This window comes from Atractosteus spatula, chromosome 11, assembly GCF_055471065.1.
Source record: "Atractosteus spatula isolate fAtrSpa1 chromosome 11, fAtrSpa1.hap1, whole genome shotgun sequence".
Lineage (NCBI taxonomy): Eukaryota > Metazoa > Chordata > Actinopteri > Semionotiformes > Lepisosteidae > Atractosteus > Atractosteus spatula.
The window spans coordinates 19,874,112-20,018,290 of record NC_142716.1 but is presented as its reverse complement, the minus strand read 5'-3'; the positions used below and the strand labels follow the sequence as shown (position 1 = coordinate 20,018,290).

Sequence of the window (144,179 nt, the reverse complement as noted above, 5' to 3'; positions counted from 1 at the left end):
TGGAAAACTATAACATTCTTTACAGATTATCAAAGTTAAAGAAATATATATAAGTATAAACATTGGAAAAACTTGGAAAAGCACAGTGTTATAAATTATCTTATCAATTTATTTCAATAGTTATTCTGCATATCACTATTGAAAAATTCACATTGTTCATATACAGAGCAAGAATTGCAAATAGCTAAATATTTTCTTCTGCATCCATTGGTCTGCCAACAATATTGATATCAGAATTGGATATCTGTAATTTGTCAGTGTTTTCTTTTTGCACCTGCAGTAATAACCTGCCTCTAGCTGTTGTAATTAAGCCCTGGGTTACTCCATATGGTCTGCAGTCTGCTTTTTGTTTTAAAGCCAAACAAACAGAGCTTATTAAATGTACTGTAGGTTTTTCACTGTGCACCATTAGCTATATCTCGAAAACTCCATACACTGTGCAGGGACTTTAAGGAAAGCTTGGTGAAAATAAAAAAACTTAAATGTATCACCCACTGAAATGTATCACAAGGGGTTCACCACAGTTGTCAGGAATTGAGTATAATTGAACACTATATTTACACAATCTAGATTCAGTGACTCATTCTCGTAAACTACACAGGTGTGCACTGATCACATCTCTTGTGTAAGTTTAAGTAGGTGAGCTTAAAACTGACATACAGTCAATCCAAGGTTGTATCTTTGTAGTAAAAATTATACCACACACAAAGATCCATACATGTAAAACAGACTGGAACACGCACAAAGCAAAAGACCCTTCATGTCACAGACATTGTCTTGCAGGGTTTTACGTCATGAGAGTTTCGGGAGTTGTGAACTATAGTCTGAATCCCCCTGCCCCTTCCCCTCCTTCCCCCATCAGCTGTGTGAATCTCCACCATCTGACAGGTAAACAGACCTCTGCCCACAGGATTTCCTTCCTGACAGGGTGGGGTACTGTATGTTCTGACGTCAGTAACTGACCCCCTCTGTCAGCCAGCTTCCCTCTCCCAGATTCTGAGATGGACCCCTCCCATTCTTTATTGCCAGGGCTTCACCGTGAATGTCACCAAACAGGACATGAGAAACAGGCACGACCAGTTTCTTTTTACTGTAGCCCCTCAAAGATGCACAACATATTATTTTGCTTGTTGAATTTTTGTAAGCTATTTATAAAACCAAACCTGCAGTCAAGATTAAATCATTTTTAGGTAATTGTGTGTTTAGTTTTGAAAACAGATTATATTATTTCTTCTGCAGTAGGTTAACATTGATAATTACAATTACTCTTATTGACTGCTTGTCAGTGTCAGTTGAACATTGAAGAATGCTTCCAAAATTAAGTTAATGAATTCTCTTAATGACCTGTTAAGTGTGTATTGCTTGTACTATTCTCTAAAATACAACAGCTTAATATGTACTTACCATGAAAAGCTGGCCTTTGAAATAAAATAAATTCGTCGATTGACAGATACTGTACATCTATTGATTGACCTTGGAGGATTGCCCTGTCACACCACATGGTCGTACTGGATTTCATGTTTTTCTGTTCAGAGTAAGGCTATCTTTCAGGGATTGTCCGTCACCTGACACTTCACTGTGAAATAAAATCCCTTTTGGTTGATGTCAGAGGAGGTGCACTGTTATTTGTCATTCCTTTTATTAATTGTTTGCATGTGCAGTTGAGAATAAAATAACAGGTTACATTATAGGTTGTTGACCTATATGTTATGTAATATATGTTTTACATTTTGGTACTGGGAGATAGGAGTGCAGCATTTGTAAAGGCAGGAGTTTTATCTTTTCTCAAAGTAAAAAAAAACAACAAATGTTTTTTATGCCAAAGATTATCACAGGAGAATACTGATGAAAAGTGTTTATGCTCACCAAGTGTTACTTTGTTTGTTACTTTGGTTTGGGTTTGTGTTCCTTTGTATTAATTTTGTTAAGTGTTTATTTCCCTTGAACCTCCTGTGGTGTCTCCAGGGGAAAGTTTACATAAATGAAAAAATTACTCACACCACACTTTTCTTAAACTTTGCAGAGTTTCTTCTGTCCGAATATCTTCCAAATCCAGTCTGTAATTCGTTCTCTTAATCCTGATCCGATCCGAGTTCCAAAGTCCGTAAAATAACACCAATCCGGGCTGTATCCAATCCACAATCCACAATCCAAAAACCGTAGGTTATATCTCCTTTCAATAGTCCATTCTTCTTTAATCCGATCTTTAACACAATCCTATTTTCCTCTCTCTCCTTCAAACCGCATTCACCTTATCGGCTTCCGCGCCATTCACTGCCTCCGGGGCATTTATATTTTGGTTCCTGATGAGGCTCAGCTGTCTCGTTGTTTCTCTGGGTAGACCCTTTCCATGTACGGGTCAGCTGGTTCTTCTTGGCAGTCATTTTGCTGAGGTCTATGTCAAGTATATTAAGTAGGTCATTCTGAAAATACCGGTTATGAGTGACCCTTCCCCTGGTCATCTTACACTCCTTAGAGACATATCATGAGTGGCCAGGTCTAGATAAGACAATTATTCAAAGGATTAACATTTGCCAAAACATTGCAATTTTTTTAGTTACACGCTATTTTGCATTGGCTTCAATACAAACAGTAATGTTCTGAGAGCATTAGGGTTACCTTCACTCAATGCAATCAACAACATGGGATTTAGAAACATAGAAATTCTTGTGAATATAAGGTAAGATCACTTTATTAGCCATATACAATTTCTTGCATCAGGGATTTGTCTTTTCACTTACCCCAACTTGCTCTCCATGAGACACACAGACAGGGACAGAAGCTTAGGGTCAGAGAACAGGGTCAGCCATTGTGCAGCACCACTAGAGCAGTTGGGGTTAAGGGCTTGTTCAGGGGCCCAATGGAGTAGGATTCCTCTGCCAGCCACAGGATTTGAACTGTTAACCTTCCAGCCACAGGTGCAGATCCTTAGCCACAAAGCCACCCCCAAAAGCTTCTCCATTTGACCTTTAATACAGTAAGAGTACCTTTATGTACAGTAGTTGACATTAATAGCACATTGCTATTATCCCAGGCTTGCAGTGGAGTGGTGATAACATATTTATTACAGTGCACCACTTCATGATTTGTCTTGGCATCCCTTTAATTAGTAAATTATGTTCATTTTTGTTTATGCTCTTCACATACTGAATTCAGTAGAACTTACCTATGAACCTATTCAATTTAAATAAATAAATGCCTAAATTCTAAAATTTTCTATTTCAACTTTTATAACTGAACAAGACATTGGTAAAATCACATTATGCTTTTATTTTCTCCTCCCCCCCTAAAAATTAGAAAGTATCATCAGTCAATTTAGTTTTTATTTATAATCTCCATTCATTTTCCCTTTTGCTCTGAAAGCCTCAATGTTCTGACAGCACTACAGTCTTTTCATTTGTTCCAAGCTCTGTCAATCATCAAACCCTGCACTGACTTTGCAGTTTTATTTGTTACCACAACAAACACATTCAAACATTTGCAACACATTCAAAGTACCTACTGGACTTGGAAGTCTGAGAGCACATAAAAGTAAATGCTGACAGAAACTCAGGTTGGTGTAATGTTTGGTAATATAACCAATGTGAAACTGATCATTTGATTCTGAAATAGAATGCTTACAGTATATTTGTGATTTAGATCAACCTAATGTGTAAAGAGTATCTCTTACCATTCAGTGTAAAAGAGATTATTTCTTTTTCATGTCTTCTGAATATGCTTTTTCTTTTAGTGTGGCTATTGCAAAATTAGCTTGTTTTTCAGTCTCCCAGAAACATTAGATTTATATTAAAGTCAAAAGGCAAAAAGAGTCAGATCTGTATGATGAAACTGCAGATTGTAATCAGTATTATTTGAATAAATCTGATACACTGTAGTATGACATCCTCAATTTTTCTTTTAATTTCCTGGTTTCACATGTTAAAATGTTCCAAATTTACAAACAATAGATTAAATAGTTTGCAGTTTCTATAGATCATTCCTCTAAATGCATTGATCTAATAATTGATATTTGTTCTGTTAAAAATGAGATGTGTTATCTCAGAGTTCATACTGCAAAGAGAATAAAATCAGTGAGAAGAAAATACACAGTGAGGTGGAGAGGCCTGGAAAAAGTGCTGAGATAGTAAGAGAGAATTCTGATTAAGTAGTGGGCCAAAGCTTCATAAAGAATTGATTAATGAAAAGTTTGTGAATTTCCTTTACCTTTACATCTTCATTTCGTACCTTTACCACTTGTGTCACACTCTGCACTGAAAGTCATTGTGAACTCGAAGTTTAACAGTTCTTATGATTTGCTGATCTCATTAATAATTTGGTGTAACTTTTTTCTGCCTTTGTATATTCCTTTCACTGTTGCTCAACCATGAAACATTTCCTTGAGGTCTAAACATTAATACAGCATGCTTCAGTCATTAAGGTAAAAAATATTATTTTGTATGGCAAATAAAAGCATTTTAGTTACATTAGTAACATAATTTTGTGGATTCTATTTTACTATTATTTTGTTGCTTTTAAGCCTGTAGCTAATCAGTACTTTAACCCTCCTGGCAATAGCAAATAATAAATATATTATCTTACAGTTAATTTCTAAGATTTCAATTTTTAGATTTTTTATTTTTTTAGGATTAATGGTTATTTTTAATTGTCTCCAGAGTGTTGGGTAGCATCTTGATGCAAGTTTTTATTTTCTTATAGGTGATGCATACTTTAACTAAAATGTATGTGATAAAATGGACTTCTGTTAATTACTTGCTAACAGCTCAACTGCCGCATTGTAAATTTAGGAGGCTGAGGATAACTATGGTCTTCAGTACATTGACCTTGTTAACAGAAGGAGTGAAGACATCAGGTCAGAGGTGGTAGGATGGAACAGGGCTGTAGTGGGGGTATATTGTGTATACGTGCTTTCACAGTATGGGTTTGTATTTGAAGTCTCTGATGGTTTTTCAATCTACAGAATTCAGTCAAAATCAGCAACTCCTGGGGACTGAGGCTCCTTGGGAACACAGCCTACACATCACAGTGGATGGGAGTCCTTGAGCCTCCCCTTAGTACCTATTGCACTCCAACCCCTGCATTACAGTTTCTATTGCTCTCCCATATGTCACCCTGAGGGCACACCAAGGCCAGATTTTCAAGAGCTTTATTCTCCACCCTAAAATATACTCTTTTATTTACTAACTTCAAAATGCTATCCTAACCAAGAACTCTATCCCTGAATCAACAACGTAATGTTAAAAATATACTGTTAAAAATATTTTATTTCCTTCTGCCCTGCCTATAATGTTTCCTACAAGCTTTTCACCTTTATTTTTTTCTTGCAGTTGTTTGCTTTGAGATGGGACAGATCATAGTTGTCTGTGTGCCTAAAAGCTTTATGCATTTAAAACTGTATTTGAAATTCAAGACTGTTCTGCAAAAGCCAAATTTTATATTGTATTGCCTACCTTTTAAGAGCAGACTCTCATATATTTTCATATAAGATTTGGGAAATCATTTATATTTCTTATAAGTCCTCTATTCTTCACAATAACATGTATGCTGTGTAAAGGGGAAGAAGGCTGAAATGTTGTATTTCTTTTATTCTCTTTTCAGCGTGTGGTCAGTGTGGTCCCTCTTATAATGCTGGCAGTCACTGGTACAGAGAAGAGTAGAGGAGCACAAGGCAGAATCATACCCAAGGAAAAAGACAGCACACCTTAAGATCACATCAACCAAATCTCTGACATGCTGCAAGATAAAAAAATACTCTTATGCCACCCTTGTACCGATGGGCCTCCATGATGTAGTTATAGACATACCTTAGTCAACTGATGTGTCATTGTGTTTTGGAAACTCAGGTTTCTCAATGTGTTCTTAACTGATGGACATGTGAAGAACTGGGAAAGTTATTTTTTATCAGGACACAGGTTGTTTCTAATTGTTTTTGTGAGGATATTGGTCACCTAGTTTAGCGTGGACAATCCATATTTAGGTTCACAAAGCATTATGGAAGTGGGCTGATTTCTCATTGTGTCTGAATGGACTCATGAGTTTCTGGAAAGTGCACGTTTACTTGGGTATGTCCTCTCTACTGAGAACAAAAACATGTTCTTTATAGCCGCATTTTCTTAATGACCAGGAACTGGTAAAAAGATTGTTGTCTCCACCACATCATTGTTGAAGTATTTTACTGACAGCATCACAAACTTTCCATCTTGGAGGGACAGTCCCAGCAGCATCTCATGGGACTGTGACAATGTAGTGCAGAGGTCACACTGTATAGAAGTTAATTCCTAATGAGTTCCGTAACAATCAAAGAAAAAACAGGACTATTTTTATGTTAAAACAGGATATTTTTATATATACATAATATTAAAAAGGAAAACACAGGACCCAAAACATCCTAATTTGCATCGTTTGGTTCCTGTTTATATGTGCTAATTTTACAGAATATCAATAACACTCCCAGGGGTAACCTGTAGCAGGATGCCTGCTTGTTGTGCACACGCTGAAACAAAAAGCCATTTTTAGCAAGCTCCTCCTGTGCTGGTGAACAATAGGAGGAAATGACATTACGATGTCATGTAGACAATAAACCCACAGTCCCTTGTTGCTGACACACCCAGCCCAGGATCTCTGGAAAGGTATTCACAAGGTGACTCCTTTGTAGGAACATTCACTGGTGAGCACACCAGCGATGTATACCAAAGTGCTTGAGTCCCAAAGGACTGCTGTGGAATGTATCCAGAGTGCACGAAGGTACAACGCTATACAACTATAACTTGAAGCACAAAAATGAGTGTCTGCTAGTGGACTACCAACATAAACCTGTGGTTTCTAGTGGAGCAAAATATGTTGTTGTTTTCATGATAGATGGTATATTTATTCTGTGTTCCTGAGAATTGTTTCTTAAAAAAACTTTTTCTTCAAACACATTTTCATATGTTAGTAAGGATCTTCTGTGCTCTTTAATATCTTTAAAAGATAAAATCATTTAGATAATATTAATAATAGATAAGATAACCATATCAATTCTAAAAGAAAAGCCATCAAAAGTGTAATAGCTTAACCTGATATTGGTTGTGAGAGTGATATTTATATTCTGCCTCAAAGTGAATGTTTTGTATAGTGATTGATTCACTTCACAATATCGTGAAAACATATATACCATGGAAAGAAGTATTCAAATTAATATTAATGAAGAATAGCCACTCTCGAATATACATATCTTCATGTTTTATTGTATTCAGCATGAATAAGTAATGAAAGGATGTTTATTATAAATTATTTATTATTAAAAAGTAAAGAGGACCTTTGAGAAACCAGTAGTAAGTAGTATGCGACCTTCATAGTGTACTCATCTGCCCATTTGCTTTGAAGACTTAAAAGGTATTTATTTGAAATATTTTATTGTAGCTTAACTTGTGGGTTACATGACTGTGAAACACATATGGACATACTGTTGAAATCGTCTTTAAACTGCTAACTTTTTTGCTCTAATTTACATGTGGCATACAGTATAGGTAGTAAGACCACTAATGTGATTAATTATATTACCTTTTCTGCTGCAGATTTGAGGATAAGTATATGTATTGTTGGATCATTCCAGAATGTTTTCTGAACTCAAACAATCTCTTAACATTCCTTCCAGACACTACTCCTCAAAATACCCTTATGATCTTCACCTTGAACATATTCACTTTCCCCTTGAACTTCTTTACTTTCCAACGATTCTAATGGCATGTGCACAGTGAAAATTGTAAGGTTTAGACTTCACATTGACCATTATAAACAGGTACAGATCAGAAAAATACAAGACTGGTGATTAAATTGTTTGTCAACAGATAGGAGAGACACGATGGGTAACTGCAGAAACTCTGTAGACTTTCTGTCTGACATATGGGAATAACAGGCCTTTGACTGTATTTTAATGGTCTGATTCCGTTCACACTGTTGAGAGTAGGGTGTGTCTGTACTCCCATTTACAACAGGATTTCCAGTCTGACATAAGGTGCTTACCTTCCATGAATGAAAAAGATCTGTATCATTTGTGTTACATGTACATTTGGTTCATATTGTAAATTGTGTAAGTCTGTCAGGTTAAACATGTTTTATAGACAAAAAATTTGAAACATAACAAGTGTGTACTTTATTATAGATACTAATTGTGTTTAATATATTGTAACGCTTACGGCCGACAGGTACTGTGTAAGAGCCGGCTTACCAGAGCAGGTGACATCACCGCCCTTCCCTGTGATAGCAGGACTACAGCCCCTGCACTGTAGAGAGATCTCTCTTTAGCTCACCGGGCTGGGTCCCTGTTGAGTGACGTGGGAGTCCCGGGTTCAAGCCCCCGACGGTGCAGGGCCGACCTAATGCAGCAAGGGCGCCCACCTGAACCCCGTTGCGTTACAATATTAAATTATCACTGTAGCATTCTCATATAGTACATTAAAAATACTTTACTATTGTTGTTTTCTGTAGTTAAATTGCAGAGACATAAAATGCTTTATGGCATTATTATACATATGCATTTGAGATTATTTGTGTTTACTTATGGATGACAGATAAAAATATATCCTTTTGCAAATCCATTGGGGATATAGCATATACAGTACTTCCACCTACAAAACTGCATTTGTTATTTAAAGTGAGTTGTAGAAGAGAAAAATGATTAGCCTAAGTTTATAGGTTAATAAACAGACCTGAAGACTAAACCTGGAAAGAAAATGAAATATAATTGCAAAAAAATTGGAAAAATTCTAAATTAACTTACAAACACAGGAAATTCAGGATGGAAACGTGTTTTGAGTGGATGGAATAAATGTGATTAATTACCTAAGAAACAGTGCAGATTGGTATGGCAAGGACTGTACACCACCAAGCATAAAAAAATTCCATGCTCATTATGTTGTCCTCTCCCACAGTGAGTGTATCGAGTTACACTTGCTCCATTGAAGCATTTCATTTCAATGAAGTGTGAGAGTTCAGAAAATAGAGTGTGATACAACTCCTGGAATTATTCATTGAAGACTAATAATCAATACATATCTGTACAGTTTTACCTTGTGAACTACAGTACTTTATCTGCACTCTGAGAGACCTTTATGCCCTGTGATAAATCCTCCCAAATTGTGAATTAAGCAGTGAGCTAACATCACAAGAATTGTACCTAAAAAATATTCCTTATTAAATAAAACAAAAGGCAAGACTAACCCATAAAACCTTTTAAAGGACCTTTCACACTGTTGATAAACAGTGATTTGTCTCAGTGGAAAGAATGGATCTGTCTATCAAAGCCAGTGTCTTAAACTGCAGTGATGTTGTAGAACATACATTTTCATTCACAGGATAGTCTTTGTTTGTGAACCAATGGCACAGAGTAGATTTCTCCACAACTGATTTTAGTGAGCTCTTTAAGCTTCAGAATTATTAAAATGCATATCACCTGGTTACACCCACTTGTGAAATCTACCAAAGAAACACTAAACAGTTAAAAAAAAAATAATAAAGTGAGCCGTAGACAATATCTAAGAGACTTTTTAAATACTTTACGTATGATGAACCGCATATGTGTATATTTATGGCTTCCTAAAACCACAAGTAAAATCCAGCACTCATAAAACAAATATGGTCCGTTCAGCAATAAAGTATTTTTATAGCTCCTGCAACATGCCTTTATAAGGTCTAAGACACCTATCAGCTCTGTGAGCTCCCATGGGTCTTCATTAATTGCCTTAATATATTTGCCTGAAAAGATTGTATTTTACAACATCTACAATGAATCCCCCTTTCAAAGGTACCCGATGTACAGCTTTCTTTTTATGCTTTTGAATTCCATTCAGCTTGAGGCAATGTCATTTTTTGTATTTTCCCCTGAGGAAAAACTGTTTTTTTCTGCGATGAAAGATTTAATTAATAAAATTTTAAAGTTTGCTTGAAGAAAACTAGAACATATTTAAATACAGTATAATACACTATCAAATGTCAGCATTGGGTTTGACTTTGTAGCACTTTAACCAGTGGCTGGGTCATACTGAGTTGCATCTAGAAGCAGCATTACCCCTCTAATGATTCTAATGTTCCCCAGAGAGATTATTGAGGTTCAAAACCAGCAAAAGTAGTGTCCTTCCTCCGAACAGACAGGGAGGTCAACATTTCCTCAAATTCCTTATTCCGGCAGCTCGTGAAAAACCACCCAAGGTGGAAGTTAACTCTTTACGGCCTGTCAGGATTTGAAAGTCCTGCTAGCAAAAAAAGTTAATGAACTCGGCATCTTGGCTTCTGACCTGGCAAGACTGCAAAGTCATGTCAAAAGATGCAGGATGTAGACACATTCAGGGTGCGCACTCCGAAAATGCTTCCTTTGTGTAAAAGAAAAAATAACTGTTTCTTTGAGTTTCACTGCACATATTTTTTAACTCTTGAGTCATTATTCGTATAATGTATCTCATTCAACATCCCTGCAGTATATAATTTTAATTACTTTTAACAGAAATGCGGTCTAGGAATTTCAGTTTTTTCTTTTTTGTCTAAATGAAATTAAGAGGAAAGTAACATAGGCACCTGCTGTATTGACTACTATTTGAAAATGAATATATTGTCACAAGTGCTAGATATAATTTGAAAAAGTAGAATAATCAGAATCAAATTGCATACTGAAAAGACAAATTCCTAATGCAAGAAATTGTATGTGGCTAATAAGGTGATCATTTTAAATAAAAAGTCTTAGTTCATTAATGAAACTTCTTACTGTATTAGACTAATGGACCAATAATACAATAGAAGTCGCAATGAATAACAACAGTATAGTTCAGGAGGGTAGCTGTGTAAGCATGTGTAGGCTGCAAAGGAGCAAGTAATACAGTAGGTTTATTCCATGCTGAAAAGAGAAGAAAGAAAACACAACACTTAGGCCATGGAGCCTTCTTCAGGTGTGAGCAAGGTTAAGGTTTCTTTTTATATAAGGTTACTTTTTTACTTATAAAAATGTGTTTTAAAAAAAAATCTTCAGGATGTAAACTTGATCCAACAATGACACAAAGTAAAGTTAAACATAATCTAAGCACATGCAAATCCTTACCCTGGGTATCCACCTTCTAAGAACTGAGACTTTATCACACAAGCTGTCAACAATCTGTTAGCATTTCCTTCAAATCCATACTCATACACCAGGATGGAGTTGTATAAACAAGACTCAACAAAACAAAACAGACCAGTGACCTAATTAAACTGGTATTTTTCATCCTTGAGTACTAAAACTGATTCATTTGTCTAAAAGCATCCTGTATTTATTAAATTTTAATATAATGCAGGAAATACAGTAGAATTGGAAGTTTATTTGGGAGATCTTGCATGTTTGTTTTATAGCACTAAAGAAAAGGTTAATGGGGGAAAATGTTTTAAGTTAGAAATTTTTATTAAAAAAACTTTGGTTTTGATTTACTGAGAAAGGTTAATTGCAATATCATGGGTAACCCACTCATTTTATTTGCCAACAAAAATGTGTGACCTTCAGCTTGGTGTTCTTTTAATTGTCTGTAAATATGAGAATTATATAGTCTAAAATATGAAATATATACAGAACACTAAACAATGTGCACATTTCAATATATTTTTATATGAGATTCATTAAATGCCATCAATTCTGACTCAACCAATAGTGTATCCATGCTCTTAAATACCTTTGAAAATATGTTTATCTAATATTTTATCTAAAATGTTCAATTAAGAAACATATACTGCTATATAAGAGTATAGTATATTGTTTTACTTTGGGTGTATTATTCTTATTCTGTCACACTTCATATTGAACTTCAGCTTAAAAAACACGTTTACATTAGAAAAATAGCAGGTTTAACAAAACTATGATTTTTCTAACTTTTTGCCAAATCCAAAGAATCTGACTTTATTCATGAAATAAAGCTGATTTGTAACATGTTTTCATCAATGAATCCTTCCCATTTTCATATCTCCCTAAAATATTTCATATAAATGACAGAGATTGGATCAAGAAAGACAAAACACCTTGATGAAAGGGGAAATGTTGTGCCTTGAGCCCACAGTCACATGTTCATATACTGTTTCAGATTATAACTCATTGTCCCCTGAGAGGAATTTAAGAACATCCAAACTCCTTTTGGACTGCAGGCCCATTATGCATATTGCCAATATAAGATCAACTTCCCATGGGGCAATATATTGTATAAGCTCTAGTCAATCTTCATTCAGCACTGTGGGGTAAATGAATAAGGGGAAACAATTAAGAGTCTTGTGGTTTCCACTTTCAATTGCACAAGCTTGATTTAGGCACAGGACAAGTAGCAAGTAGGCAAGTAGAAACAAGACTGGTACAGTTTGGAAAATGCGGCGGTATGTTTGCTTCAGCCTACAACCCATAAATTCTATATCACAGCATAAAATTATCACTTCTTGGATGGTGCTTCCTTTCAGGATAACCCTAACCCAATAGCACTGAGTACAAAACACGTGGACATTTTCATTGTCATATGGAAAAGAAAAGCACACCTGAGTGACTGTCTCAAGTGTCTCCCAGTAGATCTTCTGCCGTTCTGCCACAGTGCAAATAAAGTGTCGCCTTGTATATAAAGCTGCAGATGCAACATGCAATAACTAACTCTTGGTTAGTCAGTTATGGCAAGTCGTCCCTGTTTGTGCAAAAGCTGCTGAAATTGGAAGGTTCTGAACTAACAGTACAGTTAAGGGAGAAGAAACCAGTCATCACCACCTATTAAAATCAGCTTAGTTGTGGTTATTTATGTGTGTATTTTCACTCAATTACTTTTCTTTGAGGAATCACAGCATTTTCCCCAGTTTAGTCTGGATTATTGGGCTTTAACTTTCTCACTTCCAGTAGCTGCTTCTACGAAAGCAAACTTACATCAGAAAATGTGTAAAGAAAAAAACTTAAGACTTTGTCTGCCTCCTGTCTATTAATACAACTTACTAATGTTTTGTCACCATTGCTTAAACTGGAACCTTTAATACTACTTTTTGGAATGAATCAGAGTATCATTGATGAACAGATTTTAAAAGGCATAACAACAACCAGTAAGTTGCATTTAGGTATGATTTTCAAAACATTAAGCATCAAAAGCTTTGTCTTAACCCACATGACTCCGTGCCAACTTCCTGCTTAGGGGCTGAGGAGGCTGGGACTCCATATATAGACAGAAGTTAACCAAGGGGCAGTTGCAAAGATGGAAATGGTGTAGAAGAGAATGCAAGTAAGATGTAAGCCTTACTATGACACAGTGAACAATTGAACCCCCTAGGTTAGTCCATATTCTTTTATATTTTAAATTTATAATGTAATGAGAACTTCATGAAAGTCACCCAGTACTGTATTAATAACTTTTTGGAAGTGATGACATGTAGGATTATGAATTAGAATTCCATTTTTATTATGCATTTAGTAGAAATTAAAGCAGAACAAATTAACTGTTCCTAATATTGCTAAAGGTAGGCCATGTGAAAAACTCTCAAGGCTACCATCCTGCAAGAAGGGGTTAATCTGAAAAAGACATTTCTGCAAATTATGCTATCCTGAGTGTATAAACAAGCACAGTTGGCCTTCAGTTTATCAACTTTCAGTATGTTGAAAATGTTAAGATAAACAATCTGAATGTTCAACTTTAACAACCGCCAGACGCTACAGATTAACAAATATAAGCAACATATCATATTTATAAACATAATAACTTCATCCAAAACAGGCATGATGATTTGATTTGCTGTAGATCCTGCAGTCTGCCTTCTCCAATAATAATATAAGTTTATGTGCAACAAAGGAGAATACCAGCAGGACCAATTGTCCAACAGTCAGTGTCTGTACAAGATATTACCCAAAAAACAAAATCCATATTTTTTTGGTTTAATTGTTTCAAATAAGCAAACAGCTACTCTGTGATAGAAAATTAATTATATACAGAAATAATGAAATCCAAAAAACACTGCAAACAAGACAAAAGGAGGTTTGCTCCCATGCTGGTAACCATGAGATGAGATGGTGTTACTCCACACAGGAGTGTGGAGTTCTTTAACAGGAGTTTAAACTGCAAATTTAAACTGCATTTACTGCACTCACTGCTATTTGTTACTGTGGTGACAGCAACTGTTATCATGTTTGTTCTGCCCCTGCATTCCTAACCACCCTGGAATTTCTCCACTTTGAATAATTGAAGAAAAACTGATACCAAGCATGCTACCCATGAGTAAATCTGTGTGTGCTTTTACAGTACCTTGTGATTATAATACTGCTCAGGCTTTACTATAATGAGCATTTGTGTAGTTACAGTTATTTAACAAAATAGAAGAATCCAACAAACTTATTCAACATTGTTGTTTGAGCATTCAATTGCTTACACCCATCTGGTTAAATTTGGTCCAAGGATGTTCCTAGCCTTTTCTTTCAGTCCTTTGTTGAAACATTGTATCCAATCTGGCACCCCCTGGTGATAATCTAAAAAAAACCAAAGCATGTCAAAACTCTAAATTGATAATTTTACTGCTTAAATAAGGATAATTTCTTTTTCAAGTGGAAACAAAATAAAATGCTTATTTAAAATATGAAAAAAACACTCTCCCCTGGATTAAGTGCTTGCTGCAGTTATTTCATAAGGTATTTCAGCCCCACTGGACTATTGATTCACTGAGTGTGACTAACAGAGTCCTGCAATGGGACCTGTCAGTACAAACCTGTAGTTCAGAGTAATCTTATTAGTAATTTCCAAATTAATTAAAAAAATATTTTGTAGGTTCTTGAGCTTCTAGAATTATTGAAGAATTGGGAAGAGGTATGTCAAACTTAAAAAGCAGCAGGAGACCAATCACCTCTTTTTTTGTTGTGGAAAGTGCATTGAGTACAAAGTGTGGCTTAAGATACTTTCTAACCTGTTAAACAAAAGAGGAAAGTTCTGTACATCCAAAATCTGAGCTATAAGTGTACTGGGTGAATAGGTTTGGTAACTTCAAAGGTAAATTCAAGTGTCTTCCCCTCCCTGTCTACATCAATCTGACCAAAAAAAGAAAATACGTAAACATACAGTTTCTCTTTTCAAAATCTGAAAAGAGCTAGAGGCAACCATCCAGTCACAGCAATCCCTTTCACCCCTGTTGACTCAGAACATTGGATCTATACAAACTGTTTCATCTTACTCCAACAACATTACACTTAATTTCAGCTGAGACTTTGTTTACACAAGTAGGAACAATGCTCTGTTAATTCTTCCTCAGACAGCACCAGCATGATTACTCCAGGCCCTTCTCATCACAAAGCCTTCCCTTTGGCGACCCGCTGGCTCAGGGGATGCACAACAGTGTTTTAATGGGAGCTCTCTCCCATAATGATATTTCAGTGTTAATTTATGAGGGGCCACAGGAGGGGAGCGTGATCACGTCATGGCTGTATCCTGCTGCTTAGGGGCTAATACAAGGCACGATCAGGTGTAGGACTGTTTCTTGTTCATTAAGCCAAATATTATTGCAGTCTAAGATCATAGCAGAGATCCAATTTATTGCAATGTAAATATTCGGGAAATTGCTGGCAAGAGTTTTCTTATGGGCCTGCAAATGAGCCTCTAATACCAGTTAGCAACTTAACTTTATTAATTAAATATGAATGTATACTTACAGTGATCAATAATTAACAAATACATGGGCATTTTGGAGTCCAAGTTATAATTTACATGCATGCAATTCTTCTTTTTTGAGACCTTGAATGTCTTCAAATCCATTCTACCTACCAATTGAACATTCTCTGCTATATTGCACTCACCTTAAATTTTGGTCCCACTCATGTGTCTAAATATGTAAATAGTTTCTCCCCTTTTGAATCTATGAGGTTTAATTAGTATCAGGTGGCTTCCTAAAGGTTTCAGTAATGAACATAAATGGCCTTCAAATAACATACTAAAATTTTCAAATGCCAAGAACGTTTTATACTGAAAAAGAATAATGTTAAAATTTGGAATTGTGCATAAATAACAATGTTAACAAAACATAATTGCTTATTATCAAAGCAAAGAAATGTCTGTTGTTGAGAAGGTTTTTGGCCATATGGACCATTAGATCAAATGTAATCTTTTGCTACTCTGTTTCAAGCACAAATTGCATTACACAATTTCATACGGTTGATTTAAACATAAGGACATGTAACTTGGTTCCTCCTGGGAAAACTAAGTGTGTATATCCATTAAAAAATAAGAAAACTGGTGAGTGGACAAGTTTAAAAAAAAATCTTAAATACATTTGTATGCAAACATTTGGGCACCCCTGGCCAAATTACGTTTTGTTGATTTTTCTAAGTGAAAAGACGTTAAAACACAACCTCTGCAATGAACAAACTTGACATATTTCTGCAAATTTTAATGCGCAGTTACTATTTATTTGCTGCATTTGACAGATTGAAAAAAAATAGTAAATGTGGCATGTACACATTGTACACATGTAGCATGTAAGGTTTGGGCACCCTATCAGTCAGTACTTAGTAACACCCCCATTGGCAGAAATCACAGCCTCCAAACGTTTCTTGTAGCCAGCTAACAGTCTTTCTATTCTTACTTTACTTATTTTTTCCCTCTCTTCTTTGCAGAATGCTTCTAGCTCAGAAATATTCTTAGGTCATCTTGCATGCACTGCATGTTTGAGATCTGTCCACAGATTTTCAATAATATTCAACTCTGGGGACCGTGAAGGCCATTCCAAAACCTTCATCTTTCATTTCTTGAAGTAGTTCATGGTTGATTTTAAGGTATGTTTTGGATCATTGTCTTGTAATATCTAACCTTCAGTTTTTTCACTGACTGTGGGACATTAGCTTTCAGGATTTGTTGATACTTAGTAGAATCCATTCTTCCCTCTACCTGCACAATATTTCCTGTGTCACTAGCTGCCACACAAGCCCAAAGCATAATAGATCCACCCCCATGCTTAACAGTTGGCAAGGTGTTCTTTTCTTCAAATGCCTCTCCTTTTTTTCTCCAAACGTACCTTTGGTGATTGTAGCCAAAGAGTTCAATTTTTACTTCATCAGACCACAGCACTTGGTTCCAAAACGCCTCTGGCTTATCTAAGTGTTGTGTTGCATACTTCAGACGTTGACTTTTGTGATGAGATTGCAGGTAAGATTTCCTTCTGATGACTCTTCCATGCAGATCATGTTTGTGCAAGCAATGCTGCACAGTCGACCAGTCCACTACTACTCCTGTGCCAGCTAAACCTTCCTGCAGGTCCTTTGCAGTGATATGGGGGTTTTGCTTTGTATTTATGACTGGTCTACAAGCAGTTATATCAGAGATTTTTCTTGGTTTTCCAGATCTTGTCTTGACTTAAACAGTTCCCCCTAACTTCAATTTCTTAATGACATTTTGGACAGTGGAAATTGCAAGCAGGAAGCATTTAGATATCTTTTTATAGCTTTCCCCTGCTTTGTCAATCAAAGAGTCAAAGAGTCAATCATCTTCATTTTCTGATCCTCAATCAGCTGCTTAGAGGAGCCCATGGTTGTTGAGTGTAAGCACAACACCCTGCGAGGTTCGAAGACTCAGAGAATTTATTGAACTCTGTAATTTTCATCACCTGACTTAGATTAAGGCCTAACGAGTCAATTAATTTCTGAGACCTTACAAAACACTAATGGATCAACTGGAAGGGTGCCCAAACTTTTGCACATGCCACATTTAATGTTTTATTTTTTTAAATCTGTTAAATTTAGCAAATAAACAGTAACTGTGCATTAATATTTGCAGAAATATGTCCAGTGTAAGTTAGTTCGCTGCAGAGGTTGTGATAACTTCTTTTCACTTAGAAAATCAACAAAACGTGTAATTTGGCCAGGGGTGCCCAAACTTTTGCATAAAACTGCATTGTTACAAGATTTTAATTGTGTAAATTAACTGATATGGATAACTGAAATGGATCTGAAAATCAATACTCTTATGTTTTGTGCACCTCTTCAGAAACTCAGTAAAAACAAAAAGTAGAAACACATAAGATGTTTTACAATTATGTTTCAGTCTGCTGTAAATATTATGGGCATTGTGCAGGGAACTGAATAGTACAAGAAAGCAATAGGTTTTCCAACTTCTGTGTTCAGACCAAACACAGAAATCCACACATTTGTTACTTTTTTATTTGTTGTGGGGCGGCATGGCAGCAAAGTGGTCAGTGGTAGGGACCTGGGGTCAATTCTGGACCCGGGGTGCTATGTGCATCGAGTTCGTATGTTCTCTCTTTCCTTCCACAGTCCAAACACAAATATTTAGATTAATTGTCTTCTGGAAAAACTGGCCCTGGTGTGAATATGTGCATGTCTATCTTTGTGTGTCTATCTGACCTGTGATGGATTGGCGTCCCTTGCAGGGTGTATCATGCCTTGCACCCATTGCTTGCCAAGATAGGCTACGTCTCCCCCATGGCCCTGAATTGTAAGAAGTGGTTAGAAAATGGATGGATAGATATAGTTGGGAGCTGCCTAGTAGCTAAACCAGGAAAGATGCTCACTCGAAGGGCAGGTTGAGTGCAATAACCAGATTTAGTCCAGTGTTTTTTTCATAGATTGTGCAATTTAGCTTTTTGAAGTTGTGGATGGGTGCCTACTGGGGACAGATGGTGGACACACAATAGTAAAGGTCTGGAGTCCTGAAGCCAAGCCTGGTCTTTGACCTGGCTTTGTCATGAAATACAGTGATTTTCTAGGAACTGATTAATTACTAGTTTTGGTCTTATGACCTCCCAAACTCTGAAGCATTTCTTTTGAAAAATTCATAATGAAGTGATTTAATGTATTCTTTAAAAGATCTCTGTAGAGGACACTGCTCTCTTCACACAGAGAGATCAAACAGCAATGTAATGTATATACATTTTTAGCAAAAATGTATATCTAATTTCTTTTATCTTTGGTTTTAACCTTATTTTAATTATTTTTTCATTTTCTAAAACTGTAATGGTTAAGTCACTCAAACCAGTTATACAATAAATGTCAGATGCATGCAGCATGTCTGTGTATGCATGATTTCATAGATGCAAAGGCAAAAGTAAATTCCTATTAGTGTTACTCCATTTATTTTCAGAAACCATCCTATATGTTTTGTTTAGCTCAGAAATCAGAAGATTAAAGGAGTGTCTCGGGATGTTTGGTCTGGTTCTCATCCACTCACCTTGTAACCTTCAGGACATCAATCAAACCTACTCTTACAAATCACTGGGGGTCTATACTGGGGGTTCCCTGGTTTCTAGAATCTAGAGCAGATCATTTCTATGTGATCGTGCTAGCTATCATGGAAAAATCATGTTTTAGAAAATGGGAGAAAAAATATGGAAGAAGAAGTGAAATTAGGAAAATCACATCCCCATAAAAGTTAATACACAAATACCTACAAAACATGGGGATATTCTTTGTTTATGCAGTGTTTCTGCATAAACAAATTGATTATGTGATTGAGAGGCTTATTTTTATCTGCATTTCAGTTTTCATTAGCTGTTATCTTATTTATGCCTGCTCAACATATTCCTTGTGTGTATTTGGTCAATGTAACTTGAAGCAGCTGTGGATTTCTTATCATATTGCTGTACCATAAATAAAAAAGTCTAAAAGCTGTGAAAGTAGGAGAATGTGCACAGTTTCTCAATATATTCATTCAAGAGACCTGACAAAGACTTGTAATTTGTACCATAGTCTAAATAATAGTAGTTGTAATATGATATATTATTATATTAATTATGTTGAAGATGTTAAATGTTTGTGAACATCTCTCTCTAGAGGTACATAGTTTGGGCTTTTGAGTTTTAGTTAAACCAGAATACAGGAAAAAAACATATTTCCTGTTACAGCAGCCTTACCGTACATGCTTCAGAAATCCATTCAGAAGAGATTTGGTCCTCACATGCCTGAAACCATCACATTGGGCTGCCCTGTGAATCCAGATTACACATTGAAGGAGTGGCTCCAAAGGAAGCCAGAACAGATTTATCTCAATAAAAAATATTTTTATGAGGGCAGCAACTACTGTACCTATCCTGTGAGCGCAGAACACTAGGCTAGACTAGTCACGGGATAGGAAAACAGCCCATTATGATCTTACAGTAAGTCACCAAATTTCTAACCCTTTCATTCAATTCAGAGTTGCAGGGTAGGTGGATCCTATTACAGCAAGCAACAGGTGCAAGGCAGGGTACACCCCGGATAGGATACCAGTCCATCACAGAGAACACACAGACACAGACAATGATATTAATGCTTTTAGTACATTTATTTTTTTTAGATTTAAGTATATCCATTACAGAGAGTAAAAACACAGCTACATTCTTACCTTCACACTGTACAAAGCCATTTGCAATTTTGTTTATGTGTGTTAAACATTACACATGGTGCACATGAAAAGTTTACCAGTATCTCTTACCATGCATTCAGCTATTGCAAATGGCATGATTAGATCAGTTTTGCACGGATGATTTGATTAGGTTAGCTTTCCAATTTGATTTAAAAAGGGCTGATGTGGCATTGGTTTCCTCAGCCCAGGGCCAAATCCCATAACAACAAGCTTTCCCCTGTCATTGTATCTCATTGTTGTTGCAGGAGCGTGACTCCCAACATCTCCTGCAAACATCCCAAACATCAAGTTTTTTTGCTTGGAAACCTCAGCCCATTTGTATATACAATCTATTGAGCACATGCAGACTCCCTTTTATTATTATTCACGTTCTTCTTCTTCTTTCACTTTGCCTTCTCCAGCACACAGTAGTAAGAAGAATAGGATATGGTATTAATATTTAATTTTATAATTACCAATCAGCTATGATTTTTTCCATTACTCATGTGGTTCATTTTCAAAGGGTGTTTGTTTCAAGTCAAGGAGCTACCTGTGTGGCTATCCTGCTTCTACCAGGGAGAACACAAAATGAAACCAAGAGGTGGCATATATAATCTGTCCAATCTACTGAAACCTCAGTGAACTGTAAATGACAGACATAAAAGGGGAAAACAGAAAATAAGTAGACGCTACTTCCCCAGTAATCCCAAAACAAGGGGAAAACATGCTGTCCTCCTACAGACACACACAGAAAAAGCAATAAGTAAATGTAAACGTGGATACTGGTGATTACTTCAAAGCTTCAGTATTTTAATTTTTTATCATCCAATGTACTCCATGGCATTTATTAGAAGTTGGAATACAAAATGAACAAGATTATTTGTTTTTTATAAGATCAAGCCCTTTTTTGAAGGAAGCTAATCAAACCCACTGTAGTAATTATCTAATATACTGAATGTTATTTTGCTCAGATGTTGACCAAGGAAGCAATTCACAAAATGTCCCAGGCAGAGCTTTAAAAAAACTCTTTCGACACTTACTCAAGACAGGGGTAATACCCATTCACTGAAAAATTGCAAATGTGGCATCCATCTAAAAAATGGTGAGAAAATCAAACCAAGTAATTACAGACCAAAAAATCACCTATAACATGTAGGGTTATATAAAAAACTATAACTAAACGAAAGCATAGTCAACATGGATTTAGAGAAGGCAGACCTTGCTAAACTAATTTAGTTCAGACAAAAGCAGTAATGGATTAAAACTGACTATATGATATGGTATGTTTAGTTTTTCAAAAGGCTTTTGATAAATTTTGTCACAAAATAATAATGATTTAATTAAAGACAGTAGGTATTCAAAGTAATGTGTATCATTTGTTTGACAACTAGTTAATAATAGAAAACAGATCCAAATGATAAGGTGTGAATGCTCCAGCTAGTAAAATGTAATTAGCTGCGTACCACAGGGATTGGTGTTGGTGTCTCTGTTCTTCCTCCTAGTTATATCAATGATCACCTAGATTCTGGTATAGTCAGTAAACTAGTCTAGTTTGCAGATAATACTGAAAAGGAGAATTGGTAGACATTCGAGAATCTGCAAAGGGAATTCAAAAAATGTGCATATGTCAGTAGTCTCATTAAGAATACTGTATGCAGGTAACAGAAACATGAAATGTAATATAAATAGAAAGCACTGAACTTTAAGAAACTATAAAAAACTCTAGTTGTTACAGTATACAGACACATCATTTTCAGCTTGTAGAACAGTGGTGTTCAATCCTGGTCCTGGAGAGCCAGTGTGTCTACTGATTTTTTAGGTCTACTTATAGCACACGAGCCAGAAGAGCTGGAAGAAACTATTAAAGTGGTCAAATTAAGTCAATAGCAATCTAATTCATGTTCTTTTGTGCCCAGTTGGACTGAAAATCTGTAAAAACACGGGAATGAGCGTCCCTATTCTAAATAATGTAGGGAAGCAGTAAAATAAGTAAATACAGTGTTAAGATATATGGTTAAAGGCATGCAATTAAAATCAAGAGATACTATGTTTAAAATTATACAATGCACTAGTAAGACCTCATTTCGAATCTTTTGTACAATTTTAGCAATGACATTACAAAAAAAGATATTGCTGCTCTGGAAGAAGCCCAGAGAAAAGTGGTCAGATACATTCCATGATATAAAGGAATGTCCTACTCTGACATGCTTAAAAAATGAATCTTTTCAGCCTTGAACGCAAAAGACTACATTGAGACCTGATTCAACTATTTAAAATTCCTTAAGGCTAGGATCAAAGGCACAGTTCCTGAAGGTCTGGAAAATTTCTGTTTTTTTGTTTCACTCAAACTTTCAGGTGCACGGTTTGTTTAATTATATAATTAACTGCATAATTGTAATACTTCTAACCCGACAAGGTGATTTATATGGTAACTTTACCTTTAATGAAGTGAATGCATTTCTGTAATCAGCTATAAAAGAACTTAAGAAAAACCCTTTACATGTCTAGTTTAGAATATAATTAGGTTAATTGTTTAATTGACTACTGAGGTGGGAACAAAAATAGATGACCCTTGGTCTTGGACATTATAATAATTGCTTACACTTATATAGCGCTTTTCTGGGCACTCCACTTAAAGCACTTTACAGGTGATTGGGACTCCCCTCCACCACCACCAATGTGCAGCATCAACCTGGATGACAAAGTCCACATTGACCAGTCAACAGATCCAACAGCAAAGTATAAACCAGAGGACACATGTTTGCAACCACAGGGAAGTGTATTTACAACTGAGGATAGGAGACACTTTTTTAGACACAGGATTTTAGAAGTCTGAAGCAATCTATACTATACTCAAAGATGATACTCAGACGTCTTTCAAGATGTGAATGGATGAGAACCACAGATCACTTAGCTAATGGAAACCCAATGGGTTAGATGGCCTCCTCTTATTTTTAATCTTTCTTCTGTTTAAATGTTCTTTGATAGCATTCATTTAGCTAATATGTATTGGCTTATTAATATTTATTCTGTCTTGCTGTTCAAACCAATATTTTGTGATTTCTTGACCCCACATTGATTCCTTTTACTTGTTTAAAATATAATAAGGTCAAAGTGTTTTATTTTAATCTAAAAAAATATTTTTTGTGGTTTTCATTGTGAGTGTGAATAACTGACTTAATATCTAATCTAAAACTGATTTATAGACTGGGGGTAAGAAAAGAAATAAACCAGCCTCACTTGTTCATAAATAAAATTCCCACACTACCCCACAATCCAAGATTTAGAACTTGTATTGACCGGTATCTCACATGTTAGAGATCAATTCTTTAATTCCCAAGTGGTGGTTTTAAAGAAATTACCTAAAACAACTGTTCTTCTAAATCATTCCTTTTCCCAAACAAAAAGTCTCATCTTTGTCATATATTTTGAATTTGCATTTACAAAATGAAATTTTCACCATTTGCACTTTATACTGCATATTTCATATTTTGTTTCACAGCCTATTACAGATTTATTTTTCTTGCCTTGTCTTTTCTCAACTTACATATAAGTTGCTTCTTGTAATAAAATACCTTCTTCTCCTGCAAGATACTATGTCATCAAGGTTTAATTTTTTATGAGGATAATCACAAACATGAAAACTTAATTGTGAGAAATTCTCCTTTATTTGCTAATGGCAACAAAGGTGAATGTATATTTAAGTCTGTGTGTACTTTATGTGACTGCTTGTTCCATCAGTTTGCTCAGCACTTACTTTTAATGATGTCTAGAGCAGAACAGAACCCTCACTTACCATCATGTTTCATTTTTTACATTCTGTAATTCAGCAAATGCTGTTTTCTGTGTGAGGTTCTATTCCACTGTATGTTGAAGGTTCTCTAAGGAGAAAGCCACGTACTTGACAGGGACAAGTGGAGTACATGCCTTCACATTTTTTACAGTGTGGGAAAATTCAAATGGTTACCCAGTCTGCTTCATTCCTACAAAAAGATTCCAGAGAATTAGCAGTTTGCTCCTCCCTCTTTCTTATTTATCATTTCTATTTTAATTTTAGATTGATAAGCTTAGTTTAACAGTACAGAATTTATAGTAGGTCTTATGGGAACATATATTATAAATGACAAAAAGTAATTTGATTGTTTTGGTTTTGAAGTACTATGTGCAAACACTGTGTTATCATAAAATGCAATCAGAAAAATATTATTTCAGCAATAAATAAGCCAGCAGCCATATCACCCTGCAACTCACAACTAGCAACCCACTGAAGCTAAGCAGGTGTGAGCCTGATCAGTACCTGGATGGGAGACCTCCTGGGAAAAACTAAGGTTGCTGCTGGAAGAGGTGTTAGTGGGGCCAGCAGGGGGTGCTTACCCTGTGGTCCATGTGGGTCCTAATGCCCCAGTATAGTGATGGGGACACTATACTGTAAACAGGTGCTGTCCTTCGGATGAGATGTAAAACCAAGATCCTGACTCTCCGTGGTCAATAAAAAATCCCAGTGTGTTTCTCAAAAAAAAAAAAAAAAAAAAGGGTGTAACCCTGGCGTCCTGCCCAAATTTCCCATTGGCCCTTACCAATCATGGCCTCCTAATAATCCCCATCTATGAATTGGCTTCATTACTCTGCTCTCCTCCCCACTGCAGGGTGAGTGTTCTGGCGCACTATGGCTGCTGTCGCATCATCCAGGTGGATGCTGCACATTGGTGGTGGTGGAGGGGAGTCCCCATTACGTGTAAAACGCTTTGAGTGGAGTGTCCAGAAAAGTGCTATATAAGTGTAAGCTATTATTATTATTATATACTATATAATCTTTTCTCAAATACTTCATTCTGGCTTGAAGGAACTGTGCACTAGAGTGTCAGCCATTGTGAGCAGGACCTTTTTAATCACAATGACAGCTTTCCCCAACATGCTAAAATCAGACACCAGGTTTCCCTTTTGGAAGATGTCCACGTATAATTTTAGACCTTCATTAACAATAATGTTATTCCCTCTTCACAAGTACCACAAACCTAGTTCTGTGAATCAAAATCTCACAGACACCATCATCTACATTATTGAACTCTCTCAATAACATATAACCTGGAAAGATGAAAGAACCATTACATAAAACACATATAATAATTAGCTTTATCTTTCCAATGAAAAGTCTGGCATAAATTTCATGAGCTAAATTCTTACCAGGAAGCAGACTATCAAACTCCATTTAATTCATCTAAATCCCAGCTGTGTTCTTGACTGTTAATATGGTCATTCCCAATTTGACCAATTAAATAAAATCATGTACCTATCATTTCTTTCATAGTCTCCCTCATCACCATAAAACACTTAGTTTTTATTTCAGTGTTCAAACAAATTGCCTTGAACAATCTTTGTCTTAATCTGAAGAACTAACAGGCTGACAGGTACTGGAAAATTAACATAGAAAATGTAAGGATCTAAAGATCTTTTTAATTCCAAAATGTTAGTACTCAATGCATACCCATTGGAAAACAGTATAACTAACATATTAGTTCAGGTGGGTAGCTGCGTCAGCATGCATAGGCTGCAAAAGGAACAAGTAATAGGCTTATTCCATGCTGAATCCCCATCTGTAATGTAGGTCTATATGATGTATGAGTGCTAGTGGAGAGCTGTGGATTACTGAATGCCTCAAATGACATAAAGTAACAAATGATATAAAAAAAAAGTTGTTAGTTTAGTTTGGATTCAACTACATTAGATATTAATCACAGGTGTATACTAACGTGAGCTTAAGAACACTGTTGTCACGGATGTCAGAAGGGACGAACCGTGGAATGGCAGGAGAGGAAAAAGACCCTATGCATAGCGGTGGGACGGGGGTTAGCCTGGTCTCAGCTGTTCAGGAAATGCTGTATAGAAACCTATGCCCTCAGGCCACAGACGTGGGGCGGCCTGGTGCTAGGCGGGTCTCAGGACATCCAAACATCAATGCTGAGCGAAGAGGAATGAGTGACCCGGAAATATATAGCCACAGACAGAGAGACACCAGAAGAACAGCAAAGCACAGGAAACTAGGGACAGGACAGAGTAGGAGCGCCCTCTGGCTACAGAGGGTGTGACAACTGTCTTTCCATTGTTAACATAACTATTCAACACCAGCACTTTTGAAAGAACATACTCATTTTATGTTACAATTGTTGTGTTATGCAAAACTTCATATCATGCTGTGTACCCTCAGGGTATAGTGGCATGTTTAATCTCTATAGGCTTCTTTCCTGCAAAACAGACTGATAAATAAATAAAAGTAAATTGCATGCATAATAGGTTCTAGGACCAATAAGAGCTGTAAAAACCCTGCAAAGTGACTTACGCCCCACTGGGTACTAGCATTGAAGACTCTATCATTAAAATGCATTGCAAAGTGCTTAAAGTAAAAAAGGTAGGTGGGGGAATGGAGGTGACCTAGATCTAAGGCCAGGGTGAGATCCTTTAGGACTCTACTGAATTGCTCATTTATGTTATTTGCCTTTTAAAACAGCTTCATATCTCAGCAGAGACAGGATCAGGAGGTTTCTATTACAGCCCCTCTCTCAGATCCGCTGCCTGCTTCTTCACCACAGGAATGTCCTGCAGTTCCCCACACTTTCCTCTGGTTGGGCCTGGAATCAACACAGCGGAATATTTAAGAAGTGTTTGAAACAAAGGATGACAGGATGACGGATTTCATACCTGCCTGTGCTAAGATCCTTTACAAGGCACTTCTACTGGCTTTAAAAAAAAAACGAAGAATCTTAAAATGGAGCACTGCACCTGAATCATATTAGTCAGTCACTGCATTTTCTGACTTGAAGTGTAGTTCAAGAATGACTCACATGTGAAAGAATATTAATTTTTCCATGGCAGTGCAAAATGTTGGAGGAGCAAAGAGCTGAGAGACACAATAAGACAGACAACCAGTTCTTAAAGGAGCATGTTCACATCTGAAAGATTAATGGCTGACTTTCTGCATTACTAGTAATTTAAGAAATAATTATCTGCAGAGGGCACAGTTTAAACAGTTTTGCATGTATGAGCTTTTTGTTATATAACATGAAATTATTTAATTTAAGCAGGATCTGAAGTATGGAAAATAGAAGTCAGAGTCCAAATGTGAATCACCTGCTACTATTAAAATAACAAGGCACAGTTTTTTAAACTGTTAAAATGATGTTAAAATATCAAACATTTAAAAAACAACTAGATCACATTTAAAGACTTGTTAACATAATGAGCAGAATTGTTTTCATAACTGAATAAATACAATACTTAAGCACATAGAACTTATGAGAGAAATAGAATGTATAAACAGTAAGACAATGATATTTGACTCGTATGCTTTGGGTGTTCTCTGTAAAGTATGAAAAAAAATTATTGTGCAAGTGAAGCAAATCTTATATAACACAAAAGGAAACAAAGTCTCCTAAAAAGAAAACAAATGGTTGCAGATTATGATTGATCACTGATTGCTGTCAAAACAATGGCTGTGTTGTGAGAAATTGTCAGTTATAGGTTTGTAGCTTTAGTGTCAAGGGACGGTTGAGGCTATTGATGTTGTCTCTACTTGACACAGATGACCTGCAGAAGAGATAGATTGATCTGGATGGCAAAAGCGATCTGCTCCCTATCTTTCCTCCAGGCCTGAGACTCTGACTCAGACACTTCTTATAACAGCTCCACATAGTTTGGAGGGGGAGTTTCAGTGCAGCACGAATAGGAGCAGAGGGGAAAAACACAACATTGTGAGTTATGGGTACACTTATTATCTCAATATGTGGAAACAACTCCTGCCAGCTGTTGTGTAATTCACTGATCACCCTTCTAAGTCCAAGCCTTCCACTCAAGCTCCACTCAAGCTCCTACTGCAGCTGAAGGTAACTATTTAAAAGGCTGAGTTGTACAAATATGAAATTACCATAAGAATTATCATCAGTACTTCAATACTTATGAAAACAGGATGGTTGTCAGAGAATTAATTTTAAACTATATTCTGCATGGAATAATGTTCCTTATAAGGAATTATAATGAGGATCCATATTTATTTGCAAAAACAATTACAATAACAATACATTACAAAAAATATAGTGGGATTAATCTTTATTTAATAATTAATTATTTTAATTAAATTTAATAAAATATCAAATCAACAAAGCCATTAAAAAACTTGTCATGAGGTTTCTGGATTCGAAATTTCTCCATGGCTGAAAGAATTAATGTTGTGGTAAAACGAACAACTTCAGGCTATCCTTCTTGATAAAATACAGTGACTATAGTTGTACCCTTAGTGTCATTGTACATGAGTGCTGTAACTCAGCCACTGCCAGTCCCCTGGAGCGAAGACAAGTGAAAAAAAGCCAAATTGGAGTATTATTTAAAAATTAGTAAAGAAGTTCTCATTCACAGGCTTCAATCACAGTGCAAGTGCATTGCAGCTGCAGGGGTGACGTATGAAACCATTGGTGGTGAGATCATAGCTAAAAGAAATTGGCCTCCTGCTTGGAACATGCAACAAAGCTCCATTCTCATATATCATAGATATATGATATAGAATCATAGAATAGGAGAAACCACAGAATGTCATCTTTTTTGTCTTTTAAAAACATTTTTTGTTTCAACCATTTGTGCATTTATTACGTTTTTATGTATTACACTGAAAATATACTTGTTGCAAAATAATATATAATAATATTATATAAAGGAAAGTAAAGAATACTTAGATTAATATATCATAATTAATTGCCAGCAGCCATGTCACCCTGCAACTCACAACTGGCAACCCACTGAAGCTCAGCAGGTTAGTTGGGCCAGTAGGGGGCGCTCACCATGCAGTCTGTGTGGGTCCTAATGCCCCACTGTAGTGATGGGGACACTATACTGTAAAAAGGCGCTGCCCTTCAGATGAGACGTAAAACAGAGGTCCTGACTTTACATTGGCCTTTACTAATCACGGTATCCTAATAATCCCCATCAATGAATTGACTTCATGACTCTGTTAAGTGTAAGGAATTATTATTATTATTATTATTATTATTATTATTATTATTATATCATTTTTTAAATTCAACCTGAAGTTATTTGTACTACAATCTTAAGTCAGAGAAATCCTTGTGTTTTTAGTTTGTGTTGTTTTTAATAAAACGGGATATGTTTTTGTTCCTATGGTTCTACACCACCACTTAGCTCACACTGCAATGTGAACCAAGGAGCCAAGTATAACAGCTCTGACTGACAGACCTTTTACAGGAGATTCAGGATACAATTCAGATACTCAAGGACTTTCACCTAATAGTTTAGCAGTTTTTCACAGGGGGAGGCTAGCTGTCACCATTGTTAATATTAAACATCAATGTACCCTACACATCTTTTGTGTGTGTTTCAGTTTTATGCCCACACCACTTCAAATTTTACCCATTTGAATGAGGTGTGTGGTGAGAGTCTGTCTTTGTCACAGTTACAGTATGTCCCTGGCACTGCTTGTTCACTAATTATCTGTCCATATTGTGAAAAGCAATCAATTCCTTTTTCAAATATATGTGAAAGATCTTCTCAGCAAGCACTTTCATCAACAACCCATATAGATATATCTATGTCACAGATGGTCATTTAATTTTAAGTAGTTGCATCCATTAAATAGCATAAATAATAATGATACCATAAAATGAGACAAAGGCTAAGAAAGAATGATTGTAAAGAAAACAGAAAAAGAGAAAAAAAGAACAAGAAGAAAGAAAATACCTAAGTGCAGTGCATTTGTGTGCTGTCCACACCAGGCCTGTTATTATATTTGTGATCGGCATGGATGTATAAATTGCAATTTCTCAAAGAGAGCTCCACATTGTTGACATGACCAAAGACAGAAACATCTAGATGTCAACTATTCAGCAGTTGGTTTTGGGAACTGGACTTGGTCTCAGGTGAACAAAGAAAACAGAAAAGCTACTAACTACTCATCTGGAAATTGTAGAATGTAGCTTGTATGTAGTTTGTGAATGTAGGGTGCATTTTCTGGTTTAGAGAAGAGATTATGTCAATTTAACATCAGTTTTAGAAAACAGTTTAAGACATCATGTGTTGGTCTTTTATTGTGTACAAACCAGTCTTACTTCTCTATACTACTATGTCCTCATTAATTTGTACGAAGGTTGGCCCATCTTTGAGGTGACAAGTGAGGATAACTCGGGGCCTGATTTTAACCGAAAATTTACACATCCCCTAAACCTCTACAGTATACAGTTGTGAGAAAAAGTTTGTGAACCCTTAGGAATTATATGGATTTCTGCATAAATTGCTCCTAAAATGTGATCTTTATCTTTGTCTTATTTAACAAAAAACACACAGAACAATTTACATTGCCATATCTTTATTGAACAAATGATATAAACAATCAAGGTCATTGAATGAAAAAGTATGTGAACCCTTATATTTAGTGTGGGGGTTTTGTGCATTTACTGGGACAATTATTAATTGTAGCAGTAAGTCACAAAATGATTCTTTGATGGCTATTAGAAAACTGACCTTGCGGGATAACTTGGCAACGCACACACGGATACTAATACACAACACTACATTTATTAATACATAAAATGTGCATATAAACATAACAGATCTTATAGTGAGGGTTAGCAGAATACAAAAGGTATATATTCAATCACGAAGATTTACAAACCAAGAGGGACATACATTCAGTATACCATTAATTTATACCGTTTTGTAAATGAACTTAGATTACAACTTCTACACTAGATACTCGCAAGCAAGTACATCACTCATAGGAATTAAATTGATATCAACTCAGGTTGAGGTAACAATTGAATTCTCAAGCTGCAATGCAGAATCTTGAATACTCATCCAATCTGTGTGGATTCAGATCTCCCGCGGACACAAGGAAACAGTGGCAGGCTGTTGCTGAGTCCAATCGACGTCCTCTGGCCAAGTGCCAGGCAGTTCTGGTTCGGCTGGAGGTGTGGGAGAAGAAGGGAGAGATTTCTGCTGCGGCATGCTAGCAGTGGGCTCTCTGAAGACCGGCTAGTTAGTTCTGGCTTTTCTAGAGAGAGTTTCTGCACACGGAAAGTGACTGCGGGTCCAAGCAGGTCACACTCTTTAGACGGGAAGAAGAGCAGTTTGTTCCCGATGTAGCACTAGTCTTGAATACTGAGATTGAGCTGTCCACAGTTCCGTCCATAGTTCACTTGTTGATCAGGTGAGCGTTCGCGGTGGGTTGCTGCTGGGCTAACCTCGGGCGGATCCTTTGGTTAAGTGTGGCGACCTCCGTTCTCAATTTTAAGAACAAAGTAAAGTCCTGGCACTCGGACTTGTCCGAGATGAGTCTGAGAATGTCCTGGAGGAGTCCCTTCTAGGCCTTGTGCTGCCTGTTTTATCTGGAGGAACTACATTCATTGGTTGAAAGTTTCGTGGGCATCCGAGACCCACGTGGGGTTAACCTGCCCTACCAGTTCCTGATTGGCTGATCGAGGTGGATGATGAGTAACAATGCACTCTGATCTTAGGGTTGTAAACCTTGTAATGAGACTCTCCCAAGGAATCTCACAGACACTAAGGCGCCAGAGATGACCATTTATTAGGGTGGCTGGTAAATCTCAGCTTTGGGATCTGTTCCTTATCAGGAAACTCTATCAACTAGAAAAACACCTTAAATGTGAACCAAATGGAATGGCCTCTCTGTATCCAGCACCACTGAGATGAGAGACAGAGAGACTGGCAAGGGAGCAGCAAACTTAATTCCTGTATTTTTAATAAGCCTTGCTGCTACATTAGTAACTAGTGGATGTAAGAGCGGACAGGTAGGGTGTATGGATTCTGTGCAGGACTCAGGAGAGAGAGAGAGATCACCAATCCAAATCACTAAGCAAAATGTAAACCAGGAAGCAGGCAAGTAGGTCAGAACACGGAAAAGACAACGAGAGAGCAACAATCCAAAATGAAAAACAAAGTCAAAAACGAGGGGCAGACTAGAAGATTAAATACCGAAATGAAGGCTAGTCAGGAAATAACGCACACTTGGGAGTTCTAGGTGAATCCGCATTAGTGAGAGGGGAAGTGAGGAAAGAGGGGAACTAAAATAGTGACAAGAGTAAACAGTGATAGGTTTATTACTTGCGGCGTGAGAGTTTGTTAAACAGAAGTCGGGGGGAGGCAGATGTGGTTGAGGTCCAGAAAGTGGGGATCTGTGGTAAGGCTTCAGTAGGGACATATGGAAGGTGGGATGAATCCTGAGGGTGGGAGGGAGGGCGAGGCAGTACGAGACAGGTGAAACTTGGGAGAGTACTTGGAAGGGCCCAATGAAGCAAGGACCCAACTTGCAGGAGGGTTGCCGGAGAGGGTTGCCGTACTTAGAAGAAAGCCAGACGAACTGACCTTGTATGGCGTTCCCTTACACTGATCTTTGTAGGACTCCCACTCCTCAGTAGAGTAGCCACGGTGCTGAATTTCTTCCATGCTCAAGTCTTCAGAAATCCTTTTGTAACCCTTTCCAGTCTTATGAACTTCAACAACTCTTCTTCTGAGATCCTCTGAAATCTCTTTTGATCAGGCCATATTGCACTTCAATAGAATTCTGTTGTGAAGAGCAGGTAACCAAAATTGTGTGATTTTTTATACGACAGGGCAGGTCTAACCCACACCTGAATTGATTAGAACACCTCACTCATTGATTAGAATATCTCATTGGTTGGTTCTCTACCACACGGCATCCTATAAATCACATTACTATTCAGAACCAGATATGAGTGTGAATAGACAGAGTATTACAACTATCACTAGACCTAGATTAGAATTCAGAAGTTCCTTTAGGGGCTCCCGTGTTCACAATTTAATCTCCATTCCACTGGTAAACCTAAATCAGTTAAAACATGAAACGACCATAAAATGCTCACTGTTAAATTTTTGCTCACTAGGCAACAAATCAGTTCTGGTTAATGATGTGGTGCTTGACACCAACTCTGACCTGTGCCTACTAACAGAAACCTGGCTTCAACTATTCCTTTAGTTGAAGCCTCACCTAATGACTATACTTTTTTTTACAGAAAGCTCTTTGCTCAGGGCGTGGAGGTGGCCTAGCAGTCATTTTCAGTGAGCCTTTGAGAATTGAATTAAAAACTATTAATGACTTTCACACATTTGAAGCAATGCTTCTTAAAATAGCACCCAAATCATCTACATACATTCTTGTAGTGTACAGACCGTCAGGACCATATGCATTGTTTCTTGCCGAATTTGGTGAACTGATATTAGGCAACTTTAACATACGTTTGGACATACAGACACCTTCAGTAAAAATTTCTAGTGCCTCCTCAACTCTATAGGTTGTAGTCAACATATAACAGGACCAACACACAAATACATAGACTTAATTATCACTCATAGAGCTGATATTCATCATGCACTAGTCCATCCCATCAATAACTATTTTACTAACCACTCTTTAATTACTTTTGAGATTCGATTGCCCTTGATAGCTGCCAAGGAGAAAACTATTACAACACGACACATCAACGGGGGTACTTCATTAAATTTTATGAACATGATGAACAATGCTAGCTTCATCTTGTTGTGTCATGTAAATGACAGAGTCCTCCTGTCTGTGAAAGAAGACTCATTTATTTCGTATGCATGCGGGTGAGCAGCCTACACTGGCCAGTCTCCCCGCATGGTTATAAAGTTAGCCTTTTTATACAGTGTAACAAAGTTTGGCGTAGACAAAACATAACGCAATATCCTTAACAAATGTTAACACACAATGCTCTTGAGCTGGGTTAACGGACAAACCATTCTATATATGGTATGGTTTAAGAGCACAGTTTCAGAGAAGAGAATATGTGGCCAACATTTCATAAGGCATTGTGCTCATGTTATTCTAAGTCATGCTGACACCGCACAAATCCTGTGGTGCTTGCAGATGCAAAAAAGAGTGAACAGTTTAATTCTTTGCTGAGAAGCAAGAAAGATTAAAGAAGAGTAGTTTAACATTTCTTAATTCCTCAATCCCCCCTTAGAACTTATTGTGACATCACCAATCATTTTCTATAACATGAGGTTTTTGCCATTATGACTACTGTATATTGAACAACCATAACAGAGTTTTAAGACATGTTACACAAAGAATAAGAATGACCAGCAAAACTAAACCTATAAAAATATACTGCACAAGGGATCCTCCCCATGTGCTGAACACAGATTGTAACCATTTTCCTACACCCAAATAATCCGATAGATTGAAAGGCATGGGCATGAGGGGAAACCCCCCTCTCATATATCTGGGGATTGGTAAACACACCCAACACGAACTCTTGTTAGAGCCAGCTGATAGGAGAGAGCCAAAAATGTATTGACATCATTCTCTCCTTTATCTAGATGGTTCTGTGCATGCTGTTCCAGGATATCCCCCCTAGTTACACTTATTAAATAGAGCAACCCCAGGAATCCCCACATTATTTCAGTCTTTTTCCGGAGGTGCAGCTCGGCGATAGTGAGATGCGTGAATCCACCGGTTTCTTCCAACAACCTTAACTGCAGAGTCTGTAGTCAGGAGCACCTGAAAAGGTCCCTCCCAGCTAGGTTGAACAGTATGTAAGGGCATTTTCTTAATCCAGACCCACTCTTCTGGGAACAGGTCGTGTCCTCCTTCCGTCGGTTTTCCCCAGGCGTCCAGTACTTGGTCCCAGGTCTCTTGAACTGTTGTCGTTAAGAGCTCCACATACTGTAACAGATAATCAGTAAACTCAGAGATCCCTTGGACATGTCTGGTGATCTAGGCAGTCTCATGGGCGTCCTATGATGACTTCAAACAGCCTGAGGCCCACGGCCCAGTTAGTACCAGCCCGCACACTGCACAAAACAGGTGAGATTGCGTCCACCCACGGCATTCCCTCAGCATGATATCGCATGAGGCGGTCTTTCAATGTTCTGTTCATTTGCTCAACAGCTCCACTAGACTGTGGGTGGTGTGGGCAGTGTAGATCCCACTTGATCCTAAGTAGTTTGGCAACGTCTTGACACACCCTCCCAGTAAAGTGTGTTCCCTGACCTGAGTCTATCCAACAGGGCAGTCCCCATCAGGGTATAACTTCTGTTCCCAAATATTTGGCAGTCACTGAGGCTGTCGCCTGCTTAACTGGAAACGCCTCGACCCATCTTGAGAAAAGGTCCACCATAACCAGGAGACCTTTTTTCCCCGGCAAGGTGCAGTAGTCCATCTGCCAGTGTAGGAATGGCCCCTCCGGTGCTGGCTGTCTCGTCTAGGGCATTTTAAACTGGTCAGATGTGGAGTTTTGTTGGCATGCCCCACACCTATCCACCACATCCCAGGAATGTGGCACACCCCACCCCAGTCCAATGCTGCAAAAAGTGCTAAGTCATCTGTGTGGCCCCTGCAGGTCCCACAGAATGTATCTGCCTTGCGACAAAAGGCATGAAGAATCTGGGGCATGCTGGCCTCCCCATGCCCTGACGTCGCCACAGACCATCATCTCAGAGCCCAACAGCCTGTTTGAGCCAGGGCCACTTCTCCTCTGTTGGAGCCTCCTTCTGTATTATCCTGTAACTGCCTATCCTGACATATCTCTGGTTCCCTCTCTGGTCCCCCCATATTTTATGGCTGCCTGTCTAGCTGCTGCATCAGCTTATGCGTTTCCCTTAGCTATTAGGGAGTCTTCCTTGTTATGCCCCTTATATTTTACAATAGCTATTTGCTTCGGAAGAGATAAGGCCTCTTTTAGTTCTGCCACCAATTCTACATTTATTACTGGTTTCCCAACAGCCGTGAGAAAGTCTCTATTTTTCCACATTCTTTCAAAATCATGTCACACCCCAAAAGCGTATCGCGAATCCGTATATATGGTAACAGTTTGACCTTTAGCATATTTACAAGCTTTTATGAGCGCTGTCAGTTCTGCCTGCTGTGCTGACTTCCCTTCTGACATGCTGCCTGCACATATGATCAGGGTATCAGAAACCACGGCCCAGCCCGTCTTCCTTTCTCCCTCATGCATAAAACATGAGCCATCTGTGTAGAGGACTAAGTCTGCATTCTCGAGGGCTTGTTCTGAAATATCAGAATCTGTTGCCCCCGTGACCCAGTCTTCGCAGTCGTGTTCCAGTATGTACTGGTCACTAGGGTCTGGAATCAGACAGGCTGGATTAAGAGTGCCTTCCCTATCTATCACAATGTTGGGAGCCTCTAGAAGAGCCTGCCATTTGGGCCAGCGACTGGTACTCACTTGACTCACCCTATTAAGTGACAGCAGTGTACAGCATGTGAACAACTCACTATCAATTGTTGATCCAGCACCAGGCTGTTAATTGCTTGCACGACCATACTGACGGCTTGTAAGGCTCTTAAACAAGATCCCCAACCTTTGGCTACTGCATCCAATTGTCCGGAGTAATATCCCACTGGCCGGAACCTACCTACATGGTCCTGGGTCAGCACAACAGTCCAAAACTTGTTATGCTCACTTACATATAAGTAGAATGGTCATTCCTGTCAAGGAAAACTCAAAGCAGAACCTGTATGAGAGCTTGTTTCATCATTAAAGGCTTCTTGTGCTTTGGTAGTTAAAAAGATAGGGTCATCAGACCGTCCCCCACCTTTCAACAGGTCTGTTAAAGCCTGGGCTTTTTCTGCAAACAAATCTACCCATGAACAATTAAAGTTGCATAATCCTAGAAATGCCCTGAGTTCCCTAATAGTACTAGGTGGGGCACAGTGACGAATTGCTTGAGCCTGATCTTCTGTGAGTTCTTGTTTCCCCTGGTTGATCTTCTGGCCTAAATATACCACTGTGTCTAAGCATATTTGAGCTTTTTCTAAACAAGCCTTATGTCCCCTGCTGGCCAGATGATCTTGAATGAGTAATAACTCTTGCTTGTGGGTTTCCTCGTCAAGAGAGGCTACCAAAACATCATCAATATATTGTGTAACTACCGATGAGAGTGAGGGTAGTTCCCTCGATGCTGCCTCAAGGTCATCTGGTACACTGTTAGACTGTTATGAAACCCCTGCGGCAGCCGCGTCCAGGTATATTGATCCCCGTCAACCACAAACGCAAACCAGTCCTGTACATCTGGGGGCAATGGCACCGACCAGAAACCATTAGCCATATCTACAACTGAGAACACATTGTGGTCAGGCTGCAGTAACTGAAAAATAGTGGAGGGATCTGCCACCAAGGGTGTCAATTTGTCAATATGTTGGTTTGCCACCTGGTAGTTGACAGTGAATCTCCCAGCCCCGCTTGCCTTTTGAAATGGCCAAATTGAGCTATTACTTATACTTCAAGTTTTCTCAATGATTCTTTGTTTCAGCGATTTCTGTACCACAGGTTGAATGCCCCCCTCCGCCTCAGGACTGATCCTATGTGGTTTCACTTAAGGAGGCTGACTCCCTGTAAACATAACAGGTGGCATAACCAAAAGCCCACACATCCTTGTCTTTTGACCATATAGCATGCCCTTTTATGTCATCTTTTTGCAGAGATCAGATGTTTACTTGTACAGTACTTCCTTGTACTAACAACGAAACTCCCTGTAAATCTTGCAGGGCGTCCCATCCCAATAGATCTGGAGTGTCCCCCGCCCACATGGGCAATTGAAACTGTACATCGTCCCCCATATGAATGGTAACAGCTTGTGTTTCTTTCAGACACGTCTTCTGCCCCCCTACCCCAGTAGCCTCCAAACTTTTAACAGAGTATTGTATCTGACAGTGTTTAGCAGTTTTAGTAGATAAGCAGGATATTTGAGCTCTAGTGTCCCATAACAGCAATACGAGGACATCATTTACAGTACATTGTAACATTAGTTCCCTTTTCCCTAGACTCTGTGTCAAACTTAGGGAGGCCACAGGTGTCTAGTTTAAATCAAGCACTTCTCTTAAAGCCCTTTTTTCTCCTTCTGTCATATTTTTCAACTGAGACACCAGCCCCTTCTATCCTTCCCTGTATGTTGGATTAAACGCTAGGTTTCTGAAGTGGAACATGTATATCTCACTTATCCAGCATCACAGTATCACCACTTAAGCACATGTGAGAGGTGTTGATGGGGTCTGTTAATTAAGCCTCAAACAAAAGTTACACTAAGATGCCATAAAGCTGACTTTCTTTAGCAGCCCCAGTGGCTTAACGCTACATAAGAAGACAAGAACAACACCCACAGAACAGGACAAGCACTCAGATTGTGAAACAAACTTTCTTCTGACTGTTAAATCCAGTCATACATTTGCTTTTAATAACTCCTGATAGTCTGATAGTATTGGACTGTTTTAAGCAAAGACAGTATCATAACAAATAGCACAGAGGGACTCTACTTAAAGCTATATTAGAAAATTCAAAGCATCTCTCCACTGTGCACAGCCCCTTAGGACACATGCTCCGTAGTTCAATTAGTATTGTATTTTGTTTCTCCTTAAATAGATCTCATTATTGTAAGAGATATGATATATCAGATCTTTATAAAATGAACTAAATAAATAGAAATTCATGGAATCCATGTGAGTCTGTGTTGGATGTTCCTGAAAGCTGTGATCCCAGCCAAGAGCTGAATGTCTTAATGATTAGCATACAGGGTCATAGATGTCAGATATTTTGGAGAGCTGTACGTGTCAAGGGAGGACCAGACTTCGGGTGATTGGGATCCTATGTGAGGCTCTTCAGATTAGGAAGGTTAGGAGTAGAGACAGGATGCGAAGACGTTGTCGAGTACTAGAGCTGGGGTCAAAATCCGGGAAGGCGTCAAGGGTTCGTCGTTACCAAATCGGGAGGCGAAGGCGTAGTCGAAGGGAAGCGTTGAGTCGAAATGTCGGGAGTCTAATTACAAGTTTTGCAGGTAGAGAACGTACGAGTATGGAGCTCAGGGAGGAGGCCTCAATCGTGAGCAAGTAAAGGAAGACTGGTGAGGGTTTAAATAGTGCTGAGAAGATTGGTGCGTGAACGTTTAGGGAGAGAAGAGCTTGTGGAATGTGGGAGCGCTTACATGTGCGAGTGTGATTCATGACAGTACAATAACAAGATTTTCTTATGAACTCATTCTTTTCAGATTGCTTACAGAAGTGGTTGTAATTTAACAAAGCAATTGTGTGAATGTTTCTGTGTCTCACAATTGCAATCTGCTAATGGTCCATGGTAATAATTCAGAAACAGAAACCCTGAAATCACCAAATTAATTAATCAAATATAACAGAACTACTCTTAAACTCTGCTCTCTCCAATTTAAGTATCCAGATTGCACCATTAAATAGGAATGCAGAAGACCAAGAGCAAACAAAGACTACACATTCTGTTGCAGATCATTATTAGTAATCCTTTGTGTAATGATAATGTCAGGATACTTTTTCTACACACTGCATCACTAGGGCTTTTCAAAATCTGTGCCTCCTTCTTTTGAAGAATCTTTGCAAGATTAGTGGCCCTAAATGTGTTTAAGTTTGCACTTTATCTAAAAAAGTAAAATAATTGCAGTTCACAATGATAAAAAATTACCCTTTTTTAAAATTGTTTTGTTCTTGAATCTTGCAAGAATAGAAAGAAAGAAACATTGTATAACCTTTAAGACTGCTGTCTGGACAGGTGAGGACTAATAATAATAATAATAATAATAAATCTTACACTTATATAGGGTTTTTCTGAACACTCCACTCAAAGTGTTTTACAGATAATGGGAACTCCCCTCCACCACCACCAATGTGCAGCACCCTCCTGGATGATATAACAGCAGCCATAGTGTGCCAGGACAATCACCACTGGGAGGGAGAACAGACTAATGAAGCCAATTTAAAGATGGGGATTATTAGGAGGTCATAACTGGTAAAGGCCAATGGTACTTTGGCCAGGACGCAGGGGTAACACTCCTACTCTTTTTGAGAAACACCCTGGGATTTTTTAATGACCACAGAGAATCAGGACCTCAGTTTTACATCTCATCCAAAGGACGGTGCCTTTTTACAGTGCAGTGTCCCCGTCACTATACTGGGGCATTAGGACCCACACAGACTGCAGGATGAGTACCCCCTACTGGCCTCACTAACACCACTTCCAGCAGCAACCTTAGTTTTTCCCAGGATGTCTCCCATCCAGGTACTGACCAGGCTCAAACCTGCTTAGCTTCAGTGGGTTGCCAATTGTGAGTTGGATTATATGGCTGCTGTCTTTGTGGAGGACTTGTTGTTATCCTGGTATATCTCAACCTACAACACTCCTGGTTGTATAACCTCAGGCAGTATGTACTGGTCTGCCTCTCCAGGACCAGAACCAGGCTCTAGCAATGAAGAGAAGGGCAGTAGAAGAAACAAATGAGGAGTTGGAAATGTCATATTCCTGCTTCTTCAAATGGTTGAATGCAGCTGTTCTTCAGAATGAACTAACCCATGATACTTTGACTACAACTTCTGTATTTATTAAGTCCTAATTACATACAACCAGCACATTATTAGAAAAAGTGTTTCATATTTTCTACACTCAAACATGCTTAGAATGAACTGAAGATTTCAGCAGTACATGTGTATATTCTATTGCGTCTTTGTTGGCAACCAAAAACCCCACTAAAACATTCTGCACAACTGATAACTGATATCTAAATGATTTATAAATGATAAAGAAAATGTAGACTAGAGAAGACTAGCACCTACTCCTAGAGTCAATAAAAAATTACAGGAGCAACATGGGGGAGAGATTCCTGGTCATCTTTTGGATAATCCATTACCTGTTCCTAATTAGGACTTCACATATTGGAAGAAGGCAGTGAATTTTGTGTTTCAGAATATGGTCCCCTTCTCAGTACAATTACTGTGATATTCATCTTGATATTTTCTTGATACAATAACTGTGTCCAAGCCCAGGTAAAAATGATTCTTCTACATTACCATTTCAAGGTTCGCTGTTTATTACTGTTTTAGACATGGTTTTATTACATCTAATTTTAATATTTCAGAAACCTTGTGGGTACAAATCCCACCCATTTTTGAGACATCTTACAGGAATGTTCATACTCAAAGATTAATGAGAGGCTTCAAAAGGAAAGAGAAATACCTCTGCAAAATGTTTTTACAAGCCCAACACTTATCAAACTCATCTGTGACAGGTTTACAAGTCTTAAAACATACGTACTCCCTTAGTACATCTGGTCCTAAGTCATTAAACTAGAAGTACTTTGTGAATTTTGAATATGTGAGCCTTCCTGAACTTTGAGCCTTGGGAATAAAGACTCCAAAAGACCAGCAGGAAAGTAGGCTTTATAAATTTCAACTGAAAGTAGCAAAGGCAATAAACTGTACTTGCTTGGAACAGAGTTAGACCACAGCACAGTCTAAAACTGCAAAAAAGATTACAGTTGTTTATAACCTGCTTTGCCTAATAAAATAGCCTTTCAAAAATAAAAATCCATCGTTTGCCTTCTTATTAAAAGCATGATTGAAAAATCAAGCACAAAAAGAGTAAACACAACAGTATCTGGTAGTACAGTGCAACATAGATGCTCGTGAAAAATTGATTATTGTTTGTACTATTGTATAGTATAAATGCAGGAAGGCTATGCAATGGAGGTGTTCATTGTAACATAGTATGGTTGTACATAAATATACTGAATTTATAAATGAAGAGGCACTGTGCTTTTCACAGTAGTGCCAAAATGACCTTCTCTTTGAGGTAAATAATTGAGAAAACCACAAAAGGCATTGTTGCAGAAATATCACATTCTGCAAAAACAGCATTTTTTGAACTTGTAAATATGTTGCTTTCTAAATCTGTTGTGTACTTTCAAGAACACTGTTATGGGAAAAATAATTCTGACGTGAACCAACATTCAAGGCCAAACATACTTCCTAAACCTATTTCACATAGGTTCCCCTGCAAGCTACTTATCCTTCTTTTATCCCTCTATTTCCTGGGCCTGTGTACATGCAGTGTGTATGAACAGTGAGACCTTCTCTTTGTCTGAGAATCCCTGAAAATCAGTCAATCAACTTGGTGGGTTCATCAATGAAAATCAGTTTTTTTACTGTTTGTTTGCTCATGACTGATTTTGTGAATTCCACACAGAAGCCTCAGATATTTTTCAAATAATCAAAAGATTAAAATGGCTTCACTTCAGAGATCACCTATAAAGCCCAAAGAGAGGGCCAAAGATTTTTCTTATACCAGTACTTTAGGGTTGTTTACATCTACAAAAACTGGTAGAAGAGAAATAAAGAGGATCACCAGCAGTTTTGCATTAGGCCAACGTTTCTGTCATAGGAGCATAGCCAAACCATTTGTTTTCCAAGAAGCATTCCCAAATTTGAGAGTAATTAAGAAAATGGTAACACATGTTGTGTCCTCCACATTGGGGTACAGCCTCGGCCTAGCACTCAGTTGACCCCAAAATGCTATTTCAAAAACTGTTCACCTAATCCTGCACTCAGTCAGCCCCCTATTGCAAACTTCATCTACATATAAATCTGCAAGAGGGCTCACTGAGACAAACAGCTGAGACAAACAGCAGAGGCACCACACCTGCTCCACACCTTGGAGGTCTATAAAGTTCAGAATTAAAATGGTGATGTAATAGTGTTCATAAATGAGTATTATTAAAAAAACAGAAAGCAATAATTCCATTTAAAATCAATGGAAGACCTCATCCCATTCAACACTTTTCTTAGAAAAAAAATAATACAAAGCAAGTGTGACTCACCAATCACCTGTCAACTGCCTTCTACACTAAGTTTCAAACCACACCCCTTGATAGCTCCCAGTCTCTGAGGTCAGGGTAACCAATGCCTGACCCCTGAACTATATCAGAGCAGAGTGAATTCATGATTAGAAAGCCTAGCCAAGTGCACACAGTTATATCACTATAATTACAGGAGGAGTTTCAACACATCTGCAATGTGCCATGTGCAAGCAATTTGCCCAATTTGTGGAACAACATCTTAATATGAAACACCCCAGGGCATGGAGAAATGCAGATCAAATGCAAAGAAACACCTCTTGATATAAAAAGTCAAACAGTTTATTCATATTAATCACCTAGTTTGACACTTCTGGTAAGATGGGGTCTCAGAATTTGAGAACTGTTAATAAAGTTCTCTAGCTAAGAAAATAAAATTAAAATTATCATATAGGACATATTAACTGAAACAAAAATAACCTAGAAAGACAGAATAGGCATTACATTTCAATGAAATGTAAATGAAATGTCTTTGTAGAATGTACATATTATGTCCCTTTAACGCTGAGGGCTCACAGTTACTTTACCATTTAACATTGTATACAGTAACTTCCTTTTGAAGCTTTGCCTTGAATGTTATAGTACTATAATATGTTTTCAAAAACAGTCACTGGCAGTCAGGAGTGGGATGTATTGAAGGAGTTAAAAATCTATAAAACTCTTTTTGTGATTGCGTGTCATGGTTAATGATGTGATGAACATTTTAAATGTCACTTAACGATTGAGTACTTAGTATACTTAAATGGGATTCGATAAGACGTTTTTAAGAATTTTTTCTATCAAGAAAGAAAGGAAATGTTTCTACCATGATGGCCAGGACATTTCAATTATAAAGAAAATCTCTGCTAATGTTTGTAGAATGAAAGAGCATTTTAGACTTGTGGTGTTCATTGGACTTTATTCTTATGAAGCCTTTCGTGTATTATTGATAACCATGTACTGTCTTCGAGTAGGTTTATTTTTGGCAATATTACAGCATTAATTTCTTTCAACTTCTTCACACAGTTAAACAATGATGTATCATGATGACAATGCTTGTAATATTAAATGCAACAAACTGACTTGCTTCAATAGTTTTGAATGTGAACCACCCTTGACAACACATCCTGATTGAATGGGATACCCACATGTCAGCTTTCTTCCCATTTTTCAGACTGAAATCATAATGATTTAAAGATGTGAATATAGAAAGAGAAAATGTAGATATTAATTTTTAACTTAAAAAATGTCCAACCTTGATCATACTGTATTTAAGGTACTCTGAGGAAATCAAAAACCATCAATAGGCCATGTGGGCTTTTCATGTTCAGCATTGCTCTACATAGTCTATAATATGGCAATTACCCATCTTAAATTTACTGCCTGTTGTATCACAAAATAAAAGCTTTAAAGGTTAATAAGCAAAACTGTGTTTAAATTCCAGATTGAAAATATCAAAGTGGTTCTGAAAGTTGTCTCTAATTAAAATTAGTTTTTTTAGCTGCATATCTACAGTATCCCAGACCAGTAAATATTCTGTCCTGTATTACAGTTGTGTTGCCAGGAGTGTTGTGTTCAAGCTTAACAATGCCTGATCATTAATCATCATTAATTACCCTACAGGCAATGTGTGAGGGTAAAATAATCTTTTAAGCATTGGTTTTCCACCCTCAAGGTATTTGGACATAAAGAATAGAATAGTATAAATAATGTTTTTTTTTCTGTACAGGATGTCAGCTAATGACAGACAGACGGCTTGGGTTAGTCCCAGGCTAAGGCAGACCCCCACATTGCATAAGAAAACAACACTCCTTTTGTAACTGAAAGGCAGACAAATGCAAAATCTTTAAAGATCTTCAAGGTCCATGGTATTGGGCTGAGGCAGATTTTCCTACTGCTGGCAAGATCTCAAGTACACCTAATCAATAACACAGCTAAAAACCACGGAGGTCATGTGAAAAGGATAGATTTAAATAAATGTTCAATCTCCTTTCTTCCTACCATTAGTGTATCTACCACTTAAGCAATTAGTAAGAAAATGAATATGCTGTGAGTGACAGCCATTAACAGTCTAAACATTTCATATTTCAGTATTTACATTTTAAATTCTTTTATGTGTTCTAGTTTAAAGTTGCTTTACAAAAAACAACTGTAAAGACTTCAAGTGAGATGAGTTCTTAATTGTTCAAGACATTTATGGCACAGTATTACAGCTCTTTCCCTAATGCTAAGAGCACACATTTCCTTGACATATATGCTACAGTACATGGTAATGTTAAAGACAATTAAACCACTAAACTTAAAAGATGAGACTAGAATCAGAAACAACAGCTGCAAACACTCAGCAACAATTTAAATACTAGCTTTTAAAAGTCTATCCCCTTCAAAACCATTCTGAAGAACATTCAAGAAATTACCAAATTATTGTCACTATATTCCCACCATCCACCATATTATCAGAGTTTTTCAAATTTAGTTAGATACTCATTATGTTTTGGCAGAGAGGATTTTTTGGGGCGCTGAGCAGAATATTAAGGAAAAGAATATTGACGGCCTTCCCAGGGGTGTCACTTAGAGCAGTGTTTCTCAACCTTTTAACCCTACATGACTCTTTCATAAATAGAAATATTTTGCAGCACACACCACCCATATCTCCCCAGACACACATCACAGACTGAAACACATTATTATTAAAGATAAGATCACTTTATTGGCCATATACAATTTCTTGTATTAGGAATTTGTCTTTTCACATACCCCAACATACTCTCCATGAGACACACAGACAGGGAGAGACAAGCTTGGGATCAGAGCGCAGGGTCAACCATTTATACAGCACCCCTGGAGCAGTTGGGGTTAAGGGCCTTGCTCAGAAACCCAACGGAGTAGGATTCTTCTGCCAGCCACGGGTGCCATGGGGATACGAACCAGTACCCTTCCAGCCACAGGTGCAGATCCTTAGCCACAGAAGCACCGCACTGTCCCTTTTTTTTACTTTTAATCTGAGTTTGCCTAGAAGTGCATAGTTTCTACATTCCTAGTAGGAATTAATGACCATGACACATATAGGTATTGCTCAGTTGCTTCCAGAAGTTTTTTTAAGCAGGTCAAACTTAAAAAAAAGTCTCACACTAAAATGTGATTCCAATGTGAACAGTCTTAGAGAAAGTCCACACTCCCATTCCACACTCTACATTAACCCAGACCAACAATCGGATCTTATCTTAGGATATTAGTGAGGTAATATTTTAAGATTTAAATCTCATATGATTATGGTTATCATATGAAATCTCATATTTTATTAGTCATTTCCGAATATGTCAGAAAGCGACTTTTCTATTGTTTAGAGGTGCTGTTTATTTGGGTGATAATAAAGCTTTTTACACTTTTCTTCCCATTTTCAGACCGTAATAATAATAATTATAATAATAATAATAATAATAATGGGGTAAATATGTGAATGTAGAAAGAGAAAATGTAGATATTAACTTTTAATTTAAAACAAATGCTGGATTATACAGTTCAGCATGCATTTTTTACTCAAAATGCTCCTGTTCAGTTTTGACATGTATTAGTTTTGCACTTGGGGTATTACAGTTCACACTTCAGCTTTACAGCTCATAGGATCTGCATTCGATACTGGACGAGTTATAAACAAGATGGGCATTTTGCTCATCTAAACCATTTAGCAGTTTGAAGCTCATCTAGCTTGGAGTTTTGATATAATCCAGATGTATCAGATGATCAGCAGCACAGCTGGGTAGCTTGTTCCACACTTCCACAATACTCTGGATAAAGATGTGCCTCCTGTTCAGTTTTAAATGCACTTTCACCTCCTGTTGTTTCCACTTGTGTCCTCTAGTTCGGTGAAAAAAAATAATAGAATGATTCACAATTTTTTGTGTCATTTTGGGTACCCATTCTTTGTTCCACTGTACCTTCCCAGGACATGATGGCTGGTTAACTGTTTTTTCTACATTTTCACTGTGTGTCTGTGTGTGTCCTGCAATGGGTGTGGTCCCACCTTGTACCCTACGCTTCTGGGATAGGCTCCAAGTTACTGCAACCCTTACCAGGACCACATAGATTTCTGATAAGGATGGATGCTTAGTTTTGCACTAATCTAAACCCACTTTAATGTTAATGAAAATAGAAAATGTTTTAGAGCTGGCTTCCTCCAGCATTGTTCAGAACTTCCAAAGTCACTCCCATTCTATGAGTAACCTTTTGGCCAGTCCCCAGTACACAGTGTCTGGGGGTCAGAGATAGGACTTGCAGGCCAGGACTGAGGGAGTACAGTACAAATGGTTGCTAAAACCATCAGAAAATACTCTGGTCTTACATGGAACTGATTTCCTCATGAATGGTCTTGATTCTTTTTTTTTCTGGCCAGGAACATACATGATTGTTTGCTGTTGAGGTAGATTGTGTACAAGGGTAATATGCAGAAAAAAAGCAAAGACTGTAATTTACTAAACAAAGTGATTTTCTAAAATGTTTTATCGTAACTAGAATTCTTCATTCCCCTTTGCCTCCTCCATCCCACAAAAAGTGGGAAATAAGCCATGAGAGAGAAGTCTAACAGCATCATTTCATTCTAAACTAAACCAGGTGCCCTAAGCTGAGCCAAAAACTGGTTTGACACAAAACAGCTTGTAAACGACGTCTGTGCCAGATCAAACAATGATATATTACTGCTCTGAATGCAGAGCAAAGCCCACGGCGGATGATTTCTATAAAGGTTTGTTAAATACCGAAATGGGAAATGATGACCATTTAATCCACTGATGTCATGAGGCCTGAGCATTTGGGAAAATACTGCAAAACTAAACATCAAAACTAAGAAAACAATTTGAATTACTTCCAGTTCTTGGACTTGTACTTTCTGTTTTTTCATTCCTTTTTTTCGTTTTAAGTTTTATAGCTTTTATCGCTCATCAGGGGATTCTCAAGTGCGTCTTTTACAATAAACCCCTATTGTTGACACTGTGCACTTAGTAAGATTCCCCCTCCAACATAAAGAACCATATCCTTATGTCTTTAAAGAACAAATCCCCATATGGCACATTGTACAGAGCTAGTTACATTGTGATAATGAATAACTTATCTTATTTTTTATAATTTTACATATGAAATCTACATGGGATGTTAGAATGATCCCATTTTACTGAAGCACCAAGCTTCAGTGATTTTGTATTGGGAATAATTATTTACTTGTATTCCAGGTTAAACTGAATACTGTGCTGATTTCTGTACTGATATACATGTATAAGAAACTGTAAAACATACAATTGTGATGCGCACAGCATCAATAAATACATATATAAATTTCCTGTTACACTTCTCATAGTGTTTTGGCATTTTAATCATCCTATATACTGATGTAGCCTTATGTTCAAGAAGTTGTGTCCATTCTTTCTGCCTCCTTACAGAAGATGATAGTACAGTAATTTGCTCAACTCCTACACTTACCTCTATGATAGCATATGGACAGTTTCATCTGCAAGCAAGGTGACAGTGCTGAAGTTCATAAATATTCCTAAACTGTGGGCCTGTTAGTAGAGTACACACTAACATAATTGGATTCATAAATGGGGATGTAATAGTTTGAGGCATAGCAGTTAATTAATATCTCTGTAGTTGCCAAAGATTCTGATATTAAATTTGTTCCTCCAATATATTTTAAAAACATCATATTATGAAAACATAATATAATACACTGTTTTCCAAAACGCACACAAAAAAACTAAACAAAACTGAAGCACAACCCATGTCAGATTGGTCAATGCCAAATCACTGATTTGACACACTGATTTTTCTCAGTACCAAGTGACTGAGGTGAGAAAGCCCTGCAGTAAACTGCAGTAAACCGCAGAGAGAACAAAGTTTTCTAAATCAGCTTCCAGAAATCTGGAAGGATCAGACAGTAATATTTGAGCTGCAGACTCCCCATTACAGCCTAGACAGAGGGAATCTCACAGGGAATTTCTCTGAAGGGTAGAAAACGATTGGTTAATCATGGTACTGAATGACAGCCACTGTACAAAGCACCATATCTTAGCTTAAAAAGACTTAAAATCCAGATGCTCATTAATATTCTCAGGAATCTTCCAGTGAGTTAGCATCCACAACATGACTGAAATGTTAATTCTCCACACCCACATTCCTGTGGTTTCCTCCTGTTCTGGGTCCTGAACTTATAGGTTGCAGTTAATTTGCATTTCTACCATCTGGTCATCTGTGTTCAGTTTAAATGATGTATTACACAATATATAAGCTTCAGATAAGGATACAACAATGTAGCCTATGATCTACCCGACTGTAGTACTGGAGAATTTTAAGGTTTTATGACTTGTCTTTTTATTTACATTATGTTTTTATTTAATGTTTTATTTATGTCCTTTCACTTTTGAGGACTTATTTACTTAATGGTATTAATTACTTAAGCAACAAAAATCAAAATTTGTTTTCAGGAATTAAGACAATGGTGGATGAAAGGGTTCTGAAAACTCTACAGGAGTAGCCCTAAAATTATTTTTTGTTAAGATTCTACACTTGTAATTGGAAGGTTCTGAGTTTAAATCCCAGATAAGACACTGGTGTTGTGCCCTTGAACAACATAACTTCACCTGAATAAAATAAAAGTAAAATACTGTATACAGCAAAATACTGTATAATTACTGTAGGTGCAAATTTAAGTCAATTTGAATAAACATGTCAGCCAAAGAAATATATACCTTATGCTGTATACTGTGTTTGTGTTGGTGTGCACAGACCTTAGGAATTATAGATATTCAGATACTCCTATTTATTTAGGAGTTTTTAAATGTGAATGAATATCCTGCTGATATCATTGATTCAGCCCACAATATTTTAGCACCATTTATTGTATGAAACCATGCTTACAACTTGCTGAAAGTGTAAGCCTTTTGAATCTTGAGCAGTGCTGAAAGTGTCTGTAAAGGAAGGACATTCAGTGAAGTGTTTACAGGTATTTTTACGCTGTACGTTACTTTTCATTGTCCTGCTACTTACTAAATGCACAGGTGTTGGCAACTATCCTCACTCCAGCATGTAAAAGCACGAATAAAACAACAGGGATAAAAAGCTAATTTGAGAAGACTTGTATCATATTTGAATAAAGTGGATATTTTGTGAGTGTACCATACAAGATTTAGATGATAACAGATGATAAGTGTGACACTTACATTGCACTTTTAGTTTGATTGCGCTAGCCTTGTTGTCCTTTTATTTTACTGTACTTACATCTTACAACTTTTTACAGTGTATGCCCTGCATAAAAGTGTCTGCTGAGCGGCTCCTGTTTATTCTGCTACTGCTCATTATCATCATCCTCATAATAATAAAGCTAAATATAAAGAAAAGTAGTCACAGTGATGAAAATGTACAAGGTATTTTAAAGGTGTACTGCGCTATTTACATTTCTTCAAGTGAAGAACAGCTTGTGTCCAAAACACCTACTGCACACCCCCTCCCCAAAGACTGACAGTAAAGGATGCAGTGTGTGCCTGCTACACTATAATATGTTGTCAGTTATGTAATTCAGAGGAAATTCAAATGGTCCATATGAAGCCACAACTTCTCTTGCCCCATGTTCTGCTTGTAATAAATATTTACATTTGAAAATGCAGTAATTGCTGACCTTTACCCTTCCCTTCAAGCATGTCTGGGACCTTTAATTTTAACAGCAAGGGAACTGACAGAGCAGCTAATCAGTAAAGTCACTTGTGGCAAAACCCAGCAGCCAGCTTGCTGACTACCCAGGTCAGTGGAAAGGAAGGCTGATACTGAGGTTGAATATATTCATCAAATGATATCCATAAGTTTACAGTTATCACAAGATTTAAAAACACAAAAAAGTGACTAAAAAACTAAAATCCCTGAGTGGAAGAAAATAGCTGCTTAATCAAAATCACATTTCTGAAAATGTTTATACATCCTTTGAAAAAGCAGTCTAAAATATAACTATAGACAGAGGAGCCAAGCATGTCTTTCAGTTGGCTTGATTAAAGAATGTTTTCTTCAGTGAATATTTCAAGCTCTGAATTTATGTGTTTTGGTGTGCTTAAGAGATGATGGATGGCTAGAAGTGCAAAAAATCAGACTGAGAAATGGTGTATTTGTGCTGAGAGTTCTTGGTCACAAAGCTGATAGGACAAATTTTTCTTTTGCAAAGCACTATCTTTGCTGCCATCTTGTGAAATAAGACTATAATGAAAAAAAACATTCCTTGCCTGAAATGCCTGATTTAAGTAGACACAACTTAAGACTAGTGTTTAATAACACTAAATGTCACAACATATTGAGTATGCAATGGAAGTCATGTTGCTGTTGCTCATCCTTATAATTAAGTCTAAAACATTTCATATCTGTATTTGAAGACATAATGAATCTATAATGGAAACTATAAATAGATGTCCTTAAACAACTGATTAAAAAAATTAATAAAGGAATCTAAATATCTTTATACTTACAGTATTAAAGAGTGAGAAGTGGAGTTTACAACAGTAGCCCACCAAGTGTTGAGCAAACTTATTTCTATAGTAAGAGACATTTAAAACGCATTATTTTCTTGTATTTGAACTCAGTATAACAGTTTAAGTATTGTGTATCTTGCTCAGTTTTCATCATGGTTTCATTTATGTACTGTGTTCAGTATGAGGCACATGATTATCCCCACTAGTGTCCTATAACCCCTGCACAAGTATGGTAAAAAAGACTTGCTGTTTTGCCCATATCCCTGAACTAGTTATATGGGAATGAGTACCCACGATGACATGGATAATACAAATTCAAAATATTTCTTACATAAAACTTTGTTTTAGAGAAGGCTGAAAGATCACATCAGAGCAGCATTTCATTAAATCATATTTTTCAAGCCACAGAATCTTTAAAGGTGCTTTTTAGCAAAACATAAACAAGACTTTTTGTGGACTTGATCTTTTTTTAAGGAATGGCTTTTTTTTTCTCTAGCCACCCTCTCATATAGGCCAGATTTTTGGAGCACTATAGGAATATTGTTGTTACATGCACACAATGACAAGTCTTTGTCATAAAGGCCTGTAGCTCGTCCAAAGTTGCCATTGGCCTCTTGGAAGCCTCTCTGATCAGTCTCCTTCTTGCGAGGTCATCCAGTTTGGAGGGATGGCCAGATCTAGGCAAGGTCTGGGTGGTGCCATACACCTTCCACTTCTTAATGATGGTCTTGACTGTGCTCCATGGGATACTTAAAGCCTTTGAAATCTTTTTATACCCATCTCCTGACTTTTGAAAGCACCCTTCTGCAAAGTGAATGCTTTGTTTTGAAATGCATTTCCGAGCAGTGGAATCCCCTAGAAACAGCTGCTTTAATTCTGAACTAATCAAAATCACCACAATTGATCACAGGTGGGAGCCAATTAGTTTATTTTGTGATCTATAAGGTGATTGGTTATACATGAGCAAGTTTACAAATGCAATTGTAAGGGCGGTGTTCACTTATCCAAATAAGGTATTTTTCTGTTGTAATATCATTTTCAGAATGTTTTAGAATTTTATTTTAACTTGGCTAATGTGGGCTACTGTGTGTAAATAAAACTTGAACAAGCCTAATTTATCCGTTTTTATTTTCAGAGTGTCATACAACAAAAGGTAAACAATTTGAAAGGGGATGATGACTTTCTATACTCACTGTACACTAGTTCTTTAGGTGAGTTAAAGCATGCACTTTTTTCTGATGCTCTCAAAACCAAATTTAAATTAAACAGCAGGAAGTGTGTTGATAGGCAGGGCTTGCCTGAGGGTGTAATACATCCACATTGAAAAAAAGAAGAAAAAAAACACGTTTCGGCCATGGAGCCTTCTTCAGGTGTGAGGGATAACTGCATCCTCACACCTGAAGAAGGCTCCATGGCCGAAACGTTGCGTTTTCTTTCTTCTTTTTTCAGCATGTAAACCTATTACTTGTTTCTTTGCAGCCTACATATGCTGACACAGCTACCCACCTGAACTAATACATCCACATTGTCTGAAATGCAAGATGGCTTTCCCAGATCCTATTTTCACCTATAGAGAACTGGATCTGAAGTTTCAATTACTATCTATACAAAATGATTCAAAGAGCATTTACATTTTAAAAAAGCAATTTTTTAAGCAAGGCATATCACAAATATAATAAAAGCCCAGACAAAGCAAAATCTCTTTAATATGGATTTAGCTAGTTAGTTAACAGATGGTTTTTCTGCCAGTAATTCCATATTTCATTATTAAACATATAACAAAACAACAGAATAAGAGACCTTCCCTTCAAACTACGCCTGTCTCTATAATACCAAATTCAGTGGTGGCCAAGCATGTTTTATTATTGTTCCTTTGAAAAAAACAGATAACCACAAAGTGGACAATAGGGCAGACATCTAGGAATTTTCTTCAGGTCGAAACATACATGTCAAACAAGTAACATTACTTTTTCTTGAGGATTTCATCACCTGATGGGACTATACTAAATCAAAACTTTTGATAAATTCAAAGATAGTGACATACTACCACCTGGTGGAAGCTTATGTTGTTGTGTTACTGTTTTCCATATAGAGTACTGAATCCAAACGCATATTTATTTAATATTTAATAGATATAACTTTTTCCAGATCTGCCATGTTAAACAATACCTTTCCTATTATTAAATGTACCTTAAGACAGAGCACCAAAGAGGTAATCGTACAATATACTTACTATTTGTTTTTTCTGAAAAGTGTTACTGGTGTCTTAGCAATAGATTCCTTGTCTCAACCCCAGAAAAGACTTCACAGACATACATACTTGGTTTTATTGGCCATTTCATCCCTGCAAGAGGCAGTGCTCATAAAACAGCAAATGCAACTGTATGTAGAGCAGTCTTCAAGCCCATCTGCAGGCATGATCTAGATTCTTCAGTATTAAGCACACAATGTAGCTTCCTCTAACTTCTCTTAAGCATGATTGTGTGTCCTTGATCCAATTTTTTACTCTTCAGTCCAAAACAGAATTAGTCAGAAAACAGTCAGAAATATGCTCTTACTTTCCATCAAGGAACCTCTGTTATCCTTGCAATATTTTTTCTTACACAGCATTGTCTTTAGCTTGTAATGAACAAGGAGGAATGTGGAATAAAACCAAAGGGTAAACAATCCAAAGCAAAGCATTCCATCTGGCTCCTTCCAAACCACACTGCTGGGTCCAAAAGCACTTCATCGCTTCTCTAGTTTCTTAAACTTGGCTTCTTTAAAGAAAAATAAATTGAACAGTTAATCAAACCAACTTAAAATTGGAGTTTTCTTTACATAAAACAATGAACCCTTCAAAATCCAACAATTTTCTGATTGTTAAGCAGTGATTCTCCAAAGATGAATAAAAAAAACTTTGCTTTAACTTTGCTTTACTCATGTATTTTTCAAATCTTAGGCCGTGTCCCAATTGTCATCCTAAGCCCTTCCTACAAGTCCACACTTCCATGACGTAGAGCAGGTGTGGACTTAAAGTGCGTGAGTATTTGAGGGCGCACTGTTATATAAAGGATAATGGAACACCCCCGTCTGAGGTAACTCGCTGGTTACATGGCTCACGGTCAAAATGCTTTCTGTTGCTGATGCTTCTTTTCCAGTGGCTAACTGCATGTCTGCAGAGATTTTTTTTTTTAATTGTTCTTTCTCTGCTCGCAGTTTGATTAAATTTAATTTAATCTGGTCTATCCCTGTACCAACGTAGTGACATACAGTATTGTGTTAATTTCTGTTGAGCAGAATCAACTGAAAACAGGTGAAGTAAACAAAGGAAAACTTGGCAATACCGCTCTGTTTATTGAAAGCTTTGTACTACTAAATACATTTAATATTTTCTGTCCCAGTACAAAAACGACAGTATGAGGAACATAATGCATTCATTCACAGTAAACTAAATAAGGTTAACTTGGCAATACCTCAAAGCTATGTACTATTAAACATTCCGTGTACAAAATTCACCGCAGGCAAATTAATATTCATCAGTCAAAATGGATTGACAAAATAAAAGCTTTGTAATAAACGTGTACCTAGAACACATACAGTCTGAATGTAAAGTAGTATAATGAAATTTTGTTTTTACATAAAATATTTGAGTTTTAAAACTATAAAAAGTTACAATTTTACAAACGATTGAATATTTTATTCTCCATGACAATTTCTCCACTTTGCTAGGTTAGAACATTAAACATCACCATTCCACGAGGGATTGTGGATAATTCCATTCAATGAAGTCCGCTCTGATGCAGACTTTAGAGAAGGGCACATAAATGGAACACTGGGGGCTCTCCTGTGCACTCTTGTGAAACAACAATTCAGAAAAGGGATATCTTAAGTCCTTGCAGACCTGAGAGAGAAAATGCATATGTAGAGCGCAAGACCACAAGTGTGCTTATTGGGACACAGACGTAGTCCGGGCTGTTTTCTACAGAAACACAGTATTGCATTGAATCATATGTAGGAGCTTAATATAAATTTATTTGGAAATCAAGGCTTGTATTTTCTACTGCAGGGATTTGACAAACACCTAAAAATAAAAATGGCTTCTCACCAAGCTTTTTGGAATAGGTGTCAAGTTTGTAGGCTGCTTGTTCCAAAGCCGTCACCTGCTCCTCAATCTGGTTGATCTGATCAAGGTATGGCTGTAGGCTGGCATCTGAATAATTGGAAATGAAAGCAAAACAATTGGACCGTTTAAAACTTGTGCACCTTGATCTAGACGTAGACAGAGAGAAGGGGAAGCAGTCATTAAAGATGCATAAAATCTTTTGCTGATGAAAAAGATTGGCAGTACCACGCTGAAGAAGGCTCCACAGCCAAAGCAATTAATTTATTCACCATGTTTTTGGATACCAGCACAATAATTTTTAAAATTATGTTTAAATAATTCATAATGTTTTTGTTCATTCATACAAAAAAACCTTTATGCTCAGCACTCACATTTCTGGCTCAGGTCCTCCAGGTTGCGACTAATGTTTATCGATATATCTTTCATCTCCATGTACTTCAAGCTGGTGAGTTTGTTCATATTCTCAAGGAGTTTGTAGTCTTCGCAGGTGGCTAAAAACAAAAATAATTTAAATAACATTTGCTGTAAAAAAGTAAATCAAGCATTACAAACTGTAACTGGTATGATTTTCTGATTAAAAAAAACATTTTTGCCTGCGGACAAAATGAAAATGTGAGGAGTGTCATAAAGCTGTAGGCCTAGATTCAGAACTTATCCAAAAGCTAGGATGCATCTTTAATTGTGAAAAGCTGGGGTTAAAGACTTTATATATACAAAGAGTTTTAGGGATGCTGCTTTAAAACTGTTATATGAAATAGTTTATTATTTGCACATTACACAGTGCAAGAGAGGACAACAGCAGAGCGCAAGCACATAGGAAAATCTAGAAATGCCAATTAACCAGACAACCATGTCTTTGAAGGGAGGGAGTAAATCTGGTGAAATCTCAAACTAAAGCATAGAGAACACTCTGATTATCTATGCTCAAACTGCTTTACAATGAGAGCTTTATCCATTTCCCTGTTAATCCACATCAATGATCCAGCATGATGACTGTACTGTGCAAATGCTACCATCTTGCCATTATACCACTACTATCAGCATTATAACATTTAGATGTGAGCTGTTTGACCTCAGACACATTCATTAACCTGTAAGCTCTCCTTGCAGAAAAATTGCCATCTTCTCAAACATATCCCTGCACAGTTCATTGATATCAGGGTCTGCGGGTTCAATGGCCTCCTCTGCTGTTTCCACACTTCCATCATCTGTGGAAAAAACAGAACATTCAGGATTGTTATGCAAAAGGCACACCACATCACCTTAAAGCCTACAATGGCATCATGTTACTGAATAAACAAATTTCTATTAAATGAAAACACGTCCTGACAACTGTGGAGTTTGTTTGTTCTCCCCATGTTCGTGTGGGTGTCCTCTGAGTGCCCAGGTTTCCTCCCACAGTCCAAAGACATGCTGGTAGGTTAACTGGCTTCTGAAAAAACTAGCCATTGTGAGTCTCTCAGTGTATGCCATGCAATGGACTGGCTTCCTATCCAGGGTGTATCCTGCCTTGCATCTAATACTTCTCAGAACATACACCAGGCCACTGCGACCCAGAATTGGAAGAGTGGTTAGAGAAAGTGATGTGAAGTGCATCATGGTTGTCTTAACACACTCAGATCTGTACACATATAACAGGGAAGCCATAGAATCTCTCTGTCATGAAAGAAACACAGCACACATGCTGCAAAGTATTCATTTTAAAAGGGATTTCATAAACACGTTAGGAAAGACCTATAACTATTACTTTCTCATCTTGAGACTGTGTTTGGAGTTTCTAACACTGCTCTCAAATGGTTCAAGTCTTACCTCACTGATCGCTGTTACTTTGTTTTGCTTGGTGGATTTAGGTCTGAAATTGGACTCGTTAAGTCTGGTATTCCTCAGCGCTCAATACTGGTCCCTCAGCTTTTCAGCATTTACATGTTTCTACGTAGTCAGTTTTTAAAATCACATGGCCTCAACTATCATTTCTATGCTGATGATACTGAAATCTATATCCATACCAAACCTGACACTGATGTGGCTGTCACTATTCTATGTAATTGCATCTCCAATATAGAAACATGGATGACTCAAAATTTGCTTCATCTAAACTGTGACAAGACAGAAGTCATGCTTAATTACTCTTATCCTGGAGTCCCTGCACTGGCTTTCTTGTCAAGTTTCGTGTCAACTTTAAAATCCTCATGCTCACCTACAAGGCTCTGCACGGCTTGGCACCTCAGTGCCTGTCTGAGCTACTATCATCCTACTTTCCACATTGCAAATAGTGCTCTTCTAATTCTGGTCTCCTTTCTGTCCCTCAAGCCCGTCTACACTCCATGGGTGATAGGCCCCAAAACTCTGGAACTCTATCCCCAAGGATATAAGAGATTCACCTTCTCTAAACTCCTTCAAATCCAGACTCAAAACCTTCTTTTTTAGAACAGCTTTTACTTTGGTTCTGTTCTTTACCCCTCTGCTCCTACTGCATTCAGTACCCCATCTACTATCTTCTCTGACTGCATATTCTCATTGAGCATATGTTGTAGCTTTTTCCATTGCTGTTGTTCTGTAAAGCACTTTGAGAAACCACCTTTAAAGGCACTATATAAAATAAAGTTTATTCGTTTTTTACTGAAATGGCACAGAGCATTCAAAACTGTTTTCTGCATGCATTCTTTAAAGTAAAATACACCACTGTTCTTGTTATTTAAGAGTTGTGTACACAAGAACAAGAAGATTTATGTTAAGATTTTTCTCTTAAAATAGAATTCACAACCTCTGTTATTTCGTTAATAGAAGTGCAGACATAGTTGGTCGATTTTTATAGTTCTCGACTGCGGAAAAAAGATTTTCCTAACATAAACTATTAGAAATGTCAATAAAATTAAGCTGTAAAATTGACGATTAACTCACTGTTCGCGCCGGATTTTTTGGGTACAGCTGCTAAAGTTTCAGAGTCGGGCTCTGATCCCAAAATACGCCCGTACTGTTCAGTATCCAAAGTGGACCGGGACCCCACTGCCTGTATTGGCAATGAACAGGTAAGATCCACAACACCGGAATCGCTTTCTCTTTCTGCCATTTTCTAAAGCTTCGTAGTCACATGAGTAAGGGTCTGATCACGTGATTGTCTCTCTGCCTTTAGCCCTCCACATCGCCCCGTGAAGTCACAGACCAGTTTAAGTAGGTTCGCCTTTGCCCACACAAATTATATATCAGCATTATGCAGGCGCAGTTCCTTTCCCTCTGGCATATTGAGACACTATTTTACTGTTTTTTTAATGTAGTTACCGAACACAAAAATATTGCACTATCATTTAAACTGTTCAAACATTTTGTAAAAATTTCTAAAAGCTTAAACATGTTTCTACGTGGTCAGTTTTTAAAATCACATGGCCTCAACTATTAAACAAATATTCCATATGTTAATACTTTCCTTTTGATTTCTATTTATTTAATGTAATTAGTCATATTAATTCAGACAAGTAGAAAAAAATCATAAAGCTTTGAGGGAAACGTACACCTAGCTGAAAACTACTTTGTTTATTTATAGGATTTATGTTTGTAATGTGTTTGATAATGTGCTCTGAGTCGCACATTTTTATAGTAGTTCAGGTGGGTAGCTACCCCTTTCCGGGATTGGCATCAGAAAGCAAAATTAATGCATCCTAAACACACACAAACTTTGAGATCAAGTCACTTCAAAACTTCAAGCTTCACATTGAAACAATGCGGCCTTAAGAGGAGGGTAATACGCAGTGACGCAATCTACGGAGCCCGAGTAGCGCCGAGAGGCGGCAGGTCTGCTCGCTCTTTCCTCTTATGGGAACCCGTCGGTACTGGGTGGAAGGGGGTAGCTCGGATTGTAAACATGGCGGCGTGCACAGCCAGAACTCTGTGTAGTGAACCCCCATATTAGTAACCGAAGCGCTGAGTGTAGTCAACCATGGAGACTGAGGAGGAGCAGCACATGACCACCCTTCTATGCATGGGTTTTCCAGACCCTGTCGCTATCCGCAAGGCCCTTCGCTTGGCCAAAAATGACATTAACGAGGCAGTGGCGCTTCTCACTAACGAGAGCCCCGGACTCGGTTACGGCTACGAGCCGATGGAGAGCGGGCCTGGGCCCAGCGGGGACGGTGAAACCAGCGGTCGCAGTGGGAGTGGTAGCGGAGGATTTGACCCTCCTCCTGCCTATCACGATGTAGTGGAGGGCGAGGTAAGAGTCTCGGGTTGATTGTCCGTTCTCAAGGATAAAAGATATTTCTGTAATGAAAGTGAACATTTCAAACGGATGTATAAGAGTTAGCTGTCATCAGGAGAGAGGGAGGGAAGGAAGATTGTGTGGGAGTGCAGCTAATTACGACTTGAAAATGTGCTGAGCCGGGTGGTGAACACCAGATCTTTAACACCTCGTAATACACTATGTATATTTTGTGTCCACTTTTAGTTGAAACGGGGAAATAAGGTTTACATTCAAGTGTTGAGTAAGGTGATGTACGAGTTTTTCTGGCATTTAAATGTTTTCAGCAATACGAGCATTATACTACCGGTGTACTTGTTTTCGTCTTGAAAAGCACAATGTTCATCGTATTTCCTTAAGGACTGTAATCTTAGTTTTAGCCACTAATAAACAGTATTTGTTTGTAACGGTAAATTTGTAAATACAAAGATAACCTTACTTTTGGTCTGAACTATTTCTGTGACAAATACTAGATATGCATTTTTTTTTAATTTAGCATGAACTCCCAGTTCATTAGCTTTGTTAATTATTTGTATATTCATATTAGTTCATATGTTATGGACTGAAAATACTTAAGATCTGACGTGAGCTTGCTCGTTATGAAACTTGTATATTTCCTTATACTGTGCATATTTCTAATCAGTTGGTTCATTCCTATTTGAATGATTAGGTACTGCAGTGTTCCCTTTAGCTAAAAGCAGCCATGAAATTGGATGAAAATAGATTTTTGTTATGGCATCTGAATTTGTGACCTAAGCCTCAGCTTGTTTAATATGGTTTGTACGTGTGTGTGTACAGTATCTGTAGGACCTCGGACATTTCAGGTTGTTTTGTGCAATAGGAATGTTTCAGAAAAACTATTTAAAACAAATACACATTTCTAAATATTATGAATAAAAAAATATTTTGAGATTAGGAAAATCAAATCAAAATTAAAAATAATTTTCAAATGTCTTGCTCACCAGTAATGGGTGCAAAATATGACATGAGTGTTACATAAGAGTTAGGTTTAAATGTAACTTAAAAAAATCTCACATTTTTAAGATTATGGTTTAAGTCTTACAAAGAGATATTTGTATCTGCTTCTGTCACTATGTTTGTAATTGTACTGCACAACATGTTTGTTGCCAAAAGGAGAACATTTCCAGTGTAAACACATTCCTGACCCTTAAGGACATTAGTGTCTTTGCCTTTGGTGTGTGTATGCCTTCATTTTGAAACATAAATATGACCTTATCTAAAGTAACAGAATATCATTAGATGTTTTTTTCAGGGGTTTTTGAGCAACACTAGTGAAGAAATACTTTTGTCTATTGCAAAAGTGCCTCTCCTGCTATGTCATGGAGGTCTGATGAGCAGCACCAAGATCCTAACTTGACAAAGCGGATCAGAATATTTCAGATAAGTAAGTGGTTGGCCACTTCATGAAGATTTCTTCTTGACTAATTTCTAGGCTGTGCTTTATGTCAACATTAAATAAAAGGTAACTTGTAATGCTCTTCATCTTGGTGATACACTTGAGAAAATACCATCTTATCACGTTCTGTTGTGTGCTGTGTAAGTTGAATTTGGCTTCACAGTTCTGCCTGAGGTGTGTGGAGGGCTAACAGTTCAGCTTCTTTTGCTTCCTTGTTTTTGTTTTTTCTTTGAACAATGCCGTAGGTCACAGGCAGAATGTATGGTCCCTAAAAATAGTCTGGAATCCCTGTGATACTTATAAGAGGTCCCAGATGGTTTCGAATGCATGGTAACAAGCTTGAGGCTCAGAGCTGTGTGGAAAACTCTTACCATTGTAAGACAGGTAGACTTTCTTTCTCCAGTGCTTTATCCCTCAATACGAAAATACAAAACACTACATACCATTTGTTATGTACTTTATTTCAATTAATCTTTTTAGTTCCTTAGTTCAATATTTAGAGTATGAGCTGGGCTGGTAAATGTGAAGTGCAGTTATTTTGGCTGCATAAAGGCATTTGTAATGTGGCAGCATTTTTTTATTAATGCTCATTTGTCATGTATTTTGTAGTGTAATTGTGTTGTTACACAGAGAGTACAGGGAGAAAGTGCGAAGTGTAAAAGTAAGATGGGAACTGCTTAGTATGTACAGTACATAGTGGAACTGTGTTTTGAATCTGTACTGTCATGTTTAGTGGGGATTAGTTAACTACAAGCAACCAGAAAATTGCCTCCTTGTGTCTGGAGTCATTATGTTCTTACAATTTATGTGTTTTCATATTGTAATATTGCTCTGCTCCTTCCTTGTTTTAAACTTCACCTACCAAATAAGTTCTTTTGATCTTTTTTAAAGATGCTCGTATGACATTTTTTCCTATTTTTTATTACACATTCATTGATCTTGTAGCTGTGTTTGTGCGATTTGTTTTGTAATCTAGTTGGATCCAAAAAGGTTATTTTGCCATAGCTAGAAGGTTGTGATTGGTTCTAGATGAACAAAATACAAAATAAGGAAATACAAAAGTAAGGAGAAGCACTGGATTCCAGCTCTAACTCTTTATGTTCTAGCAGTAGATTCAGTATGATGCTATGATTTGACATTTATTATTCTGTATGCTTTTGACTTTCTGGGACACTAATAAAAGTTTTCAGTGGTTTTTTATTCCTTCCTGGTTTGATAATATCATAGGATGTTTATTCTTTGTGATTGCTGTCAAAATTTAATTTTGGTTTTATTTATGATGTCCAGTTTCTTTTTTTCGGCCGGGCTGTGGAATGCATACTTTCATAGTAAATAAGAAAAGCAAAGTATATCCTTAACATGTATTTTTGAAAAGCCCCAAAACTTGTACTATGAAATATGAAAAATGTTGTACCATACAAAAGCAGACTGGAAAATCTGAGTGCAGGAGAGAAAATCATAACAAGCAACCAGATACTGGCAGCAGTTAAAACTGGTGATAAAGGGTCCAGTTAAAACAAATACCAGCAGACACAAGAGTACTCCAGGACCAGGAAAGATACAGATTAATAGAATCCTATATATAGTCATATAGACCAATTAAGTTAAAAGCCAAAGTCCATACCAGAGCACAGCAGCACATCAGACTAGAGCTCATACTGGTTACCATAGTGTTAATCGGACTGAAAGCCTGGTACTCACCTCTGAATGGGAAGCCGATGCATCACAGGGACACCCTCAGCAATGCTAGTCCCTACTCTACAGCTGGTGGACAAGAGCACACTGAGGTAATGTACCTTGCTCGAGCTATAACAGCAGTGTTCGCAGCAAGGACTTGAACCCATAACCTGTCAGTTATGAGTCCAGCAGTTTAATTGAGTAGCTAATTCAAATAAAGCTGTGGAATAGAAAACAGAAGACACAGCAGCCTACCAGTACTACAGATTAATGTCATTATCTTTGGTCTCTTTGAATTTATTAAGGTGTTTATCTTTCCTTTGTGTTTAGATGTTTGAAAAAATACAAGATTGATTGGAAACAGTCGTGAATGCTGCCTAATGTCATGTTAATGTTTTTTTTAGACAGTTGTGCAGTTGGAACAGCCCATACATTGATTAGGCCAATGTCAGAGGTGTCCTGTCATTCTCACCTCCCCCACTCTATGCAGTGCTGCAACTTGCAACTTTTTTATTTAACAGTTTATTTCTCTGAATAAAATGTATTTTGTCAATATGTAGACCTTTGGAATCCTTTGTACTTCAGTTTGTCTCTCAGTTATGATGTGTCAGCTGTATGAACTGTTCTTAGGAGATCTTGCCACCTGGGACTTTGGCGAGAGCTCTTTAGTTTTAATTCACTGCAGTAAGATGGAAAACCTGAGGCCCCAAATCACTTCTTCTGTTGCATACACAATGAATATAAATAGCCTGCATATTCATGTGTAATGTTTTCTGTAGATGTATCCGTGTATTCTTCTTAAAGAAATTTGATATTTCATATTGGATCCCAATAACATAAGAAAATGCTCCTGGGCATGGTAACACTATCATAACTAAACCTTACAACAGAATAACAGTTACTTTGTCAATGCCTTTGAATACTTGTATCAGGTCTCCTCTTAATCTTCTCTGATCACGACAAAAATGTTTTCTTCTCCAGAAAATAATGCATTTTTATGTATTCTAGATGTTCAAGATTACTATTTTGCTTATTTTTTAAGTTAATGTTTTTTAATCCAGTGAAGGTTTTGTAGTGGACGTAGTACTGGAAGTGCACACAATTGCATTGGCCTTGTGAAGCATAAAAGTATTGGAAAAAATCCAGTAATGGTCTGCATAATCTAAGTAACAGGAGCCACAATATTAAAAATGTCATTTCTTATTATGGAAAATTCCATTTACACTAACTGTGCTGTATGTGCAAGATCGTAAGTTTGTCGTTGGGTAACAAGATCAGTTTTAATATATGAAAACCAACACTTTAGCTTCATGAAATGCAACACATTTAGCATTTTTTGACTTACTAGGGAAGAATATTATATTATTCTTAAAGTAAAGAAGTGCCTCCTGTTCCAAATTTCAATATGCTCCCCTGTAGTTTCCACTTTCTATTTGTTCTTTTTTTCCACTGTCCGTTGTGAAGAAGTCCATTGAGTTTACTTTGCCAATGTCTTTGAGGATTTTGAACACTTGTGTCAGGTCCCCTCATAATCTTTACTGTTAAAGACTAAAAGATTCACTTCATTCAGTCTGTCAATGTAGGACATTTATTCTCTTAACCCCCAAAATGTATCTGGTTATTCCAGAGCAGCATTATTTTTCTTTAACATGGTGACCAAAATTGTATACAGTATTCTAAATGAAGCTTTACTAGTGTTATATAACATAATTATAACATTGTTTGATTTAAAGTTTATGCTTTAGACCAGTGGTTCTCATACTATGGTACGCATACCAGTTGTGGTACGCGGAGCACCGCCAGGTGGTACGCCATTTAACCCTGGATCTTTGTTGTGTGCACTGAAAAATCGGGACGGGTTTTCCTATTTTCTATTTTAATACGTGTCGAATATGCAGCCTACGTACCACGATACAGCGCACGCTGATACCTGAGAGCTACAATGTAATTCTATACCATTTTATAGGAATGCATGCTACGAATGACAGCTGCCAATTGTATTTAAAAAGTTATCTCCAGCAAATAGGGAGGTAGGAGAATGTGTGTGATTTTGGAACACCGCCAATCTTGTAAGGACAGGAAAGCATAGAAATGCGTGCTACGAACATAAGTGACCAATTGTATCTAAAAAAACCTAGCTCCTGCAAATAGGGAGGTAGGAGAATGTACGTGATTTTGGAACAATGCCAATGTTATAAGCACAGTAATGCATAGAAATGTGTGCTACGAACGCTGGCAATCGTATGAGCACAGGAAAGCGTGATAGATAACAGAAAAATATTTAAGAACTGTTCTAGGTTAATTTGAGAAAAATACACAGAACGTCTCTGTGTTTCTCTCCCATGCACATAAAATAAAAACTTCTTTTAACTTCTGAGACGAACTCCTGAGACGGAAACGGGGAGAAATACAAGCTTGCGGATTGCTTAAGCGGGTAAGCCCCACACTATTTTTGAAGAACCTTATTTACTGTTTGCAAAAGAGCCAACACGTATTGTCTGTGGAGAAAAAGCTGCTAAACAGCTCGACCTGCTGCCCCCTCTGAAAGACAGTCACTCACAGAATTATTGATATGGCGGATGATATCAAAAGTACGCTGATAGAGTGCGTTAAGATGAGCAGCTGCTTTTCACTGCAACTAGACGAGTCTGTAGATGCCTTTGATTTGGCCAATTTGCTCGTTTACGTTAGATACGAGTTTAAGGGTATGTCCCATGAGGACTTTCTGTTCTGTAAGCCGCTACCAACAGGAACTACAGGAGAGCACATATTTCAGCTTCTGGATGAATTTATCGAAGAGAATGGCATCAACTGGAAAAAATGCGTTGGAGTTTGTACAGATGGTGCTAGAAATATGACAAGCTGACACAGCGGTGTAGTTGTACAAATTAGAGAGGTTGCTCCAGAAATGAATGGACTCATTGCAACATCCACCGTGAGACCTTTGCCATCAAGAAAATGCCTGACGATTTAAAATCTGTTAGACTCTGTTGTGAATTGTATCAAAGCTCGAAAAATGAAGTCACATCTGCTTTGCTCAACTAAACAGGCTCACCCCTCTCACTGAAATGGTGCCTTTTTATTGTTTATTTTTAATTGTTGTTGTTCCTGTTTTTTTTTCTGTAAAGCGCTTTGAGAAGCCACCTTTAAAGGCGCTATATCAAATAAAGCTTATTATAATATTTATTATATGTGTATGTGAGTGTGTTAGTCATTGAGAATTTCTGGGGTTCCTATGAGAAGATGACTTGTAGGTGGTACTTGGATGCTTTGGTTTGTTCAGGGGTGGTACGTGGTTCAAAAAGTTTGAGAACCACTGCTTTAGACTATATAGCCTAACATCTTGTTTGACTTTTTAATTTCTTTCCTACATTGCGTAGAAGAAGTCTTTTTCATAAGTTGCCCCTTCTATTTTAGTTTTTCCAATTTTGCATTATAGTTTTTTGCTATATTGTAATTTATTTAACCTGCAAAAACCCTGCATTGTCCTAATACTAATCTCTGTGGTGCTCTACTACTCTACATTACCCCACTTCGAACATTTACCTCTTATATGTATTCTCTGTTTCCTATTTGTTATCCAGTTCTCAAATCAAGTACACGCATTTCCCTGAATTCCAACACCAATATTTTGAGAATTTATCTTTTATAAAGGAACTTAATCAAAACCCTTCTGAATATCTAAATACACCGTATTGGATGTTCTGTGTCCGTTATTGTTGGTCCTTGATCAAATAACTTTTAACGGGTTGGTTTGACAAAACCTTTTTTTGAAGTCCTTGTTGACTATTCCTTATTATCTTGCAACTTTTATCTGTTGTACGTGGTTCTCTAGTTCAGTTGAATAATTTTTTCCATAACCATACATAAAATAGATGTTTGAATTATGGGGCTATAATTACTTGATTCACCTTTTTATGGATGGCTACTATATAAGTAATTCTCTAGTCCCTGGGTACTACCCCTTTCTTAAGCGACTGTTGGAAGAGTTAAGTGAATAGCTTCTGAATAACATCTCTTGTTTCCTTGAGCACAATTGACGAGATACTATCAGGCCCCGTGGATTAATTAATGTTGGGAGTTTTTAGTTCTCAAAAAACCTCTTCTATGTTATTACTATCCAATACAAAACTTTGTCCTTCTGCCGTCTGAGGCATATTGTTGGCTTCTTCCTTACTAAACACATGAGTAAAATACTCATTTAGTACAGTATTACATCCCTTGCATTGTGAAGCAGTTTCCCATTATTGTCCTCGGTATATTTTGCTTTATCATTAACAATAGTTTGGATATGCTTTGGAAAGATGTAAAGTATAGGTCAAGTTATCATTGCTGTTTTCAGTGCCTCCAGTTTGGCTTTTATCAGACAAGATTTACAGTGAATATTTGACTGAAATATTTGCAAGTACATGCTGAGATCCGTATGTTCTAAATAGTCAGAATTGCACATTTTCTAGTAATTTAGTAAATCCCCTTTGAGAAACTTTAATGCAGTGGAATTAAACTGTAAAACAGATGTCTTGTAACCCACAGTTCATTTTCCTAATGTAAATGTTTAACTTTGGGCTGTGAGAGTTTAATTTAAACCATTCAGCCCAAAATGTGTGGCCTATTGCAGAAAACAAAATAATCACTTTTGCAATTCCTCACACATCACTCCCTAAAGTGCAGGTCTTACTAAATGTGATAAAATGTTAATCTGGTATCTTGACAAATGAAGTTAAGCATATGTTGACTATTATTGATTTGTATTTACATATTCATGTCCAACAGTTCTGTTCCACATTTATCCACAAGACAATTTCTTTGTTAAGGTTAATCTGTGTAGATGTTATGGTTTGATTCTCTGTCGGGCCCAGAAGTGCAAGTGTGAAAGGCAATCCCTCTCTTTGAAACAGAGGTTGTGATGTTAAAATGTATGTTTGTTCTTCTGTTCAAAATTGAGTTTGACAGACTTGATGTTAAGAGTCTTTGTTCTGTTTTTTTGTACTTCATTTTCCTGTTGAGTTGAGCTAAATCTTTCCTCAAGTGCTGTTTGAGGAAGCTAAGTAAACTGTCGAATACATGTGCATTTAACGTCACCTCACCTAGAATGCTCACACTTATCTAGTATTCTGTAGATTACAAAAGGTTGTAAGGAATTCATCGAAAGTTGCACAATAAGAGGAAAGAAGACTTTAACTGGCGTAACATTTTGATCAATATCTGGTACAGTGGATAAAATATGGCAATTAAATATATCACTCATGTAAAGTTACATAATAGGACACTGGGCCACCAAATCTTCTGTGTACTGTGGCACACAATAACACAGTGTCTAGAATTCTACAGGAGGGATGCAGCACCATTCTTCCATATGATGGTCAATCAACTCAAGCCTGGTTGGCGAAGAATTCTGACCATAATTATTGCCAAGATGTTATTTGCTGAATTAAAGCATCAGCCACGCCAGTGTGGAAGTGTAGAACTTCTTGCTTTCCATATGCTTGGTGCCCCTCATTTACCTAGGTTTTTCCATTTTTTTGTCCACAACGTCTGTATGCTCCATATACCTTTTGCCATTTTGTGATAATTCCTTATGTGTACCCCTGAAAACCCACTCCAAATTCAATCTCAAGTCATAAATATTCAGCACCTGATGGTCAATGTGCAGAAGCCCTGTGACTGAAAAAAGCACAAAAAGCTCTTGACAGTTTTGCAAAAAGAGCATTTCCATCCTTGCATTGTGTTGAATTAGGTCTGCATAAAATAATATTTATTAAAATATTCTGACAAAATATTATGCCACTTGACAATTAAGCATATGTTTTAAACTCCAGAACTTGATGGTAGTGTGAGGCCTTCTTTTTTTCTTTCTGCTTTAAAATCTCATTTAGTGAATTGCTTTGACTATGCATGAAAATGAGTCTTTAAGAGACGCAGGTGTTCTGTGCTTCATTGTGGCCTTAAAAATAAAAGACTGTTCTTTTTATTCTAGGATAAGAGGTGATGATTTAGAAATGTCGCATGTCACAAAAAGGTTGACTCATAACTGTGGTTTTCTTTTCCCTTCCAGAGGAGCAACGATGAAAATGGGAATTGCTCAGGAGGAAACATCGAGTTTCCTACCACCAATCTGTATGAGCTGGAGAGTCGTGTTTTCACTGACCACTGGTCTATCCCCTATAAGAGGGAAGAATCGCTGGGGAAGTGCCTAATTGCCTCCACGTGCCTGGCAAGGCTGGGTAAGGGCCCCATGCTCCATTTGGCAGAATAATTCCTGGGTCTGCCAGTCAGTAACCAAGAAAAACACTGGAGTGATAGGTGGGATTAGTAAGGCTCACAGTGTCTTTTCAGCACAGAAACCATTCATATATAACAGGGTGTATTGAAGCATAAATGTGCAATTAATTTTAGGATGAGGTTAAGAGTTGGAATGTATTAATGTATTATACATGTATACTAATGTATACATGTATTATACATTTTATTATACATTAATACAGATGTACAGGATGCACTGGTGTTGGTGGTGTCGGTATTGAAAATGACTTTAATTACTTTAGTAGGTATTGGAAAGAGGTTATATTTTGCTGTGCATGGATTTGAATGTTTACATATTTTTATTCACTTAGTAATTCTTTATCATGTACCTTGTATGTGGATGTTATGATATAACCTCTTTGAGTGTGCTGTGATTTTTTTGTTTTTTTCGAGTAAAGGTGTGTATTAATTTACCATCTTAAAATTTAGCTTTAATACTTTTTTAAAATGTGCTTGTGCTATAATCCCAATAAAAATAAGAATTAAAGAAGTAAAATAAACAGCATAATTACACTTGAAAATATTTTTTGAGAAAACAATGTATGCTTTTATGATCTTGATTTTCTAAGATCAGTTTATTCTTGTTTTGGCTATCGTGTTATTACAGTTTTTGTTTCTTGTGTTTTTGTATTGTTGGGTAAAGACAGTAATTGTGGCAAATCGCCTTTCATTTCCACTTTGAATTACTTTGATTTTGAAAGAGTATGTATTATGCTGTGCTGGCTAAAGTCATCAATAGTCTCTTTAAAGACACTTGAATAGTGTTTAATGTCTCTTTTTCCTTTTGGTCAGCTTCCTTCACAAGTAGCCTGCAGCGTAGAGCAGATGTGTCTGATGAAGCTAAAAGTTAAAAGCCGTGAAGGCTCGTCTGCTACACAATAGGAAGACTGTGGATTGTGTTCTGTGCCCAGGTTTCTGCTTCTAATGTGATCTCTGTTATATGTGCAGGTCTTGCTGACGCAGATGAAAATTGTAAAAGATTCATGGACAGATGCATGCCTGAGGCATTCAAAAAGGTACAGACTTAAAAGACAAGCATTGCTGTGCAAGTTGAATGATTTTATCCTTAGTTTGTGAAGAAATTAAGTTAAGTCATCCTTGTCTCTTAAGCACAAAGAAAGGTATAAATGATAGAACACCATTCAGCCCATCTTGGATCTATCTTTGACAATTTTTGATTCTGGTCACCACGTAATATTCTCTGCTCAAGATTAAAGTTTAATCCTGTCAGTTGAAGTCATTTCTTGAAGCCCAGGACTGTATTTGTTTATTCTTCCGTGGACTTATTCCAGAGCAGTAGAATCTTTTTTGTAATGTGGTGATTCATTACATTGTACACAATGTACGTATTTAAATTCTGCACTTACTATATGTCCTATTATAGCATTTGCCTGTTTTATTACTTCCCCTAATTTTCCGAAGTGTCAACATTGACATCTAAGAGATTCATAAACAGCTTCTTAAAGTTCAGTGTTACCAATTTCCTCTGTCCACATACATACTTTACCTAGAATGCCTTCTGCAATTATAGAGTTTATCTTTTGAGAGTCAGAAGCCTTCTCAGAAACGGTACATACAGTACCACATAATATAGTTTATCTATATTACTACTTTTGTTTTTTCAAATAACTTATTGAGTTAGTTAAGCAAGACCTACCTTTCCTAAATCTATGTGAGTATCCTCTAGAATTGTAGTTTAGTTCGTTTTATCTTTTCTATACGTTTACATGTACAAGTAAGATTTACTGTTGTATAGTTGTTGATCAGAGTTACTGGAACTTCATCACCTGTCATGGTACTATGCTAGAAACTGCTGCCTTGAGTCCAGCTCTTGATGTATGTTTTTCCAAGTCGTGGAATGGATTGAACTTGTTTGGTGGTGTAATGAGGGTGTCAAGACAAGCTGCAGTATTTATTTCTTTTGACAGCCCTGGAGCCAGTCTTATAAGTTGAACAGGGACATAATGCAAAATTAATTAATTTTTTATCTTGCACTTCTTTACAGGTATGGTGCATCTTTTACAAAAGGAATGTGGAACCAGTTCACACATTCTATTACTAATATATGGGTGCATGATGCACAGATCAGTTTTGTTAGTGTTAAAACACATTTTTAAAATTATTTGTGCTTATTTTTCATTATGTGAGTCTTTTTCTATATTATCGTGACCTGTTTTCCAGTTTGTTGTTTTTCACATGCAAATACTTTCTAAAGTGTTTCTTTAACATTTTATTCGATGCATGAAGCATCTTCAAGTAATGTGGGGTTTAGTTAACTATGCAGTTTGTCATATGTGACAATCATTTATTTTATTTCTTTTTGCAGCTGCTGACATCAAGTGCTGTTCACAAATGGGGAACTGAGATCCATGAGGGAATCTATAACATGCTTATGCTGCTAGTGGACCTGGTGGCAGAGAGAGTCAAGCAGGACCCCATTCCCATAGGCCTCATGGGTGTGCTTACAATGGTACTTCCTTTTTTACACATTGTTATTGGGCTTCAGCTGCACACAGTGGGTGATTCATAGATCACTTAGTTGTATAGTACAAAATAATAAAGATGTCTGAAATGTTCCTGCTCATATGCTTGCTAACATTACATTTATAAAGTCTGGTCTGCTGGTCTGTACCAATGCATTTAAAGAAAGCAGAAAGATCTCGGCAAAGTCTTGGGCAACAACTGTCACGTGGGCTGTTGAGGGGGAATGAGTTTTAATCATGTTTTACCTCTCTCTTGTTTACAGGCCTTTAACCCAGATAATGAGTACCATTTCAAAAACCGCATGAAAGCCTGCCAAAGGAACTGGGGAGAAGTGTTTGGGGAAGATAACATGTTTGCTGTCTCTCCAAGCTCCAGCTTTCAAAAGGTAGGTGCTCACCTAGTATAGTCCTAATTTTGAAACTTTAAAATGTAAAGTTTAATCCATTTTTTGTATTATGATATTTCAGTGCAGTCAAACAAATCCACATTAATTAAAGTATTGCTCTTATTGTAGTAAGTATTGTAGGTATAAAACCGTCAGTATAATCTTAAATGTCTTTACATATCAGCATACCTAAATTATCTAATGTGTGCACATAACTAGTGTCTTGAAAAAAGTACAAAATGTTTTTTCAAACTTCACTCTCATATTGGAGAATTTTCATGGTATTTCAAGGAACATTTAGAGTTTACTTTGCCACAATCAATATAGTATAAAGATCCTCAACTTAAACAGTAGTTGGCAATATTTCCGGCTAACAAAAATGAAGAGGAGTGTGTTGAATGAGAACTAGAAATCAGTAGGTCTAAAGGTCTTGAGTCCAGGCAATTGAGGGTTCTTTATACTGAATTAAAGCTGAATATCTTTAGTTGGTACTTTGTGTTCAATTGCATTGATTAACATAGGACTGTAAAAACTTGCCCAAATCACTAATTAAACCCACACAAGTGACAAGTGCCAATTTATCAATTTTGTAATTCTGGGAAGGAAACAGCAGTTCTATACATTTGATTTATTATTTTTGTTGTTTTTGTTGGTATTATTATTGTTAATAATATTAATAATTGCATACACTTATATAGTGCTTTACAGGTAATAGGGACTCCCCTGGACTCACCAATGTGCAGTATCCACCTGAATGATGCGATGGCAGCCATAGTGTGCCAGAAATGAGTTAAAAAGTATCTTAAAAACAATGCCGAAAATGTAACCCCCAAAACAACTTAAAGTAACCCACAATAAATATGTTCATACTGGGTTTTAGTGGAAGCTCTTAAGTCATTTAAAAACTGTTCGATCTAACTGTAGTCTTTTATATAAATGGTAATTTATACTGTACTGTCTTTTTTTTTTAATTAAAAGCTTCCTTTACCTTTCATTGTTTTTCAAGTGTAAGTTTTTATTGCCAGGAGTCTTCATCACTAGTAAGAGTGATGTGTTGAAGGTGTTAATGATCCTGGATTCCTGTTTGATTTTGCAGGAGCCCCATGGCTGGCTTGTAGATTTGGTAAACCGGGTAAGTATCCCTGTATTTCTTGAGCCTTGATTTCTTGTATCCCATCGTTTTTATGAAATAAAGAATTAGATCTTTCACATGCTAAATCTCTTGTGGAAAAAGTTTCTTTTTGGAAGTTACAATCCACCATACTGAATGTCAAATTATTTTTTCCAAACGGAGCATGACAATTTGAAGTTAAAAGTCAGAACACTCTGCAAATCAAAGAAAACCAGCTTTGCTTTCATTATATACTGGTCATAGCTTGGTGATGTGATATATATATATTTAGTGGTGTATATATTAAAGCACATGGCATTCCTATTCAGAGTATGTTTTGGATTAATTCAAGCTCTTTGGTTTTAGTTTGGAGAGATGGAGGGATTTTCTTCAATCCAGTCCAAGCTAAACTCAGAAGAAATAGAAATTGGGGTAAGAAAAGATGTTGTTCATATGAGTTTGTCTGTTCCAATCTTTTTCCACTCAAAAAGAGAGCTGAAGCTTAGAGTATTTATTCCATGCCCATGTAATTGTAAGGAAGACTGGAGAATAAAGAGAGAAGCAACTTCCTCACTTCCATCTCCTAATAACTTAATGTTTGAGGTTGCTGTGTGGCAATGCAGTTATACAAAGCAGTTTGGGGTATCTTCAGAACACTGTTTACTGTGAAGTTCTGATGTAGTAACGGAAGGCAGATGAACAAAGGTTGTGAGGTAGGTAGGAGCCAGATAAGTCAGATTGTTACTGGTGTGTCAAGCCATATAGAGTCTTATAGGAGAGCATGGGGATTTTGAAGTCAACTCAAAACATGATAGGAAGCTAGTGCAAGGACTTCAAGACAAGAGTAATGTGATTTCTTGCACATGACTTGGTCAGGATTCTGGCTGCCGAATTATGAACATATTGGAGTTTCTTTAGTGTGGATTTCAATACCCCAATGAATAGGGCATTACAACAATCAATTATAAAAAAAATAAATGTATTGACAAGCTTTTCTGCCACAGTCAAAATTATTTAACAACAATTAAATCTGGAAAGTGTGAGATCAAGTGCAGTTCAGATATCAACTCCTTAGAGCAAGGGACTTTATTTTCCTTATTGAAATGGGAAATGAGTATTGCTCTTTGGTTCTGACTCATGCCTCTTGCCTTCTGTTATTTCTGTTTTTCTGTTTTGTTAATTATATCTAAGGCTCATGGATTCTAGGTTTAATTCTGACATCTCCACTTGCTTAATAAAACTGTAGTTAACCCTCTTTGACCGTCAATATCTCTTAATTAAATCCAGATAACTGTTAATAACAAGACAAGCTCAAATATTGTTATAGCACAGTTTCTTAAGCAGTTATAATTTTCCCTTTACTGACCTGAAGACATACATCTAATCACACTATCAAAACTATTCTGTAAAAGACTCAAGATATGCATTTAATAATTATCAAATAACATAACAGTGCAGTAAATGTAGACATGAGTGTGAGGATGCAGTATTTTAAAGGCCTTTTGGGAATATAAAGCTGTGAAATAGTCAGCCTTCCACCTTCTTTCTGTGCGTCATTTGCCAAGTGTAAGTAAAAAGAAAGGTCATGAAACTGAGTAAGAAAAGCAATAACATCTCACAGTCTATGGGTTCAGTCAGAAAAGATTGTAGAGTCAGAACAACCACTGTTAGGATGGCATATGACAGCAGTTCTTTACCTCCATAAGGTTAGTTGACTTACCTCATGAATGACAGTCAAACACTCATTGCACAGCATTATATCTATTATAGGTTTTAATGCATACTCTCATAGGTTATCCAGCTCCTTTTACTGCAAATTGAATAAATCTGTATAGAGTACTTGCAGAATTAGACATGATCATATTTTATTCTTTGATTTGTTTCTAAAAATTGTAGAATCCCTTGGATTTCATAAAACCTGAAATTATTGGACCTGAGAGTGTTGCTGTTTTTAATGTTTTTTTATTATAATAATAATAATTGCTTACACTTATATAGTGCTTTTCTGGACACTCCACTCAAAGCGCTTTACAAGCAATGGGGACTCCCTTCCACCACCACCAATGTGCAGCATCCACCTGAATGATGCAACGGCAGCCATAGTGCCCCAGAACGCTCACCACACATCAGCTATTAGTGGGGAGGAGAGCAGAGTAATGAAGCCAATTCATAGACAAGGATTATTAGCAGGCCATGATTGGTAAGGGCCAATGGAAAATTTGGCCAGGACCTCGGTTTTACGTCTCATCCGAAGGACGGCGCCTGCTTACAGTATAGTGTCCCCATCACTATACTGGGGCATTAGGACCCACATGGACTGCAGGGTGAGCGCCCCCTGCTGGCCCCACTAACACCTCTTCCAGCAGCAACCTTAGTTTTTCCCAGGAGGTCTCCCATCCAGGTACTGACCAGGCTCACACCTGCTTAGCTTCAGTGGGTTACCAGTTGTGAGTTGCAGGGTGATATGGCTGCTATATATATAGATATCATATAGATATCATTTTTGCAGATTCTTTTTATAAAAACTATGGTGCACTTTGTTTTTTGTGCAAATAAATCAGATTACACCTTATGCTCAGCATCTTGTTTGTTTCTCCACAGAATGTGTCTGCCCTGGTTCAGCCACTGGGTGTCTGTGCAGAGTACTTGAATTCCAGTTTGGTACAGGTGAGATCAGCAACACCTTCTGAATTAGGAGAAGAGGAAGTTAACTTTTGCTTATCTATAATTCAAAGTGATATCTATTTCCATCTTAGACTTTTATTCTTACCCAAAATTTTAATGAAACATTAAAATGTTTATGCTTATCCTCTAGTCTTCTGTTCTCTTTCAGGAGTGGCACTGAAAAAGGTTGTTTTATCCACAGTTCATTTGGAGTCATAGCTGCCAAGCAACAATGCTGTTTTGCCATTGTGCTACATTTTGGAAAATTGCATGGTTTAACAATTGACCATATGTGAAATAAAGACTTTATTTGGTCTCTTTTGACTTAAAGTTAAGCATATTAGGGATTTATTTATTTGTGACCATTACTGGAATTTTAACAGCCCATGCTGGACCCAGTTATCCATAAGATGATCACCTACGTGCAGACCCTAGAAGAGAAAGACCTGAAAGACAAGGTAATGGAACAACTATTTAAATTGCTTTAGTTTAATAGCATTTGAATTATGATTCTCATTCCATGGAGTCTTGAGTCAATTAATTTTATGAGCAATGTAAGCTTTATACCTTATTTTGTTTCTTTTATGTTCTCAGTACACAGGAAGGCATAGTTAAATTAAGTTTATAATAATAGACTTAATTCTATGCTTAATTAGTTTGATTTGCCCCCAGATTAATTAACACTGAAACATTCTGGAGAAAGCATTGCCTGCCGTGTGGGACAGCCTGTTCTCTTTCATTGTTCTCTCATGAAGTCTATTGAGTCTTTTTTTTACCTTGTGCAGAGGCTGGTTAGCATCCCTGAACTCCTGTCAGCCATTAAGCTCCTATGCATGCGGTTTCAGCGTGAGCTCGTCACTGTGGTTGATGACCTCAGGCTAGACATCCTCCTGCGCATGCTGAAGACCCCTCATTTCAGTGCCAAAATGAACTCCTTGAAGGAGGTGAGAAAAATACGGGGTCATCTTGTGCTAGTGTTCATGAGGACTGGCCAAGCTATCAGTCACAGAAAAGTACAAGTTCTGAGCACAATGCCTACATCCTGAGCTGGGACACATTGAAGGCAGTAAAAGCGTTGCACAAAAAGTTTTAAAGCTTTTATAAGAAGAGGATACTTACACTCCCCTAGGCACCTCACGTTGATAGATATGGTTTTCAAGGTCAGTGAGGTTTGGAAAGATGTCAGGAGGAAGATTGTTTAGAAAAAGTAGAAAAAATTCTGTAGGTGGAATTTGGAAAAAAATAAGCCCAAATAAACTCAGAAATTGTTGAGGGTAGCATCAGAGCAAAGTTGTATAAGACTGTAAACTATGTACAACCCAAGCTACTTAATCCAGGTAACATGGGATGTGTGGCTTGAAGCAGATAATACCAATCCATGATTTACTATGATGACTGATGGAGAGATTGTGAGCAGCATCTAAACTACAAAAATTTAGATTTAGATATGGACTTTCATTTCCTGGTATGAAAAGTAGCAGGATTCAACTGTTTGATTAGTTCTTCTAAGGCAAAAGCAAAGTAAAGTGAGCCTATTCTACCTTTACAAGGAATATCATGCTTGATTGTGATATTACAAGGGATGTCCAGCTCATTCCACAAAAGCAAAATGAAAAAAACAGTTGGACAATAGTAAGGACTGAGCACCTCTTAAAGAAATGCTTCCCTAATGATTTTATGTTTTCTTCCTAGAAACAAATTCTAGGATGTGATATTTTTCTAGAAAGTGAAGCACATTTTGGATTTTTTTAAATGATGATTTTATTGCGAGTACAAATGTTTGCAAAGAAAATTTTTGCAGTTAATTTGACAAATATAATCAGTGTTTGAATGTGGCTTGTAAGTTATGAAAAATGAAAATTTAAGGTAATTAGTACATATTTCATTAACAATGGGAAGTTAAGCAAGCTAGCCACTTTTTAATATTTCAATTGTTTTAAATATGCCTATGTGCTGTATCTTTTAGTTGTTTTAATTTTCAGCACATATAAAGATGTGTCTAGTAAATCATGGTTTATGTTGTGTTCAGGTTTTGTTTTTTCCTGTCTTTTTCATAGGTGACGAAGCTTATCGAAGAAAGTACAGTTTCAAAGACAGTAAAGAACGCCATTGACACTGATCGATTGTTAGACTGGCTGGTGGAAAATTCAGTCTTGTCTATAGCCCTGGAAGGTTGTTGTTCTTATTATTTTAAAAAAATATCTACTGTGTATTCCAGTTAACAGAAAGGGTTTATAATATTATGCTATTAAAAATAATATTGTGATATTATTAAAAAGAATGTAATACTGGCAAACACAATAGACATAGTTACAGTAATGGCATAGTTACATTAATGAGTGGAAACACTTCTTGGAAGATAAGAAACTTTCAATCCTTCTTTGCAACAGAAGCTGTTTTATGTGACTTATTTAAAGAGGCTTCTAATTTTTTTTTTTCTATCTTTAACAGGGAACATTGATCAGGCTCAATACTGTGATCGTATAAAGGGAATCATTGAACTTCTGGGGAGCAAACTCTCATTGGATGAGCTGTCCAAAATTTGGAGGATACAGGTAAGTGTATAATCTGGAAAGTTAAGGCTTTTCCAGATATCAACTGTAGTAGCTGTTAAAGATTGACATTCTTCACTGTAAAGTATTCACTACCAAAGAAAAAAGTCTAAACTGTTAGATTGAGTCTATCATATCTACCAGTTACTGATGCTGAACTTCTTAAAAGAAAATGAAATCTTTGATGGCTTCTAATAATATACTATTTTCCTCTGTTATTTATTCACATTTATTCTTTTAATTGGAAAATATTTTACATAAATTACTGAACAGATATTGATTGTGTGTTTTAGGGATCCCACAAAGCAGTTTGTGGTGGCATATCATCCGTTTTCTTTCTGGTCTAGATGCAGTATACAGCAGAGTGAAGCACTTGCTGCCATTCACACTCAAGCAAAAAGTGAAGCCATACAAGTTTTTTTTAAGAATTAATATAGTTAGCTGGCCCAAGTGTGTGTTTAATGGCGAAATTAGGAAAAGTTTCCTGCATATGTATATCTAACCCAATTTAAGTATATTGTAGTGTGCTTATTGTAGTGTAGTGTGAATGCGGAAGGAATGAATTTCATGCCCCCCATGTTTTATGTGTCATTTGGCTCTTAATGTGGGGAAGTTGTCAGGTGTGGCATAACAGCATTAATGGCAGATTAACTATAACTCCCCTGTTGTTCAGATGGTTTAAAAAGGAAAGTTTTCAAATTCCAGTCATACCCAGGTATATGGTGGGGATGTGATCCTGAAAAGTGGACTCTATAGTGGATCAGCAGATAACTAATCAATTTTCCTTTTAAGGTCTAATATAAAAGAGAAGGATTAGGTTTTGGGACACGGAAATACAGTCTACACACTCACATAAGAAGTATTTTGTTGTATTTATTATTTTCCATAATACAGTAATAGTGCACAAAAAGAAACATCTGTGTACAAAATGACATGAAGCAGTTCTGCTGCCTTATTAGTTGATCGTGGGTGTTGGTTGTGATGCTGATCTTTTGCTTTATGTATAGTCTGGCCAGTCTTCCACTGTAATAGAGAATATCCACACTATCATCGCTGCGGCGGCAGTAAAGTTCAACTTCGATCAGCTCAGCCACTTGTTTGTCCTCATTCAGAAGGTAAGAATCTGGGAAGTGTTTCTCAGTGAGTCTTCATACATCAGTATGCAAGGTAGGGTGATGTCTAATTTAGGATCTCCAGGAGTAGAAGTACGTGTAAAACCAAGGCAAGAAAGTATTTGCATTATGTCTCCATTGTGCATTTGTTGCACATAGATTCTTTAAACTTTAATGATTTTGTAGGGGTTTTGTGAATTTACTGGGACAATGTATTAATTCTAGCAGTAATCACGAGGTGGTTCGTTATGGCTTTTAGAAAAGCAATCAATCAGCGACACACACACATGGATTCAATAAATGAGATACATTTATTAATACATAAATTGTGCATATAAAACATATAACAGCCTGATTGGATACAGATGGCAGATCTTACTGTGAGGGTTATCAAAGTGCAAGGTATGTAATAACGAAGATATGCGAAACACAAAGAGATACAAAGAATATGCTTCAATATACCGTTCGGCTATACTGTCGTTAATCAGTCTACATTAGCTACTCAAAAGTACAGATAGTGTACAAAAGTACAGAAAAGCAATACAGATGCAGCCATCAAAACGAGCGGGGTACGCCGTGGTAAAACGCAGTGGGTGTGTCGCATCACAATGCGTATTAACGCGTCATATCACATCATACCGTATAATACCGCAGTAAGATAACGGTATCCGGAATCACCGCCAGGTGGAGCTAATAAAGCTTAACCTCTCATGTACAACATTTGAGCTGTCGCCAGAAAACACCCGGTTTCGAATCCCGATCACTGCTGAGGGACAATCTTTATTCAGTTAAGAATTTAAGTTGTATACTCTTTAGACTTTTAAATTTAAACTGTATTACAGCATGTTAATCATTATATATTAAAAAGTTGGTATAGTTTATGAAAGCAAGATTGCTCAGTTGGACAAAAGTACACAACCTACCACCTTTATCATAAATATTTTAATTATGCAGAAATATCTTATGCATCAAAGTCTTTACCGAAGATATTACTAATAGTATTAATAATGAATGACCTTGGACAAGTTGTAAACTCAAAGTATTACCCTGGTCCACATTCTTTGTAACCGTCTTTGTAAATGAAAATACTTTATTTTTTCATTGACAAAAAGTAACACCACAGCATTTCGTTGATCTGATCACACATTCATTTCCAATCATACAAAGTAAGTCTCGAGAATCTCCGATTCACCATGCCTTTCACATGCTCATAAAAGATATTAATTTAAGAACATAAACATATTACTGTATGTAAACTGTACTGTATATGGCTGGTCTTGGTAGTTTAAAGAAAAAATACACATTAGTATTCCATTTCTCCCTAAGCACCACGAGTGCCCCTGTCGGTCATTTTGGCCAGCCAATCACGTACCGCGGTATGACGTAGTGAGTTGCCTGCAGTACGGGTTTGTACCGCACACTTTGAATGGCTGCATCTGTACATTACTCATATGAATTGAATTGATATCAACTTGTATTGAGGTAGCAATTGAATTCTCAAGATTCCTTGTAGAACATTGGGTTTACTTATCCAGATATGGATTCATGTTTCCCAGCACAGACACCAAAAACCAGCTAGTGGCTGCGTCCAATCACTGTGTGGGTGCAGCTCTGTGCATAGAGTCGGACGAAGGTCTCTATGCACAGAGGGTGACTGCGGGTCCGAGCAAGTCACTCTTTAGGTGGAAGAAACTGGGTTTCTTCCGGTGTAGCGCTGGTGCTGAATAAAAACTTATTCAGGTTGTCGACAAGAGTCGAAACATATACTCCGGTGATCAAGCGAAGCGTCCACGTTGGCGTTGGCTAGCAATTTAGGTACTGACATTCCCCGGGCCGACACTTTGCTGAAATAAGGTTCCAGTCCCAATACAGACAGCACCAGCCGTCACGTGATTGCTTCTCTGGCCATTTTCACACCCTTAGACAAAGTTTCTGAGCTGTGCAGTGTCTTTTAAACCAGAATCAAGACAGATGATGATTGGTCGAAAGTTTAGCGGGCATTTCAGACCCACGTGGTTACCACGCCCAGCAGGTTCCTGATTGGTTGGTCAAGGTGAGAGATGAGTAGCAATGACCTCTGCCATCTAGGACCGCAATCCAGATGTTCTCAACAATCTCACAGACAGATAGGCACCAGGAATGGGCATTGATCATGATAGCCAAGCATGATCAGTTAAGCACACCTTAAATCAGAACTGCATGAATACCTTTTCTGTGGCTGCACCACAGAGATGAGAAAGAGGGATGGGGCCTCATTTAGGAAAGTACAGCAACACTTAATTCTGACTTATTAATAAGCATTGCTGCTACAATGTTTACCAAATAAAAAAAAAACACTGTAATGTGCTGTAATGATCACATATAAGATAAGTGAGTCTTGAAGGGCTGAATGGAGATATGTGATCCCAGTTTTCTGATTACCTGATCAGCTGTTGGTGTTTGTTTTGATTTGTTTGGATTCATTATTAAGCCAGGTAGATCATTTTTTCCCATTAAGGATATTTCATTGTGTAAAGAATTGAAACATTGATATTGGTTATTCCCCTGTAAAATATACAGTATATTAAGGAGATGTATATTATAGATAGATACTTTATTGATCCTGTTAGGGAAATTGCAGAATATATATTGCATATATATATAATTGCATGTATATATTTATATATATTAAGGAGATAGAGTGTAAGTAGTAGGCAATTCTAAATCTGACATTGAAGGGATTTGTTCCTCAACCTAGGTTTTGTTCTTACATCAGAGCTCTTATTATATATTTGTTACTGTGTGTTACCAGAGGTTTGTGTTTGTGCTTTGTGAAAGTTTTTTTTTGCACTTCCTCATTACTGAAAGCTGGGATGCACGAGAGTGTTAGTTCATGACCTGCTTTTCCCTGTATACAGAGCTGGGAGGTGGAAAGCGACCGAGTTCGACAAAAACTCCTGAGTCTGATTGGGAGGATTGGCCGTGAGGCTCGCTCTGAGGCCACCACTGGCAAGGTGAGGACACTGGCACAGTGGGGTTGACTAATAAAGCAAACAGCACATGATCGTCGCTTGGCTATAGCTTGGCAGGGTACATAAATTAAAGGTCTGATTTTATGCCAAAACATATCTATACATATTAATAAAAGCAATCTTGATAATATTTTCCATATGTATGATCCTCATTTACAATCAGTGATTGCTTAATTATTTAGGATACATGACTGTTTACCAAGCTAGCCAATATGAACTTAAAAAGGTTTGAGACTGATAGGAAGGTGGTTTAGAATTCCTCTTTGCTGTGGGCTGTTTTGTATTTGCGGTTTGTGTATGTTGTCCCAGGTGCTGGAGGTACTGTGGGAGCTGGCACACTTGCCCACTCTGCCAACTAGCCTGGTGCAGCAAGCCCTGGAGGAGCACCTTGCCATCCTGAGTGATGCCTATGCTGTAAAGGAGACTGTCAAGAGGAACTACGTAATTAAGTGTATCGAGGACATCAAGAAGGTTGGCTTTTGATGAGCATTAGTGCTGTGCTGGCTGAACTTTGCAACACAGAATGTCAGACCTTTTAAAGATCCAGTGATAAGTCTGGTTATCTTACAGAGGTACAGAAAGACACTAATTATTGTTTATTGTTCCAAAACAGGAAACACGTTTTAATATTTAGGAAAAATGCTTTTGGTGCAAATCTTAATGAAGTCAGACAAATCCACCCTCTTGTCCTAGTCAGTTACACCTTTTCAATGCCAGGGTTCCTTGGTTTTCTCACTCACATGTGCACTGAGAAGATCTACTGAATTTCATCATTGTCAAGACAAGCTGCAGAACTATCTTAAAAAAAGCTAGCTTTTCTGAAAGCGGGTCTTCGTGTTGCTAAGTAGGAAAATGTTAAAGGTGGCCTCTGGAAACCTTATGTGAGGACATAGTGTGACATCTGCCAAACACATATAAATTAAACAATTCCAGAGATGCGTAGGTTTAATATCCCAATCAGACATTGGCCAGATAGAAATTCAGTTCCACCTTTTGCTTTACTTTCTTACGTTATTATCTTCATGCTAGGGTACGTAGGTAACCAGAATACAAACTTCGCTTACAGTAAAGTGAAGCGATTAAATGCCATTCAAGTTTATTTTTTTAGATACTAATTCAAGAGGAATCAAAATCTACCACGGAGACCCAAGTTTCTTTTCTTACTGGGTCCTGGGGCAAGAAGAGACCAAGCTCAAGCTCCAAAGTAAGAAACATGATTGGATTCCTGTCAGTCAATAACAGTCGCCAATCATCTGCAATCTCTTGGAGGACTTTAGCTGTCAGCTTTGGGCTTGATCGTACATGATTAGTTAACCTGGTCAAATGAGTGCCTTGATTGTTTTTTACTCTGTATTACTCTTTGATTTGCAAAATTCTGAGCACGAAAGCTTTTAGAAAACCTCAGTGCATTTATATGCTCTCAATGCAATACCTCCACCTTTGATTTTGGCAATTTCCCAAACAATAAACAGATACAGTGCTGGTCAAAATAACAAAAGGAGTATTGTGCATTAAATAAGATGATTTTGCAGATCATCTGATATATTGTTAAATAGGTTCCTAATCACTGTTAACATTTACTAGATCTCAATGAAGAACACAAAAAGGATACAATCCTGTCATTTTTTTTATCAAATTTATGTCACTTAACAAAACAAGAGTGTTACATTACTGTTTCCCTTTTTAAGTCATTTGGAGTGACTATTCCATTGGACTAATAACTGATAGAAAACAGAGTTCTCATCTTGTACTGGTCTAGCAGATTTTTATCTTATTTAAAAATATATGCTTAAAAGGATTATATGGTTATCTGTACATACCAGTAGCTGTTGCAAAATTAGCATACATCAAAAAATAATTTGACAACATTAGTGCTGCTGCATCACAGCTCTTCAGTCCTGACTGAGGGGCCTTCTGTGTGGAATTTGCATGTTCTCATGGATTTTTTTCCCATTTTCTCCCATTTCACAGGCACATGCTGGCCACTCTAAATTCTCCCTTTGTGTTGACTAGCATCTGCACAGTTTGCTTTCAGATTAGGCTCCGGGTATCATGATCCGTACTAGGACCCTTGATCTTTACCAGGCTTTGTGATAATGAATGGATAGATAAACATAAGCATGCTCAGTCTTTTAAATGTTTTAAGTGTTTTGCCGGAAGCTCCTCAGATGGCTTTGGAAATCAAAGGCTTGGCAGGAATTCAGTAACATATGGTATATTTAAACTTACAAATAAGAACTTCTTAAGGTGTTGCTGTAGCTTGGGCTTGTGTTTGGGTTATAGCCTGTTCTAAGAAGAATTCATGCAAAGAGACATTCTTGCAGTTAATTGCAACTGCACATTGGAAAGGGGATTTTAAGTAACTAAAAAAATGTGATTAATTGTAATCACAAATTGCTGTACTTACAATATTTGCTGATGACACTTAGACAATTCCCTTTTTGTCATATACTGCACATACAGTAAGTGGCAATTATTAATAAATTATCATTTTAAATTGTATTTATCATTAAAAAACAAATTATTTCATTTTTGAAAGTTTTGTTTTCTTTGCTTACAAATCTGTCTTTGCTAACTTGCAACCACTTTAAAAACAGGAGTTTTTATTCTGTATGTTTAAGTATTTCTGTCCCATTGCTATGATGGGATAGTATCAGTAACTGGCTCTCCTTGCCAACTTAGTCTGTTTTGCAGTCATCTCAGCAGAGTAACCCCCAGGCGGTGTGGGTGGTGCCAGCACTGCGCCAGCTGCACGAGATCACACGATCCTTCATAAAGCAGACCTACCAGAAGCAGGACAAGGTGAGTCTACAGCTAAGCCACCAACGAAACAAGCATTTCCCAGTCTGTGTATTATAGCTGAAGACAGACACCAGCACAGGGAAGATATTCTACCTATAATATTTTAAAAAAAATATTCAAACCCTTCAGTGTCTGTCATGGAAGATACTAATCCATACTAGCATTGTTTCTAATGTGTAATTGAGTACAGCTTTTTATTAATTCATGTTTTATTTTTTTTTCTGACACTTAAGTATTTGTTATTTTTAGATGTTGTGTAGCATGCATCGTTTAAATTAATGAAGGGGTAACTCATTACATGGATGGGTGGATGACAGGGAAAATAGACATATATTTACACATGTTGCACACTAGTATACCTATAAGCGCCTAAGTTCGTTGTGTTTTTGTAAGACATATGCACACAAATAGAGGAGCAAGCAAGTTACATACAAACCTGGAAAAAGGTTTTAAGTATTTTTAAGTTATTAATAGCTTATTAATCTTTCCACAGCTTCATTAGCAACAATGGATTTATAATAGCACAATAATTTAAGTTTTACAGAATTTAGATTTTCTTTGGATAATTCAGTGCATCTTGACTTTTTCTATGGTCATGCACAATCTACGAAAGAAACAAGTAAATGCCAAAAATCACCAGAGAAGCAAAGGCAGAGAAGAAAAACGTTACCATTTTCTCAGCAGAGCATCATTCAGGATCTGAAGAAGAACTTTGAAATTGTGAAACTGATAACGGGCAGTCTTGTGTCTTGTCACCGGTTGGCTGTGTCAGTGAGTGGCCCAGCAGGGCTTTCTGGTTCAACACTTGTGGATGGCAGATACACCTACCAAGAGGTAAACAGCTTTGGATATTGCAGACAGCTTTACTTCTAGTGGAGTGATTTTTCTGAACATTTTTTTTTTAAAATACCACCACAGTACTTGTTTCTTAGAAAGTGGAAATAACTCAGTTCTTAAAACTGTTTCTTTCACTTTATGCTCTTAAATCAATTAGTTCCTTCCCTTTCCAATTTAAGATAAAAGTTTTGTTCTGCAGCACATCACTAAGTACGTATGCCACACAACTAGTGATTATGCTGTTACATATTTGTTCAGGCTTAAAATCATTTTGCCTCCAGACAAGAAGTCTTAAAATGAGAGTAGCATAACCAATTCCATACTGTAATTTGCCTATAATTTAAAATATATATTTGGTTATTGTATTGCAGTACTTGGAAGGGCATCTGAAGTTCCTGGCCTTTTTCCTCCAAGAGGCCAGCTTGTATCTGGTGTGGAATCGAGCAAAGGAGATCTGGGAGTGCCTTGTATCTGGGCTGGATGTCTGTGAGCTGGATCGAGAGGTAGGGATGAACACCATTGTGGAATCTCTATGCTTATAAATTGGAAATAAGAAGAGAAGCTGCATCACATTGCATCTTGAGTGCGAATGTCATTTTAATTTAAGGTAAAAGATTTCATCTTTTGCTTTGTGATTAAATACATGAAGATGTTGGAACAAGGTTAAATTATTTTGCTTTTGTCTAGTTTGCCAGCAGCCATATCACCATGCAGCTCACAATTGGCAACCCACTGAAGCTAAGCAGGTGTGAGTCTGGTCAGTACCTGGATAAGTGACCTCCTGGGAAAAACTAAGGTTGCTGCTGGAAATGGTGTTAGTGGTGCCAGTAGGGGGCACTAACCCTCTGGTCTATGTGGGTCCTAATGCCCTAATATAGTGATGGGGACACTATACTGTAAAAAGGTGCCACGTAAAACTGAGGTTCTGATCTCTGTGGTCATTAAAAATCCCAGGATGTTTCTAAAAAAGAGTAGGGGTGTTATCCCAGCGCGTCCTGGACAAATTTCCCATTGGCCTTTACCAATCATAGCCTCCTAATAATCTCCATCTCTGAATTGGTTTCATCAGTCTGTTCTTCTCCCCACTGATATGTGGTGAGCATACTATGGCTGCCACTGTATCATCCAGATGGGTGCTGTACATTGGTGGTGGAGGGAATTACCTGTAAAGTGCTGTAAAGAGTGGAGTGTCCAGCAAAGCGCTATAGAACAGTAAGGAATTATTATTACTAGTTCAATAGAGACATAATATGAACCAGTTAAATACTCTGTTAGTTGCCTGAAGTAGTGACCTTTTTTTGTGCTTTAATATTGTATTGTCTGGTCCATGACTATTGTGTCTTATTCTCCTGTGCAGATGTGTTTTGAGTGGTTCACAAAAGGACAGCATGACCTGGAGAGCGATGTTCAGCAGCAGTTGTTCAAAGAGAAAATTCTCAAGATGGAGCCTTATGAGATTACTATGAATGGTAAGGACCTTTCCCCTTATTAGGCAAAAAATCAGTTATTTCAAACAGTGAGCACATCTCTTTTCACCTAGCAGTAGATTCTCAGTAGTGCTTTCCTGACTGCATGGGACTCTGTTGCTGTTGATAAGCATGTCAAATAATGGATTAAAAATGCTTTTCCAGATGTAGTCCTATATTCATGTTGACCTGTTGAAAAGGGGGAGTTCAGTAAAGAAGATTGTTAATAGATGGTCAGATTTAAATAGATGCTGTTGTAACTAGTGACTGCTTAAAACCTTTTTGTGCTCTATTGAATTAGTAAATCCCTACAAGTGATTGCAGTAAAGTAAATTAATTTAGGTATCCTTGTAAATTTACCATGACATTTTTCCATGATTCTAGCACATCTTACAATGTGTAGCATTTCCAGATATCCTGATTAGATCCTAAGTCTGAAATTGGATCTTTTTTATGTTTCAGGGTTTAACCTTTTCAAGACCTTCTTTGAGAATGTAAACTTATGTGACCATCGATTGAAAAGACAGGGAACTCAGCTGGTATGGAACATTGCACTCGTGTCTAAAGCTGTGTTTCTCAACCTTTTCCGTCCTATAGCACGCTTGCATGAAAATCATTTAAATAATTAAAATAATAAATTTAACACACAACCTCTATCCCCATGACACCAGCACAAGCACAAATGTTTGTGACTTTGCCTCAAAGTGCACAGTCAGCTTATCCAGGCAGGAATTGATGACAGTGATACACAGAGCTCTTGCTCAGTCACACTCATTCTCTGTGCTTATGTCCATCAAACTTGAAAAATGTAACTTGCATCACATCTGTTAATGTCTGATGAGAAGCACTGGTCTATAGGCGCTTTTTGTTTTCTAAAAGAAAATCAATTAAATAGGAATACTATGGTTATTAGATATGTGTGCTAATTAAGTGTACACCTAGTTAACAAATATTCTGCAGGGGTGGGTGAGCCATTTCCTGAACATTTATTGGTTATTTCTGAAAAACACCTTAAATTGTATTGGTGCATGACCCATTGGGTAATCGAATTTAATGTTTGACTTTAAAACCAATTTTCTAGATCAATAGAAAGAGATGTTCTTTGTGAAATAGTCCTTTTAATGGGCTTTTTTTTCTGGATTTTATTGATCAGTTGGTGGAGAGGCTAGATTTGACAGGAATGGATTTTATCTGGAGGATAGCCATGGAGTCTCCAGATGAAGAAATTGCAAATGAAGCTATTCAGCTAATCATTACCTACAGCTACATAAACCTCAATCCCAAAATGAAAAAGGTAAAACACATTAAAGTGTTGATATCTGCAGTATGTGTATGCACAATTTTCATTGTCTTCTTCCTGTAATGGGTACTGCCAGTTGAATGTATTCATTTATTGGAGTTCAACATGCTCCCGCAGGCATACTGATTTCATCTTCCCATGTTACGGGTGATCCTTTTGCTTATTTTTTCTTTTCTTGTTCCAGCAGTGATCTGTTCTTGTTACCCGTCCATCCTACTGCCATTTTAGTTACCTATATATACAATGCTGCACAGTTTGCTTTTTAACTGCACAGTTTTCTTTGCTTTTTTAATTATAGGATTCAGTGTCATTGCACAAGAAATTCATTGCAGACTGTTATAAAAGATTAGAGGTGAGAGATTGTTTTTATTATTATTATTATTATTATTATGTACTGCACATTATCCTCAGATATTTTGCTTGTTTTTACTGTAACTTCTGATTTATTGTAATTGTAGGCTGCAAGTTCGGCCCTTGGAGGTCCCACTTTAACACACGCTGTTACCAGGGCAACAAAGATGCTGACAGCTACTGCCATGCCAACTGTAGCTACTTCTGTGCAGTCTCCGTCCAGGTATGTTGCAGTGTGTCTTTTAAAAGATTTACTGATTTGTGGAATAAGATCTAAATTGTATTAATTTTATATTCAGTATGTGGTTCTGCATCTGGTGTCAGTATATTGTAGTGCTCTCGGGTTCACGTGGGTATGTGCCCTCACCGCTGCTGCCTCAGGTCGGCCCCCCCAACCGATGGGGACTCTAACCCGGGCCTCCAGCGTCACTCAACAGGGACCCAGCCAGTTGAGCTGAAGGGAAATCTCCCCTCAGCCCGACGGCTGCGGTCCCTGCTATTCACAGGGAAGGGCTGTGACATCACCGCGCTGGTAAGCTGGGTCGAACAACCTGCAATGGTGGCCGTATGCGTTACGCACTTCTCCGCTTAATTCGCCGTCCTCGGCGAAGGGCTATCCCACCCTGCTCTGACACCAATGTAGCGCTCTCGGGTTCACGTGGGTATGCGCCCTCGCCGCTGCCGTATGCGTTACAATATAATATAATCAGTAAAGTAAAGGAACAAGTAATAGGTTTATTCCATGCTGAAAAAAACCTGAAGACACCTGAAGAAGGCTCCACGGCCGAAACGTTGTGTTCTCTTTCTTCTTTTTTTCAGCATGGAATAAACCTATTACTTGTTCCTTTGCAGCCTACGCATGCTGACGCAGCTACCCACCTGAACTACTAATCAGTAAAGTAGTTGTGTTTTGTGTTAGATAAAGGATGTTATATTGTGGTGTGAGAGAATCTTTTTTTGTCAGTGTGTTTAAAAATAATAGTAAAAAATAAATTATAAAATTATGCACCATATACGAGATGGTTTGTGGGAGGTTACCAAATTATTGAAATTTTATTGAAGGAACAGCAAACTTTGTGAGAAACATTCTTTTTGAAAATCGTTTGATTTAATCAGTATTTTCTTCCATTTAGGTCAACCAAACTTGTAATAATTGAACGATTACTGTTACTTGCAGAACGTTATGTAATCACTATAGAGGTAAGAAATCTTTTTGCATAGTATTTATTTGTTATAGACATATTTGAGTTACTTTTCTTAGTCTGTTAAGTTTGTGTTGTAAATTATGTAGAGTTTGGTATGGAAATGATCACTTTTGATTTCACCTTTAGAGAGATTTTTTCTGTTACTGAAGTTTTGCACATAATCTACAAGTAATTCATTTGTTACTCAAGGGCTCTAATAAGGTTGAGTGTGTCCTGTTTTTTCCTGGTCTTCCCTAACTAGCTACGATAAACTAGTTGTGTGCTGCCAAGGGAAGGTTTGGGATTAAATGGCAGGGAACTCTCTTCTCCCTGTGCTGCAGGCAGTTGCAGGCATGCAGTGTAGTCGGTGAGGGACACTCCTCTCATCTGAATGGTGCTGATCCTCCTTTAAGGCTGTTGCCTGTAATGTGTTGAAGGACTACTGGTTTGAAGGTGCTGGGTTGGAGGAATCTGCCTACACTTCCTCAGTCTTCCCTGTGAGGTTGCACTGTTCATAGCATAATAAACACACAATTTCAGATTAGGGTGGGGTAGTAGAAAATAATTAGCAATTCAAAGTTAAGAACAAATAATTTCACCTTCCCCATCCCTACCTTTAAGGATTTGTATTCAGTTCCTCGGACTATCCTACCTCATGGCGCCTCCTTTCATGGGCACCCAGTCACCCTCAGCATCACCTACGAGTCGACCAAAGATACTTTCACACTGGAGGTATGTCCTTGTACAGCTCTAAAAGATGGACAATACATATGCTATAAACAGTCAGTATGTTACCGTTATTTTGCTAAAGAAATTAGCTTTTTGTATTTAGACATATTGCAAACTCTTCTGGTAGAGTATGAAATTAATTATACTTTATTTGTCATGTAGATGTTTGCATGATCTTTCAGATTTTTATACTGTGAATGTTTCGTATTTTTTAAATCCATTTTATGCGTTGTAGGCACACAGCAATGAAACCATTGGAAGCATAAGATGGAAGATTGCTGAACAGTTAAGCTGTCCTGTGGATAATGTGCAGATATTTGCTAATGACAGCATGGTGAGTAATTTTAAACCTTTTTGGTACATTTAAAAGTTAAGTGTTGCCAAAGTTTCATTTCAAACTACTTTACAAAATAGTTATACAGCTATATACAAAAGGTTTGGTTCACTGAATCTCTAAATGAAAAGACGTTAACACAGGCTCTTCGGGGTACAGACTTAAACATGACATATTTCTGCACGTTTTAATGTACAATTACTATTTATTTCCTAAATGTGACAAATTGAAAAACAAAATTAAACAGTATAAGTTTAAAAATAGTAGTTGTGCCTTAAAATGTGCAGAAATGTGTCATGTTTAGGTTTGCACCCTGCAGAGTTTCTTTTCACTTAGAGAGTCTATGAAACATGCAATTTGACCCGGGGTGCCCAAACATTTCCTTACAACTGTAAGGTCAAAGAAGGTTAAAAGAGCATTTACAAAGAGTAGTTTTGTTATTGCATTATTTTGTTTACCCTGCATTGTTTTTGTGTTGTACATTTTTCACATTTTGCTGTTTTTCTTGAATTTAGATACCAAGACCAAGGAGTTCAAACAATAGGAATTTCCACTGTTATACATTGTGTGACAGTTTTGTCTGTGCATTTGAGCATGTGTTAGTCCAGATAAGTTGGGCTATATTACTTCATCCTTCTTCAAGAGGACAGTTTTACTTGATTGGTCTACCTTTTTTTACTGGTCTTAACTGTGTCCACCTTCTTTGCAGAGCCTATATAGATTGGACCTAGGGAAGAACCTTGGAGAAAGGCTTTATACAAAATAATATTTTTCAATAATTGTCATGTACCATTTTCCACTCTTCTTGCCCAGCTGACGATGAACAAAGACCAGAAGCTGCTTAACCAGCTGGGTTTCTCAGATGAGCAAACCTTGACTGTGAAGAGTTCAGGCACGGGCACACCCTCTGGTAGCTCTGCAGACTCCTCAGCCAGTGCCAGCAGCAGCAGCAGCAGCAGCGTCATCAATTCAGCCTATGCCCTGGAGCAGGTCTGTACCATCCACAAACGGGTTAACCTCAGTGAAACAGTGCACCTTGGTACAGACACAGGACATTGTCATTGTTATTGTACATGTATGGCTAATCAGAGGAGAATACTGTACATTTGTGTAAATTTGTGTAAATATCAGTATGTGTGTGTATCACAAGACAACCATGTATACACTGATTGCACATATGTAAATTGAGCATGAATATGTCTACAAGTTGAGATGCCCAAAAACAAACAAGGGGCTACACAGTGGAACATAAACAGCTAATTTGAATGGTGTGTGCCAATTTTAAATTTGCTCAGCATAAAGTAGTCATGTCTCTGAATTGTTTTCTACATACAGGAGAAATCCCTGCCTGGGGTGGTGATGGCTTTGGTGTGTAATGTATTTGAGATGCTGTACCAGCTCGCCAATTTAGATGAGCCCAGGTAAGGTTGTTGATCTTTTATTATACTCATATTTTACTGAGTAAAATAACATTTCTTAACATATATTGGTATGAACAATTTCAGTTCCCATTTATTTATATCTGAGTTTTCACAGGAGCAAGACTGATCAAGTGATTGTAATCGGACAAGTACATTCTTCTTTTTTTACAGGATAACTCTCAGAGTGCGGAAGCTGCTCCTGTTGATCCCCACTGATCCAGAAGTGCAGGATGCCCTTGATAACTTTGTGCCTAAAGAGTCCAGTGTCTGGAGTCACCAGGTAGCTTCCCTTTCACTAAAGTTTGCCACATTCTAATTTAAAATTATCTGAGCTGCCTTTATTGGCAAGTGTAACTGATGAGGTTTTTAAATATTTTGAGTTCAAATATATTGAGTTTCTTAAAGAAGTTTACTAAGCTGTTTGCTTGTGTAAATATTTTGATTTCTGTGTTCATTCATATTTTTTCTGTGTTTTTTTTTCTGGTTAGAAAAGCCTGTTCACAGTGGGTTCAGGGTCTCAGGCATCCAAGTCTCCCTCATTGTCTTCAAAGCAGCAGCACCAACAGAGTGCTGCCTCCATCCTGGAATCCCTGTTCCGCTCTTCTGCACCTGGCATGTCCACTTTCAGAGTGCTCTACAACCTGGAGGTATGGCACTGTGGCATCCTGCATGTCACATGTCTTCATGTAAACTGTTATAAATACTTCTGGTAGTATTCTAAATGCTTATGGTCACTGTTGGTCACCAGTACTAATTTCGTACTGGTTATTGTTGATAATTTTTTTTAATTGATTTAAATTGATTGAACAAATAAAGATTATGTAGCACTTTGAAGAAAGTATCATGTTAATGCAGATTTTTGTTTTCATACTCTCATGAAGGTAATCGGAAAACCAAATCAGAAAATCAGGATCAAACAGCATAAAAGTATTTCAGACCTTGGGATGTGTAACACATGTTTTACCCCTAAAGAAGAATAGTACTGTTTTGTTGGTATCAAAAATGAACAGTAATGTAGATAGATTTTTATATTTGTATTGAATAATATCTTCTCAACCTGCCAGAGAATGTATGGATCTTATCCATCGTGTTTGAGTTTATAGAAGACAATCATCTTGACAGTAAATGAATGAATACTATATGTTTTCACAGGTATTAAGCTCCAAACTAATGCCAACATCGGATGATGAAATGGCAAAAACCAGTGTGAAGTCTTTCTGTGAAAACTTTCTCAAAGCAGGAGGTTTAAGGTAAGAATGCCATCAGTTATGATTCATGTTTTAAAGTCATCAGACATACATCAGTGCAGTTTTCTTACCATTTAGTTCTGTCATCTCATTAATAATAATGTGGTGGGCATATTAATAGTTTTCATCTGGCATGCCACTTACAAGACAATGTAGAAGGTCCTGAGCATTGTAAAATTCTGATCCTGTCAGACAGAAGGTACAGATTTCGTTTTCCGCTTTCTCTCTTGCAGCTTAGTGGTAAATGTGATGCAGAGAGATTCCATTCCTTCTGAGGTAGACTATGAAACCAGACAAGGGGTCTACTCCATCTGCCTTCAGCTTGCGAGGTAAGTAGTGTTTTCAGCACACTGGCAGCTGTTTTCAGTTTGCATTCAGGAATTTTTGTAGATGACTTCTTTATGAGAATTGTGTATGTAAAGAAATTAGGATAAAACCATTAACCAACTAACATTTCAGAATATTTCATAGCACTAGTTGTTTATAAAATATTTTTAGTTTAAAGCTTTAATATATAAATATTAGTGATTGTTATTCGTACTAGAGATTTTCTGAAGCAAAACCTTGCAGGTTAGCTCTGTTATGGAAGAGTTAGGTGTATCTGCTGTATTGTTAGTGTTTTCTCTGAAAGAGATGTTCTAGTTGCTTTGCCACAATTATTTTCTTCACATATAACAAGATAAAAAGAAAAAGGTTCTGTTTGACAGTGTATAGTATGTGTTGATGCAGCAGTCATGTCCTCTGTCCTGCAGGTTCCTGTTGGTGGGACAGTCCATGCCAAGCTCTCTTGACGAGGAGCTCAGTAAAGAGGGGCTGGACACACTGTCTTCCCGACCATTCCGTAACATCAGCCGACAGAGCAGCCGTCAGCTTTCTCTATGCGGCACACCAGAAAAGTCTTCTTACAGGCAGATGTCCATGTCAGACCGCTCATCTATACGGGTTGAAGAGATAATCCCTGCTGCAAGGGCTGCCATCCAGGTTTGTGCAGTTGTTTACATTTGAGGCAACACACCTGAGTGAGGGTTATTCTGAATTACTACAGGAATTGCTACTGGTTGGATACCAATTAAAAAACCCATTCAACATTTTAAATTTTAAAATTTAAAATATGTACAAAATACAAAAATTAAGTAATTTAGTCTGTGATTGAAACTCCACGGGAGCAAAAAGCACAAGAGGCTGCCGTCCCTCGTGAACAGGACTAGAAACCACTCTTTGAAGTGAAACGGATACCTAGAGATATCTAGATATCTAGAGAATCTAGAGAATAGGTGTTTGCTTCATCTATGTGTTTTCATCAATACCTCCCTCAGCTCTCACAGTTAGTATGATTGCTAGTCTTTTTCTTACAAATTTATACTTGCTTCTTTTTCCTCTCCCTCGCCTACGTTGTCAAATACCTGGGATCAGACAATGGAGGTCAGTGACTTCACCTCCACAGTAGCCTGCTTCATGCGCCTCACCTGGGCGGCAGCCGCTGGGCGATTGGACCTTGTGGGCAGCAGCCAGCCCATCCGAGAGAGCACAAACTCCTTGTTCCCCTTGGGGATCCGAAGCCGCCTCAGCAGTACAGGTAATGGCAGTGAGCTTTAATAAGACCTAACAATAGGCCAGGTGGTGGTTGATACATAATACACATTATTGTGTTTTTTATTGCATGCGCAAATTGTATTTCAACAGAATTTTACACAGTGAGTCTCATAGTGCCTAACAGCAATGTTAACTTTATTGGGGGGGGTTGAATGGCTCTCAGCCTATTCCTTTTCTACCTAGGCTATTTGGTATTCACACTGACACCTCCAACTGTGGACAATATTGTGTCAATACTGAGGAATTTGTGTAATTTCTGTGATACTATAAAATAAGATTTTAGGTTTACCTTTTTTTAAATAATCAATTCTTCTGCCCTATCTCTCGGTCTGTCATACAGGCAGTAACTGCAGTTCAGGGAGTGAAGGAGAATCGACAACACTGCATGCTGGGATATGCGTGAAGCAGCAGTCTGTGTCGATCAAAGACACCATCATTGCTCGCGAGGCCCTCTCCTTATTGGTCACCTGCCTGCAGCTGCGCTGTCAGCAGCTCAGTGAGTCACAGATTTCCACACAAGCATTCTGGTGACTTAATCCAAGGAGATACAAAATCCATTTCTAAGATGTTTTGTTTTCCCCTTCTTTCTAATGATCACTTTCAGTCTTAAATCACTTTAAAGGTTTTCTATTTCTGTACTCAGCATGACGGTTGATTTGTCTGCATTTTAATATTTGTGACATGTTTTCCTGTAACTGTGCTCTTAAGAGTTAATCCTCAGAATGAAGTCATCAATGTTATTCTAAAATTTAAAGTCACTATACACTTCTGTGTTCTTATTACTTTGGCACAAAGATATTTCACAGAAATGTATAGAATGTTAACATTTTTTTTTTAGTTTAAAAAAAAATAGCCTGTTTTGGGGCTGAAGGCTAGACACTTGAGAATATCACTTATTCATATTTTGGATACAGTATTCTCTTTTTAAAAATGGAATCCATCTTATATTTACTACAAGTCTTTTTCCACAATAAATTAGTTGTAACAATATTAGTGATGATTTTTCTTACAAACTTACAATTTTTTAATTTGTCTTCTTTCTCTAGGTTCATTTTATAACTTGCCTTGTGTGAGTGATTTTATTATTGATATACTACTTGGATCGCCAAGTGCAGAGGTATGTTTGTCTTTAAACTGACAAGTCTGTCCATTTTAACTGCTGTTTCCTTTAATTTATTTTTATAAAACATTTCAGTGCAGTGGGAATTTTTCCATATTGCTTTCTGCTGCAGATTCGGCATGTTGCCTGTGATCAGCTCTACACTCTGAGTCAGACAGATACATCATCCTATCCAGACCTGCAGAAACCCAACCTGTTTCTCCTGAAGGTCATTCTAACTGCTCAGCTTCCTTTGTGGTCCCCAACTAGCATCATGAGAGGAATCAACCAGAGGTAAGTCTTTACTCCTAGCTACCATATAAATAAAAGATAATAATAGAGATCCTGTATGTTGCAGCAAAGTACAAAAGGGAGCAGATTCAGACATATATGTATTGAAACGTAAGAAAGGTCACAAACAAGAGGAGACCATTTGGCCCATCTAGCCAGATTGATATTAGTTAATTGGTCCCAGGAACTCATCTAGCTGTTACTTGAAAGAAGCCTAGATTTAGACTTCAACAACATGGCTGGGTTGCTCGTTCCATGCTCCCCCAAAACTTTGAGTAAAGATATGCCTATTGTTCTGATGTTAAAACCTTTTTATTTTTGGGTTTTAAAATAGTTTGGCCTTGTGCATCATACAGAAGCATTATTGGAAATTTGCAGTCATTCCCACCCATGTCAGTCATAAATGTATTTCCTGTTAAGAGCTATTTAGTCATAATGAAGTGAGCAAACTATTAAAAAGTATGTTGAGAAGGAACAGCATTAAGTTCTGTATGCTGAGGTCCCAGCACTCCTGATGCTGGGTGCTTTTATAATAAAAATTCAAGTGCAGAAGCTGGTAAATAAGCAAGAAGATCATTAGTTAGCACTAATGATTTGAGTCATAGCAGTTCCCTAGGACAAGGGTTCCTTACTCATTAGTAAGGTGTAGATGTGTGGTATTTTCACAAGGTGATTTGTTATTTATTTCATTTTAAGTTTTCCTTTTAAAAAAGGAAAGTCACCTTTTACAAACAAACTCTTAACTAAATTGTATGCTGAAGTGTATTTGGTGATTGTCTTTGTGGTCTCTTCCTGTTAGGCTATTGTCCCAGTGCACTGAGTATTTTGACTTGAGGTGCCAATTACTGGACGATCTGACATGTAAGTCTTGAATGAAAACAAGTGTGTAAAAAAATGTTTTGTATGTTTTTGTACTCTTTCACATGCAGTGGCATCTCTATAGTAGAAGTAATATCTTTTTGTAGGATTTTATTATTATTAAATAACAGTTATTATTAGTTTTATTTTCTATTTTTATTATTTTTTTATATTCTATACACAAAAACATTTGTGTTTAAGATTTTTAAATTACTTTTCCACTTTATCTCCTAAAGGATCTCATAACCATGACAACAAGTAAACATAAAGGCAGTGAAGTAATAAATTCATGTATGCTGTATTGTCCCTGTCTTTTCTCCAGCTACAGAAATGGAGCAGCTGCAGATTAGCCCTGCTGCTATGCTAGAGGATGAGATAAACTGGCTTGATAACTTTGAACCCACATGGACTGCAGAGCTAGAGACCAGTGAGGCTGACAACATCCTTCAAGCAGGACACCTACGGCTTATCAAGACTCTCCTGTCTCTGTGCGGAACAGAGAAAGAGCAGCTCGGTGAGTCCTTTTACAAGCCAGGTATGTTGACTCTTTACCCACAAATGCTAGATACACAAGAAAAACTAATGGTCAACTAAACTTAAGACCCATCTTATTATTATGTTATTGTTACTAGGAATGTAATAAAAACAGTGTTTACCAAACCCTGACACTTCAGCTCCTGCTGTATTTGCCGTTTAGTATTGAAGTTAGTATTGAGCAAGATGGGTTGGAGTTACAATTACAGTTGTGACCATGTACTTCCTCTACAGGCCCCTCCCTGATTCAGCAGCTGTTAGATGATTTCCTGTTCCGAGCCTCACGGATCATCCTGAACAGTAACAACCCTTCTGGCTCATCTGCCCTCAGCCAGGACTTTCACCCCAAGTAAGACAGTCTCATCTCTCTACATGCATGTTTATAAATTAAATTGTGTTTTTATCACATCATATGAAAACTTTAAATGTTTTCATTCCACGTGTCCTGGAAAGGCTGGAAACTCAGTTTCGAGGCTTGGACATTTAGAGAAAAAATGGAGAAACGGTTAAATGATCTAGTTCTTTTGGAACTTTCTTAAAATTAGCATAAGAATGACAGAGGTGTACAGTAAACCTCTGTTCAAAAACCTCTTTAAAAAGTTTGTTTTTACATAATGCTAAATAAGTTATTTAATTGGTCTTTTAAATAACAGTTTAAAAAGTTTTAATTTTTCATGTGTTAATGGAAAACCTCTGTGTCTTGAAAATCCATGAGGAATAAAGCGTGCTAGTCCCTCTGAAATTCCCTTTGCAGTGATGAATCCCTTTTCTTCAAAGGGTGATGGAATAAACTACCCATAAATGTTGTTGAAGCTGATACACTGGCTTATTTTAAGAAATGGCTGGATTAAATCCTAGGATCAAGTTAGGTATCAACCATCAGGCCTGCTAGATAGGCCAAATGGCCTCCTCTCCTTTGTAGCATTTCTTATGTTCACTTCTCTTAGGTGTAGCACAGTCAACAGCCGTCTGGCAGCCTATGAGGTGCTGGTAATGTTGGCAGACAGCTCACTGACTAACCTGCAGATCATCACCCAAGAACTGCTGTCTATGCACCACCAGGCTGACCCAGCCCACACCAAGGAGTTTGACGTGAGTATGCCACACAGTCTTTTGAGCTTGTTAGGGAGGGCGAGGATGTTTCTCTTCATATTGTAGAACCATGTCATCTTCCTCATGGTGCAGAAATTGAGTTACATCTAAATGTTGCAATTTAATTAGAGTGATGTGTAGAAATGCCCACAAGCTTTACCTTAGCTTATTTTTTTATTGTTATTGCTTGAGCATGTGTTTATAAAGAATGAGGAATTACTTAATTGTATAAACAATTCTAAACAAACATGAATTGGTTAATGTTTTTCTAGTGTTAAGTTAATGTGACAGCCCTTGCACTGCTGAATCCAGAAGCACTATGTCACAACTTTGTTTGGTATGTATCCTCAGTACTTGCCCCCAGTGGATAGCCGCTCAGTCTCGGGGTTCGTGGGCCTGAAAAATGGAGGAGCCACCTGCTACATGAATGCAGTCTTCCAGCAGCTCTACATGCAGCCTGGGCTCCCTGAGGTGAAAGAGAATTACAAATTAGTTATTCACATCTGATGGGGCTTCAGGGGTCAGTAAGTAAAAATCAGAGGTTTGTGAAAAGGGGCTACTTACTCACTTTAATGACACTTTGGAAGGAAGGTATTAAAGAGTTTTAAGTAAATCAATTAACACAGTTGTCATTACATAATTCACACCTTAATCTCTGTAGATGTATTTGGATAAAAGTAACAACTAAATTATTATTATAGAAGCTGCCACGTTCTTCAGAGTATTTGACACCGTCATAATGTCAGCATGCCATTATAGGGAATTCAGCACAGCTTGATTCAGCTTAGTCAACCATTAAATTGATCCTCCAGTTTTATAGTGGCCTTTAAATTTGATCAATTTGAAACCTAGGATATAAAGCTAGGATTTTCAAAGCTGACGCCACAGCACAATGTATCTTTTCCAGATGCAACTTCAGTTGAAGAGAGTAACAGCTGTATCTCAATTTCAGTATCAGACCTGCATTGAAAGAAGTTTTGAAATGTTAAGATTTTTCCTCAGCTGGTTTTTCAAGACGTTCCTTGCTCACTTATTCTGATCTACATGCCCCTTTGCCTCTTCGAGTAGGAGATCACTGTTGGTGACGTATTGTGACATAACATGGCATGTGAGTTTTGTATTTAAGAAACAGAAGAAAGGTTAATGGTCAGGAGAAGCAAAACAATTGCCAATATATTGTCAAATGCACAGTTAATGCAGATATTGACTTCATAAATAGGAAATAGAACACCCGTGTTTCAAATGAAGGAAAATTTAACAGAATCTTACTGCTCAGAGCTGTGTCATACCATGGTATGAAAGCAAGGGCGATCACATTGTATCCATTATTTTACTAACTGCATTGTTTACTTATTTACTTTGTAAAGGGCTGTTTTCCATGCCTTCATTTTATCAGCTTTAGTTTCTTATTTAAAATTTGGTTTCTTTGTTTTTAGGACATCCTGCTTCTGCTAATGTTCGTGTCAGTGTGTTTATGCTTATTTACCTTCACACATGTGTTGAGCTGCAGTATGAATGGAATGCATTTTTAAAAGAAAAATACTAACTGTAAGGCCCTACTCAGGAGGTGCTGGTGCTGTTTTTTGTTCTCCGATCTCTCTTGTCCTAAAAGGAGTTATACACAAGGTGCTGCACATGCATCTTAATATAAAAAAATTTAATCATTCTATAATGGACTAGTTAATGGGCAAATCCCTTTTGCTGAAATGCATACAGAGAATTTAAGTAATTGTTGATAAGCATTTTTCCTGTCCCTCTACAACTGAATCTTTTATGATTGTTTGACGTTAGGATAAAGGCCATGGTTCCTGTCAATTTGCTGTATTCTAGGCCTTCCTGTCTATTGAGGATGATACAGAGAACCCAGATGAGAGTATCTTCTATCAGGTCCAGTCCCTGTTTGGGCACCTAATGGAGAGCAAGCTGCAGTACTACGTACCTGAAAACTTCTGGAAGGTGCGCCTTGTTTTTAGCCTTATCACTTTTAACATCAATCACACAAATGCATTTAATCTTTTATGGGAAAAACAAATTCTAGTTTTAAAAGTTACAAAGCTTGCTGAAACTCTTCTTGTTAGGCACCTTATTCTCTTTAATTGGAATTAAGCCAACCCATCAGCACTTGTTCAGTGGATTAGAGATATGATGCAGTTTCCTGAGTTGGAGAAAATGAGGTACACACTTAGAAGGTGCAGAATTAAGTTTTTTAAAGCTTGACAGACATTTCTGAACTATTTTAAGACTGTGAGCCTCCCTTCTACACCCTAGGCTTTAATCTGTTGATAAATGTCTGTTTAGATCATACCTGATAAGACTGACCTTCCACTTTTTTGTTTCCAACAGTCTAGTTAAAGTGATTTGTTTTTATGTATTTTTTTATGTCATCTGTCTCTTTCTCCTTTAGTTTCACTCCTTTTTGTGGGGGAAAATTAAGTGAAAACGTGGGAAGGGGATTGAAAATCCTTTTATTTTTCTTTTTCATGTTATTCTCAGATAAAATACTGTACGAACATATTAAAGTATTACTTTAATATGCAACTTATGCATCATGTATTTTTGTTGGTTCAAAAAACAAAATACTTCTAAAAAATTTTGGAGCATGCACAGAATGCTTTGAAGCATGTCTTAAATAATATTTGCAGGCCTGTTTTTGGAGTTGTCAATTGCTGTTGTGTTTTTCACAGATCTTTAAAATGTGGAATAAAGAGTTATATGTACGAGAACAGCAGGATGCGTACGAATTCTTCACTAGTCTTGTTGACCAGCTTGATGAACACCTCAAGGTATTAAGTAGAGCCTGTCCTATTCTCATATCCCTGTTACCTGTCTATAAATCACAGTATTTGTAGCCTGTATGTTTTTACGTACACACAACTGCAGGGAGTGTATTTTATCCTAAACTAGATGTTCATGTTAGACTTGTTGCATAACTTCAGTATTAACTTAAGGGTGCATTGTTGAAGAATAAGCCAGTTTAGTTTTTACTTGTGGAAAATCAAGAGTGAATAGCAGCTTCTCTGAAAACATAAATTTTGCTTTATTTCAAACAGAAAATTGGTCGGGACCAGATATTCAAGAACACTTTTCAAGGAATTTTCTCCGATCAGAAGATCTGTAAAGACTGTCCACATAGGTAAGGTTTTGACACAATATGCGCATTGTGTTCTGTAATGATGCTGTTTTTTAATTTTTATTCCATGTTTTTTTGCTTATAAACAGGTATGAGCGTGAAGAGACCTTCATGGCCCTCAACTTGGGTGTAACATCATGCCAGAGCCTGGAGATCTCATTGGACCAGTTTGTCCGAGGGGAGGTGCTGGAGGGAAGCAACGCATACTACTGTGAGAAGTGCAAGGAGAAGGTACAAAATCCACATCTCACAGAAGACTGAAGCTGAAAGGAAAATTAAATGATTTCAACTTTTTCATTTTATGCACTGCGTTGCTCTGGCATCCCTTCTAGCTTATTATTACTGCCTTACAGCCTGTGTTCCTAGGATAGCCTGGCTGTTGCTGTGACTCATACAGGAACAGGCAGCTTTCTGAAGGATAGATTTTTTATTTTTCACAAACTTCATTTTATGTTGTTAGAACCAGTAAAATAGTATATTCAATTATTTCACCCAGATGTATATAAAGAATACATTGTTAAATAGTTCAGGTGGGTAGCTGTGTCAGCATGTGTAGGCTGCAAAGGAACAAGTAATTAGGTTTATTCCACGCTAAAAATAGAAGAAAGAAAACAGTGTTTCAGCCGTGGAGCCTTCTTCAGGCGTGAGAAAGACAGGGCAGTAAGCAAAGGTAATGTAGCAGGAGAACAAAAGCTGAGAGAGAGGAGGGGTGGGAGCAGGGGACAGACAGAGTGGCCAATCGGGTAGTGTGAAGTCAGGATAGGTGAAGAGAGGTGTGAAATGAAACCTACAATGAAAAGAGAGAATTTAGAAGACAATTAGTCTGTCGTTGAGAGAAGGAGGAAGGTGTGATCATAGCTGCAGGATAATTTTATTTTCTGTAGTCTTTCTGATATAGGAGTTAGGAAAACCATCTTTGAGAACACTGACGGAAAGATTAGTGTGATTTTGGCCGTCAGAGGTGAAATGAGAAATAATAGGCTTAGAGAAATCTGGCCTCTGTCTGTCCCCTGCTCCCGCCTCCCGCTTCTCCTCTCTCCCAGCTTTTGTTTTCACGCTACTTTACCTTTGCTTACTGCCCTGTCTTTCTCACACCTGAAGAAGGCTCTATGGCTGAAATGTTGTGTTTTTCTTATAGTACATTGTTGAATTCTTTGTCCATTTTTTTAATCTTGCATAAACAGTGAGCACAGAAAAATAGTAGTAACCGCTTACAGTAGCAGTAACACGGTCTTCCATCAAATTGTGTGTTTCTGGCATGAATGGCAGGAAACTACAATAAACATTTAATACTCCGCATCAAATCATCATGAAGTGTGTTAAATGAATATAAAAATTGATTTTCAGGGTGTCTGATGCACTTTGCTTAATGTAGTTTGATATTTTTGTCGGTGCCTGCTTTTTTGTGTTAGTATGCCACTTTATAATGATTTTTGTCTTATTTCATTTACATTTTGGCTTTATTTAACATTATTTGACACAGTTGTAAAAAAAAAACCTGCAAGGTTCTAGTTCCAGTTCTCTGTAGGATTACTGCATTAAGATAGCGTCAACTTTATTCTTAACAGAATTGAAGGACGTGTGTGCACAAATAAGACCTTTTTCATTAAAACATCTACATTTTTTAAAAGTTTAGATTTTAATCAAAATTAAGTAATTTTAATAACTTTTCACCTCTAAAAACCCTTCTTTTGAAGATAATATTTTGAAAATATTTGAAAGAAAATTGTTTTCCATGTAGTTGACCTGAGGTAGGACTTGTACCAGTGGAAGTGATGTTTTCTCATTGCTGTTTTTGCTGTCACAGCGAACCACAGTGAAGCGCACCTGCATCAAATCCCTCCCCAGTGTCTTGGTCATCCACCTCATGCGGTTTGGGTTTGACTGGGAGAGTGGGCGGTCCATTAAGTATGATGAGCAGATCAGGGTAAAAACAATAGACTTTTTACAGAGCATCTCAGGATTGTACTGCCATGTATATGCCAAGCACTTTCTTGTATTGAAAGTATGTGTATATATATTTATATGGATTTGCTATGCGTGTATTGTATATGAATATTTAATGAAAAGTATTCATTGTGAAATGTCTGACTCAGGCAAGGTGTGTGACATTTAAGAGTTTCAGAAAGCATTTTATTGACAGCTACATGTCACCACTGTTTTGTGCTATCTTGCACATTGCATTGCTGTTTTCTTATTTAAGAGTACAGTGCGTCCTCTCCTATAATACTGTTTAAATCTTCTAAGGAGGAAGATACACGGTATATTTCTCTTGTTCTTTCTAAAACCCAAGTACCAGCTGAATGTTGTAAATGGTTTGGCAATACCATCCTTCCCCAGATGAAGAACCTTTACAATCTGTTCATTTTTACATCTCTTCTTGCTGTGTCAGTTCCCCTGGGTGCTTAATATGGAGCCATATACCGTGTCTGGGATGGCCCGACAGGACTCGAGCTCAGACCATGGAGAGAATGGCCGCAGTGGGGAATTGGGAGCGGGAGGTTCTCCACGGAAAAAGGTGACGATCTCAGAGAACTATGAGCTAGTTGGCGTGGTGGTGCACAGCGGCCAGGCACACGCAGGACATTACTATTCTTTCATCAAGGACCGCAGGTGAGTGCATGGAAGATGGGGATGGGTGCAGATGTGGGGCAGTTAGTGCAAGATCAAGCTGTATGCTGTGATTACATTGTACTTTAAAGGAACAAGTAATAGGTTTATTCCATGCTGAAAAAAAGAAGAAAGAGAACACAACGTTTCGGCCGTGGAGCCTTCTTCAGGTGTCACCTGAAGGTCACCTTCAGGACACCTGAAGAAGGCTCCACGGCCGAAACGTTGTGTTCTCTTTCTTCTTTTTTTCAGCATGGAATAAACCTATTACTTGTTCCTTTGCAGCCTACGCATGCTGATGCAGCTACCCACCTGAACTACATTGTACTTTAGATCATTTTATCAACAGAATATCAATGTTTGAAAGAATTACCAGTGGCAGAAAGGCAGAGGAGAATTGCAGTGGTTATGTTAAGATTGATTAAAGTGATTGTGCTATTCTGATTCTTTTTATGCAGTCTGGCTCTAATCAATACAAATGTGAAACAGAAGCTGGTTTTAAGTTTAATAAATATCGGCTTAATTTGTAATTACTCCTGCAGGAAATGTAACTCCATGCTATTTTTAAAATCTTTCAGAGGAAGTGCCAGAAGCAAATGGTACAAATTCAATGACAATGTGGTGGAAGAGTTCGATATGAATGATGAGACTTTAGAATATGAGTGTTTTGGAGGAGAATACAGACCCAAGGTCTATGATCAGTGTAAGTTCTGATGCAGTAACGTTTATCGCTCATTTTGACTTTACTGCTTCTTTCTAATTAAAGTGAGTCTGTATTTCAACGCTCTTTTTACAACTATTTCTAGGGTGTGCCTTTTGTATGGTGCTATATTGAAAATTCTTATTCTCAACCCCTAGAGATAAAGAGACAAATCAGTATCTTTTAAATTTCTGTTCTGAAGTGGTTTGTGGTCCAGTTTACTGAAGAAGTCCAGTTTAAACACAAAAAAGTATTTTTTAAAAGGTAAAATAGAATACAGTTTTTATCAGGTCACTCCATATTCTCAGAGCGTTTCTGAAGTGGGACATGTATATATCACACTTATCCAGCATCAAAGTATCACCACTTAAGCACATTGTGAGAGGTGTTGATGGGGTCTGTTAATTTAGCCTCAAACAAAAGTTACACTAAGATGCCATAAAGCTGACTTGCTTTAGCAGCCCCAGTGGCTTAACTCTACATAATAAAAAGACAGGAACAGCACCCACAAACAGGATAAACCAGACCAATGTTTGCTGCATATCAAAGGACAGAACCTAGAGCAAGACAGAGTAGGACAAGAAATATTTACATATCAAAGAACAGGACAAGCACTCAGATTGTGAAACAAACTTTCTTCTGACTGTATATATAAGAGCTGGGAAACCCTTGCACTTTGTCTGTTCTGCGGGGCAGACCCAACGTGCGTTGATGTCATTATTGAGCTCAATAAAACAACTGAATCCACGCAAGACTGTGTCCTGCTCCTTTGATGAAGGATTTCCCACAACAGTTTCCATATTGCTTTTCTCTGTTCCATAGCCAATCCTTACCCAGATGTGCGAAGGCGATACTGGAATGCCTACATGCTTTTCTATCAAAGAATATCTGACCAGAACTCACCTGTTTTACCAAAGAAAAGCCGAGTGAGTGTTATGCGTCAGGAGGCAGAAGATCTGTGTCTGTAAGTAGAGTGGCAACTCGTATCACCCCTTACCCATCAACTTTTTTGGCAGCCCACTGTTTTGTGTGGGATGTACCAATTTATCAAGGAGCAGCATCCGAGGCTGAATGAGAAAAATGTAATCATCTGAACATTATAGCCTGCCTTTGTTTTGTGTGTTTACTAAAAGTAAGGCCGATGATGCTGAGTTTTAAAATATTATATATGGGCAACATTTGGTTTTCCGCAGTGTGATATGTTCTTAATTTCTCTTTAGGTCTGCTCCATCTTCCCCCGAAATTTCTCCTCAGTCCTCCCCCCGGCCACCTCGTGCTAATAATGATCGCCTGTCTCTTTTGACCCGGTTAGTGAGGAAAGGAGAGAAGAAAGGACTGTTTGTGGAAAAAATGCCAGCCAGAATCTACCAGGTAATGCCAGGAAATAATTTGAAATAGATAAAATCAGCTGGGTAAAAGCTGTATTATTAGTATTTTGCTACTGTATGATGGTGTACCTCTCTTGGTAAGGGAAGTTATTTTTCATGTGTAATTCTATGAGTTTATCTTGCTAAATATGGTGCCATAAATTACATTGAATCAAATTAAAAACAAAAATACGTTTTTATTTCATTTGTCTTTGACTATTTCAAGAGAGACATTAAAAACACGGCTAGAGATCTCAATATAAATTGGTTCCATTTTTAAAGCCTTTCAGTATACATGAAATTGTGTTATGCTTTTGTTACAGATGGTGAGAGATGAAAATCTCAAGTTTATGAAGAATCGAGATGTATACAACAGTGATTATTTCAGCTTCACTTTGTCCCTCGCTTCTGTTAATGCGGTATGCCTGCTACAATTTTTCTTTTTAGAATTAAGGAATTTATTCTATAAATCAGTGGTCATGGATTTGTGTGTATTGTAGTTAATCAAAAATACTAGAACAGTTACTAGAAATAATATTACTAGAAAATGAATAAGAAAAACATTTACTAGAATTTGTTTTATTATAAATGTGGTAAATTATTTAAGATATTGATGTAAGAAGCTACTAATATTATAGGGCTGGATTCATGACCTAACAAGGATTAGCCAAGTCTTTTGTCCAAATGCCTAGCCACAAAAACAGTACATCAAGAAGACTACTGTGTGTTTTAACCACACTTGCATTTGTCAGAGATTGCTTGGTTCATGTTGAGATTTATTCCTATATTACAGACCAAACTGAAGCATCCATCTTATCAGGCAATGGCAAAGGTGAGCCTTGAGCTAGCAGTCCAGTTCCTCTTCCACACCTATCTACGCACGAAGAAGAAGCTCAGGTAGGCCATAGAGAAGAGAATGCAATAGACAGTAATGTTTTATACATACAAGAAGGAAAAAAGGCTAAATGAATGTCTTCACATATAAAACCACAGTTTGCCCACCTATAAATTTTTATTAAAACTTTCCACCTGTAATAGATGATGAAATATTTATTTCCCTGCCAATTAAATATAAAGTTTATATATCTCCCCACTGATAGATAATGTGGTATATGCACTGTGGCTGCTGTTGCATCATCCAGGTGGGTGCTGCACATTGGTGGTGGTGGAGAGGAGTCTCCATTATCTGTAAAGTGCTTTAAGTGGAGTGTCCAGAAAAGCTCTATATAAGTGTAAGGAATTGGTAATACATCTGCACCAAAATCTATAGTACCCTAGAGACTCGACACTGTGAATCATGTAGTGTCAAATGCAGAGCACATGAGCCTGCAACATGAATTAGTGTAAAGCCTGCCCAATGCAGTAGGGATCCTGATTATTATATGTGTATGTACTAATTTTCCTCCTTTCTTTCGCTGTATTGTAGGGTTGACACAGAGGAGTGGATTGCTACGATAGAAGTTCTGCTGTCCAAGAGCAATGAAGCCTGCAAGTGGATGATTGAATACTTAGTTGGATCAGAAGGACGGGAACTTGTTAAGTAAGTGAGGTTGCAAAAGAGAGTCAAGGGTGATGTTTTTAAAGCAATGATTTTAATTAAACTTTCATGTTGCTTTCATGCATACTATTAAATTTACCAATATAAGGTCAGTTTGTGCTATAATTGGTAACTTTAATTATACTAATCAGGGTAAAATGATGACGTTTAGTTCTCATCTGCAGTAATTAGCTATAAAATTTAAAAAACGTGACATGATACTAAGGTGTATGTACCAAGCTTTTAACCCACACCCAATCCCAGTGCAGTTTGTCAAAGCTGTCACTGGGGTAATTTAAAATCTCTTAAGAGAGGAATGCTGTTTTTGTGGACTTCAAAGGGCAAATGGAAAATGAACTGTCTAACTTCACCTTAACAGTTATACATTCTTTAAAATGGACAATTGAAGGATGTACTCAGCAAGCACGTTGGCTTTTGTCTTAATTTGCCTTCAAAGCCTAGTCTTCAAGTCAGATTATCCTCATATCTGAGTAGCTGTGCTCTGCTGCTCTGAGAGGTGATTTCCTGTTATTTCACATTTTGGCCTGGAGCCATGTTTAGAGTTTTGTTTGGGGCGGAAGATGGAATGCACCTGTAAGAGCTCTCATAGGCGCATTGTTTATTTTGGGGAGGAGAAGCGCTGGAGATTTTTGCAACAGCCTGCACAGGAATGTAACTATTTACATCCAGCGGAGATGTGTGCAGAAAGGTGGGAGTGTTCGTAATCCAATTGGTTGTTGAGATCGAACGTTTGAGCAGCCCTTCTATCACACCGTGGCTTTCTGAAGGCTGATGGGAGGAATAGGAATTTTTTATGCTAAGACCAACCTGGAACAGACCATCACCCGACACTCAGAATGAGTTAAGTGTTTGGGGTATCAGAACAGCTTTGCTAACTTATTGGGCTGTTTGTTTTCTGTGCTAAATAGGTGAATCATATATCAGGAGAAAGACAGAACAGGTGTGAGTGTATTTGTACTTAATTAGGTGCTTCTCAAAGGTGCACTATTGTATACTTCGTCTGTTAACTCCTTCCATAATTCACAACCCTGTAGTTTGTCACTGTAGTTATTGCCCTCTAAAACTAGACATCGTACGATCAGTGTGTCATATTGGTCATAAGTTATTCTTTCAATTTCCAAGCCATTCTTTGTGTAGGTAATCTTTTCAAGAAAAGGTTTAGTTAGGTATTATGATCTTCTAATAGCCAGACAGGTTTTAAGGCCAAAGGCCTTCTCTTATTCTTAATATTTCTTGCAGGATATGCCTTTTGGAGTCCAGTGTAAGGGAAGTGCGGGTTGTTGTAGCTACAGTCCTGGAGAAGACACTAGAGAGTGCCTTACATTTTCAAGACAAGGGTCTTGATTTGCTGTTGGAAGCACTGCTCTCCTTACTGGACAAGGATGTTCTTGAAAACTGCAAGAACTGTTCCCAGTACTTTTCACTGTTCAGCAACTTTGTGCAAAGGGTGAGTCATGCTTGTTCATATGAGCAATACATGTAAGGAAAATGTAACGAAGCAACCACTCATTTCCATTTAAATGCATTATGCTGTAGCTTTTTAAAATTATGGATACGTTTAATAATTATGATTAAAAAGAATGCATGGTCGGATTTCCTTCAGCAATGTGATCAAGTTGTGCTGTGATGTAGACAGCATTGGGTGAGCTCTGAACCTGACTTTGTACTTTTGGTCCCTTGCAGGGTTACAGGTCCTGCCAAATTCTGTTGAATCACTCAGCGTACAGGAGGATGCTTATTTTCTTATTGGGACCCAACCGACTGAACAATCAGGTGAAGCTAAAATGCCAAGGAGCTAACAAACTCATTTTGTGTTGCTTTCTCTGTGTGCTCTCTTTAACAGTTTCCATCAATTACCATTCAGTATGTTAAATTTTATTTACTCTACATTGCTCAGTCTTTGTGCCCCGATTTGTCAAGTGGCTGTGCTCTGTATTGATCATTGGTTGTGCTCTGTCCTTGTATTACTCAGTATACAAGTTGTGTAAAGACAATTTTCCACTGTCTTTACCCTTTCTGTGTATTACTCGCACTGCTCTAAAGATCAGTCAGTCACTCTCTGTACCCTATGTAATCCTACTGTTTCTGGGACTTCCTGCAGAATCGGCGGTGGAGTTCAGCCCAGGCCCGTGAGTTTCTTCACCTACACAACACCCTAGCTCTGTTGGTGCTGCACTCAGACATCACCTTCCAGAGGACAGTGGGTGAGATCTTACAGTGCAGTTTTGTCCTTCATTTTAAATTTTTATATAATCTATACTTATTTTAACTTACTGTAAACCTTGACTATTACCGACCTCAGTGATTTTCACAATGTCTGTGAAAGCAGCTGACAGTATTACAGATTCACTGCCATCTAAAGTAAGTAAGAGATGAGGATCAAGGCTTTATAGATGTATACAGAAAGTGCTTGAAATATCTTGTGCTTATGTGAGAACTAAAAATAAACAATATATGTTAGGATATGTTAGGTTCTTTGTTCTTTGTAACTGCTTTGTAAGCAGCTAATAAATTCCATATTCTGTGTGATTATAAATTATCTTGGATACATTCAAAGTATTCAAACAAAATGAGCATGAGGTGGTGCAGGTGGTAGAGGCTTAAATTGAACTCTGCAGTGCAAATCTATGACTTGCCACCAAAGGAATGCTAGACCTGGACATGTAGCTGAAGCAGGCATTCCTGAGGATGAAAACATTAGCCGCTAAGTGTCAGAGGCCAGGTCAGATAAGCTAGAAGATTGCCAGATATGCGCTGCATTCTCTTACCTACCTTAAGACATAGAGCTTTAACAGGAATTCATGTGAACAATTAATTATAACAGTATGTTAACCACATTAAACCTGTGTTCTGTAGTTATTGTGCTATGTTAACTCCAATGCATTGTACATTTTTCAGGTTTGAAGGTAATATGCTGGGTAGGAATCACTCAAAGTTAAGATGCCTCTACAACATGTAGTAAATGAGATTAACGTTTGCTGGATTTCTGTGCCTTGAGAGTTATCTTCACCATTACAGTACCATAAAAAAACTGTTTTTCCCCTATATGTTCTTCTGTATGTGCTTTCAGCTTCAGGTCTATACAAGCATAGTCCATTGTTAAGTGTACCTGCATCTGCCTCCTTGTTACCTCTCCATGCTGACATTGAGGCCTTGCTCTTCAAGTCAGAAGGACAGCCCTATCTTCTGGAGGTAATTCAGCATATGCAAGCAGAGCTAGACCCATGCTGTTCCTCAGGGAACACCATTGGAAATCAATAGGATTCTTAAAAGCACTTTCAAAAGATTTGACAAATTTGAGATTGTAATTGGGTAGATATTCCTCAAAAAAATAAAATAGCAATTTCTAAATTTCTTTTAAAAAAGGGTCATTTTTATGCCCGTTTTTTATTATTTTAATATTTCACAGGGATTGACTAAGATGTGATATATATTTTATGAACCATAAAAAGAAACTCTTATGCAGAATTTTGCATACAAAACACATTTCACAGAAAATCCATAAAGGAAAAATTGCAAAACTTATCTCTTTTTCTGTAGCAAGTATACTAGCATTTTATTGAACAGACTTGACATAGGTGAACTCATTTTGTCGATTCACATTTGTCATCAATAGGAAGTCTAGTGTGAAAGTCAGAGGCTAGTAGAATGGCTAATGTTGTTGTGGACAACGTTAGAATCATTACAAAATTAACATCTGTGGTGCACTATATTGCAGCATGCTGTCTTATTGGAATCGGCTCACTCCTCACCGTGCCAGTTCACTGGTCTCTGAGCTTTAGATGCCACACATCATCCTGCTTTATTCACAAATATTCATTGGTGCTCAAGTCTGGCAAGTAGAGCAGCCACAGTCTAACTATCACATAGTGAGGTTGCATTTTATGAACACGCCTATGCCAGCGAGAGACAGCATATTTCTTCAATTACCAGTTGCTCAAAGTGGTTGTTCATTTGTTAAATGGGACGTATTGATTCCTTTCCATTTCCATTTCTTGATTTTCACAAGGCATTAAGGATTTATTAGCAAAGATTATGGATTCTACCATTGAGTCATTAGTGTAAAAATAGGGCAGCCCCCACAGTTTTTTCACTTCAAGATATTGGCACAGTTAATCTGTTATTGCTTCATTGACTGATAATTCAATGATAATTATATGCTTAAAGATCTAGATCAAGGATCACCCATCCTGATCCTGGAGAGACCCAATCCGGCAATTTTTGTAGGTCCCCATTGAATCACGAGTTCCTAAAGATATTGAAAAATTCCATTGTTATCAGTTAAACAGGTGATTAAAATTAGTACTCTTTAGCCCTCATAGACCAGAGTTTTCTTAAGGAAACAGATTACTTGCTTGATTCATTAATAGCTTACAGGTGTTAACCAGTTTTTAAAAATAGGTGAATTATAAGATTAACTAGATGCAAGGTTCTCCAGGAACCTAAGCAAGATGTAATGAATTTGGGGACAATTTATGGTCATTGGGTCAAGTTTATTATTGATTTAAACTGAGTTTTCTTTCTCCATGCCAGGTTATGTTCGCCATGCGGGAGCTGTCTGGTCCTTTGTCTTTCCTGATTGAGATGATTACCTATTGCTGCTTCTGCAATGAGCACTTCTCTCTGAATGTGCTGCAGCTCATTAAGGTAACATGACACGAGAGCTCCATGTGCTAGAAGGAAATCAGATATTCCACAGGGAAAAGTTTATAGCACTGAATGCAGGTAGTCACCCACAAATGTGCTGAAAGAACCTGAGGTCACTAGCTAATATTTGAACATTCACTTTTTTATAAAAATCTTTTTTCCACACTTTTGTATGGGAAAAAAAGATGGTAGAAGTATTTTCTTAGAATATTTAATTCCAGAATAGTACTAGAGCCAACTTTTTGAAGTTGACATCTATTGAAATTAAGTCTATTCTTTTAATTACAGGAGAGATTTCTATTTTTGTCTTTTGTGTCATTCTCTCCATAAATTTAAACATTGGTTTTGCATTAAAAAATATACTAATATCAAGTACACTTGTGATTGTTTTTGGTGTTGATCATTCTATGCAGAATCAGCTAGAGACTGCTCCTCCACATGAACTCAAGAATATCTTCCAGCTGCTGCTAGAGATACTGGTGAGTAAAACAGAATTTGTACATTGTTGTTACACGCAGCCTACTTTGTAATCACTGTGGGTTATAGATTCTGCAGTACTTTCTCAGTTCCTAGACTGCATTAAGGACTAACTCAATAACTGTCCATATGGAAAAGAGAAATAATGAAAGTTGTCAGTTTACATTTATTATTTAAATTGTTATTCTTTTATCATTAGGTTGTGGAAGACCCTCTGCAATCTCAGAGATTGAAATATGCATTTGAGTCTGAAAAGGGCCTTCTGGGTATGTATCGCTTTTAAATGTTCTGCAAAAGAAACACCAGTGAATGAAAAAAAGTGTACAGTAAGGACAATTTGAATAACATAGTGAGATGTAGGAGTGTTAACAACTTGTAAGATTTTTTTTTTTTTGCAAAGTCCGTTCTTGCTTTGGGCTCATTGACATTGCAAAATAAGATCTGTCAGGTTATCACTTGATAGATCTTATAGTGGTATTATTAGAATATGAGAAGTATCCAAAATTAATTGCAAGGAAAACAGTATCATCTATGAGCTATTTCCTTAAAAGGCTTTTGCATCCTTTTCTTTCCTCTACTAGTTTTAGGAGCTCTAATGCTGCTTTTCTGTCTGTATTTATTAGTAACATAATGAAACAGATTATAATCTAGGAAGATCAGAGCATTGTTAGCCACATTTGCTAAATGACCAGTTTGAGAGATTAATAAATATAAATTAATTATATATATGAATAATTATAAATTAAAGATAAATCAAAATATGTCTTGGTTCTGTTACTTAAATCACCTCCTTTTAAGGTAAATATGCCCTACAAAAGATAGAAGTACCTTCTGGTAGAACTGAAAATGATTCAGTGAAATGCTTGTTCTTTTGTATTCATGGTTTCTTTCTTCTTCTTGCAGCTCTAATGCATCAGAGTAACAATGTGGATAGTAGTCGCTGCTATCAGTGTGTCAAGTTCCTTGTTACACTGGCCCAGAAGTAAGCATTTTTTCCTTCACCAACCAAAATGTATATACTTTTAAAAATTAACTTGTTTTGTCTGATACAAACTTTAAAACTGAAAGAAGAAATCGAGTTTTGTGAATTCTAAAGTGTGTATTTTTTTTTAAAAAAAGGTGTGCACCTGCAAAGGATTACTTCAAAGAGCACTCAAGTCACTGGAGCTGGGCTGTGCAGTGGTTACAGAAAAAGGTAAAGATTTTAATTGTTTAACAATTACCATTAAAAATAATTGCAGAAAGAACATTAATCTGAAGGGGGATTGTGTTGTATTGCATTGTACTGTGAACAGTACATGTTGAATATTTGTTATACAGTGGTGTGAAAAAGTGTTTGCCCCCTTCCTGATTTCTTATTTTTTTGCATGTTTGTCACACTGAAATGTTTCATATCATCAAACAAATTGAAATATTAGACAAAGATAACACAAGTAAACACAAAATGCAGTTTTTAAATTAAGGTTTTTATTATTAAGGGGAAAAAAAAATCCAAATCTACATGGCCCTGTGTGAAAAAGTGATTGCCCCCCCCTGTTAAAATATAAATCAACTGTGGTTTATCACATCTTTGGAAAGCTGAGTTCAGTTTCTCTAGCCACACCCAGGCCTGATTACTGCCACACCTGTTCTCAATCATGAAATCGCTTAAATAGGACCTGCCTGACAAAGTGAAATAGACCAAAAGATCCTCAAAAGCTAGACATCATGCTGCGATCCAAAGAAATTCAGGAACAAATGAGAAACAGAGTAATTGAGATTTATCGGTCTGGAAAAGGTTATAAAGCCATTTCTAAAGCTTTGGGACTCCAGCGAACCACAGTGAGAGCCATTATCCATAAATGGCGAAAACGTGGAACAGTGGTGAACCTTCCCAGAAGTGGCCGGCCGGCCAAAATTACCCCAAGAGTGCAGCGACGACTCATCCAAGAGGTCACAAAGAACCCCACAACAACATCCAAAGAACTGCAGGCTTCACTTGCGTCAGTTAAGGTCAGTGTTCATGACTCCACCATAAGAAAGAGACTGGGCAAAAATGGCCTGCATGGCAGAGTTCCAAGACGAAAACCACTGCTGAGCAAAAATAACATAAAGGCTCGTCTCAGTTTTGCCAGAAAACATCTTGATGATCCCCAAGACTTTTGGGAAAATACTCTGTGGACTGACGAGACAAAAGTTGAACTTTTTGGAAGGTGTGTGTCCCATTACATCTGGCGTAAAAGTAACACAGGATTTCAGAAAAGGAACATCATACCAACAGTAAAATATGGTGGTGGTAGTGTGATGGTCTGGGGCTGTTTTGCTGCTTCAGGACCTGGAAGACTTGCTGTGGTAAATGGAACCATGAATTCTGCTGTCTACCAAAAAATCCTGAAGGAGAATGTCCGGCCATCTGTTCGTGACCTCAAGCTGAAGCGCACTTGGGTTCTGCAGCAGGACAATGATCCAAAACACACCAGCAAGTCCACCTCTGAATGGCGTAAGAAAAACAAAATGAAGACTTTGGAGTGGCCTAGTCAAAGTCCTGACCTGAATCCGATTGAGATGTTGTGGCATGACCTTAAAAAAGCGGTTAAGGCTCGAAAACCCTCCAATGTGGCTGAATTACAACAATTCTGCAAAGATGAGTGGGCCAGAATTCCTCCACAGACCTGTAAAAGACTCATTGCCAGTTATCGCAAACGCTTGATTGCAGTTGTTGCTGCTAAGGGTGGCCCAACCAGTTATTAGGTTTAGGGGGCAATCACTTTTTCACACAGGGCCATGTAGGTTTGGATTTTTTTTTCCCTTAATAATAAAAACCTTCATTTAAAAACTGCATTTTGTGTTTACTTGTGTTATCTTTGTCTAATATTTCAATTTGTTTGATGATATGAAACATTTCAGTGTGACAAACATGCAAAAAAATAAGAAATCAGGAAGAGGGCAAACACTTTTTCACACCACTGTATATAGTTATATACAGTTATTTTCTGTGTGGTTAAGCTTGTTTGACTGGAATGATGTCCAGTTTCCCTTGAGTGGTTTCCAGGAATCAATTTAAAGAGGGTGGAAAGACATATGGAATATGTATGCATGTATGTATGGAACTCCATGAATGTTTTCATTGAACTAAAAAACACAGATTAGGAATAAAATACAGATGCAGCCACTCAGATTGGGTGAAGTATAATGCGCCCTAGTGTAACGCATACTGTGTTAATAATTTATATTAACACATTAGTGCTTTCCTGAGCTAGTTATACTGTATAGTAACTTTAACAGAATTTGTCTTTTTTCATTAAATACAGTACACAGAATTATTAGTATGTGTGTATAAATATTAATTAGAACACAATTTTATTTTAGGTATTGATTGTAAATATATATTATATAGTGGCTTTAAAAACAAAAACAGATTTATCTACTTACAGTAGGTCAACTTAGTACATAGTGACAAAACATACAGTAAAATCCAATTTCCTGGTACTGTACTTTTCCATGTTAATGTATTTGCTGTGCATAAAATAGTACAACAATGGTCTTTTATTACAGAAGGCTGCTCATTGTAACGTTTTCAAATATGTTGCTTGAAAGATGAGTTGAAACTTTAAATGCTCTTTTAATTGCCTATTTAGTTAAAAACAACACAAAGAGAAACTGATTACTTTTAACTGATTACAGATTTAAAAAGTTAGCACAGCTACAAAGTATTATGACATGCTAGTTAAAGTATCTTTTAAGAAAATGCAATTGTTTGATAATGTTCCCTTTTTAAGGCTACAAACAGCAACTCTCCATTGTGTTTAAGACCATATTTTTTAAATTATTATCGTGTTTATCAGCTTGATCCTACACTGAAAATTTGAGAGAACATTTTTCTCAAAAATACATACTGTGTGTCACATTTATTGGCACCCCTGCATTTAGTACTTTGTGCACCCTCCCTTTGCCAAGATAACAGCACTGAGTCTTCTCTTATAATGCTGGATGAGGTGGGAGAACACATATAAAGGGATCTGAGACCATTCCTCCATATAAAATCTTTCCAGAGTCCTTGATCCTCACTTGTGAACTCTCCTCTTCAGATCACCCCACAGGTTTTCAGTGGGATTTAGGTCAGAGGACTGGGATGGCCACTGCAAAAGCTTGATTCTGTGGTCAGTGAACCATTTTTGTATGGATTTGGAGATATGCTTTGGTTCATTGTCCTGCTGGAAGATCAAACCACAACCCAGTCTTAGCCTCCTGGCTGAGGCAGTCAGATTTTGATCTAAAATCTTCTGGTATTTGATGGAGTCCATGATGCCATGTATCCAAACAAAATTCCTAGGGCGTTTGAAAGAAAAACAGCCACACAACATCACAGATCCACCACCATATTTCACAGTGGGGATTAGGTTCTTTTCTGCATGACCTTGACTCTTTTTACGCCAAACCTACAGAGGGCATTTGTTGCCAAAAAGCTCTATTTTTGTCTCATCTGGCCATAGAACCCGGTTTCAATCAAAGTTCCAGAGATGTTTAGCGAACTCCAGGCGCTTACGTTTGTGGTTTCACAACAGCAGAGGCTTTCTTCTGGCAAGCCTTTTAAATAGTTTGTTGGCATGGAGGTGGCGTCTAATTGTAGTTTTGGAGACTTGGTGACCCCAGGATGCAACCAACTCCTGCAATTGTCCAACTGTGATCCTTGGAGAAAGTTTTGCCTCTCGAACTATCCTCCTCACTGTACATGAGGGTGAAATACACTTGTGTCCTCTTCCAGGCAAGTTCATCACAGCTCCAGTTGTTTGAAACTTCTTAATTATTGCCCTAATAGTCGAGATGGGTATTTCCAGGTGTGAAGCTTTTTTTTTATAGCCTTTGCATGGTTTATGAAGGTCAACAACCTTTTGTCTCATTTCATTTGTGTATTCGCTGATCTTCCCCATATTGATGGATGACTAAGGGTGTTTGGCCTGCGTGTCAACTCATATTTATACCCTAGTGAAACAGGAAGTCATGGACGACCACTTAAGAGTTCCTAAAGACTCAGGTGTGATTAAAAAAAGGTAAAATATGAATGGGAATATATGTCAATTAGATTTTGTTCATAGGAATTTCTAGGGGTGCCAATAATTGTGACACGTGTGTTTTTGAGAGAAAAAAATATTTTTTTATTAGGATTTTTTTTCTTTGAATAATTTTACCTCAGTGAAAGGTTAGATTTCTCTCATATTTTCAGTGTAAGATCAAGCTAATAAACACCCGAAGAAGGCTCCACAGCCAAAACGTTGTGTTTCCTTTCTTCTCTTTTTCAGCATGGAATAAACCTTTTACTTGTTCCTTTTCTATATATAGTATGTATAATATACATGTATAATTCAATATTTATATTCATACATTAATATCATTGATGACATTATTATACTTCAGTTTTATTTTCAGCCACCAAAATTTCCCTTTAATTAAATAATTCCATATTAAATAGATTTAAAGAAGTGCAGTAGGGAAACAAATCAAATGAAGCGATCATTTCACTAATACCTAACACACCACAAGTGCCACCTATCTTTGGCCAATGAACCACAGAGCAAAGTACTAATACAGCAATGAGTATTACTGTGTGTTCTGAGTCGCTGCATTTGTACACAAAGGGAGGTCACGACTAGTAGCTATTCTTAATTTAATTCTGTTGTCACCTGCCTTGTATAATCCAGAATGATACTAACTAAAGCAGTAACTTCAGATGGAAAGCATTGCTGGCGTGCAATGTGATTGTTTTCTTCTTAGCTAAGCTTTGTGAAGTGGCAGTGAAAGAAGTTCTGTTTTATTTCAGATGTCTGAGCATTACTGGACTCCTCAGAGCAATATCTCAAATGAGACGTCCACAGCGAAAACCTTCCAGCGCACTATTTCAGCACAGGTACAGCTCTTCTAAATATCTGTGACACAGGAGTACATTGCCTTCTCTTGTCGATGTTCTTTATGCTCTATGCCATCTGTAACTTATGCAGGTGTTGTAGGAAGACAAGAGAATCTTGTATTCTCAGTAGAATCTTTGTTTTAAAACTGTCTGTCTACATTTCCTGTCTGAAGCAGTGGTTCTCAGTGTAAGGTTCAAGGGCCTTGGTATTCTATGGACTTGGTCAACATTTGGCAACATTTATCCCTGGTGACACATGATTCACAGCTGTACCCTTCATGTTATAATTAATAATTATAATAATTGCTTACACTTATATAGCGCTTTTCTGGACACTCCACTCAAAGCGCTTTACAGGTAATGGGGACTCCCCTCCACCACCACCAATGTGCAGCATCCACCTGGATGATGCGACGGCAGCCATAGTGCGTCAGAACACTCACCACACACCAGCTATCAGTGGGGAGGAGAGCAGAGTAATGAAGCCAATTTAAGATGGGGATTATTAGGAGGCCATGATTGGTGAGGGGCCAATGGGAAATTTGGCCAGGACGCCGGGGTTACACCCCTACGTCACACCCCCTATGTTGCCCTCACAGCAGTGGTGACATGCAAGGTGTCAATTTGCAAACAACAGGTTAATACCAACTAATAGAAAACACTTAAGCCAATTCAGTAGTTGGCTTAATAATTCAATAGAATCAACTGCTACAATTGTGTTCAAAGCTAGAAAAAATAAGGCTTTTTTTGTAAGATTTCCACATTTTTTTTTAGGTTCTTGTAAGATAGTGCCAATGTTTGTGAATTAATTTCCTAGCCATGTAGCATGAAAGGATAGAATCCTCTTCTGGTATGTCTGAAAAGTAGATTGTCACCGTGGTGTTGTACTGAAAGCAGGGTTCTAAACCCAACAACACGTTGCCAGTTAGCCCCAGAGTGTTGCTTGTATGTCAACAGAGATTATCACACATGGAAACAAGCCTGAAACAGCTCTCCTTTGCATTTCTCAAGTGTCATCTGTATTACCAAGGTTTTAGAGCTGTAGAAACCAACAGATTCGAACCTGAAGTGTCCGTTCATCAAGCCAAGCTAACTCCTAAAGGAGGTCCCCAAGAAATCCTTAAAAGATTTCAAGAGGACTTTAGCAATCAGGTTTTGCTGTCCTCCCTGGTAATGGCCTTTCTGCGTGTAATATGTCATAACGTTTATGTTGTATTCAATCCATTGTCTGCACTGGTAATTGTGGTTTTAGAAGTCTGAGTGCATCATTTCCTTCAGGCTGAATCTGATTGCTCCCATTGCCTGATCTTATGGCTGTATTGTACCCCCCTAACCTCCAGGACACCCTGGCCTATGCCACTGCCCTACTGAATGAGAAGGATCAGTCAGGCAGCAGTAATGGATCTGATGGGAGCCCAGCAAATGAGAATTCGGACAGGAGTCTGCGACAGGTACCGTATTGCACCCATTTCTATATTATGAAATATAGGTAATATACATTAACGTAGGTTTATGTAGAGCTAAAATATTCTACATTTATGAGTTATATTATCAACCAATTATTGACAAGTTCCTATCTGGTTACATCTCGTATCAGTTACTCTAAAAAAAAAATCACTTTAGGATCTGTACTGATGCAACATTATGTTGAAAGTAACTTAATTAATTCTTCAGAATAAAAAGATTACATAAACGTGGTTTCTTAGGAAAGATGGGTTTGAAAACAAAACCCACCAGGTAGTTTTATTTTGATGAAGAACACATCCTTTGATTTTTCTAGCAGCAATGCAATCTTGTCTCACTCTGCTTTCTTCCTTTTCCTCCTACCTCACCCACCCACCAGGGATCAGAGTCTCCAATGATGCTTGGGGATTCGAAGAGCGATTTGGATGATGTTGATCCCTAATCTTTTCCTCCCTGACAGAAGAATACGAAGGCAAGCAAAATTCAAAAATCCATCGAGTGGACACATTGCAGTGCGGTTACGTGCAGCCAACTAGGAGACTGCATTGTCCTCAGGAGGGCATAGGTAGTGGCAAAACAACCATCAACGCACACTCCAGAGGAAAGAAAAGTAACTTTGCCTTTTGATTTTCATCAAGAGCCAAACTGTTACAGCTGTCAACAGAAAAGAAGCTACAGCAGTGGATTGATTTTTTTTTTATTTTGAGAATAGTTATCAAGCGGCTAAACAAAAGTTTTATTATTGAAATGGAGCTAAAAGATGAATGAGGTGTAGACATGAACATCAATGCTGATTTTTTTAATACTACAAGAGGGGGGAAATGCAGCGAGGGGTTGACAGTTTTATTTTATTTTTTTGCTGGTGTAATTACATTGAAAATATTCATAATGTAAAGATTTGTTTGATATAATTTGCAAGTGTAAGATATTTTAAAGAAGTATCCTTTATTCCTTGAATTGACCTGTGTGGATGAGAGGGCTTGTTGGACTGATTTGAACATTCTCAAGGGAGGAACTTGCTATAGTATGTGAGGAAAGTCATCATTTATAAGTTTAAACAATTTTTTACAATGCACTTTGAAGTCAAGTTCAGATTATGATTAAGGCAGCATCCACCTACTTACCTCCTATAGTTTAACAAATAATCAGAATTGGAGTTGTTTTTTCAAAAGACTGATTCTGAAAAAGAAGGCAATTTTAAACAAATTCTGGGAGGCACACATCAGCAGAAACTTTCTTTTGGAAACTGTGTGCACTTTATTTAGAAGTGCATGCAGCACCCCTGTCACTGAGGCAGAATCACTGTTTTAAGTGGAAATAATGCATTTAAAAGAACAAAGCTTAATTTTAAGCTGTTTTTTGTTTATGAACACAGGCAGGCATCTCAGACTTTTTGCTTCCCTGAGAAGTAATTCTATAGCTGTAAAGAACTGAGAATGAAATCACAATATTTTAGTTATAAGGTTGGAAAAACAGTTGCTGACTAGCCTGTGAGGCCTCACATACCCTTACATCTTGAGGATCCTGGTTTCTTTGTGCATTCAGATGTGTTCACAGGAGTTGATTTTTTTACCTTAATATTTCAGGTCCCTGTACCTTCCACTCTGCGTAACAAGTTTTGTCTCATATGCCTTATGTGCTAGAAAAGAGCAGATTTGTGCATCTTTGAGAAGTGTCACTATCAGTCTTACCCTGTGTCAAACTCTCAGGTTACAGAACTTGGGAGTCATGAGCATGTTTTTCAGACAGTAGTGAGATAACCTTGAGATGAAAGTGATTAAAGTTCAGTCGTTTGGAAAAAATGCTATATATTTTTTTTAGGTGCCAACTAATTTAAGCATAATACTTTTGTAACTATATATGTGTATATATTGACAGCATATTTTTGTTGTGTTTATTTATGCAGACTTGGTTTAACAGGAAATGCAGACCCAATTACATGTAACACTCAACAAATTGCATTCACCAGCACTACATGAGCCATGCTCCTGCCTAGGTCCCCCGGTCGCCTCACCTGTGATATTGAGATGTGTGTGTCCTGAATGCAGATGTTTCCTCTCCTCTGGAAATAAGTCATCCAGGCCTGCCACAGCATGGGGCTGTGTGAATTTGCACAGGCCTTTACCAAAACATCAGCATTGTAGCATTTCCTCTGGTAGCTTCTCTCAGCAGTAATCACAGAACCGGTGGAGGTTGGATTGCTTATTGGCTACAGCAGGACAGTGCTGCAGCACTGCCCTATATAATCTGCAGTATCTGTATCTTCCATCCAGCACAATGCCACAGGTTTCAATTAGTCCCTTTTCTGTGTCCTGTCAAAATTAAGCAGTGAATGGGTAGAAAATCCCATTTATATGACTTATGACGTTATCCAGTGCTGTAGGTTTTACTCTTTTAACCTCTTTTTTTGGGTGTGGGGGTGATTATATTTTGTGTTTTTGCCAAATTTTCCTTTCCTTCACAGCTTTGCCTTGGTTTGCTTTTCTTGCCTTATCGCACATCTACAGAAAGAGGAAGGAGAGATCCCCAGAGAATTACCTCCAAGTACTGCAGGACAGCTGGCACCTGCCTTGAAGGCACAATCCGCCGCAAGTGCCTTTACCAACCACCCTCGCCTTGTTTTCCACATGGATAGAGGAGGGGTTTGAGATAACAAATAGGAAATACTGCATTAGGAGTTGTAAGGTTTTCTTAATTCTGATCAATTGTACAACTGGTACAACTGGTCTTGGATGGGCTGGAGTTGCAATTGGAGTAGAGTTTTCTTCTGCTAGTCTGGTTGTTAATTAAGTGCTAAGAACTGATTCTGAAGTGAAACTATTTTTTATTTTGTTTTGAAGGATAATCAAACACCCCAGCAATCCCAACATAAATTTATTATGTTTTGTTTTTATGTATTTAACAGTACTTATGGAAACAATCTGGACTTCTGTAAAAAATGTGCCCTTTCCAACAATGCTGCAGCACTGTCCATTGCCGTTACTGAAATCAAGACCATGAAATCATTGGTGAATAGGGAGGTTAAGAAATTCTGTAGTCACTAAAGAAGCTTGTGGTAACTATGATTAATTTCCAGAATTATTCATTCTTAGTGGTTTATGAAATTAAAATGCCATCTCATTGTTTTTTTAATTGTGGCATGATTTTCCTCATGCTAGTTCCGTTCCAGTGTGGCTTTTCATCTTGTTCTACTGTGCTGCCTCTTACACAGGTCTAGAGGCTGCTCCAGAGGATCCTTATTTTTGAAAGGCTCTGCCCTTTTAAGGCATCAATTTACAAAACTAATCTAAGCTTTAAACAGCCCAAACCCAGTCTAATACAGTGCCAGGTGATAAGGTGTATAGAACCAACAAAAGTTTTAGTTCTCTTAATCTTTTTGGCAGTGTGCCTTGTGGAGACCTTTATTCTTGATTTAAACTATTCATTTTGTTATGTCCTGTCATTACCAGTCTTCAGGAATTCCTCTTGCTAAAATCTTCATTTATGTTCTTTACATATGGCTTAAACTATGTGAGGGAGATACTCAAAAAAGTGCCTCTCATTTTCATATCCATGTATCACCCACAAAGGAACAAAGGGTTAGAGCAGCATGTTGTTCTTCTGTTGCTACTAAGTGCATTGCAGTCAGAGGCATTGCTGTAAGTAATCAGGCCAAAGAGGTCTAACCTATCAAATCTGCATTAATTCACCATATAGTGCATTGTGTATGAATTAATGTATGAATTGCAGTGTAATCTGACAGATGTGAGGAGTATTTTGAGTGTGGCAGTCTTCTTTTGGAGAAACCTAATTCTCAGCCTGTTTAAGTAAAATTAAATTTAGAATTTTAGTCCCTTGAATTGAAAGTGTTTTGAGTTGGAAGTAAAAAGCTTGGTGGTAGTGAGAGGGTGAAACAAAAAAATATTAACTACTTGCCATTGGGAGAGTATTGGTTTACTATTCCATTTTATGGTAAATAGTAGAAGTCAGAAAACAGATAAGTATTTCCCTCACAACATTCCCTTCTCTACAACTGTATGTGATTTCCATTAAGGATCTTGGGTTTTTATGCATTTTTTAGTATGATTAATTTCAGTCAACTACTTCTCACAGCTGGAAACTGCTGCTGACCAACGCTAAGTTACAGGCTTTTTAATCTCTGCTGATCTAAGGTAATGTTCTTACTTGGTAATGTGATATGAAAACGTTTTTTTTAAGGTGAAGGGAGCCTAATTATGAATATGGATTCTACATAATGAAGTCAGTAAGCTTTTGATAATATGCAACCTCTGTTTAAAGTCTTTATAATAAAATAATAAAGCACTGTAGTCTGTTCCGCCCAAGACTTACACTTTAGACTGCAGCAGAGAATTTTAAGCCTTATTAAGTCATTTCTTATTATTAAGTGTTTGTTTAATAATTGCAATTCCATTTTTTCTTTATACATATATTAAAGAGATATGGAGTAGTGCATGAATACACTCTACAAGTGCATATTCTGCCACTTTACTCTCAAGTTGAGGTGAAACTATGTAATTGGTTCTTTTATTTCAAATAAGGTGTTACTGTATTGTACAGAAGGTTTTTCTGCAGCCCAGATAAGTAGACTTGCAAGAGGAAGATAGCTGAGCAGTACTGTAATAAGTTTTTTCACCAGTTCAGTGCCTTGATAGAGGCATCCTGTATGTCCCCTTCCTCAAACTGACCATTCATTCATGCTGTTAGCTTCAAGAAGGAAAACAAGGTCAGCCCACTTGCAATGCATGACTTGTTGGAATGGGAAAGGACTTTACACTGACTTTGAAGGAGCTGACTGAGACATTAAAAAAAAATATTGTGCGTTACTTCAGGAGGTTTTTCAAATTAAATATAACACATGAATTTTCACTATTTTGTTTTCCAAAGCCATGAGTCTACTTCAAAAGGTACCTAGCAGTCCTTTGTTTTTAACACGGGGTTAGGGTGGGTGTTTACATAAAATACGGGTTTTTATTCAGTAATTTTGCTTTGAACATTTATTGCTGAAAGATCTATGAAGTGTAAGAATTCTGTAATGCATGTTAAAACCGAATTTTAATCTGTACAGCAGAGTTTGATTATGGGAAAATTTGATAAAATAAACTGGAATGCACACCCTTTTAAAAAATTAGTGTTTCATCCATCCTATATTGGATAGTGGACAAAGTTTTCTTTATACAGTACATTCAATGTATAGTGCTGAATAAGAATTTAAAAGTTAAAGGGAACTATGCAATTATTTAAAATTGACTAATTTAAGAATGTTCACATTGTTCAAAATGTATACAAGTACAAACAAGAAAGTGAAGGTTATGCTGCACTGTAAAAGTATTACATTCACTGTATAGAAAGTACAATATGTTACAGTCAGTAAACTGTAAACAAATCAGTGCATCAAGAACCTAGGGTAACTACACCTACTGGTGTACAATATGTTTGGGCAATTCTTAAAGTAATTTCTATTAATCAGTCTGGCCTATTCAAACATCTTAAAATGTTATACTATATAGTGCCTGCAGCAATTCAAACAGTAACAAAGGCTCAATGTAGATTAGTGGCTATTCTGTTTTAGCCTGAAACATTTCCAGCCTGAAGCACGTTTTAGGTCAGGTGTTTTGCTAACAATAAAACAGCAAATCAAACAGAAATAAGATTTTCATAATAAAGCCTCACAAATTAAAAGTTGTCCATCTATTTTTATATTTTCTGAGGATTTTAAATATAAAAAATAGTTATTCTGTTCTCTCTTACAGCTCCATTTACATGTAACAAAGCTTGTTGTTTTCATTTCTTCCAGTATTTTAGAAATCTAAAGTTTTGAACAAAAATAAGTAAAAAATGTTGTCTTTTACTTAACAAAAATGTGCATTGCAACAATATTCAGTGCTTTAAATGTTTTTTTTCCTGCAATATAATGCTAGCAGTTTGGTTAATAGCATATATATTTACCATTCACAACAAACATCACAGTAAGGTGAAGTATGTGCTTTGGCACACAAGGAGATAAGGTATGACTGTAAAACAGGGACTAAAAAAATACAGTGCCTTCAGAAAGTATTCACCCCCCATTGATTATTTTTCGCTGTGTTGCGAAGTCAAATTAAAGCATATTTAAATTGGATTTTTTCCACTCCTGTAGAACTAATTCTTTTATCATGTTAAAATGAAATAAAAGTATTTAGATGTCTTCAGAATTGTATATTTTTTTTAAATCTGAAAATTACTTGATAAGTATTCACCCCCCTTAACAACCTAAATTGGGCGAGGTATTCAATTATCTTGAGAGATATCACACGAAATACATTAACAAAGTACACCTGATGAAGGAGCTGCCCGTGGAACCTCGAGATGAAGTTGTTAGGAGGAAAAAAGCTTGAGAAGGTTATAAAAAGATTGGCAAAGCTATGAACGTTGCTCAGAGCACCATGAAGTCCATTGTAACACAATGGAAAAAAAATGGCAAAACCCAGACACTGCTAAGATCAGGCCGTCCTCCAGATAAGAAGGGCAAATGTCAGAGAAGTGACCAAGAGGCCAGCTATAACACTGACACAGTTGCAGAGCTCTTTGGCTGAAATGGGAGAAACTGTCCAGACATCAACATTCTTGTCAGCACTTCCCAGATTTGGCCTCTTTGGGAGAGTGGCTAGAAGGAAGCCACTTCTGAGAAAGGCCAACATTAAGTCACACCTGGAGGGAAGCCATGTGACAAAACCTGAGACCTTTTGGAAGAAACTTTTGTGGCCTGATGAGACTAAAGTGAGCTCTTTGGCATGAAAGCAACGCGCTATGTTTGGTGCAAACCAAATACAGCCCAACACACAGGTAACACCATCTCTATCGTCAAGCAAGGTGGTGGCAGCATTATGCTCTGGGGTTGCTTTTCAGCAGGAGGAACTGGAAAGCTTGTTGCCATCAAGGGCAACCTGGATGGAGCCAAATACAGGCAAATCCTTGAGAACCTGTTTCAGTCAGCCAGAGATCCGCGTTTAGGGCGAAGATTTATTTTCCAGCAGGGCAATGGCCCAAAGCACACGGCAAAAACTATCAAGGAATGGCTTCAAAAAAAAGAAGATTAGTATTCTGGAATGTCCCAGCCAGAGCCCAGTATTGAATCCAATTGAAAATCTGTGGTATGACCTGAAAATTGCTGTCTACTGATGCTCTACATCTAATTTGGCAGAGTTAGAGAAAATCTGCATTGAAGAATGGGCAAAAATTCCACAATCTAAATGTGCAAAGCTTATACAGATATACCCAAGAAGTCTCACATCCGTAATTGCTGCTAAAGGACTATGTACAAAGTATTGACTTGAAAAGAATACTTTTTGTAAATGAGAAATGTAAGTCTTTCATTCTGGCTAAACAAATGTTCTTGAATAAAAAATATTTTTCATAAATATATTGAGTTAATTGTTTTATTGAAGGGAGAAAAAAATATTTCAATGCTTTAAAATTTGGAGGTGTAACAGGAACAAAATGTGAAAATATTCAAGGGGGTGAATACTTTCTGAAGGCACTGTATGTCTGTTTCCATGCTTTTTGAGTCCTGTTGTGTAACGAAGGAAAACGGTGAACACTCAAGATTGCCACGACATTGTAGGAGTGCTAGATTGTGCATCCAATCCTCTTTAGAGTTTAACCCTTGAAAAGGCATTATGGGAAAACTAGAGCTTGAAAAGCAACATAGTAGAAGAATATTTTCCCCGTAATGTTTAAAATTGTCTTTTTTCTTAGAGTTTTTAATAGTCCATTTGAGTGGAATTTGTGTCCAGGAATCCTGCAGTCCTGCAGCAGAAAGGTTTTCAGGATTGTCCGATCTTTTTACCTCTCTTGACAGAGACAAGAATGCAGCAACAGTGCATTTGGACATTCTCCCATTTATCTCTGTTCCTCACAGGCCAAAGTCCTGCACTTGGGAAGTCACTTCCTGTTTCAGGGACTAAAAGTTATACAGGTTCATTTAAACAATAGTTGAGTCACTCGGGTAAGCTCAAACTCAGATATAAATCATAGGACCCTGTTGCCTGGAAGCCTAAAAGAGTGAATAGCATGTTGCACATGGCTATTTGTGATTGTTCATGACTCTATTGTTCTGTGACTGGCTGTTGTGGCAGCAGGTAGCAATAGCGGACACACCCTTTCCCCCCTCAGAGCTGGTGACCACACAGGTGTTGTCCAGAGCATATGCCCCATGGCTGATGGAGCCCCGGGACACTGCATTGCACCCTGTCAGGGTCCAGCCCTCTTCACAGGTCACTAACACCTAGGGGCAGAGAAAGAGAAGGGGAAATTATGAAAATTTCTGCACCGGTGTCACTGACGTATCACCTCTTTATAATGGACAAAGATAAACTTAGAATCAAAACTACATACCACTGCAAAGCAAACAACTTTGCATGACTGGATTCCCAATGTCACTGGTGCCTAATCTCTAATTCTAATGTAGCGCAAATTGGAGGGGAAAACTCATGAGCGTCTATATTGACACCATCATTTCCCAACCCCCTGCATCAGATGTACACCAGTTTGCACTGCAGGCTGTCTTCTTGCGGAAAAGGTTACCTGTTTCAACAATGTGGCTGGGTAGCCCATACTCTCACACCCTTTAGGTAAAGAAGTGCCTTCTGTTCTCGATTCTAAATGCACTTCGGCATAATTGCCACTTTGGGTCCTCTGGTATGTTTCATTGTCATTTACTGTTTAAGCCTTATTTTAATTAAGTGTGACTGTGGTCTTGCAGTAGGTTACACACATTTGCAAAGGAGTAGCCAACAAAATGAACTTACAGTAAGAGTCATACACATAAAATGGTGACAGACACCCCTGGAAAATGCTGTACTGAACTAATCGGATATCTGTGAAGACGAGCACACTGCTGGTGCACCCTTTGGATAGTTCTCCGTAATGCCAAATCTGTACCTGCTCACTGAACCCTGGTGGTGTGTGCTCCTTCACCCTGCAATCCAGTCTAGGCGCATGGCAACAGGAAGCATGTGAGACCACACCCTCTTTCCCAGAGCATGCTTTCTTCTCTCCATGGAGAGGACGGACAACATCCGTTATGCTCCCTGATGACGAGTGGGAACTGCAGCCTGTGGAGAAAAGAGATCAGTATTATTGATGGTTTATTGATATGTATAGCACACATCCCAACGCAGTTTAAGAAATTTGTCTGTCATGTAATTGTCAGTTACACACATGCATGTGTAAACTTGTTATACATTTTAGCTAATTTATCTGAACTAGTTAGATATAATTATAATAAATAATTTCACTTGTTCAGTTAATTTCCAGTTTTCACTATTGCTGTTTTTTGTGGGAATTCTATCCAGGTAAAAACACTAATATCTAATGACTAAAATCTAATATGTCAAGGCAATATAAAAGAAAATTCATAATTTTTTATGAACGAGAAGGTTTCAGAGCCATTTAAATAGGAGTTGTTAAAGGACCTTGTCTTACTGTGTGCATGATGGCTGACCCAGATGGACAGGCTGTTCCCTCCTCCTTTCTTCCCTCTTGAGTATCTCTACAGGTCTGAGCTCCTTACCTGTCAGCACATGATCCTCTCTGAGGCACTCCACTCCCATCCCCTCACTAGAGTGGACCTGGCACTGTGTCCTCTCCCAGGTACAGCACCGTGCAATAGCATAGACCCCCTGTCCTCCAAATGCATTGTGAGCCACGCAGTCCTTCTGGCCATCTTGCTCCTGCCAACATAAGACACAAACAGATACTGATCCACTGCTGCGCAGGCCCAGCTCATCTGTTACTGTTGGCGCATTGTGTAGTACAAGTGCTTGTTAGATTTACTGTTTGAACTTAATGTTCAACCAGGCCCAAATTACTTTGACCTATCGTTCTCTTTAAGTTAACCTTTTTGTTATATAAACTTAAGTATAGAAACAGAAAAATCCACTTCAAGGTTATAATGAGGCATGTGCTCCTTTCAACAGTAAAAAGTCTGTTTATAGGGAGTGCAGAAGCTGCTGCTAAATCCCCAGTAACTCGCAGAACATTAAGGGAGATTAGGGGATAGCCTGGATACCTCAATATGCTCGCCCCTCCTCAGGCCACTTGGAGAGAAGCTTGAGCAGCTGAACAGCTCCTCATCTGGGTGGCAGCGGGCAGTGACAGTGGCAGAACGAGAGACACCAGACTTCTGGGACCATACTGAACGGCACAACAGCTCCTCCCCTAAGAGCCGAGTGAGAGGTGAGGCAAGCACTTTCTTATATCAAAGAGTCTTAACACTTAAGGGAATGTATTTGTTTTGCGATTTTCATTTTAAGTATAAATATTGTATGTAAGACAATGGGAAGGGGAAATATCTTCTAAAGCTCCATTTCTCATTTCTAGATTTTTGTATTTCAGTATGATATTTATGTAATGTTTAAATGAATCAATTTGCTTTTTTTCTAGTTTCTCATTTTCTTTATCATCAAAAGGGAAAGAGGGAAGTGGGATTTCTTGTGACCTCCAACCTGTGGTGCTCGCAGGGGGTAGTCTTGCCACCATGTTGGGTGTGGCAAGCCAGTGTTCCTCTGGGAAGGCATTCTTATCAATAGCATGCTTAATGGTGTAGCGCAGCAGCTTCTGCAGGAGCTCTGAAGCCGTGATATTGGGGGTGGAGTTCAGAATCACTGCTGCAATTCCTTAAGGGACAGGGAAGAGAAAGAATACCCAAGGAGTTCAACCACAGCTGCTTTAATAGCCAACAAATTAGTTGTTCTATTCACTTCAAGGATGTTAATTTGGCTGATGCTTTTATTCAAAGCAAATTATATTTATACCTCAGGGTGTTTGCTGATGCAAGCAAGTTCTCTTTATACATTCCTCAAGAGTACAGCAGCAGTACCATCCAAGATCTGATACCGCTGCTTTATGGACTAATACAACAAAAGTAAACTATGAACAGTAGAATACTATTCTACAATACTTAGGACAACTGTAGGACAAGATAAAGTAATATTCTTAACACAGCTCCAGGTGCCACTACCAGCTACATGTGCTGCAGCCTGTGATGTGCCACTTTTGGAGGTGAAACAGGTTGGACAGTCACTGGATGCACTGACGATGTCATCTCCTGGGGCAAACAAGTCCACACAGCGACCAAAATTCGTTCCAGTGTTCCCGATGCTCATAGGTTGGTCCCGGTAGTTAGTGGCACCAACTGTTATCACCTACAACAGAAGATTTTTTTCAGTTTTGGCAAGAGGTCAAAAAATGACTGGCCAGAATGCATAGTGATATGAATGTTTACAACATTGCAAATGTACAACTTGAAAGATGTATTTGGCATGATTTTCAAGATGTAATTTAATTAAAGGAAAAGTGCAATTCTCCATTCACCAGTAACACCACTACAACCCAGGTATAACTCCCACCAGTACCTGTGGCTCCGAAGCAGGAGAGTACAGACAGGCGTCATCACGATAGTTGCCAGCAGCAGCAATGAGCATCACCCCACTTTTCACCATCTCCCGGCATGCAGCATTGAGGGTAGGGCTGAATCCCCCCACAAAAGGCAGCAGCAGAATCAGAGGAAGGTAAGGCTGGGCGATCTGGGAGGCATGGACATACTCCAGGGCTGAAAGACACACACAACATACAGGTCACAATCAGGAGCAAAATGGTTTCTTGCTGTCCCAGCAAGTAGTCTAGTAGTAAAAACAGTCTCAAATTGTTTCATGCCTATATATTTTATTGACAAAGGATGTCTTAAAAAAAATTGTTGACCAGGGGTCAACTCAGTATCTCAAATGGTAAAGAAGCTCATTTCAATCACTCTTTAATTTACTGTTGCGCTCTTCACAACAGTTTGCCAGAAACCACATTCATATGCAAAACTAGCACTGTACTACAATTTTAATTTGCACAGCAGTCTCATGTTTCCTGTGTCTCCAATCAAAGCGTCACCAGGATGAACTCACCGGCCAGTGCCCCGGACACCGTGCCCTTGCCTTGGCAATTCATCACCCTGACACTGCGCACACTGGCTCCCCGAGCCACTCCTGAGTCTCGCCCGCTCACCACGCCAGCCATGTGGGTGCCATGGCTGTCACACTTACTGGCCTGAGAAGAGAGGGCAAGAGCCTGAGCAAATCATGGTTCCACCTAATGGCCAAAATCTGGCTTAATTACAAAAGTATATGTAAATGTGTATAATTAGACTTGATTTAAACAAATCAGATATACTTCATTTACCATTTTTTAATATTACATATTTATATCTTTCCATCATGATTTTAAATTCCTACAAAAACAAACCTTTTGTCCCCCCCAAGTTAGCCTGCTCTCTGACCTATGTCTCTGTCCTGTCGTGGCTGTTCTGCTTGACCTGTCTTTCTCTCTGTCCCATTTGCCCACGTGCCTGACCTGTCTGTGGACACGGATGCCATCCTCCTCAGGAACACTGTTGAAATCAGTGACCAGCACACGTCCCTCAATCTCACGGTGGCTGCTCTGCACCCCTGTGTCCAGCAGATACACCTCCACTTGACTCCCGTCGTCTAACAGTGGACACAAAGGGCTCAATGTACAACTGTGTACCAGTACACTGCACTGAGCCATGCTAAACAATAACAGTCCTACTATTTCTTCTGGAGCACTCTTCTGGACTAAGGTTCTTGTTCCAGCTGAGATTTGATTGAAATTTTCATTTTAACTGATGGTTTTCATCTTGAACCTTTTTAAAATGTTTTCAGCTCTTACATAGCTATAGATATTTCAATTAGAATTCAATTGATGCAAGAAGCTAGGACAGTGTGAGAAGAGACAGGGGTACTCCAGAGCCAAGGTTCAGGACTATACAACATCATACCAAACCAGACTGAATGTAGCCATAGTAGATTAGATTATCAAATTGAGGGAAGTCATAAATTCTGCATTGCAATTCATTAGATTGTAATAAAGTCTTTCAATATTATCATAGTGAACCACACCTAATCACGTTGTTTTACATCCTACTCAACCATAACATTTCTATATCAATGCTTCTGTTTTCTAACTGCTTCCTCTAACCGGAGCCAGAGCCTTGCTTGGCGAGCAACAGGGCGAAAGGCTGGGTACAAACTACAGTAGATGCCAGTCCATTGCAAAGCAGACACATACACACTAAAACCAAAGCCAATTAACCTATCAATCTGTCTTTGGACTGTGGGAGAAATCCCACGTGAACACAGGGAGAACATGCAACTTCCATGCAGATAGTAACCCTGGTCTAGAATTGAGCCCAGGGCCCCAGCACTGCGAAGCAGCAATACTAGCCACCATGCCATTCTCATTGTTACATTGATTACTGTAGACTGTTCCTTACCCCAACACGTCAAAGCAAAACCATACAATTCATACTATTACCGTGCTAGGCTATATCAAGCCATACCAGAAAACATATATTCTAAAATGTAAAATATAACGCTACAAATAATATACTACATGTTATGTGCATCATACTAATTCATTCTAAACTGGAGAGAAAATGTTTCTATGTTACATGGCAGGAATATGTACTTTTGATGTTCTAAATGACAATTTGTTTTCATCTTTTCATCAACCACCTGGAAAATTAAGCTGTTAAGCACCCATTCTTTCTGGGAATATACTGCATTGACCGATTGGACTAAAAGAGATGTGTTCACTAGTTCTGTTTTTTAGAAACTATCTGGTATGCGTTGACCTTAACTGAAATAGTTACCAAAACTTGTTGACTCCATTTGAATTTCTGTAGTGAAACATTAGTACTCACTTGGAGGAGTGTATTTGTCAGCTGCATGTTGGGTCTGCACAATTCTGTCCAGGTTCCAGGGGATGCTCTGGGCAAAGATGGTTGAGTCTTCCTCAATATAAGCAACATGGGGCAGCTTCAGAGCCTGCAAAGCATCAAATATTCATTCAGCTTGTGCTCAGACAACATTTTCTGTCAAAGCATGTTAGTCTGAAAAAAATAACCATGTTACAAATGAAAGGAAGAAATATGTAAGTATACAAAAAGGCAATGCTTTTTTTTTGTACTGGTGGGGAAATTCTGATATGTTATCATGTATGTCTTTCTGACCACAAGGAGGCAGTTTTCCATGGTGGCATTTGAAATGAAACAGGTTTTTATAATGAAATACAGTATGTGAAACAGTCATTAGACCATTTAGCACATACCATATCTGTGCATTTTTTACCAGTACACTGACTAACGTAGCTGAGCTCCAAACTGGACAAATACATCCTCTACCAAATGATCAGATGCATGGATATTTTTTTATTTTGGGAAAGCTAATTCAAAATATTCTCACTAACTTTAAAAAGCAATAAGCACAGGATATACTGTAGATACAGATAAAGAGCTACAGCAAGCCTATTTGTGCAATTATCACGAAAACTGAAAGTAGGGTTCTTAGCCCTCGTCCTGGAGGATTTGTTCCAAATGGGACATTAATCACCACTCCTAGTGGATGCCTATATCTCTCGTCTACTTACTAATTAAGAATGGCTTTGTATCAGACAACTGATAGAGGGCAGTCCTGAAACTTACTAAGTAGCACAATGTTAATACTAATTGCAGACATCTTTTTCAGATTTTTTTCAATGGCCACCAATACTAGATTGAATTCAATTAAATCTGTGGTTTAGAACCATTTTTGTAGAGCAATGAGATATGGTACAGGCTACCTAAAACTGAGGAACATAAGAACATACTGTAGTACAGGGGTGCCCAGCCAGTCGATCGAAACAGACAGTCGATGTCTGGCAACAAAATAAATGGGCTATATGACTATTTGCTTTTTTTGATAGCCTAATAATTCATTCAGATCTATGCATGTAATGTCATACATTTTACTGCCCATGTGTGTGTTTAACCCTTGTCGAATGGATTGCAAAAGTCTCTTCCCTGCATGCTGGCTGACACTGGAAAAAAAGGCTACAGGAGCTCCGTAAATAGTGTTGTGTGTGCTACCCAAGAATGTTCTCTTGGCTATTGCCGCACGAACCCCACATTCGCTACAGTGCATAGTGGAGCGAAACAGACTGGCCGTGACAAATTCGCCAACAATTTGATAAGTTTGATTGCCTATGTGATAGTTGTAGTGTTTGAGCGAAAATTATGAAGCAGAGACTGAAAGCTTACCGTTACCACAAGGAATGGGAGCATGATTATTTTTTGGTATTTTCGCGTTCAAATCTCCAATGCTAGTGTCTACGCGAAAAAGGGAAATATAGAATAACATTTCAAAACTGCACACAAAACGTATGTTGTGGACTTTCCCGCTAAAAGTGAGTTGCGGAAAAGAAAAGTGGAAACATCAAAATCTCAACTAGCTGCAGTCGGTTTTGACGAGGCCTAATACAAGAGGGAAAGCGGCAATCATTGCATCGTCCAGTGTGCGCCACGTCCTGCTCAACACAAAAAGTCATTCAGGGATCGAGAAGTAAAAAAAATGTTTGCTGAGGCTGCTGACTTGCTTGAGATTTCAAAAACAAACATTTTTGGCGAGGTTCAGACAGCTGTTGCCTGAAATCAAAGAGTTTCTCAAGTCGTCTAAACATAGTGAATATGCCCAATTAGAGGATGACCAATAGCCTCTGGATTAAGCATTCCTCACAGACTTGACTGAACTGCTGAATGAGCTGAATGTCGAGCTGCAGGGACAAAATAAAAGTGTCATCGACATGATCAGCAGTGTCAACAATTGTGTTCTCAGTGCTAATGCTCACATTAAGGTAGGATATTCTTTTTTCTAAAATGGGGAACATTACTTGTTCACTGTAACATGAGTCACTTTTATTTGCTGTCATTTTAGTGATGGGTATCGTTATTGTACTGATGTGCCCACAGTCTGTTTTTCCTATATCAGTGCTTCAAATTCACGCTGGTAGATCGCGCTGGACTGGCAAATGAAAAAGTAGATCTTACATTAAAAAAGGTTGGGCACCCCTGCTGTAGTATGTCTTTCAGGGGCTTTCCTTCGTAATGCTGAGGAATTTTTTCTCCCACAACGCACTGTGCTTTGCTTCCTCAAGTGAACAAAGACATCAGTGCTGCCACCGTCTTAGACGAAGCACGCACCAGATCTCAGAACTCAGCCCAGTTTTCACATTATCAAAGATTATTTGAATAGGCTAGCTAATTTTACAAGTAGGTTTCTCTGTAATTTTAAAGATTTAAGAGTTTAAATCTGGTGCGTCTGAAAAAAAAAGCATTTACCTTTCCCTTTAACGGTTGTTGAAAATGATCTAGTATTAAAAAAAGTGAAACAAATTTTGCTGAAAGGTCCAGTCACATAAAGAACACAAATATATACGTCACGAGGGTTTACCAAGTGTAGTACGTCGCTGCTCATTTTGACCAGAAACCCCTTCAATATCCCGGAGAAGGTTTGCACGGTTTCGGTGAGGTAGCCACGCTTTGCCGCTTTGGCTCCTAGCCGCCGAATAGTGCGCTCCACCTGAGGCTGGTGCGTACCCTCCCGCATTACTACAAGGTACTGTCCTGGAAGCCTCCATGCGTCCTGCACACAAAACACACCTAGCATTCACTAACTGTCGGCGCCAGCTAGATATTGTTCTCTTTAGTTGAACCTTCAGATTACTTTAATATTCATCCCCTTGCTGTGTAGTGAAGTCGGGGTTATACCTATCCGCTTTGTTCAAAGAATGTGCAATGTACAAACATTTTCAAACTGCTCATTTACAGTACATAATTTGGATCATTAAGAGCAGCAACCACCAAGACGTATGTTGTCTGATATTTTTGATTGAAATAGACCTAAAACTTTTTTAAAGTGAATTTTACTTTTCTTTCCTCGTTCCTCGACATACATAACTTCATCCTCAGCCTCCCAAAGAAAACAGGCTAATAAAGGAACTGCCTTCTTTTAGAGAAGCCGGTGGAAATCGCGGATTTTTCACAACCGTTATACCCACTGTCCTATGCTTTTGTCCAGTATTTTCAACAGGGTTCATAACTGCGTACGTATGATCTATTCTAGAACAGTAATTTTTTCCATTAATGTTGCAAAATGGTTTAATCTGTATATCTTTTACATCAGTATTTATTTTTTATTATTACAAACCAGAGCATGCTAACTAAACCAGCAATTTAATATTTCCAGGTGAGGCTCCCGCGCTTTAAATGTGATAGAAAAGGTGGTTAATCTGTCTCCTACCTTGTTACACCTGTAAAAGGGCGCGAGAGGTTCGGCTCCAGGTTCGGGTTCAGTGTCGTCTTGAAGAATGAGGGAGAGGATCATTTCATCATCCTCACTGTCTATTTCTGACCCCAAGGTAATGGAAAATAGGAAGACCATAATACCAAGCAGTCTGGACATTTTCTCCAAACGTTCCGTTTCGGGCTTTGTGAGTTGTGAAAGTGTATAGCATTGAAGTTTCCAGTTGCAGACTACATTAAAGAAGGCAGTATAATAACATTAATACAACTGAAAAAGCAGCTGTTTAAAAAAAAACCAAAAAGACAGTTAGCTAAGGCTTCGAGGCGGAGACTGGTGACGTTTTGGGGGTCACGCCACCTTAGTGCTATCGGACGATCCTCCTTTGTTAATAAATACCTTGGACTGGCACATGCAGTATGCTGGAGTCGGGTTTCATAGAACCCGGGGAAATGTGGCAAGAGCCCTCCTTCCGTCCTACGCATCTAATAACTACTGGAACTTATCCTACTATCAAACAACGCTCAGGAATGTGTTTTAACCTGCTTGACTGCAGTTGACAAACTCATTGTAATTCTTATTAGAAATTTGCTCGGCTGCAATGGATGTCGTAGCATTAAAAAAAACATTTTCCTCCAATCTTTGCGTTCTTTCTTCCCCATACAATTATAGATAATGCTTTCAAACCACATATACATATTGTGCCAACGATTGTTCACACGTGCGGTGTTGCTTAGAATTACAGGACTGTATTTAGTTTTATAGTTTTATAGGAGAACCTGGAAAGATTTCCAGAATAATAGTGATGGATTCTAGATTACGCTGTGGTTAAAGAATTACAATGTAAAGTAAACCAGCGAGCAAGTGCATGTGGTTATTGAGCTCTCATTCACTAATCCTGGTGTAGCAATTCGGAACTTTGATTTTTTTGTAAGGTACAATTGTACATTAATGTACAATATATTATGTTACATTCCCATGCAGGATCAGTTCTGTTATAACGTGTGTTGGTCTACTTTTCTCCATCCCAACCTGTTATTAGTGAAGAAAATCTAGAACAGCGACTTAGTCTTCTGGCAGAACCGCCACCAGCCATGACGGTCAAATAAAAATACTTTTTTATCTATTTTGTTCTTGTTTAGAATTTCGCCTCAGTGAAAAAGACCAGCATCCCCAACTTGTAAATTAAACTGCGACTCGATCACAGAGTGTACCATACATGTGTGTATTGTAGGTCTGTAATAATAAGGCCTTGTGCCAGGGCTGCAATTCTTCCAGGACACCTAATCTTTCCTAATTATTTAGATGACCTTCAAGTGAAGAAAAAAAAACAAAGACCATTTTCTGGCAAACTATAAATGTCATATATGCTTGTGCATTTTATAGAAATTGGAGAAAGGTTACAATGCAGAGGAGGTCATTTGCCCCTTTTGCCTCAGGAGAGGAGGCTACACAACAGAAACATTTGCTTTTCAGAGTGGAATTAACCTTTACTCTTTCCTTTGCAGCTCCCATAATGATGCAACTTCCCACTCCCCACATTTCCTGCTAGCTTAAACTACTGCTATGGGCTAGAATGGCTAAATAACTCTATATCAACTGTAACTATTCATATATTTTTATCTTTGCAGAATTAGAAGTATGTATTTAATCAAATTTGCACACCAGATGCAAGTTTCAAATCCAAAACTTTAGGTTGTAGACTTATGTTTGATATAATTCCTTCTCTCACATGGGATATTTGGAATGTTTTCTTTGCAAGTTGTTTAAAGTTTTGGTTTAATATTGACATACAACAACACCAAAGTGTTATAATACTGTATAATATTCATCTGTATTGTTTAAGATTTGCTATATCTTTTTTCATTATTGCATATGAAGTTAAGTTGAACTAGTGCCTTGGGTTTGCAAAGAGTTAACGTCGGAGGTAGGGTGGGGTAGAGGGGGTGATGTGTTAAGATTTAAATGGTGGTCTGATATTCTCTTGTAGCCAATAAGCGTAGCTTTTTGATATGGACCATGCCTTTATTAACCTTCAGCTAGGCTTTGACATGTCCGCTCATGCTGAAAGAAAAAAACTGAATAGGGAGGAAGGAAAGTCTGACTTTCTCTCAAGGCTACATGAAGTAGAAATGTTAAGGGAGAAAAGTTCAAGAAGTCTGCACAACACATAACTCAAATGCCACTCTGCTGATAAAAACTGAATTCTCTGAAACGTGTTCTGGGGCTGGTTACCAACTGTAACAGTTAGTACAGATTAAACAATGCGCTCACATCAGACTCTAGTTACAGGACCTCTGTGCCACATTTCAAAAAAAGTATTGAAATCTTTGGTATTCACTTGCAAATATTTTAACATAAAGTATTTATGTCTCCATTAATTCCAAGTAGCTTAGATGTCAAATGATTAAAAGTAAACCACTAATTTTATTTACAAAAGCAAATATTAATGGATTTAACAGCTCTCTCCTCCTGCCCCAAACCCTGTCCATTTATTCATTTCAAGGAAAAGTAATTCAGAGTTAATTTCATTTCTGTCATTTAACTCCCATTGAAATCGAAAAATGCCATGGTTACATACGTTTGACCTCTATTTGTATCAAGTTGCTTTACCCAGTTTTATCATTACATGACTGAGAAGGAGTCGTAAACTGGCTATCATAACCAACATTTTTGCGAATAGCTTCGACGGGCCCATTCATTCTGTGTAAGCCTCTTTTTGCTTGTATCGATTATTACCTTTATCTGCGACACGAGCAGGATCTGACATATTTCCCCACAGACTTGTGTAACTATGCCCTCTTTTGGATATGATGATGAACTGTAGTGAAGTGCATTGAAGAATACAGGAATGTCATATTGCACAGAACAGCTGTACTTTTCATATTTACAGGTAACTCACCAGACAGTGTTTCTTGTGTAAATGAAAAACAAAACTAACTGAGAATATACTACCTAGGATGAGCAGCCTGCTTATATTAGAATTCACAGTAAAATGGATATTTCTGAAGAACAAGAACATATTGTTCAACAATTGTTTTATAATGAAATAACCGGTGGACAGTTATACTATGTACAATTTACTCCAGATGCACAGTGAAATATTATTAAAGGTTATGATAGGAAATGCACTTTATATATAAATTGAATGTTTTCTAAAGCATGACTGTGACACTCCTAATTGTTATAACATGCCTCTGTTTTCCTTTGGATGGAAATTGAGATATGGATTTAAAGACAGGAGGATGCCTCTTAAATTCTACTGAGATCAGGACCCATGAAAATAATGGCAGAGACCTTCACGGGACTGAAGACTGGGGTGCGTCTCCACACATACACACAGAGCATTAAATGCAAGGTAAAAAATCACCAAGCCAAGATCACATTTTGATTATTTTTTTAAATATAGAATAGTTGGTTAGTTTTTTCTATTTTTCAAGTCTGCCAGTTACAGGATAACAAAATTTACATCAGCACGCTGGCTCAGAAGAGATGAAGACAGTGTGCACTTATGTTCTGGAAAGTGCACTTGTGATACCATCAGTCTCTTACTCACACTCTAAGTCTCAGTGTTACAGAGAGAGCCAGACATTAGGGGTTTCGGGCAATTTCTACTTCAAAGCAGGGCAGCCTAGAAGGATTCTCTTAAAACTGGAGTTCACAGCCCTGATGTCACAAACAGTTCTTTCCGGGCCCTTTGCAGACGACACAATCCGGAATAGTGAGGAAACACTAGGAAAAAGTCGTGCAGGAGATGGGTATGGAGACAGGGGGACGTGTCCTAGGTGTGCAGGTGTCCAGGGGAAGTGAGTCCGGGGCGAACAATCCAAGACGAAGTCCAAACAGGAAACCAAAAACAGAAGCATAAGTCCATGGCGATCCATCCAGGGGATTAAAAACCAGGAACCAGGTCGGGACTTGCGGAGGGGATCAGGAACAGAAAGTTAAAACCATAACGGAGCCAGACGCAACAGGACCCGGGCTCTCACGAAACGGGATTCAATGAGGAGCCTCGAATGACATCTGCGTCTGGCTTTTAAGAGGGAACTGAAGAGGGGCTGGAATAAGGAACAGGTGCGGGTAATGGGGCAGAACAAGGAAGGGCTGGAGCGCCCTTATGAGGAGGAGTAGCGATCGTGACACCTGATCCTGGGGGACCTCTGTTTCTTTTGTTTGATATATAAATTTACTTATTTCTCTGACTTTTCACATAACTCACAATAATAACTCCTTACAAATTCTACGCAGTCCTGTGCATGAAAAGGATGAGAGGAGACAGCATTTAAAATATGTAAATTGCCTGTTCAAATGTTCAAGTCCAGTCATGGCTCTTAGCAGTGTCATGCAGTCTTACAATGACATCTACTGTCAAGAGGGTTACTATGACGAGTGTTCGTTAGGAACTACAGCTCTGCTTTCCATCCACTGACAATGCACTACAGATCTGTCACCCGACTCTCCCCCTCATAAACCAGCTATTCATCAACCTTCTTTCAAACAAACACTGAGAACAATATTTTTGCTTATATTTTAAAGAGCCTTTGAAGACACTCCTTTAAGACAGACTTTAAAGCTCAGTAAGTAAACTCCTTATGCAGCCTTACTGTATGACAGTGAGCAGTTTCGCACACAAAATACAATATATTTGTATATACACTTCTGTGCAATTTCTATTTCTGTATTTGCTATAGATAATAGATTGAGCTCCCTAAAGCAACAGATTCATTTAGTTTTGCCACAGCCCTTCTGTGTCTGTTTTAGATTACCTTCTGCATGACCAGTTGCAGCAGGCTCTGTATGCATAATATCAAGCTACCAGATTCTGCTTAATTTGTACTTCATCCACTTGATATTATCCCATATGTATGTACTTGCTTTTCCAGAAGCTCTTTAAGGTTAATATTTATTGGTCCATTCATCTTAGTGGCAAAACTCTAAACAAGAGCTTTAAATGAGACAGCCAACAATTTTAGCTTTATACCTTTTTTGTACATGGCCTTATAAACTCAGAGTAATTTTAAGAACAGATTTGAAGTATAACTTCATACAAGCCATGTGCTGGTATAGGCATTTGTTGAGTCCAGGGTGAGCTGAACTTGGCTCTACCATTTTGAGATTAGTCAGTCAGGGTCCTCCTGGGTGAGTGGGTGCCTACAGGCTTGCAGTGACATCAGTAAGAAATGTTTCTCAAATTTAGACTACAGTATCCCTTCTGTCAGGCACTGTGCAACTTGCCTTGTGCCAAATCACTGGTTCTATCATGCTCCCTGGATGGATCGGCTCTGTACGTAAGATGTCACAATGAGATTGACCCAAGAGATGAACTGTTAGGGCTGTCCAAAGCAGCACTGCAGTAAGAATACTATATTCAACAGGATACTGCCAGCAAGATGCCTTGGCACTGACTGTGTCCTCCCTAGACTATGTAATCTCTAAACATTTAGGAGTCTATGGAAGTTTGGTGGAAGTTTACCGGGAAAGAGGTCAA

At 37.7% G+C, this 144,179-nt stretch overlaps 3 protein-coding genes across 12 annotated transcripts; 1 reads left to right on the top strand and 2 right to left on the bottom strand.

Moving 5' to 3' along the window:
- Positions 1 to 53,191: 53,191 nt before the first annotated feature.
- bloc1s2 (biogenesis of lysosomal organelles complex 1 subunit 2) lies at positions 53,192 to 58,708 on the bottom strand. Of its 2 annotated transcripts, none has more exons than XM_088927961.1 (5): positions 58,512 to 58,708; positions 56,702 to 56,818; positions 55,982 to 56,101; positions 55,593 to 55,697; positions 53,192 to 54,264 (listed from the first exon to the last, which is right to left on the bottom strand). In XM_088927961.1, exons 1-5 carry the CDS (start codon positions 58,678 to 58,680, stop codon positions 54,233 to 54,235), a joined length of 543 nt encoding a protein of 180 aa, XP_088784087.1. In that variant the 5' UTR covers positions 58,681 to 58,708; the 3' UTR covers positions 53,192 to 54,232. The 2 variants fall into 2 exon arrangements, with proteins under 2 accessions (XP_088784087.1, XP_088784089.1); XM_088927963.1 differs by lacking the exon at positions 53,192 to 54,264 and adding an exon at positions 55,285 to 55,388 and having other exon boundaries at positions 58,512 to 58,707.
- Positions 58,709 to 59,419: 711 nt separating this feature from the next.
- usp24 (ubiquitin specific peptidase 24) lies at positions 59,420 to 126,657 on the top strand. Of its 7 annotated transcripts, none has more exons than XM_088927302.1 (67): positions 59,420 to 59,817; positions 68,991 to 69,159; positions 70,187 to 70,254; positions 71,565 to 71,708; positions 71,985 to 72,107; positions 73,204 to 73,239; positions 73,585 to 73,650; positions 75,820 to 75,885; positions 76,266 to 76,340; positions 76,668 to 76,826; positions 77,940 to 78,054; positions 78,334 to 78,437; positions 79,442 to 79,549; positions 82,444 to 82,539; positions 82,867 to 83,028; positions 85,240 to 85,359; positions 86,041 to 86,193; positions 86,568 to 86,699; positions 87,554 to 87,665; positions 88,125 to 88,201; positions 88,816 to 88,956; positions 89,261 to 89,314; positions 89,421 to 89,536; positions 90,447 to 90,513; positions 91,119 to 91,229; positions 91,462 to 91,560; positions 92,374 to 92,550; positions 92,896 to 92,981; positions 93,153 to 93,261; positions 93,470 to 93,628; positions 94,134 to 94,231; positions 94,462 to 94,557; positions 94,981 to 95,209; positions 95,642 to 95,804; positions 96,162 to 96,317; positions 96,868 to 96,938; positions 97,054 to 97,214; positions 98,011 to 98,072; positions 98,392 to 98,604; positions 98,838 to 98,952; positions 99,551 to 99,695; positions 100,047 to 100,166; positions 101,526 to 101,651; positions 102,380 to 102,478; positions 102,746 to 102,828; positions 102,915 to 103,056; positions 104,633 to 104,752; positions 105,218 to 105,438; positions 106,014 to 106,138; positions 106,958 to 107,099; positions 107,356 to 107,506; positions 107,826 to 107,921; positions 108,296 to 108,399; positions 108,929 to 109,042; positions 110,300 to 110,507; positions 110,744 to 110,833; positions 111,162 to 111,264; positions 112,131 to 112,252; positions 113,594 to 113,707; positions 114,121 to 114,186; positions 114,384 to 114,450; positions 115,088 to 115,166; positions 115,304 to 115,379; positions 119,982 to 120,068; positions 121,409 to 121,519; positions 121,912 to 122,004; positions 123,997 to 126,657. In XM_088927302.1, exons 1-66 carry the CDS (start codon positions 59,545 to 59,547, stop codon positions 121,972 to 121,974), a joined length of 7,815 nt encoding a protein of 2,604 aa, XP_088783428.1. In that variant the 5' UTR covers positions 59,420 to 59,544; the 3' UTR covers positions 121,975 to 122,004; positions 123,997 to 126,657. The 7 variants fall into 7 exon arrangements, with proteins under 7 accessions (XP_088783428.1, XP_088783433.1, XP_088783430.1 ...); XM_088927307.1 differs by adding an exon at positions 83,666 to 83,761 and having other exon boundaries at positions 85,252 to 85,359; positions 86,044 to 86,193; positions 98,392 to 98,583; positions 121,912 to 126,657; XM_088927304.1 differs by having other exon boundaries at positions 85,252 to 85,359; positions 121,912 to 126,657.
- Positions 126,658 to 128,535: 1,878 nt separating this feature from the next.
- pcsk9 (proprotein convertase subtilisin/kexin type 9) lies at positions 128,536 to 139,081 on the bottom strand. Of its 3 annotated transcripts, XM_088927308.1 has the most exons (12): positions 138,692 to 139,081; positions 137,843 to 138,034; positions 135,280 to 135,403; positions 133,911 to 134,044; positions 133,466 to 133,607; positions 132,926 to 133,122; positions 132,532 to 132,715; positions 132,017 to 132,187; positions 131,581 to 131,729; positions 131,083 to 131,242; positions 130,452 to 130,624; positions 128,536 to 129,795 (listed from the first exon to the last, which is right to left on the bottom strand). In XM_088927308.1, the coding sequence occupies exons 1-12, from the start codon at positions 138,851 to 138,853 to the stop codon at positions 129,595 to 129,597; spliced, it is 1,989 nt and encodes a 662-aa protein (XP_088783434.1). In that variant the 5' UTR covers positions 138,854 to 139,081; the 3' UTR covers positions 128,536 to 129,594. The 3 variants fall into 3 exon arrangements, with proteins under 3 accessions (XP_088783434.1, XP_088783436.1, XP_088783437.1); XM_088927310.1 differs by lacking the exon at positions 137,843 to 138,034; XM_088927311.1 differs by lacking the exons at positions 133,466 to 133,607; positions 133,911 to 134,044.
- Positions 139,082 to 144,179: the final 5,098 nt, after the last annotated feature.

Bases quoted from the DNA above. Each gene is read 5' to 3' on its own strand.
- bloc1s2 (XM_088927961.1), bottom strand. From the start codon at position 58,680: ATGGCAGAAAGAGAAAGCGATTCCGGTGTTGTGGATCTTACCTGTTCA. The intron at 55,698-55,981 runs GTGAGTGCTGAG...CCAATTATTCAG, and splicing joins GGAGGACCTGAGCCAGAAAT to ATGCCAGCCTACAGCCATAC. The intron at 54,265-55,592 runs GTGAGAAGCCAT...TTTTCTTTAAAG, and splicing joins CACCTATTCCAAAAAGCTTG to AAGCCAAGTTTAAGAAACTA.
- usp24 (XM_088927307.1), top strand. From the start codon at position 59,545: ATGGAGACTGAGGAGGAGCAGCACATGACCACCCTTCTATGCATGGGT. The intron at 97,215-98,010 runs GTAAGTCTTTAC...TCTTCCTGTTAG, and splicing joins ATGAGAGGAATCAACCAGAG to GCTATTGTCCCAGTGCACTG. The intron at 101,652-102,379 runs GTGCGCCTTGTT...TGTTTTTCACAG, and splicing joins TACCTGAAAACTTCTGGAAG to ATCTTTAAAATGTGGAATAA.
- pcsk9 (XM_088927308.1), bottom strand. From the start codon at position 138,853: ATGTCCAGACTGCTTGGTATTATGGTCTTCCTATTTTCCATTACCTTG. The intron at 135,404-137,842 runs GTAAACCCTCGT...GATGCTTTGCAG, and splicing joins GCAGCGACGTACTACACTTG to GCTCTGAAGCTGCCCCATGT. The intron at 129,796-130,451 runs GTACAGATTTGG...CTCTGCCCCTAG, and splicing joins CACCAGGGTTCAGTGAGCAG to GTGTTAGTGACCTGTGAAGA.